The sequence below is a fragment of the Protopterus annectens genome, chromosome 14.part0, assembly GCF_019279795.1.
Source record: "Protopterus annectens isolate FY-2018-M chromosome 14.part0, PAN1.0, whole genome shotgun sequence".
Lineage (NCBI taxonomy): Eukaryota > Metazoa > Chordata > Ceratodontiformes > Protopteridae > Protopterus > Protopterus annectens.
In genome coordinates this window covers 484,034,816-484,178,994 of record NC_056748.1, presented here as the reverse complement: position 1 = coordinate 484,178,994, position 144,179 = coordinate 484,034,816, and the positions used below count along the sequence as shown (strand labels likewise).

General features: G+C 39.5%; 1 protein-coding gene across 2 annotated transcripts; it reads left to right on the top strand.

Annotated features, from left to right (window-relative positions):
• Window positions 1-46,625: 46,625 nt before the first annotated feature.
• ZBTB12 (zinc finger and BTB domain containing 12) lies at window positions 46,626-125,464 on the top strand. 2 transcript variants are annotated; one of them, XM_044056241.1, is made up of 2 exons: window positions 46,626-46,728; window positions 118,019-125,464. In XM_044056241.1, exon 2 carries the CDS (start codon window positions 118,029-118,031, stop codon window positions 119,412-119,414), a length of 1,386 nt encoding a protein of 461 aa, XP_043912176.1. In that variant the 5' UTR covers window positions 46,626-46,728; window positions 118,019-118,028; the 3' UTR covers window positions 119,415-125,464. The 2 variants fall into 2 exon arrangements, with proteins under 2 accessions (XP_043912176.1, XP_043912175.1); XM_044056240.1 differs by lacking the exon at window positions 46,626-46,728 and adding an exon at window positions 79,071-79,170.
• Window positions 125,465-144,179: the final 18,715 nt, after the last annotated feature.

Sequence of the window (144,179 nt, the reverse complement as noted above, 5' to 3'; positions counted from 1 at the left end):
GGTCTTAATTCTTTAATTTTCATGATATATGATGGAATTCTAGTTGAGAGGATTAAAGGTTTAAACTCTATTTGGAGCTTCATTATCAGAGAGTCGTGATCTGAGAAGGGGCATGGAACTATTGAGAAGTTGAGGATTTTTGTTTGTAAATCTTGAACTACGAATAATTTGTCTATTCTGGTTTGTGTTCCAAATCTATGGTCTTTATGGGAAAATAATAAGGATTTATCATCTTTTACTTTAAAAGTGTCAATTAAATGAAATTAATCAATCCATTTTTTTAAGGATTTTGAAACAGTTGCTATGCAAAAAAGACTTCTTGGTGGTTTCAGAAGTGTCTAAGGTACAATTAAAGTCTCCTCACAGTATAAGATTTCCTTTATAATTGTTGGAAATAAAATCTAGGTGTTTTTTAACTGTTCCTGCTCCAATTTCTGGGAACCAATATAGATTAGCTAAGGTCCATATTCTGTTATTAAATTTAATTATAAAAAATGCTAGTAGACCTTCTTTGTCTTCATATTTATAAATAACTTTTGGAGTGATTATGTTTTTCTTCCAGAGAATTGGTACTCCTTTTGTCTTTGTTCTATAGGAGGATTGAGCTAAGACTGTATAGTCCTTAGGGTTCCAAATAAAGCTATCATAGTCTTAAAATGCATTTCCTGGAGGAATACTACTTGTGCCTTATTTAAATTTAAATATTTTAGTACGTTTGATCTTTTATTTGCATTATTTAAGCCATTGGTATTTAATGATAAGAATGTTAAATCCATTTTAAGTTATTGTTGGAAGAAACTTTTCGCTTCTTTTTTTTATTTTGATTATAGTAGTTATACCACATTCTCTGATAACATTGGATGTTATTTTATTTGTGTAAACTTGGGATTGTAATTTAATGTTCTTTCTTCTTTAAATATAAGTAGGGTAAAATTCTGGTCAGGCTTTTAAAAAGTACTTCTATAAAATATTAATTCTAAAGTATCAAATACAATTAAATATGAATTTCCCATTAAACATGGAATGAAAGTCATTCCTAATCCAACAAATCTATTGGATTATCACTCATACCTTTAACCAACAATATCAGCTGAGCTCCATATGTTAAATTATTATGTGGAGAATTTTCTTAAAAGAGATATGAAATTCTATATTATTCTATTATTGTTCTATAGTATTTTATATATCAGGATGGAATGTTAGTAGTGTTAACAATTATTATGTTGACTTAGAAAATATCCAATATTTAGTTATCCTTAAGAGATCCCAAACATGTCAGATATGTCATTTTGGATAAATTAAATGCAACAGAGGAACATACACTAAATAAGCCAACAACAAATAGATTACTAAAATATTTGACTAAAAGGACTCTACAGGAGACAATGAGTGATTTCCAATGAAATATGAATTTACTGTAGGTGTACTGTCTTCCTTTACTTTCCCACTCTTCAGCTCACAAACTTCAGCTTACACTTATGAAAAGACATGGCTTATCAGTGGTATCCTGACTCTGAGTAGAGGCACCCTACATTCTAGTGTGCAGTGCTTTTACATATTTATAGATTTACAAAGCAAAGTCTAAGAATGAACTATGATCACCCTGACAATTCCCATCCTGCATAGGGCACCTCCTGCTTACAGAATGGGTAATCACATCAGGTCTAGAATGAATGTGAAGGTACCTATATGGTAATCAAGACTTACCTTAGGTAAGTATTTAATCAATTAGTATTTAGAGCATCTTAGAGAGTTCTCAGGGCAGTTAGAATACTCTTAAGCCTCTCCTCCCTTGACCAAAAACAGAGATTTCCCTTCCCTTTCTTTGCCTTGTTTTAAATCAATACCAATAAAAGAAATTCAGCAAACATAGGTAAACAAAAATAACATTCAGTAGTCCATCTTGTACATGGCTCACAATCCATTAAACAAGTCAAGTGACTAACATCACTTTAGTAAACATTATAAAGACAAATTAGAAATAATTTCCTAGCTCTTTAAATTTTCTGATAAAGCAAAAAGTTAACAATAAGCTATTTTAACTAAAAGTATAAAGCATTTCAATTTTCCTTGCCTATATACATTTCTTCTTATACTGTAGTGTCAATAGCTGTCTTTGAAATCTGTACAATACTTCACTTCTTCAAATCATTCCTTTTTCAATTCAGGTTTTGTTTTTTAAAAACGGCAACAATATTTCAAGGGCGCAATTAATATTTAGATTGATGTTTCAAATACATAACTTGTCAGTTGCCAATTGAGTTAGTTTAGAATGTATGGTTAGTGCAAATATAGTATGTTGCAAAAATAATATGTATTTTTTCGTGTGCTCTAGAGACTGTCATATGCAAGTGACATATATAATGTAACATATATAGAGCAGATACCTTATGGATTCAGGCTGTTAAAGTAAATTATGCTTATTAATCAGGCAGTTTCATTAAAATTCACAAGTAATTTGGGAACATTTCAGTTGAGTTTCCAGGAATGTGTAGTCCATTGTGAGTAATTGAGTCCACTTTTCCTCATAAACATATGTCAAAATTCATTAAACTAAGCAGAGTATAACATCTGTCTAATAATCATTAAAGACAAAGAATAGTAATTTGCTAGCTCTTCAAACTTTCTGATATCGCAAAATGTTGACAGTAAGTTATTTTAACTAGAAGACTAACACATTTCAATACTTCCTTGTGAATATATATTTTTACTTTTACAGTAGTGTCAAGAACTGTCTTTGAAATCTATGCATTACTTTACTTCTTTCAAGTCAATTCATTTTACAGTTCAGATTATATTTTGTCAAAATGTCAATAGCATTTCAAGGGCACATTTAATATTTAAACTGATATTTTAATGGGTGATATTGTAGTTGAGGGCCTCATCAGTTCGATTCGTGCAGAAGTGGGTGTGTCGCAAACTGAGTGACAAGCCGGTCTGCATATTTAATTTGCTCATGCATACATGAGATAAAAATATTAAATGTACACAAACGCCCATTTCTTCCCTGCCCCTCATAAAAAATATAATGTAAGTTTCATTATTTAATGCAATTCAGAAACTAAATGTTGTTGGAAAACCGGTGATCATACTTTAGGCTTGCCATCTTTTTAGTTGCCCAGACTGGGACATTTTTGTTGTAAAATGAGACTTTACAGGACAAACAGTATATCTATCCCATTTCTTTACTGAGCTGTAGTGCCCCCTCGAGCTAATATTCGGAATACCAGGTGAATATTCATGAAGTCAGTGAAGACATCACTATGAATATTCACTTATTATTCGAACAGGAATAAACAATAGCAGATGCCATTTGAATACAGTTTTTATGTTGGCAAAACAGTAAGTTAGGTTCTTTTCGGTGGTCATGGGTATTGTTTGTCCTGCAAAATCTCATTTCCCATTTTGGAGATGGGAAGTTGAGAGGTACGATTCACTGTAGACCGACAGGTTAAGTAAACAGCCATTGGTATGTGTTTCACATTTTGAGGACTAGTGTTTCCCAATTTGGAGATGGGAGATTGAGAGGGACGATTCACTGTAGACCAACAGGTATTCCAGGCGATATTGTAGTTGAGGGCCTCACCAGTTCAGTGCACTTTTTCTTCGGTTGTACATTCAGAGGGAATGCATATTCATGAATGACATATCAGGGGGGTGGGTTTGGGGTGGGGCTTTCTACTGCGCATCTGGTAAGGCCCTCAACTACAATATCACCTTTAAATGCATAGCTATCAGTTACCAAGTGAGTTTGTAAAGAGTGTGAGGTAACTGCAAAGATAACATGTTGCAAAAAGTAATATGTATCTTTTCATATGCCCTAGAGACTGACAATTTCAAGTAACATATAAAATTTAACTTTTACAGTGCAGACAGCTTGTGAAATCAGCATGTTAAAGTGAGTAATACTATTTAGTCAAGCAGCTACATTTCAGTGCACATGTAGTTTGGGAACATTTCAGTTGTGTTTCCAGGAATATGTAATCCTGTGAGGATAAATCATAAAATATTTACAAATAATCCTATTATGTATTTATTTTACCTTGTTTAGGTTGTTTTTCATTTTAATAACTAAACAACATTACCTTTTCTTATTATTTGTTATCTGTGAGGCTAAATGCACTTCGCAAATTCACAGCATCCTTAGAAACTGCATCAGTTGTTTACCGTTGCTATGGCAACACGAATAGAATGTGAAGAAAGCTTCACTTCTCTTAACCAACAGTACGTTTTTCCCTCTTTTATTTATTTATTTTTTTAATGTATTTGTTAATACTAAAAGGAAATAATTCAAAGGACATATGTACATGAATGGAACATTTCAGAGTTAATCACGAGCATGTCCCCAATCCCAATAAGCATAACAGTGACCATCAATAATCTAATAAATATTGTAATAATTACATTCACTATTCCAATTAGTCTATCTTAAAACTAGATTATTTTAGACTATTATTTATCTATGTATAGATAGTGAGCTATTAAATATATACAGACTATATTAGTATAGTAAACAGGAGAGAATTTAGAAAGGGAGACAAGATGCAGTTAAAATAAATAATGAGAAAAGAGAGAAGAGAGAAAGAAAAGAGAAAATTAAGAGAAACTACACATATAATATGTATGTTGAGTTACAGTATAAATATTTTATGTGCTATATAACCCTCCTTCTGTGAAAGAAAAGTACCCTGTTTTACATACCTGAGGCAATGTGAAAACTTGTGTCTTCTATTTTCAAAAAATATAGATAAAGATTCCAGTAGTTAGTTACCTTTGTTTTAAAATTCCAAGCAGTAAAATTTGGTCCTTTAAAGTAATGTTGAAACAATTCATATCATAGTAGATGCTTTGAGAGATTTGGCTGTAACAGTATCAGTCTTTTGCTGCTTCTTTTTGACACTTGTCCAGACATTTGCTTCTTTTGTTCTTTTGAGAGAAGGTGACATCCAATCCATATCTTCTGGTAAAGTAATCGCATTATTAGTTTTAATAAATGAAGAGGCTTCCTCTAAGTCAATAAAAGTCCTCATCTCATTGGCATATAGTATTCTTATCTTAGCTGGATATGCAAGTTGTACCTTGATGTTATTTTGTTTTAGAAACTTTATCATTGGCCACACTTTTTTCCTTTGTTCCATTATTCTAGATGAATAGTCATTATCAAATCTTATCAGGCTCTGTTTATATTTTAGAGGTGCCTTCCTCCAAGCAGATCTTAAAATAAGTTCCTTGCCCAAGTATGAAAGAAATTTGATAATTATTGACCTAGGAGGAGAGTTTGAGTTAGTGGCAGGTTTCCCAAGAGCTCTGTGTGTCCTTTCAATGCCAAAGGAAAGTCCTTCTTTTAAATTTAAAAAGTCAGGGATCCAGCTTGATAAAAAGGAAATAATATAATCACTTTCTATGTTTTCAGGTAATCCAAAAATCCTGATGTTATTTCTCCACTCCCTATTTTCCAAGTCATCTACTTTATTAACCAAGTGTTTTGTTTAAGAAGCAGTTCGTTCTGTGTTTCCTCTTTCTTAAGTCTGCTTTCTAAGTCATTTAGAGAAACCTCTATTCCTCTTATCCTTGTCTGGTGTTGTTGTAGCACTTCCTTGAGGGTGTCAAAAAGTTTTTGACTGCTTGTTTTAAGATTTTCCAGGTTCTCTTTAAAGACATCCATATTCAAAGATAACTCCTGCAGGGTAAATGCCATCTGTTGTAGTTCCTTCTTTAAGGCAGCATCCTGGTTGGTGATTCTTTGAGTTGCTCATTTTAACAAGTGAATATATTTCCAAGTTTTTTGACAGGAAATTATTTGTAAAACTTCACCAAAGTTTCTAATTATGTAAATTAGTTCTTTATCTATAAGATTTTATACTTTAAAGAAAAAGAAAGAATATTTTTCCTGTCTTATTTAACTAGTTATATGGAGCTCTAAAATACTGCTGTTTTCAGTTAGCCATTCAGGCTCCACCCCCAACAATTTTATTCTAACTCACTCAGGTGGCACCCTAGGAATCACGAATAACTCATTCAACTAACACCCCAAGAACTGTGAGCACTGTGAACTCAAATTAGAAGATTCTTTGGGGAAATAATAAATTGATGAAAAACAGTGGAATAAGTAATAACATTAACAAAGAAAGAGGGATGTAATTTGAAAGATTGTTAAAAAATACTGGAGTTAGTAAAGATAAGAGGTTTCATAAAAAAAGGACATTTCCTTGTTAGAACTGTAAGCAATGTTGGTTTATTGCTGTTTCTCCATTCTTTGGAGTTGCACACATGGACATAAGGCATGTTCCATCATGTGTTGAATTTAAAAAGTTTGAATTTTTGGTTATTGAAAAATTAAGTCCTGACTTTAGAGAAGGTGATTTAATACCAGTTTCAAAACTAGTATTAAATCACCTCCTCTAAAGTGACCATTATACAGCTGTTTGCAATCCCCTTGATCAAATGCCTCTTGATTGCAGTGAACAAAGTTGGTTGGTTGAATGGTGATAAAAACAATGCAGCTGGCAATCCATTTATAAAAATATCTGACTTACATCTTCAAAATCTTTCTTAATTCCTACTCAGAACAAAAGAGGTAAATTGCATGTTTGTCTTAAGGAGTTCATGCATCTACCTAGAGTAAAACAGCAGTAACACCAAGGGTACTGAGATTCATCTCTCCCTTGATTCTGCCTCTGATGCCCCTGAGAAGATAAAGTGGAAGTAAATGAAATGGTTAAGTGGCAGCTGTGAAGCTTCTCTGGGAAAGTAGTTGGTGTTTGCCCTAAGAAAGCACAAGTCCTTGTGGAAAACTAGGTAAGACTCTCAACAAATGAGGGCCTGAAGCCCAAATCTGACAGTCAGTTGTGATGACAACCAAAAACTAGTTCTACTAACAGAAAAAAGTCTTCAAGCCAGCACAGCCAGTCATCTTAGGCTTCAAAGTGAACTTTTCAGAAAGGAAGGTAAGGTTCCAAAGAGGAAAGGGATCTTTTAGGAACTGCTTGATTAACTTGTGGCAAAGTCAGAGCTCTAGCCCCTAAGAAATCCTGAATTCCTGATGCACTGAAATGACAGAAACATGTACTTTGAATATGAAATGACTGACTTTCTTCATCAAACAGATGGCAAAGGGATGTCAAAAATGTCCTCCAAGTTTGTTGGTTATAGAAAGGGGATCCTCCTCAAACCAGATGGACAACTATCTTTCATTATACATTAAACATGTACCTAGTCAATTTGCTTCTTTCCAGTTTTAGCACATTAGCAATGCTTGAGAAAAGGATCAGGGAAAATGGGGGGGGACTACTAGAAAAGCCATGTTCTGAGATCCAGAATGGTGTCTTATCGGCAATACAAAAACTGGAATGGTTTCTGTTTCTGCCAAACTATAAGCAGCTAAAATTATACAATCCAATGACACCAAGGAGTAGCCAGAATAAATACTGATATTTCTTTCAGAGACTTTGTGTGCAGTTTAAAGAGCGTGAGAGATGGCAGAATGGTATATAGGAATACTCTACTCTGCAACGGTCCGAGAATGTTATTAGGCCACACCAGTCCATTCTACTGGAAGGAGGGAAACAAACTATATTCCATGTTGTGGTAAACACATTGATCTCTCTGGGCACTGCAGTCCCAGAAGATCCTTAGTACACATATCTGCCAAAGGTACAACTATAGACAAATGCTATAAATGAGTGTTGGGTATCCACAATGATGCTTGAATCCATTAGAACAACACCCACCGGTAGTATACTGCTCCCTGTTGGAAGCAGGAAACTTGTAATTGTGAGTTTTGCAGAGGTTGCTTATATGAAAAATTGAGTGTAACTAAAATAGTTAATTTCAAAACTTGATTTACATTTATTACATTCTTTTTGCAGGAGGCATTTGCCCCTGTACCCTAAATTAGGAGAACCTGCTATTTATAACTCCGAGGTCACTGTACCGCACAGTGAGAAAAATACTCTCAAGTATCACCAATGTCAGACTTAGCGCGTTTACCTTTACTTGTACTTCCCATCTCACACTTACCTCTTGCTGTCCAGCTCCACCCATCTCAGCATATGAACACTGATTGGTTCTTTCTACCAAGAGAATTGTAACCTGTTTCACTTCCCTCCTGCCCCTAATTTCTCAGCCAACACTCTAATCATCCAGTTGAAACCATCTGTTCTCCACCAACAAGACTATCACATCATTCCAATCTTAAAGCAAAATGCACAGCTCTACAGCTACTACAAACATGTTATTTCATCCACACTATGCATTTCTCATCAGCCTTATCTGACAGCTAAACAATCTAAAGTAAGAAACCCTTCTCTTCCTTCACCCCCCTCACTCTGTCTAAGCTTCATTAAAACTATATGCAGAGAATTTAACCAAATATAAAACCTACAAGTACCACTTTTTTCTCATCACAACCTGTTCTAGTCTTAGCCCATCTGCAAACCCATTTTTCTTTCTTCTGTCCTGTTCACACTCTCTCACATACACTACTGTCAGCTTATACCGGGTTCCTATCAGACAGTCGAACTCCTGCAAGTTTGAACCTCATATGGTCAAGACCATAAGTTTGAATTTGCAGAAGTTCGAGTGCTTCAACAGAAATCTCCATAAGGGGAGGTTTCCATTTTGTTCAATGTGGTGCGATCTCGGAGTTGGTATATTTAAGTAGCAGGGGGTGTGGGGGGTGCAGGGGGGCTTGTCCCACTGCTTACAACAGTTTATTTTGTTTTCTTTTCTTTTTTAATTTTTTATCCATAGTCAAGGTTTTGTGCTATAGACCTGCTTATACCCTAGTGGTTTTACACATACAAACACATTACATCTAAGACAACATCTTATAACATAGGCACGCATGTAAATCAGTCAAAATCTTCTACAACCTCTATCACCACTCATGCTTTTACAAGCAAACAATAGTACCACCCACCCTCCTCTACTAAAACTTGTAACATACTCCTCCCCACTTTATCCTTCTTCCACACATCAATCAGGCCCTCAGTTATTTATACTCAACTCCTGAGAGACTTGCTTGGCTACAACCATCTGCATTAGAAGCTGAAGTTAAGTAAAACTTGCAGCAGTGTATTTAAGTCTTCTGTTAAGTACAACCTTGCAGTTTTAAAAGTACTGTATTTTCATTGTTTCTGTTTCCTAATTGTGTGTTTCTGAACAGTGTGCTGTGTGTCTCTCTGCAGTTAGTTCTCCACCCTCCCTCCCTGTTCCTGTGTTGGTATTAGTGTTGGTGGCTCTGGAATTGCCCGTCCCTCCTGTAAGTCTGTGTTAGAACACTCCTCCTGGGTCCATCTCATTTGCTCACTTAACAGAGTACAGTGAGATCATATTCTGAGCCTAGTGATCACTCTACTTAATACAGAGAGAAGATTTGAGAAGGCCAGCCCACTTAGATTCTTCCTTCCTCTCTCCTTACACTTAAAAAAAATGTGCACATTATTCATCCGCTTTTACTGTATTTGTGTTTCCTCCTACTTATTTTGTTTTTTTAAAAGTACTCAGTTTTATTTATTCTGCTGCATTTATCACTGCTTGGCAGTAGCCTGATTAAATTGTAACTGTTATTCTAAGTCTTTTGGTTTAAGAGCTTGGGCTTCATACAGGCTGTTTTACATTAAGAAGGTTTGTGGTGTGCACTGTTGTGGCAGGACAGGTAGCTTACATCCCTCTAAGCTGGGAGCTGCTGACTGAAGGCCCAGTGTCTGCTATTCTAAAAGTGTATTAGTTCTGGCTTAAGCACTTGGGCTTCAGGCCAGTTATTCTACATTAAGAAGGTTTGTGGTCTGCACTCTTGTGGGCGGAGAGGCTTGATTCTTCCCATCTGAGTTAGGAATTTCTGGTCACAGGCTTATTGTGCCTGCTTATTTGAACTGTTGCTTTCTGAAACTGGTGCGCCTTGTTGCTGTAGCATAGACCAGATTCAGGCCTGCTGAATCTATCTTTGTCTGTATAACTTGAGCACTGATCCAGGCCATCTTTTTTTGGAGAAGGTTCCACTGCACCCTAGTAGCAGGAGTGTGCAGTTAGAACTTGTCTGATTGAAGACTGCTGGAACAGGGCTTATTTTTGAGCTTTTTTTCTGGTTAACTGGGTAACTTGTTTAAATCAATTTGTTCGTTTTCTATTTTATATATATATATATATATATATATATATATATATATATATATATATATATATATATATATACATACATTGCACTTTATTCCTCTGCTTTTACTGTATTTGTGTTTCTTCCTACTTTATTACTAAGGGCATTGACTACAACTCTGATCTGCGATATATAACAATAAGTAGCCTTTTCTGTGAATTTAAAGTGTTTTTTTGAGTGTATCTGCTTTATTTTCTGAAAAAAAAAATAAATATATATATATATATATATATATATATATATATATATAAACTTGTTTCCCACCTTTCTAAGTTAGTATTGTCTAGTTTTCAGGTTAGTGCTGAATTCAGGGCTGTGTTACAAATCTCTGTGTTTGCCCATACCTTACTTGGATAGAAGGAAGTTTCTCTGTTCACCTGTGAGAGAGGGGAGCTTTGATCAGCCTATCTGTCCCTGGAGGAGTGGTTTCAGCCCAGAAATTAGTAGTTTATTGGCCATTTTGGGTGAATTTCTATCTCTTTCATTTCCCTGCTATAAATACCGTATTTGCCCAGTTTTGCGAGCCGGGCAGTGCCGGTTAGCTAGGGTAAAACTATTCCCGGATCCACAAAGTCTCATAGGTTCATAGGTTCATAGGTTCATACTAGGCTATCTGCCCGAGGGCATTTACAAGCCTAGCCCATAGTTTTGTTTTAGTATGGGGAACTATACCCATTATTTTGCTGTGCCTCTGTTGAGCAGTGACACTGAGGTAATCCCTGGGGTATATCTGCGATCTCCCATCCATTGGTCAAGATTTCTCTTGAACAAGGCCAGCGAGGTGCTCTGCCTCACATATACCGGATTTTATTCCACAGCATAGGAGTCTTTGGGTGATGAATCTATCCTCCAGCGTCCTATTAATAGCCGTGTCGAGGTTTAAGTCTCCGCCTTGTGGCTCTGACGGATCTAGATTTTTGAGGTGAAGCATATTCATCAAATCTGGGTTTGACATGGCCTTGTATGTTAGGCAAAGGTCACCTCTGAGCGACTGAATAGAGCTGGAGTTCTTTCAGTCGGGCAGCATAGGACAGATGTTTGAGACCCTTTATCCTTTTGGTGAGGAACTTTGTGGCCTCTCCAGCTGCTGCAAGTGTCGGGTCAGATACATTCCAATGGGGCATTGTACTCAATCATTGGTCTGATGAGTGATGAGTATAGGGAGACTATGACCTCCCTTGATCTAGATGAGAATCCCTTCATGATAAGGTGGGCAATGTAGAAGGTCTTCCTAACTACTTTAGCTACATGGGTGTCGAATGACAGACTACTATCAACCTGGGTCCCCAGGTCCCTGATAACTTCTTCTATGCTCAGTGGATTGCCACCTATTTGGTAGCTAGGGTAACCTTCTTTTTCCCGAAGGGTATGACTATGCATTTTTTGGCATTTAACTTTAGGCCATGGCACTGGCACCAGTTATCCGCTTCTGTGAGACCCTTCTGAAGGATATCTGTGTCAGATGTGTTTTCTACTATGGCGCCAGTTTGCAGTCATCTGCAAACTTTGTGAGCCATAACGCTCCTGTGTTTGCTTGTACAAGTAGATGCCAAACAAGAGTGGGCCCAGGACTGAGCCCTGTGGTACACCACTTGTGACAGGCTTTGAGTCTGACATGGCCAGCAACTCTGACCCTGTGGGTTCTGTCACTCAGCCAGTTTGCAACCCATCTTGTGATGTATGGGTTAACATTTAAGCTGATGAGTTTTTCAATGATACGGTATTGTATCGAAGGCCTTCGCCAGATCGAGGTAGGCTGTATGGACTGCCTTTCCTCATCAATGGCTTTGGTGACTGTTTCAAAAGTCAACCAAGTTTAGAAGGCATGATCTGCCTTTGACAAAGCCAAACTGGGATGGATCCAAAGTCTGCAAATTCCTATGTCTTTATTTATGAGGTCCATTATGATCCTCTCCATGGCTTTGCAGATAAGGCTTGTCAAGCTAATGGGCGGTAATTTCCAGGGTCGGTGGAGGCACCGCCTTTGTGAAGTGGGACCACAGTTGCAGTGCCACCCTCTCCTGGGTCAGAGGTAAGACTATGATTAAACAGCTGTCCTAGCTGTGGGTTTAATTCCTCATTGAGTTCGTGGAGCACACAGCCGGGGACACCATCAGGTCCCATGGATGCTGTGTTTTTGCTTTGGAGAGCAGTTCTCACTTGGGCGTTGGAGATGTTTGGGGGCTGCAATCGCTTGGTATAGATATCTCTCCTTTTGGGGGGGAGAAGTTTGCACTGAACCTGTCAGCCAGTATGTTGGCAATGTCTGTAGGATCAGTAATCTTCACATCATTTTGAACTAGTTCTGAGCATATCTGGGAGGTTCCTCCCAGGTTTCTAACATAGCTAAAGAAGGCCTTATGATTGTCTTTTGAGTCTTTAGCTATTTTCTCTCAAAATTTGCTTTGGATGATTTTATGAGAGCTCTTAGTTTTACTTATAGTGATCAAGGGTGTCTTACCTTTTAAGGATTTTGCTCTATCTTGTAGTAGCTTCCTCCTTTTGTTGTAGAGTTTGTTTATGGCTGGGGTCCACCAGACTTTTGGTACAAAGAGTCTTTGTTTTGCTTGGGATTGCCTTATCCATGCAGTCCTGCAGGTGCTGGTAGAAGGCATTTGTAAGATTCAGCGGCTTGAGTACTGTTTTCACGCCCGGGGCCTTAAAGGAGACCACACTAGTCTTTAGAAGTGTGAAGTCGGCTTTCGAGAAGTTCTTTACTGTGGTCTTTTTTATTTCAGGTGGGGGTGGGATGAGGACCTCCAGCGAGATTAGTTTGTGATCTGATCTCACCAGTGAGGGGTATACTTCCGGTGTTGAACATTGTGCTCCCATGTTCATGATGATGAGATCAAGTATGTTTTCTCCTCTTCAATTTTTCCCTTGGAACTAGACAAACTTTCAACTTAAGCACTCAAGCCATTCATTTCTCAGCCCAGAACTTGCTCAAAATTTATAGCAAGCACTTATAAACCCTAGCACTAGACCCCCCCCTATACTGTCCAGAAGGACAAGGTTCTCTGTTCGTCCCCACCAGCCAATCGGAAAAACAGCTTATTCTACCTATTCAGGCATGTCCAAAGGGCAGTTTCCGGTGTACTCTCCAGTCCAACTGGTGAATCTGGGCATTTTGAGGCAATGTTACAACTGCTTCATGTACACAGACAACCCCCTCCTCCTACCACCAAACATTAATACATGCGAGAGATGCAATTATACAGCCAAACTGGAAGCTGAGCTCTCTCAACCCAAGACTGGATCAGATAGTCAAGAGGAGAAGGGAAATACCTGCATCACACCACCAGTCTCATACAGAGCCATTAAACCAGCACCGGCAAAAAATACACATAAATACAAGAAAACATACTCTGAGGCTCTAAATAAAAATCTTCAATACCAACAGAGACCTCCAAAGCAAACATCCAAGCAACCTCCACCCCCAAACCCAAACCATGAAACACATACTTCACAAAACCAGTGTGCCATGCAATCACAGCCCTTAAGGCAAAATAACATACCCAACATATTAGTAATAGGTGACTCTGTAGTCAGACACACTGACGTCCAACTCACTAGGCTGAATAAGGAGAAAGTTACTGTTAGCTGCCTGTCATGTGCCAGGATCCACCACATAACACAAGCACTCAGGTCACTCCAGAACAAGTACAAATATGACTCTGTCATTGTCCATGTTGGTGTGAATGACCTGAGCCATACCTCCCTGGACTATATGAAAAGAGACATGGAAGAGCTCTCTGATCACGTAGTCCAGGCCAGTATGACCCTGACCCTGAGTAGCATCCTGCCCTCACCAAGAATTATACCACGGTATAAAGAAAAAATTCTCGATTTCAACAATTGGCTAAGTTTCTGGTGTCATTCAAAGGGGATCCAGTGTCTGTCCGCCTGGGACGACATGCTCAACAAGCTATACTGCTTTGCTAGAGACGGCTTGCACCTGTCACCCTTAGGCTTTCGAATACTGGCCATGGCTCTTGCCACCCCCATAGTGCCTTTTTTAGGCAAGGCTCAAAACACAACTCCACTGCCATAAATAGCACAAGTAACAAAAAACTGAGAGTAATGCTACTCAATGCCAGAAGTCTATACCTCAAAATGCATGCACTCAAGGCACTCCTCAGTATGGAGAAAACTTTACATATATGCAGTAACAGAAACCTGGTTTAAGGATCCAGAGAGCACCCCAGCACTACCAGACTATGACTTATACTATACATTTTGGCCACAGAACCCAAACTGATATACAAAAGGCAGGGGCGTATCCATATTCATCAAGGATACCCACACCTCCAGGTTAGTGGCACAGCACGATGCTTCAAAGATCATCCACTTGCAACTAACAATGGGCAAAACTGCAATTCAAATTTTAGCTTGCTACAGATCACCCACCATGTCCCAGGACTCCTATTCCGCATTTCTGGAAACACTGGGAAACATAAAGGTCCTACAAAACACCCTAATATTGGGTGATTTCAATTACCCAAACATTAACTGGGAGAACTACTGAAGTACTAACTCCCTTGCCCACCATTTCCTAGAATTTATAAACTCAAACACCCTGGTTCAACTGGTCAACACTCCCACCAGAAGTGTTAACATATTGGACGTGGTCATCACCAACATGGGCGACTGGTGTTACACACTGGAGGTCAACCCCTCGCTGGTTAGATCTGACCATAGACAAATCACTTTGGATATCCACGTCCTGCCCCCACCCCTGGACAAGAAAACAAGTGTGAAAAACTTTTCAAAAGCAAACTTCATGTTACTTAAGACCGAGGTGGAAATTTTCAAAGCCCCCATGCTGAAGGATAACACTGTCCAAGCTGCAAAATCCTTTACTAATGCATTCTATGGGCACCTACAAGAATGCATGGATCGTGCCATACCAAGCAAAACCAAGACTCACTCCTCCAAGAAAAGGAAACCAGTCTGGTGGACTCCTGCCATAAACAAGCTATACAATAGAAGGAGGAAACTAGTACAGAAAAGAGTAAAATCCCAAGAAGGGAAGACATCCCTGATTAGTATCAGCAAGAAACTATGATCCCTCATAACATCATCCAAGGTGAGCTTTGAAAGAAAAATTGCCAAGGACTCCAAAGATAACCACAAGGCATTCTTTAGCTATGTCTAGAATCTAAGTGGCAATGCTCAGATCTGCTAGGAGTTAGTGCAGAATGGCACAAAATACACTGAACCGACCGTTATCACCAACATCCTGGCAGACAGGTTCAGGACAAACTTCACCCCCCTCTCACCCCCAAAAGGGCCCATAACCATACCAGAAGAATGTAGAGTCCCTGAAATCACAGACACTCAGGTTAAAACTGCCCTCTCCAAAGCCAAAAACACGGCATCAATGGGACCGGACGGTGTCCCAGGCTGCGTCCTACACAAGCTCAAAGACAAACTAACCCCTCACCTAAACACACTGTTCAAACTCAGCCTCTCTACAGGTTAAATACCCATAGAGTGGTGCACAGCAATGGTTATTCCACTCCACAAAGCTGGAGCCACTACAGACCCCGGGAACTATCTCCCTATAACCCTGACTAGCTTGGTCGGCAAGGCTATGGAGTGCATCATCATGGAACTCATTAACAGAGACATTGGGAACCTCCAAACACTGGACCCTACCCAGTTCGGCTTTGTTAAGGGCAGACCATGCCTCCTAACCCTGGTGGACTTCTTTGAGACAGTTACCAAGGCTATAGATGAGGGAAAGGTGGTACACACAGCCTACCTAGACCTCGCTAAGGCCTTCAACACCATTCTCCATTCTGGTATTATAGACAAGCTCACCAACCTGAACATAAACCCCTATGTCACAAGATGGGTTACCAACTGGCTCACGGACAGAACCCACATGGTGAGAGTTGTGGGAGCTAGGTCCGACTCTAAACTGGTTACAAGTTGCATTTCCCAGGGCTCAGTCCTAAGACCCCTCCTGTTCAGCATATACTTCTCAGAGGTACAGGCAAGCACAGGAGGACTATGGCTGACCAAGTTTGCAGATGACTGCAAACTAGGGGCTATAATTGACTCTCTGGCTGACACAGACATCCTCCAAAAGGGTATCACTGAGATGGATGCCTGGTGTCAAAATCATGGCCTCAAGCTAAATACCAAAATGTGCATAGTCATCCCCTTTGGAAAAAACAAAGTACCCACAAACTACCACATAGGTGGTAGTCCCCTAAATATGGAAGACATAATAAGGGATCTGGGGACCCAAGTAGATAATAATCTCATCTTTGATAATCACATTGCCAAAGTGGTTAGAAAATCCTTCTACATGGCCCACCTAATCACAAAAGGGTTCACATCCAGATCAATAGAGGTCATTGTGCCCCTCTACTCATAACTCATCAGACCCATCATAGAGTACAATGCCCCATTTTGGATGTACCTTATAACACACCTGCAACAGCTGGAAAGACTATAAAGCACCTCACCAAGAGGATCACTGGCCTCAAACAGATGCCCTATGCAACTCGACTGAAGAAACTCAAGCTGTACTTAGTTGCAAACCGCCTACTCAGAAGTGATCTCTGCCTGACATACAAGGCCATGTCCATCCCAGAATTGATGGACATGTTCCACCTAAAGAAAACCTTATCTCCTCGAGCTACATGCTCTAGGGATCTAAACCTCACCACAACAATAAATAGGACATGCTGGAGGGATAGATTCCTGTCCCAGAGACTTCCCATGCTTTGGAACAAGATCCCAATCTATATTAGGCAGAGCTCCTCGCTAACACTCTTCAAAAGAAACCTTGACGAGTGGATGGGAAACAGAAAGTTTACCCTGGGGATCACTTTAGTGGCTCTGCTAGACAGAGGCACAGGGAACTAATCTAAGGGGGCAGCAAAAGCTAACACATTCTGGCTAGGCTTATAAATGCCTTCGGGCAGATAGCCTAGTACCTACCTATGAATCTATGAACCTAAAAAACTCACTATCATACAAACAAAACACACATTCGTATGCTTCACCATTTGTCTCACCTCCCTAAGTTACACAGTCCTTATCCAAAGCTACATCAAATACAAATCAAGCCCCATCCATCAGACAGCCAATTCCAACAATTGTGTATTAACCCTCCCCCAAAATAAAAGTAGCCTCCTCAAATGTGAGAAGCTTAAGAATCAAGCTAGAATAAGTTGGTGCACAATCCTCAACTCATGACCTTGACTATGACAGTATTACTGTATCTTGGATTAAAGATAATACACCTAGCCTTAGCTATCACTTCGCTAGCTAGTGCTATATATACCATGCCTGACCAGGGAAAAATGGAGTGAGACTTCACTTTTAGCTAAAGCAAACATACAAACATCCCTTGTATAACAATGTACATTCACCACAGGTATGGAACATGACTGGCTTATTGTTTTGTTAATCCTATCCAAACTGTAATCCTTAGCCTATATCCTCCCTCCCCAGTAATACCAACAAGCTGAAGCTTCTTCTTAATGACCTACTGTGAAATATACACTCTACAGATAATAATAATCTATTGTGACTTTAATGTCCTAGGTCCCATGAGAACATACACAATGGATCTCCTAATCAACATTGCTTTCCCTTGTTTAGCCATTGCCTCAATAAGATCAAACTTTTAATTAGGGAAGCACTCCCTAACTGATCACATAATCATCAGCTCCCCTAACTTCTCCTCAATTTATGCACAACACACCCTCTCTAGTGACCACTGCATCTTAGCTTGTATGTTATATATCCAGAAAAAAAACTCCCCCGCCCATATCTTTCTATCCCAAAAGTCAAAAAAATATTGAGGCACTACACAGAGAATTACTAAACACCAACTGGTCCATTATAACATCCATCTTATACCTCCCTCTCACCATTGCAATACTAACCACATTACTACTACAATACTTGCACAAACACACATAGAATAACAGATCTGCTCTGAGCTACAACAGAATGGCATTAAATATACCAATCCCAAGGATACTGCCAGATCGATTTAGTGCAAACTTCACCCCCCTCTCACCCCCTAAAGGGCCCATCTCAATACCGAAAGACTGCCAAATTCCGGCAATAACGACCACACAGGTACAAACCGCACTCTCCAAAGCTAAGAATACAGCAGCCATGGGACCAGACGGCATCCCAGGCTGTGTACTACAAGAACTACAAAATGAACTGGCACCTTACCTAAGTGTCATGTTAATCATAGCCTCACCTCAGGCTTTGTGCCCCACTGAGTGGTGCACAGCTTCAGTTATCCCACTCCACAAGGGGGGATCCACCTTGGATCCCAGGAATTGCCACACCATCAGTCTGACAAGCCTGATCTGCAAGGCCATGGAACGTATTATCATGGAACTTATAAACAAAGACATTGGCAACCTTCAAACACTGGACCCCACGCAGTTTGGGTTTGTGAAGGGCCGATCTTGTCTCCTGAATCTGACTGACCTCTTTGAATCAGTCTCCAGAGCCATGGACAAGGGTAAGGTGGTCCACACAGCCTATCTGGACCCCACCAAGGCCTTCAACACCATCCCTCACTCTGGAATCATAGATAAACTTACTAAGCTGGGCATTAATCCCTACATCACTCGATGGATTGCCAACTGGCTTACTGACAGAACCCACACTGTAAAAGTAGCCGACTCCAAATCCAGCTCCAGACAAGTGACAAGTGGAGTACCTCAGGGTTCAGTCCTGGGAACGCACTTGCTTGGCATCTACTTCTCTGAAGTACAGGCCATCAAGAAGGGGCTCTGTCTAACTAAAGTTCGCAGATGACTGCCAACTGGGAGCCATTATTGAATCCCCAAATGATGTGGATATTCTACAAAAGGGCCTTACAGAAACAGATGCTTGGTGCCAGAGCCATGGGCTCAATCTCAGTGCCAATAAATGTATAGTTATCCCCTTTGGGAAAAAAACATGCACCCGTGAATTACACATAGGTGGCAGTACACTAAACACTGAAAGTGTGATAAGAAACTTAGGGACACAGGTGGACAATGGTCTTACCTTCGATAACCACATTGCCACAACAGTCAGGAAATCCTTCTATGTGGCATATCTCATCACTAAGGGCTTTTCATCCAGAAAAAAGGAGGTCATTGTCCCAGTGTACTCATCCTTCATTAGACCCATTATAGAATACAATGCCCCATTTGGTATGTACCTCTAAAGACATCTGCAATAACTGGAAAGGCCACAGAAATACCTCACTAAAAGAATCACAGGCCTAAAGCAGATGCCCTATGTTGACCGTCTAAAAACCTCCACCTATACTCTGTTGCATATTGTCTACTCAGAGGCGATCGCTGCTTAACATACAAGGCCATGTCAAACCCAGAGCTGTTGGACATATTACACTTAAAGAAATCCCAATCTCTCAGAGACACACGTACCAGGGATCTAAACCTTGTCATCACAATGAGCAAAACATGCCGGAGGGATAGGTTCCTGACCCAGAGACTCCACAGACTCTGGATTAGACTGCCCATACATGTCAAGCAGAGCACCTCTTTGGCCCTCTTCAAAAGGAACCTTGAGGATTGGATGGGAGATAGGAAATTCACCCCGGGGATCACATCAGTCGCCCTGCTAGACAGGGGTCCAGGGAAGTAAATACTGTGGGAAGAAATAGCCAGGGAATTATTATGGCTAGGCTAGTTGATGGGTGTCTTGTCAGGTCCAAGAACAGAGTGCACTTACCACATCTCTCACTAGTATTCAAAAACAATTTCAGTGCTGGTTACAGAAAGACATCATATCTAGTATCCTGACTCTGTGGTTTCAACACTACCCCCTCACTAGAAAGTGAGACGGGATTAGGCACTGATGTGTCACAATAGACACAGAACTGTAGCTAAGGTTTATTACAGCATCTGGAAACTGTAAAACAATTCCAACACTTACTCCCTTCCTGCAGAGACTAATAAGCCATTCTCTGGCTACATTCAGACCTGGGAGATAAAATCTTTATGGCCTAAACCAAGTCATTTAATTTCAAGCTATTTTCTTAAGGTTAGCTGGGCTGAGCTTAACTCTTTCCCTTCCAGCATCCTCTGTTAAAATATATACAGTTCATCAGTTACAACAATACAGTCTGACATGCATTGTATATTTCTTTTCTGTCCAACAGAACCCACTGTTGATATATTTTAAACACAACTTTACAGATAGATTTTAACACAAGTATTGTACAAATAAGTTTGATATTCAAATGTCATACAATTATTTATAAAACTCCAGCTAGCTATGCTGACATATGTTAAATACACACTGCCCTTCTCTCCCCACATCATCACAGGAGTAATTCTGTTTTGTTCTGGGATGGTATTCCGTGATGGTATTCCAGATAGCTGGAGTTAAGTGTCAAGTAGCACAAATTAAAAGCAAATGCAAGAAATTGTAGAATGACACTATCAGTTTAATGGGTTGAATATATTTAGGCACCTGGAGAACTCCTGTAATGAGTGCCATTTAGTATAGCAGTTGTACCAGCTAAATGGGTTTAGCTAGTTTAGATTGTGTAGGTGTTAGTAAAAAGAAACTAATAAGACTGGGTAGGAATGAAGGTTTACAAGTCTTGACAGGACTGCTATTTAGTAAGCAGAAAACAGTTGAAAGTGTATTGGAGACTAGAGTGTATTTGTGAATGACATTAACAAATGAAACTTGATTCATCCATTAAAGAGAAAAGGAGGAATCTCATCTGCAACTTTTGTGCATACATTTCATAATAAATCTGGACAAAGCCTAAATTAATGGGGACGATAAGAGCCAAAAAATAGGGACAGATTTTAAATATTGCTCTTATAATCTTAGAGAACTGCTAGAACAGAATTTGTGATAGCATGCATTTTCTGAAGGTTGTGAAGTCTCAGGCTAAAATATGTCATTATTTAGTTACTGCAATCCTCAGTGATTTGCCAGAAAACCACAAACGTTATGAGGAATATACCAAGAATATGAGTCAAAAATATGGATGTTCTATGAAAATTTGGACAGTTGAGTGGTATGACTTTTACCTAATGGTTTAATGACTCCCCTAACAGTTAATGATACAACTGCTGCTAGTTTTCTTGACTCTCTCCTCAACCCTATTTAGGTACTGTATCTCACTTTGTTGATCATGTATTAAAAATGTGAATATGAAGTCATGCTTGCCTTATCAGAACAGAATGCTACCAGAATCAGCTGCAGAGTAAAATCATACATTTTTCCAGGTCAAAGCAAAACATTGTTTTCAAAATATATACTAAAAATATATATATATTAAAATACCTGCCAGTTGCCCATTAACTAAATGGTATAAGGAATGCTTAGGTTTCATAACTATTTGGGTATTATCCCTGAGGGAAGAAAAAATGTATAAGCTTGCTGGTAATGGTAATAGTCAATCATGGTCATCTACTCATCCATTCCACTGCCCATTGAATGTTTCTGAGTTCAGAAACTGGCTAAATATACAGAAGAGTTGGTTGTCCAAAATGAAAGAAGATAGTTAAGTTGCTGTGTGTGTGTTACTGCGGTTGTCCACTATTCTAATACAATTTCATCTATTGGTCTATTTTAGATTTGGCATGTCTGTGATTTGGTCTTGGTGATCATACTAGTTATTTTTTTCTGGATTGTGAGGAGTTAGACCCTCTCTACCTTGCTGGAATTACAGAGTGTGTTGTTGGGTGGGATACTGGGCAACACCAGCGCATAAGTGCAAGGTGATCAGCACATACTGGGAGGGGACCTCTCAGCTAGTTGCATCCATGAAGGTGGATGTCTGTAGTAATACCAGACTTCATTTTATACTTCTTATTGTTTTGAAAATGCATGATGCTGCAAAACTTGCTGTTAAAGTCACATTTTAACTTTAAGTGAAACAGAGTAATAGTTAATATCTGTCCACTAATCTCTATGCCGGTGCCGGAATGCCAATCTCATGAACTGTATGAATCATTGCATGTTGTTTCACTGCAGTGGATTACAGTGCATAAAAAATAGCAGCACCCTTGTCCTGTCTTAGGTACTGTAAAATGTTTACTTTGTAATGTGGGTCAAGGTTTGAGTCCATGTCATCGCCTTACCAGTCCCAAGGAGCTAACCCTGGTACAGATCTCATCTGCTCAGAGGCCCAGGATGTAGGCAGATGTTTCTGCAACAAAGTCTGCTATTTAAAAGCCATTTTGGGTCAGGCAGAGTGCTGCCTCAGATATCCAATAAGTAGTGTTGTTGGAAACATTTGCCTAGTATTTGTGGTGGGGGCATAGCATGGTAGAACATTTCTTTTATAAATCAGTGTTTAATGCAACTGCAGACAAAGCATTAATACAAGGATTTTTTTATGCATTTAATGGTCCCTCTATCACCTTGCTTTGTCTCTGTGGAGGTTCAGAAATAAAACAAGTAAGCAGACAGCATCTGCTGCAGTTCTGCAATTACATACACATGGAATGGTGGGTGGGGTGCATGGAAGGGCATATTTGGGGGATGTGTATATTTTTTGTATTGAATTGGTTTTCTACTAGAGTAATAATATCAGACTGTCAGTACTACTTGGGGATCTCTGGTTACCCTAATGATCTGAAGTGTGAATTTACAGACATACTTTTGACTAGGTCAGTTTATGTTGCCTTTTAAATATGTTAAAACATTTTGTAAGTCTGTGCAAGTGTCTATTCTAGAAAGTAACAGAAGAGTATGTATTACACAGCAGAGGTATAGTTATAGGAAATTATCCTGTTACATATCAGCTGTATTTTAATCCTATTAGTTTGAAGTCACTAAATAAAGACAGAAGCCAGACTTTTAGACTCCAAACCCTTCAGAAAATGTATGCTAATGCAACATTTGTTATTCTGTGAGCTTTCTACATTTATAAGAGCAGCATTTAAACATGGTCCCCATTGTTGAGCTGTCCCCTTCCAATATTTTTGGCTTTGTTCAGATGTCTTACACTAAGAAATTGAGATAAATGGCTGGAGACCTTCAGTATGTGGTACTCATCCACTGCTAAAAATTCAGTACTTGCTTTAATTATTGTTTTATTTGATTATTGAATTTCTAACCTTCTATAACTACACCATTTGTAAGACACTTTGTTCTAAAAGTTTTCATATATACATACTCACACACGGTATTTTTGGCATTCTCCTGAATTTTTGTGCAACCTGAGAAGTATCCAGGATAACATTTTAAAGCTAAAACTGATGTGTTCTTGAAACTCAAAAGTCATTTGAGATATACAATGGAATTTACTGCATATTTACATTTGTTTTTATTTGCCAGCTTTGCCAAATAACTGCAGTACAAGCCTAGTGACTAAATTAACTTCTTTTGTATATCTTAAGTTAATGTCACAGTAAATGTCCTCTTGCAATGCTCACAGACCTTAACAGGACAGCAGCTGTTTTTGTACTCTTCTTTGATAGGTTAATAAGGTAGGCAATTTTACAGAAATGTCCCTGTAATTACTTAGTACATTTTTTGTGTTATCTCGATTGTGGCAGTGTAATAAAATATCATCTCATATTTATTATCATGGTGCTATGCCATTGTTTTAGAACATGCGATGTGCATTGACAAGCACTGAGTGCTGAATGTGAATTGTTTGAGTAAATAGACAGCTGGTAACTTTTCATTTACTGTTATGTACACTTAGCAGTACTAGTATTGCAGTTATTGGCAGTAAGGTTAATCAGAAATTCCATTTTTTATCATGGAACCCCGAGGTACCCAGCTGGCGACCTGTCTCTTAGTGGAGGTGGTCTCACCAATCCCGACTTTCTGGGTTCTATCTGTGAGTCAGGTGGCAATCCAATGCATCATGTACGGGGTTTATGCACAGTTTGACGAGTTTGTCAACTATACCAAAGTAGGATATTGTACTGAACACCTTAGCTGGGTCTAGGTAGGCGGTATGTGCTGTTTTCACCTCATCCATTGCCTTGCTGGACTTCTCAAAGAAGAAAATCAGTAGTAAATCTTGGAAAGGCAAGGCAAAATTTGTAGTCATAGCAGTTTAACTGTATGACCAACTGCAAGAATTCAGGCAGTTACATAAAAACTTTACCCCAGGAAGGTATGCGAGATGAGTACAGTATATAGGAAATTTAGTTTCACTAGTTAAGCTGGATGACTAAAAAGCACTCATCCATCTACCTACTTAACTGAACAAGCTATTTGAAACTTCAACAAAGCATCTTTATACCTCTCAGAATCTCCAAAATCTGCTAGCTATAGTGATTTTTACCTGGACTAATCCATTGTACTCTTATTACATAAATGTGCTTCATGAAGTTCAGCTGAAGAACCTTTTATTGTCTCTGTAGGTGACAACATGTTATTGCCACAGGCTGTGTGTGTGCGTCAAACTGTGGTATATTTATTCCTGTACCACTAAGCCAGTGCAGACAACAGTTAGTCATCACTCTTAAGGTGAATTTAAAAATATATTTTATTTTCACAGTTTTACAACACAGCTGCAGTGTCACTATCGAATGTAAATTTTACGTTCCTCATATATTGTGTAAATCACAGTAATCTATGGCTTGAATCCTGTATATAGTGACAGAGGTTTATTTGAAGAGTGCATTCATTATGGGGGGAGGGAGCTGCTATTTCCTACCCCCTCATGAACTTCAAAGACAGGTGTTTAATGGCTATCAGTACCAATGTGCAACACAGACAGACAGATTTTCCCTTGATGTTATGCAGCAGAGACAAAAAGGAAACTCTTCATGAATAATCATCTTTGTTCAGAGAGTTTGGCACAAATGATACCCCACAGGCACTGCTGTAGGTGGGTCACTGAATGGTACTAATATCTCCTTTGGTTTTATTGCAGTTGCACACTGAATGAGGATCCTGCAAGAGCAAAAAGCATGTTTGGGAAAAGACCACTGTATCAACAAGAGGCTGGAAGCAGCACCATGATGTCTTCTAGGAAGTCCAAAACACGGAGTGATGTCTGGTTCCATGTTGGGGTCACTGGTTGCACTCGACTGTCAACACACAGACCTGGGAGGTGTATTGTGAAGTGATTTTTTTTTGAGGCAAACCAGATAATGGCATTAAACCCAGTTGGACTTAAATGGTAAAATGGTGCAGTTTGAAGTGGATATGTAGTGTGTGTGACAGTTCTGTCAAAGGCTGTAGTTATGAAGTTATGGTGGCCTGAAGAAGCTCTGAAGCTGCAGGACTGTTCAGTGACTTTGAGAACCTATACGTGGTGAAGAAGTTCCTGGGGAATGTGATGGTGAAAGGACTGTGATATATAAAGAGTCAAGCAAGCAGTTGGCCAGTCATGGTGTGGTAGCAGGTAAAGACCCAAAATGCTAGGCCGGTGTGGGTTAAAGGAGCTGACATGGGCTGCCTACAGCTCCATAAAGAGCAAACAGTGCTGGCTGACCTGCAAGAGGTGCTGGAGAACAATGAAGTGGAAGAAAGAGGAATCAGACCTGAGGTCCACCAGTAAAATAACACCAAAAAATAACGCAACGCCAAGATAAAATTACACCCGCCTAAAATTACAATGCTACATGAGTTGGAGCTTGGGAGTTTGAGTTTGAGTTTGACCAAGCAAGGTATACTAGTAAAGTAAAGTTTTATGAGCAAATGCACCAAATGTTCAGGCTTAAAAAGCCAGATACTACTGTATGAGTGGTACTGGTGGACAAGCTATTTTGCAATTATAATAAGCAGTGGGAAAAAAGTTATCCATGGGTGTGTTCTGTACCAAATGCAGATGCCATGACTAAGTGCACGTCTTCTGGAACAATGTTCACTATAAAATCAGATGGAGAAAAGGCAATGAAAAGTCACCAGAAGTCAGACAAACATCAGCAAAGTCTTCAGCTCCAAAAGCAGAACTTCTGATGACAAAGCTCATGCAGCCACATCCTGCAATTAGTGAAGCCTTCAAAGTTACAGCAGCTAAGGTGATGGCAGTTTATCATGGTGTAATACACAATCACTCGTATGTTTCCATGGACTGTGGGGGAAGCTGGCACAAACACTTTACCCCGACTGTACTGTGGCTGCAAACTTTAGCTGTGGGAAAACAAAAGTAGAGTACATAGTAATGAATGTACTTGCACCTCATTCAGAGGAGCTCCTTCTACAGAAACGTGGCACTTCCTATTTCTCTCTGGCATCAGATGCATCCAATAAAGGCAACAGGAAAATGTTCCCCTGGTTATACAGTACTTCACTCAAACCCATACAGCAGAAGCTTCTTGATTTTTATGAGGCCATAATTAAAGTGCTGAAGCCATATTTACAAAAATAAAGGATGTCCTTGTGCAGAAAGGGCTGCTACTACAAAACATGTCCAGCTATGCTGCAAACAATACTTCAGTTAATTATGGGAAACATTGATCTGTTTTTCAACATCTGAAATCTGATGTCCATCATATCATTCCAGCAAAATGTTTGTCATGTACTGCATAACTGTGCAAAGCATGCCAGCAAAGCCCTTGCAAGATTTGATGTTGAGATGCTAGTTTTGAAATTCCTCAGTGAATTTTCAGTGTCTGCCAAAAAACTTGTACAGCTGAAGGACTTCTGTGCTTTTCTAGACCAGACATCGAGGAGGTTATGAAGTATGTTGTCACAAGGTGGTTGTCTGTTTTCTGCTGTAGCAAGACTAGTAGAATACTGGCCTACTATTAAAAGTTAGTTCATTAGTCAAGGGCCTGATGGCTGTCATCCTCTCATCTGGAAGTTTGTAGAGGCCAGTGAGGATGGCATCACAGAAGACATCTCAGAGGGAGAGTGTTGCTTACACTTCATGCACTACAAGTTGTAGGTTTTTCCCAAGTCAGTTGCAAAGCTTGAAAGCAATATACTCTTTGCACCGGAGCTGTATACAGTGATAGTAAGTCCCCAAGATGAACTACAGTGAAAGTTGGATGACCAGTTCTTTGGATTTAAAACTTCATCTGCTATTAAGCACTTACCTCCAGTTGTGGGACAGCAGGTCTATAGGAACTTCAGTACCTTTTACACAACAGCTCTTTCCTACCTGCAGAAGTGGTTTGATTTTGATAATAGTGCCTTTAAAGCTATGCAGGTCTTCAGCCTCCAACAGCCTGTAACCTGGTCAGAACTGTGTGCAGCCATGGATGTTTTCAAATAAGATCTGGACATTGATGACTTGTACTCAGACTACTGCCATTTAACATCTGCATTGCCAGGCCTGTTACAGATGACCATGGGTGACCTTCTTTAGATAAGCTCAGTCTGCAAAATGCTTTACAGACTGGTAGAGTTTGTCCTTTCAATTCCCTCCAGCAATAGCTTTGTATAAAGAGTTTTCTCACTTTTGGGGAATGCATGAACTGATAACAGTAGCAGAATGCTTACGTTTCTTGTCAAGGCTGTGCTACAGGTCAAATTAAATTTTAACATGAGTTTTTCACAATTTTATGCATTTGTAAAAGGTAACCACTGATTACTTGAGGCTTCTAGATCAAATGAAAAACATAGCTTCAAACATAAGCAGTTATCATCCTAGGTGTCTCTGAAAATATCATTACTGTATGCAAAGCCATGTCAAAGGACCTTAGTTGTTATTTTCAGTACTCTATAAAATTTGTAACATCATATGTTACTTTGATTTTAAAATACTTGTCCTGCTCACTTAGCTCATAGATTCATAAGTGCATAGATACTCTAACGCCACTTAGTCTAATGACCATTCTCCACTTATAAGTAGCCTCACTAAGGCAACACCAGTCTATACTGGAGTAAGTTTGTAGATATCCAGTCAGTCATACAGTTTATGTTTAAAAGAAGATAGTGAGATGCTCTGCTTAACATGCAGGAGAAGATTTTTCCAGAGATTTGGGAAGCACTGGGTTGCAAACCTGATCATTTATCATGTTCTGTTCATCTGTTGGAGAGGATTTACTTCCCTGGTTCTAGTATTAGTGTACATATTGGAGTTGTGGAGCAAAAGTATGTCTGGGACAACTGGATTTCAATGGATGTATGAGCAACACTGATGCATATAAATACAGCATACCATTCCACTGATGTGATGCGTGCGAGTTTCCTTCATCTGATTGATATGACTCATTTCATAGCTGGAAAGTCATTATCTGCTCATTCTCATCTTAGGTGCTCTGTGTAGGAGAGAGTGTGTGGGTGAAAATGCGATTAAGCTAGCCAAACAGATTTCTGCATTTCCTCAGCTTTACATAGGTTTTGACCAAACCTCAGCCTATCAAAGCACATTGAATTCCTCTTCCGAAGTGCTACATTTGAATTTGATGTAGGACGGTAGGCTTTCCAAGAGGAGCTAGTTAATGTGCTAGAATATGTAGGATCTGGACAAGGAGAAAAGTTGTACACCTAAGACAAAATGTGTTAATATTAAACCATTTCAGTATGTCTCTCTGTACCAGGGCCACTGCATCAGTGTTACTGCATAAGGAAGGACTCGAGGACATGCACCTTTTGTGTTTTTCATTCTAGGACATACTATTTCATTACATATCAGATTTACCTAATAGGTAACTTAATGATTAACTGATCATAATGGTGGAATAATTGTACATATAACTTATAATGAAATGTATGGCTAAATTGACTACTACATTCTGTAGTAGTAGTATAACTGATACAATATCACTAAAGAAAAATCCTTTTCCAAAGAACAAGTGATTTCCATTTAAATTGCTTTTCATCATGCACAAACAGTATGAGTGCTATTTCCTTTTTCTTAAGAATCACAGTAGATTCACTGCATAATTTGTTAAGGTGTTTACAGAAATCAACCCCCCACTTAAAAAAAAAGATATACACTTTTTATGCATTGCTTAGTGGCTGCTGATCTGTAAGATGACAACTAATCTATCTTATTTGTTTCTCTGGAGTCATCTGTGGACAAGTGTAATTCAACCTTCTAAAAATAATTTAAGTAGTTAGCCAACATGGGAATGTAAATAAGATATTTTACCATTATTTAGTTACCATTTATTTACTTAACATTTGTTTACCGGGAAAGTCCAACTAGGACACAGCCTTTTTTCAGCAGAGACCTGGGGAGAAATGCAACAGACGCATGTCTGTAGGAATGACTGCAAGTAGGGGGCACATAAAATATGCAAGAGGGAGCTGTAATTGTAATTCATTGGCAAAAATTAGTAAAGGAACCAAGGTACTCCCACTACAAATAACTTGGAAGGGAAAGTCAGAGTGTGATGAGGCCAAGCAGAAGGTTGGAATGTGGGTTAATACAATCTTCCTTACCAGAGATAGATAACAGAATACAGTCAGAGAGAGAAGTGACAGGAGAGTGTTACATGAAAGACCAGTTATGGTTGAGTTTGTTGAATCTAGAAGAGAAGCTGCAGGGAAAACACAAATTATTCACAAGACAAATAAAATAATGTATGACAACTATAAGGATCAATCAGAACAAGAGGTTAAAAAATACTGAGAAATGAAAATGGAAACCTGATATACAAAGATGCAATGGATGGATAACTGTATAGCTCCCAAATATGTAACAAAATCTAAATGATTTAGGTCTTTCACATGCAAGTGTCTGCAGAGGAATTATGTACCCAAAGTAGTCAACTTTAGTCTGCCTCCAAACTTTTGAAGTCCTCAGAGAATTTTTCCACAACCAGGCAGCATTTGTTGGAGGTGTGATAGGAAAGCGTTGGGGGGGGGGGGTACCAGAGTGTGATGTGAAATGTTTTTAGGGGAATATAACAAGTTAACAGATTTTTGAAATTCCCAACAGAGTACTTTGTCAGAAATGTTGTGATGACTTCTCACTTTGCTACAACCTTCAGTAACTACTACACAGAAGGTCGCTGTACCCACCGCGAGTGTATGGACAAGCTTAAACCATCCCTGCCACTACAAACATTAAAGTCTGCCAAGGTTAATACTTACACACTTTAAAGTAAAATATTTAAAGCAAGTGTACTAGGTTCAAAGCACGGAAGTATACCAAATAATCCTAACTAATTAGAACAACTCCCCTAGATAGCACTAGCGTATATAGCAGATTACCTTAACTGTAAGTAGATGGAATAATTACATGCTTGGTGAACTACAGAGAAGTACAATAATTTCCACTAAACACTTACTTTGTATTCACTGGCCCTTGCAAAATTTGGTGTTGGTTTAGCCCTGCTCGCTCGCCCTCACTGTGCTCAGGCTTGCTCCACGCCCCACCATGCCCCCAAATTCCACCCACCCCCAATACTGCTACATTTATAATAATAAAACCACACACCCTCCATATCCTAGCCATACAAAGACACTGCCTGAATATCAGCCCCCCTGCCCTTCCCACTACTTACCAATTAAACCAGTTGTTGGTTTTTCTTTCGGGTTTTCCTGGTTAGGGGTCGCCACAGTAGAACTCCGGTCCGCTAATGATTGGCAGTCGATTTTTATGGTGCCAAGATGCCAGCACAACACCCAACCTTCAACAAAGGCAGGCCCATTCACGCATGTCTTTCAAATGCCACTCGATCGCGGGGAGGACATGCAGACTCGACACAGGAGGCGCTCCAGCCAAGAATCGAATGGGAGAACCTCTTGCTGTGAGGTGACAATGCTACCACTTCACCACCTAGGCTTACTTACCAATCAAACCAGTAATATCCCTCTATGACAATGACCACCATCTCACCCACTATTTTAAAGGTAAAACTCAAGACCATATCTCTCATCCTATCCCTTATAATTATACTATACTTCCTTACCAAATGTGAAAACCAGCAATGCTCAGGGTTCCACTACCCTAAATACCAAACCAGCACCCCCTTAGCCCCATTCATTTCAGAACACTCTACTTACTATCCAGCCTCTAATACAATAACCCAAGTTAACCCTCAAAACAAGTTCACCCTAAATCCAAATACTACCAAAAGCTGTTATATAAACTTATGAAGTTATTAGCTAACTTACGAAAAAATATAACAAAGGATGGAGACCTCCACCCTAACCCAGGCCCATCCTCTGCCCCTGACTCTACTAGCCCACTATCTATACTCAGGCCTTCTAACTCCCTCCTGACCTGCCATCTAAATATAAGAAGCCTAAACAACAAGGTACATAACCTGCATGCCCTATTAGCAATTTACCTCCCTGATATACTGTGTCTAACAGAAACCTGACTAAAGCCATCTACCAAAAATAATGAGATCTTGCCACCTGGGTATAATATACTCAGGGCTGATCGCACTAATAGAAAGGGAGGTGGGGTAGCAACCACCCCATGTCTCCAATGCTGAAATACTGTTTATCAAACTACAACGTAATATACACAAAAGTCTAAATATAATCGGTATTTACATCCCCCCCCCAGCAACAACTCTGACACCCTGGAGGACATTCTTAATTGGATATCTACCAACTACCCTCAAGAAACTATTGTTCTGGGGGATTTTAATATTGACTGGAACTCATGTTCATCAGACTCATCCTCCCACCCATATTAACCTCCATGGATTTTCACAGACCATATCTTCCTCCACCAGAATAGTTAAACCTAACCAAAAAGAGTATCCTTGACTGGATACTTATCAATAGTCATCCCAATATGTACATGTCAGGGACCCTCCTCAATGACCTCAGTGACCATCTCATCACTTACATAATTAAATACAAGGCAGTCAGCACTCATCTGCCCACCTATAGGTCTGTCAGAGGCAAGAAGAATTTTGAACCCACAAAATTCCAAACCGAACTCAAATCATGTAATTGATCAGATCTAAAACACCTTCCCCTTGATGAGGCAGTAGTATATTTTAATACTAAATTGCTTAACATACTTGATTCTCACGCTCCAAAATGGTCAATCAGAACTAAAACAAAAATCACCCCATGGCTTTCAAAAGACTCCAAATAGAAAATCATACTCAGAAATAAAGCATGGACCAAGTGGCGTACTACTAAAGCCCCCCAAGATCATATCAACTTCCAGCAGCTAAGGAATGTGACTAAAAAAGCCATCATACTTGACAAAAAAACTACTACTGCCATCTACAATAGAAACATCAAAATAACCCTCAAAAGTTTTGGACAGGTATAAATAATCTTTTCCGCTCAGGTCAATCCTCCACACCTACCCCAGCAGCATCCTGTCATAAAAGTTCTGAAGTGGCAAATACCTTTAGTGGTTTCTTTACAGAGACTATCCAGTCATTGGCCAACCAACTAACTTCTAGTGGCTCTACAGTAAATGATCCTATACCCAACTCGCTACTCTCTTTTAACCTCCAACCAGCCTCCACATCCCTCATCCAATCCTTACTGGAAAAAAACTAAAGCCAACTAATCTCTCAGCTGACCTTCTCCCAGCTGAATACCTGCAAAAAGCTGCAGATGCCATAGCATACCCCATCTCTATCTTAATCAATAGAACCATAACAAAAGGTGCCATCCCCTCAATCTGGAAAATATCCTATGTTATACCACTCCATAAAGCACATCAACAGAACTTTCTAACTATAGACCGATAGCCATATTGTCACCACTTGCCAAAATCATGGAGAAGTGTGTGCACAAACAACTTCTACACTATCTCAATAAGAATAAACTCCTGACCAACTCACAACATGGTTTTAGACCCCACCACAGTACATCTACTGCTCTCCTCTCTTTTACCAATGTAATTAACCAAAACCAGAATAACAAAATATCTTCAGCGCTCTTTCTGGACCTGTCCAAAGCCTTCGATATGGTTAAGCATCAGCTACTCATCCACACTCTGAAAACCTTATCCTTAGATAACCAAGCTCTCCAATGGTTCTATGCCTACCTCACTGGTAGACAACAAGCAGTACTATAGAAGAACAAGCTCTCTTGCCTGTTACCTAATACCATAGGAGTTCCTCAAGGCTCCAGATTAGAACCTCTTCTCTTTTCAGTCTTTATTAATGATCTCCATACAGTCATCCCAGATGCCGCCTGCATTCAATATGCAGATGACTCTACACTAGTATGTTCTGACACCTCTCCAATAAACCTACTATCAACAACCCAGCATATATTTACCATAGTTGAAAACTGGCTCTCTAATCGTTGCCTGATCTTAAACCCAAACAAAACCAACTACTACTTTTCTCTCCAACCCAAAAATCCTCTACAACATACTTTACCATAAAATTTAACAACGGCACTATCATCTCCCCAGACCCCTATACGAAACTTTTAGTAGTAACTATTGACAACAGTCTTAGATTTGACTTGCATGTTAACCAAACCACTGAATCCATAAACAAGAAACTTGGGTCACTGTATAGGATACAATCCTTCCTAACACCAATGGCTAGAGCAACCATTGCCCGCTCGCATCTTCTCTCTACCCTTCTTTATGCCTCTCCTGTGTTTACTAACCTTAGCTAATCTGACCTTAACAAACTCTCCAGTTGCTATAATCATATCACCAGATTTGCAACTGGCATGCCCTATAGGACACATCACTGCCTTAACCTAAAAAACCTTGGCTGGATAGAACTGCCAAGCCTTCTCCAGCTAAACCAACTTGTAGAAGCATTTAAAATTCTCAAACAACCAGAAAAACAATCATCCCATACAGCAATTTAGGCTCTCTCCACTCATCAAATAGACTGCTTGTCCAAACAATCAAATCCTATAATTCAGGTGGTGTTCGCTAATGCCATAGGTAAAATATGGAACTCCCTCCCTCCCAACCTTACTCTTACTACCTCTTTAGCCCAATTCAAAAAGTCTAAAACTTAATTTCAAATCACATTGGCATTATCCATGCTCCAGCCCTGATTAGCTTATTCCTTTAAACTAGGATACAAATATCCTCTGGCTCACCCTAGTAGAGAAACTAAACCTTTAAATTATGGAAATGATCTAACTCTATATTTGTTTGACTAAATCTGACTATAAATAGATGCCTTTATATCATTTTGTAAATGTTTACCTGAGGTATGGGGCCTGTAACCCCAATAGGATCTATGGATAAAAACTAAACTCATAATCTGTATTTGTCGTATCTTAAGCTAGCATGTTTGAACAAGTCTGTAATAGAATTTCTGTATTTATTATAGCTACATCTAGGATGTTTGAACAAGTCTGTAAAATGTTTTTCTCACAAATATTTTACTATATGCAAAATTTTTCTAATGTATCTATGTTGAAGCTTTTCTCTCCGGGCCTCCACTGAAAATGGACATGTATCCAGTCAGACTATCCCGGTCAACAAATGTAAAATAAATAATAAATAATAAATAATGCAGTCCTGTTAAGTTTATTGCTATTGGCAGCCAAAATAAGCAATTATTAGGACATGTAAATCACAAGCAAAACCAACTGTAACTGAGTTTTAGCATTGTAAAGGAGATGAAATGCCTGGAAGTGGAATCTTTGGAAAAGGGAAGGAGTAAACTACATAGAAATAAATGGAATATATTGAAACAATACATACAAAATAATGTTCATAATTAAGGATATTTCAGGGAAGGCAAGACTTAAGCAATCTATGTAATGTTAAATTGAATAAATGTTAAGACAAAAATCGCATTTGTATAATGAATGCAAATGAAATTTTGTAATAGTTTATTGTTTTTATACTTGTAGACATACTGATATCACTATGCAATGTGTGATGTTAATAAAATTTTTACGTATAATGCAATCTCTTACTCAGTGTATTCTTTCTGTTCAAAGTGAGATTGCCTTGTTATGCATATGCTCATTTGAAAGATATTAACAGCAAGAGACAATCTAACAGTTAGCCTACTGATCTAACACATGCTGGATCCATGATTTTCTTCCTGACATAATCCCTGCCATCAACAACCCACCACCACTGGCAAATGTTGGTTTAAAATTAGTTGCAGATATCTCCACAAATGTTCATACAGTCCTTCATTCTGCACTATATTTTTTGACTGTTGGTACCTGACAGCATTAAGACAGCAATCCATATTTAGTCTTAATTACAGCAACTTCTTTTTTATGCATTGTGTTACATAACTTACGTATTTAGTTAAGGTGCCAACAAACTTATGGCAGCAGTTGGCAATGAGTGGCAATGATCATCGATGATGTGTGGTAATAATGAGTTAATTGAGAAGCATATGATTTATCAAGTGCTCCTTTTACTGGGATGTCAACACTGAATAATTAAATAGACAAATTGCATTTTCATATATGTCTTTTTATAGTCACTTATGCATCTAAAGTTTACAAAACTAAGTATAAACTTGGAGAGCTAAACATTTCACATAACATACCACACAGCAGACAATGCAATTCTGTGTGCCTCTGTTCTATCCAAACTAAAAAAATGTTGCTGCCTTTAGATAACTTCCCTTGATTAAGTGTGCATTTGTTGCTGTATACAATAACTGCAGGTGGATTGTGGAAGTCAAGATTGTTGATTCTGTGTGTGGTTGGATAAATGGGGTGGGGTTACAGCCAGGAAGAGGCATGGTCAGATCACTCGGGGTGTGGTTTGCTGGTCAGGAAATAGCATGATGGAAAGGTAGAAACCCTAGTGTTTCTGCTTATGTAAATTTGTCAAAAGAGGAGACAACTGCCTTTGAACCATGACTAACCTAATTGATCTGCTTTGCTATGAAAGGCATGGCTACATTGGAAGTAGTTGTTAGTCAGTAAAGCTCTCTTTCTTTCTGCAATAAATAAGCTACAAATTACTGAAGCACTAAACATTTCTCATTTCCTAGTGGTTAACAGTTTTTGTACTTATCTTCCTCACGTTACTTCGAGGAAAACAGCTCTTGTACTTACTTCCCTCATTTGTCTACAGGAAAATAGTGATTACCCAGGCATGTCCTGTCTACCTGGTGAATTTGGGCATCTTGGGGCAATGTAGAAATTGCCTCATGTACACTGACAACCCTCTCCTCCTACCACCCAACACTACAACCTGTAAAAGATGCATTTATCTTGCCAAACTGGAGGCAAAGCTCTTTCAACCCAAGACTGAACTTCTCAGTCAAGAGGAGAAGGTAAATACTTGTACCACACCACACTCATCACATAGTCTCACTATACCTACACCACCAAAACCCACACATAGATGCACAAAAATATTCTCGGAGGCTCTCAATAAGAATCTATCCAAGCAGAAGAGACCTCTAAAGCAGAAACGCAAGCAACCTCCACCCCCCCAACACAACCCAAAAGTCACATAACACACAGACCCAGTGTGCCACTCAACCACAGCCCATAAGGCAAAACAACATGCCTAACACATTAGTCATAAGTGACTCTATAGTCAGGCACACCAATGTTCCACTCACAAGAATAGACAATGGAAAGGTTACTGTTAGCTGCCTGTCGGGTGCCAGGATCCACCACATAATCCATGCACTCAGATCACTCCACAAGTAAAAATATGACTCAGTCATTGTCCATGTTTGTGTGAACGACCTGAGGAAGCTCCCTGGGCTACATGAAAAGATGAAAAGAGACATGGAGGAGCTCTCTGATCTTGTAATCCAGGCAGGTATGACCCTAGACCTGAGTAGCATCCTACCTTCACCCTTGTGCTAGCCTGTGTAACTGATTTATTACTGTTTCCTGCATTTCTGTGTACTTCCTATCTCAAAAACAAAAAAATATCCTTGTTTTCCCACCTCTCCTCGACTAGTTTAGACCAGTATACAGGCTTTGCTGTATTCTTGTCTGTGGTGTAGTTCCTGTGGTGTCCATTGCCTTACTTGGATAGAAGGAAGTTTCTTTGCTCACCAGTGGGAGTGGAGAGCCTTGAGCAGCCTATCTGTCCCTGAAGGAGTGACCTCAGCACAAGAGCTTGTAGTAATTGGTTGTTTTGGACCATTTCTAGCACTTTTGAAGTTCCCTGTTTAAAATCCGTGTTTGCACGGCTTTGCGCGGTTGTGCACATAGCGCAGCACCGGTTAAACTTTTTCTGGCTCCGCCAAGTCTGCTCTTCAAATTTTCCCTTAAGAAAGCTCTACTCTTATAATAACCTAGTCTAATCGCTTTATTATAAGCCTAGCACTTGTTCTCAAAATCTCTCTTCTAAGTAAGCACTTGCTAACTAAAGTAAGCACTACATCCACCTACCTTCCCTGTGAGTACCCACTTCCCTTAAAGGCACAGCACTCCCTTATAATATTCTAGCATGTCGAGTGGTAGATTGCTGGCATCCTCTCCGGTTCAGCTGGTTAATCTGGGAATCTTGAGACAACACTACAATTGTCTCATGTACACAGACAACCCTCTCCTCCTCCCAACAAACACAAATACATGTGAGAGATGCAACTATATAGCCAAACTGGAGGCTGAACTCTCTCAACTCAGGACTGGCAAGACCAGACAGGAGGAGAAGGTAACCACACACACACACCAAACCCAGTCCCACATAGACCTACCACAACTACAAACCAAACACATAAAAACACAAAGACATACTCGGAGGCTCTAACAAACAACTTACCAAAACAACAGAGGCTCCCAAAGCAGACACCCAAAAATCCACCACCTCAAAACATAACACGTGCATCACATACTTCAATAAATCAGTGTGTCAAACAATCACAGCCCTTAAGGCTAAACACCATGCCTGATACACTAGTAATAGGTGACTCTATAGTCAGACACACTGACGTTCCGCTTACCAGGCTGAACAAGGAGAGGGTAACGGTGAGCTGCTTATCGGGAGCTAGGATCCACCACATAACACACGCACTCAGGTCACTTCAAAGCAAGTACAAATATGACTCCGTCATTGTCCATGCCGGCATGAATGACCGGAGACGTACCTCCCTGGACTACATGAAGAGAGACATAGAGGAGCTCTCTGATTATGTAGCCCAGGCTGGTATGACCCTGACCCTGAGCAGCATCTTGCCCTCACCAAGAATGATGCCACAATACAAAGACAAGATGACCAGCTTTAATAATTGGCTCAAATACTGGTGTCATTCTAGGGGGATCCAATGTCTGTCTGCTTGGGATGACATGCTGGACAAGCCATGCTGCTTCGCAAGGGACAGCTTGCATCTGTCACCACTGGGCTTCCGGATATTGGCTAAGGCTCTTGCCTCCCCCATAGTGCCTTTTTTAGGCAAGGCTCAAAAGACAAACCCACCTCCTTAGAAAACAAAAATGGAAAAAAATTAAGGGTGATGCTGCTCAATGCCAGAAGTCTAAATCTCAAGATGCAGGCTCTCGAAGCACTCCTCAGTATGGAGGACATCAATGTCTGTGCAGTAACTGAAACCTGGTTCAAGGCTCCTGAGAGCACCCCAGCTGCCAGGCTATACCTCGTATCATGCTTTTCGCCCCAAAACTCGGCCAAACCAAAAGGGAGGGGAGTGTCCATATTCATCAAGGACACCCACACCTCCAGGTTAGTGGCAATACATGAAGCATCAGAGACCATCCAGGTGCAACTAACCGTAGGCAAAACTGCTATACAACTGGTAGCATGTTACAGACCACCCTCCCAATCTCAGGAACCCCACTCAGCTTTCCTGAAGACATTGGAGGATATGAATGTCTCACCAAACACCATCATATTGGGAGACTTCAACTACCCTAACATAGACTGGGTGCATTATTCTAGCCCAAACACCCTAGCCCAAAGGTTCCTGGAATTCATAAATTCAAACGCAATGGAACAGCTAGTCACCTCTCCCACAAGGGGAGATAATATACTAGACCTGATCATCACAAACATGGGGACAAAGTGCTCCACACCGGATGTATACCCTTCACTAGTGAGGTCTGACCACAAACTAATCACTCTGGATATACATATCCCACCTCCACCCCCAACACAAAAGACTACAGTGAAAAACTTCTCAATAGCCAACTTTACACTTCTTAAAACTGAGATGGTATCCTTTAAGCCAACTGGGACAGTGGAAACCACATCCCACAATGCAGAATCCTTCACAAATGCTTTCTACGGACATCTCCAAGAATGCATGGATCATGCAATCCCAAATAAAACCAAGACCCTCTCCACCAAGGGCAGGCGTCCTGTCTGGTGGACCCCAGCCATAAACAAATTGTATAACAAAAGAAGGAAGCTACTGCACGACAGAGCAAAATCCCATAAAGAGAAGGCATGTCTGATCAGCACTAGTAGAAAGCTACTTTCTCTCATAAAAACATCCAAGGCCAACTTTGAGAGAAAAATCGCTATGGACACTAAAGATAACCACAAGGCCTTCTTCAGCTATGTTAGAAACCTGGGCAGAAACCCTTAGATATGTTCAGAGTTAGTTCACAATGACAGAAAATACACTGAACCCACAGATATTGCCAACATTCTGGCAGACAGGTTCAGTGCAAATTTCTCCCCTCCCTCACCCCCAAAAGAAGAAATACTTATCCCAGCTGACTGTAACCTCCCTGTCATCTCAGATGTCCAGGTGAGAACCGCCCTCAGCAAAGCTAAAAACACAGCATCAATGGGACCCGACGGTATCCCGGGTTGCGTGCTACGTGAACTCCAAGAGGAGCTAAACCCGCACATAAAAATGCTATTTAACCTTAGCCTTACTACAGGATATGTGCCTGAAAACTGGCGTACAGCAACAGTAGTCCCACTCCACAAAGGAGGTACCTCTACTGACCCTGGTAACTACCGCCCCATAAGCTTAACCAGCCTGGTCTGCAAAGCTATGGAAAGAATCATTATGGAACTAATAAACAGAGACATTGGGGACTTACAGACACTTGATCCCACCCAGTTTGGCTTTGTAAAAGGCAGATCCTGCCTTTTAAACCTGGCTGAATTTTTCGAAACAGTCACTAGAGCCATTGATGAGGGCAAAGCAGTCCATACAGCCTACCTGGACTTGGCTAAGGCTTTCGACACAATACCCCACTCTGGCATCATAGACAAGCTCAACAGCTTAAATGTAAATCCATATGTCACAAGATGGGTGGCAAACTGGCTAAAGGATAGAACCCATAAAGTCAAAATCGCTGGAGCCATGTCAGACTCAAAGCCAGTGACAAGTGGTGTCCCACAGGGCTCTGTCCTGGGACCCCTCTTGTTCGGCATTTATTTTTCAGATGTGAAAGCAAACATGAGAGGGTTGTGGCTGACAAAGTTCGCAGATGACTGCAAACTAGGCGCCATAGTCGATACACCAGCTGACACATACATCCTACAGAAAGGCCTCACTGAAACGGACAACTGGTGCTGGAGTCATGGCCTTAAACTAAATGCCAAAAAATGTATAGTCATCCCCTTTGGGAAAAACAAAGTGCCCACAAATTATCACATAGGTGGTAACCCACTGAGTACAGAAAAAGTAATCAGAGACCTGGGGACCCAAGTCGATAGTGACCTCTCATTTGACACCCACGTTGCCAAAGTGGTTAGAAAGACTTTCTACCTTGCCCACCTTATCATGAAGGGATTCACATCCAGATCAATGGAGGTCATTGTGCCCCTGTACTCCTCCCTTATCAGGCCCATGATTGAGTACAATGCCCCATTTGGTATGTACCTCACCCGGCACTTGCAACAGCTGGAGACCCCAAAGGTAACTCACCAAGAGGATCAAGGGTCTCAAACATATGTCATATGCTGCCAGACTAAAGAAACTCCAGCTCTATTCAGTAGCATACCGCCTACTCAGAGGTGATCTGTGCCTGACGTACAAGGCCATGTCCAACCAGGAATTGATGGACATTCTCCACCTCAAAAAATCCAAATCCATCAGAACCACGAGAACTAATGATTTGAACCTCAGCACAAATATGAATAGGACATGCTGGAGGGACAGATTCATAACTCAGAGGCTTCCCATACTCTGGAACAGAATCCCAGTTTATGTTAGGCAGAGCCCCTCACTGACTCTCTTCAAGAGAAATCTTCACGAGTGGATGGGAGATCGTAGGTTTACCCCAGGGGTCATCTCTGTGTCACTACTAGACAGAGGCACAGTAAACTAATTCTATTATGTAAGGGGGTCTTCACTGTGTCACTACTAGACAGAGGCACAGTATTCTAAATCTATTCTGTTCACTTTTGTACCATTACATGGGGTGGCGAAAGCCACATCACTATGGCTAGGCTTATAAATGCCCCAGGGCAGATAGCCTAGTACCAAACTATGAAACTATGTAAGTAAAATGTCCTATGCAGACCACTTCAAGCCACATCTCTGTATTCTGTCTCCTACAGGCTGTTAAGGGGAGATCTATGCCTGGCATACATGGTACTGTCAGACTTCATTCTGATGGACCTCCTGCATATCCACAAAACAAACAGCACCAGCATTACCCATTCTAAAGACTTAAACTTTGCCTGTGATTTAAACAAGACCTGCTGTAGAGACAGGTATGTATCCCAAAGGCTACCCTGTCTCTGGATCAGGCTCCCCATCCATGTGAAGCAGAGTTCCTCCCTAACCCAATTCAAATGTAACTTGGACAATTAGATGGAAAACAGGAAATTCATCCATGGTTTGGCATCTATGTCTTTAATGGACAAAGGCAACCTGTAAACGGTTCATCTCCAAGGCTCCTACTTGTAAATGTTTCATCTCCCAAGCCCATGCTCACACATGTCACGTGTACCAGAACTTGTCAGAGGTTTGGGATGCACAGCTGGGCTTAAAAAGGCCCTTGTAGTCATTAGCCTAGTAAACACATATGAACTTATGACCAAGCAGATAACACATGCACATAAATATATATATTTTTTGGGAAATAAGCATTCCAGTTAAGTGATGCAGTAATGAACTATGCACCTTTAAGAAGTGGAGATTTAAAAACTATGCAAGTTCCCAATATGGACTACTTTTTATTACTAAATAGCTGATTGAATATAACCTTGCATTTTCACCCATTTACTTTCAGGAAGCTGTCTCTTAGCACCTAAAGCAATTGTATGGAAAATAAACTTTTCTAGACATTAATTTAATATTAAAATCAAGAGGCAGGAAATTATGTTTAAGGAGAGTTGTTGCAGCTATCAAATAATGTAGTAATAATATTGTTTGAAAGCATAAACAGACAATGTTTTCTGTGCTGTGCATTATATTTTATAACATTATATTTTTATTAAACACTTTATAGAGCTACTTTGATACTTTTTCTCAACAGTCTATGTTATTATCTAATCTCTTGTTACATTAACAGACTATAAAATACAAAAATAATTATGAAGTGCGTTTCTGATTTATTCATAACTTGCGTGATGCCCTAGCTAGGTTTACCACCTTTTGAAATTTCCAAAGTGGTGTATTTCTTATTCAAATGTGAGATTTTGAAAGACAAAATTTATTACCAAACAAAAACTAATGTCCATAACAGGATTATAGCAGGGTACTAGGCTAATGGTCTTTGGGCCCATACAAGCCTAGACAAGTACAACCCCTATTCCCAAGAATATCAAGGTATTAAGCAGAATTAAATCAACAACTACTGCCCCTGTCCAAGAGGGACACAGGTGAAACTCCTGGGGTGAATTTGCGGTTTCCCATCCACTCATACAAATTATGCTTAAATAGGATCAGAGAGGAGCTCTGCTTCACTTGAATTGGAAGTTTGTTCCATAGGAGAGGTAACCTCTGTGAGGCATATCTGTCTCTCCAGCAAGTCCTGTTGATGTTACATACTAGGTTGAGTTCCCTAAAGCGAGTCCAGCAAGTACCATTTGATTTACAAATGTTCAGCATTACCATTAGAGCAGGATCTGACACAGCTTTATACGCAAGGCAGAGGTCACCTCTGAGTAGTCTGTAAGACACAAAAGTATAGTGACAGTGATTTCAGTCTGTCAGTGTATGACTTACACTGAACACCCTGAATTTTCTTTGTAAGAAACCTTTGAGGTCTTCCCAGTTGCTGCAGGTGCCTGGCACGGCACATACCAAAGGCAGCATTGTACTCTATTACTGGCCTGATGAGTGAGGAGTACAAGGGGGTTATAACCTCTTTTGTTCTGGGTGCAATGCTCTTACTTATGAGGTGGGTGAAGTAGAAAGCCTTTCTTACAACTGTGGAGATATGGTGGTCAAAGGAAAGGTTGGTGTCAGCTGGTATGCTCAAATCTCTCACCACTGATTGTGTGCTTAGTGTGTTATTTATGTGGTAATCTGCAGGGACGTCACCCTTGCTGAAGGTGATGATAATGCATTTTTTTGCATTGAGCTTTAGCCCATTAATTTGGAACCAGTCTTTCATCTGTGCAAGTCTCTCTTATAGGATGTTGACATTGTTTGGGGACTAGATGACTACACCCAGTTTGCAATCAGCAAACTTTGTCAGCCATAAGCCTTGTTTTTGCCTGTACATCTGAGAAGTAGATTCCAAACAGTAGTGGCACCAGCACAAATCCCTGTGGAACACCACAAGTTATGGGTCTGCAGGTGGAGAATAGAGTCACCTATTTTGACTGTGTGCTTTCTATCAGTGAACCAGTTTGCAACCCAATTGAATAATATAAGGGGTGGTCTACAGCTGGGTGAGTTTATCAATGATGCCCAACTGGGGAATAGTGTCAAAGGCCTTGGCCAGGTTCAGGTAGGCCGTACATATGGATTTGGTGACCGTCTCAAAGAAGCCCATTAAGTTCAAGAGGCAGAATCTCCCTTTAATGAAGCCAAACTGGGTCAGGTCGGACATTTGGACGTCTCCTATACCTTTGTTGATATGGTCCATGATTATTCTTTCCATAGCCTTGCAGATTAGGCTGGTCAGGCTTATGGGTCTATAGTTCCCAGGGTCTGTGGAGGTACCTCCTTTATGTAATGGGATGATGGTCGTTATCTTCCATTCAACAGGTACAAAACCAGTGCTTAGACTGTGGTTAAAAAGAGTACCCAGCAGTGCAGCTAGTTCCTGTTTTAACCTATTTAGAATGCAGCCTAGGATATCATCAGGTCCCATAGATGTTTTGGCTTTGGAGACCGCATTTACGCCCTGCTCCTTGGAGATACTAGGTGCAGGGCAGGTGGTAGGGATGCTTTGGGGATATGTGTGGGGGACAGAGGGGAGAAGTTTTCACTGAACCTGACAGGTAGCAGGTTGGCTATTTTTCCAGGTTCAGTATATGTGGTGCCATTAACAACCAGTTCTGCGCATATCTGGGTTTTTCCTTTAAGGTTTCTGACATTGCTAAAGAAGGCCTTATGATTATCCATAGTGAAGGAGGCTAATTTGGATTCATAGTTAGCTTTAAAATGCCTTACATGATATCTTATTTGCTTGTTTAAGCCGAGGAGGTGCTTCCAATTCACAGACTGTTCCTTCCTCCTCTTGGCCAGCAATTTTTTTCTCTTATTGTATAACCTGTTAATGGTGGATGTCCAACAGGCATGCTTGTTCTTTCTTGAGGATCCTGTTTTGATCCTATCAGGTATGGCTAAGTCAATATATTTGTATAGATGCTTATACAAGGCATTGGTGTAAATCCCAGTATAATTGTCTATGTCATCAGTGAGGGCAGGGGCTATGAAACTATTAATGCAGTCACGTAGTAGGTTGTAATTGGCTTTGGAGAAGTTTTTTAGTCTAGTTGCTGCTAATTTGGGGGGGGGGGGGTCAAATATTGTTACTTCTAATGAGACTGATTTATGATCAAAAATCACTAGGGAGAGACGCACACATGGAGTGTCCATCAACTCCAATGCCCTGGCCCAGTTGGTTAAGTCCAAGTACCTTTGACAAGTTAGTACACACAATTTATCCAATCTATGTTTGGGTAGTTCAAGTCATCTAAACCAGGGTGTTTGGTTGTATCTTGAGTGATTCAAGTAGACTGAAGTATGCAGTGTGGGTATCCAGGTTCATACAGGGGATCCTATAACTGACAATAATTTGGAGAGCAGTCTTACTTACAGTCAGTTGGACTTGGATTAGTTCAAGGGAATCATTTTGTTTAACCAATCTAGAGATGTATTTATCTATAATGAATATTGATAGTCCACCTCCTTTAGAGCTTGCACTTTCAGTTTGTGGTTTGAATGTGTGGAAGGCATTATAACTCGGTATAGCCAGGGTGCTTTCCGCGGCCTTAAACCAAGTTTCTGACTGCACAGATGTCAGCATCTTCTAAGGTGAGGCTTGCTTACAGTAAGTGCAGTCTCAGGTTTAGACTCCTAGAGATTAGCAGTATAACCTTGAGGATGGCTTTTTGAAGATATTTTTATGTCAGGAATTTTATTGTTGTGATATTGCTTAAAAAAGGCACTATGGGGAGGCAAGAGCCTTAGCCAGAAATCCAAGAGGTGAGAGACGACGACCATCTCTGGCAAGGCAGTGTGGTCTATCTACCATGTCATCCCAGGCTGACAGGTACTGGATCCCCTTAAAATGATAGCAGAAACTAAGCTAATTGTTGAATTCAGTCCTTTTTGTTTATATTGTGGTATCATCTTAGATGAAAGTAGTATGTCGAGCAAGGCTATGGTCATACCAGCCTGAGACACATATTCAGAAAGCTCAATCATGTCTCTCTCTTATTAAAAAAAAAAAAAATTAACCAGGTCATTTTTCACCGCTTTAGAAGTGCTAGATTCATTTACAGTATAGTAATTAAAATATCGCTCATAGAAACTTAGAATGTTACGAGAATAATCGGTTTTGCATTGCATTTTTTCTGAAGGATATGACGTCTGAAACTCAAATGCCCATCATTATTTGGCGACTTTCTCAATGATTTTATCAGAAAACCATACATTTTATGAGGCACAGACCAAAAATATAAGAAATAAATCTGACCATTCTGTGAAAACTTGACAGCTGAGCTGTACGACTGTATTTACTTGTCTCTGTAATACAAGTTTCAACACTGCAGATGTTACATTTTTGAATCTAATGCTGTCTGTAATTATTCAAGCAGCTTCAGACCGGTCATATTTCTGTTTAAGAGGAGACTACACCATTCTATTTTAACACTAATCCTAACTGTAAGGGTCTGCTACACATTCATTGTTAAGAATTGTTTAGCTTCTGATAAGTATAAATAAACCCATTTAGTTAAGTCGCCAGCCAGCTGCTTAGTTGAAGTAGTAAGTATTCCACGTTTTGTCCATTTGCTCCACATCATGACAGGGAGTGTTATACATTTTGGAGATGTATTCTGGTTTGCGACTTCTGGTTCTCCCTGGGCTCAACCTGAAAAGGTCCATATGAATCTGGATTCTATCTCAATTAACAAAATAATCATCAATTTTCATGATCTTTAACATCCTTACGTGCCATCCTTATTCTTCAAAGAAAAACAAAACAAACAGCTGCTTAATTACTTGAAGGTTGACTTAAAAAAAAAACAGCTTCTTTCTTACTTGCAGGTTAACTTTTTTTTAGAAATGAATTGCAAGTAAACTACTGCGCAACTACAGCGAAGAATCATTTGACTTGCACGCTACAAAACTAGAACCTCCTGGCATTAATCACCCTCAAGTATATCCGGGCTCGTTACTACAAGGGCTGTTGTGTTGACTTACCCTTTAAGGTGTGACGCTATCGCGTTCGCCGACTGCGGTGCGTCGCAACGCCGCCGTGTCTGTTGTGGGACTGCGCGAAGGGGGAAAAAGGGTTAGGGAATTATAATTGCGATGACTTAAGCGGAGGCAAAGGTGAGCAGGGTTCTTTGAATGTGAGAAAAAGAATCACGAAAGGCAAAACATTGGGATGGGTTGCTAGTGGAGCAGAAATTATGCAGGTTGTGCACGCGGAACTGGCGTGGAAATATATGTGAATAAAGAGGTTCTGCATTAAAATCACTTTTTCCCTTTTTTATATACGAGAGTGAACGAAGATGGTTTGTGTGTCTTGTGTTTAAGAACTTAGTTGGAAGGAGGTTCCAGAACGGTTGAGTGTGTTTGCTGCTATGGTTACGCTGTCTTTGTTTAAAGTGTGCGAAGGTAACGAGAATGTGTGGGACACAGTGAGGGAGAACCTCGGGGCAATGAACCGCGGTCTTAACTAATATAAACGGTCTGTCTGCAGCATCTTTTGGGAAATGTTTGTGCAGCAACTGGTTTCAGTGTGCATGGTTTTTCGTAGGTGTTGTTTACTATTGGAACGTTGGAGGGGGACCAGTGCTGCGCTGTCTTCAGAATTCCACGCATTACACATAATAGCGTGTGTTTAATATTGTAAAGGAGTTGTGCAACTCTTATACAAAAGCCTAAAACTGGGGCAGACCATGTATAAGTAGGCATAATTGTAACCTAGTACATGCCATGGTCTGGCTACGCAAAATGTGGGCGTGGTCTGTTTGACATGCCAAAATGGTATTGATGTGAAATGCAAATTACGCATGTTTATTGTTTTCCTGACTTCAGATTTGTCAATGACATCGTGACACTTTCCAATAATGGAATGTCACTTAAAAAAACACAAATTGCATGTGGAGGATTCAGTGAGGCTGATACCCCTCGCAGAAAGTCATTTCCAATACAATGAGCTCTGAGTTCTACTCAAATTTAACGATTTATTCACAATTAGTTTTATTTGCAAAGTGGGTGTGAACAACTTTGTGCTGCAGCAGATAGTCATGACTTTCACAAATAAAATGCTGCTTAAAAATCTAATGGCAGTAAGGAGTCAAACTGATCTGTACTTAAAATTAATACATATACTAATCTACAAACTATATGTGCAGCGCAACAAATTATGCCCAGTCCAAGATAACCTATTAATGGGGCATTTACCCATCAGAAATCTAACTCAAACCTAATAGGTTAAAAGAAAAGATGTTCTTCCCTTTATGTGCCCTCAAAAGGACCATACTTAGTACCTCATTACACCTCTCTCTCTCCAATGTGTCTACTATGCATTTGCACAATTTTATACAAACAAAAAATTTTAATTGTTGACCTATTGAACAATATCAATGTAAAATTGTTACTTAGCTTCTTTTTAATGCAACTTTAACTTTATGCATGTATCCCAACACATGTGAATCGTTTTGCTGTAACTGCTATTATATCAATATTGTTTAAAATGTATTACTGGAGCTTTCCTCCTTGGGTTTCCACTGAAAATGGGCCACAAGCCCAGTTGGACAAACCCGGTTAACAAATGTCAATAAAATAAATACATTTTTTCGACTTTTCCCTGTTAAGGGTCGCCACAGCAGAACTCTGGTCTGCTAATGACTGGCAGTAGATTTTTACGGTGCCGAGGTGCCAGCCCGACACCCAACCTTCAACAAAGGCAAGCCCATTCACGCATGTCTTTCGAACGCCACTTGACCGCGGGGAGGGCATGCAGATTAAACACAGAAGGCGCTCCACCTGAGAATCGAATGGGAGAACCTCTTGCTGCGAGGCGACAATGCTACTGCTGCACCATAGCGGCTTAACTCTGTTTTTCAGTAGAATGGAACAAATTTCCATAAAATAAAAAGCTGTGTTACATTTTGCAGTGCTTAAAATGTTAAGACAAGGAGACAGCTAATTATCTGAAGGACAGGTAGGGTCATACCTCTCAACCTCTTAGTGCAAGAAATCTGGACAAAGCCTGACAAATTTTGGGGACAAGGGCTCAAAAATAGGGACACATTTTAAATACTGCTCTTATAAACTTAGAAAGTTGCTAGAGTGACAAGGGATTGTGGTAACATGCAGTTTCTAAATAATTTGAAGTCAGACTGATATATATGTCATATGGTGACTTTGGTCCTCAAATGGTCCCAGTTATTTGCCAGAAAACCACAGATTTTGTGAAGAACCGACCAAAAATAGGAGGTAAAAATATAGACATTCTGCAAAAGTCTGGACAGTTGCGAGGTATGGATAGGGTCCACCAGGGCCACAATTATAGGATACCCACATCCAATTGTTTACAAGGCATCAGTATTAATTAATAGATAAAAATTATATTCATTCAATGAAACACCACACTGTTTTAACAAGTAGAAACTCACTTAAATGTTATATCACCCAATGTGTGTTTGCGCAGGTAATTCAATAAGTATAAAACCAATCTTCAGATCAAGTTTGCTGCCTTATTGCCCACTGTGTTATAGAGACAAAACAGAAGCAAGAAAAGGTTCAAATCAGGAACATAAAAGTTCCAAAAGCACCCAAAAGATCCTTCTAGGAGGGAAAGGGGCGGGGGACGGTTGGAAGGGAAGGTGAGGAAGAATGAAAAATGGGCAATACAGATGCCAAGTTATGGTAAGTACATAACTTGTAAATCTGATGTTGTCCTTTTCATTCTTCCTTATGAATGGGGCAGAGTCCCCAGCTATGTAACTGTGGGGACGCCCTCAAGGAACGACATGCCGTAGCTATGTCAAACCAAAGGAAGCTCTGCTTCTGGAGACAGTGTCTGATTTGTAATGTGTAGCAAAGGTACGAATCTTTGACCAAGTGGCTGCAATGCAGATGTCATAAGTGGAGGTTCTTAAATAAAAAGCAGATGAAGTAGCCATAGATCTAGCACAAAGAAGGATTAAACATCAGCACCACCTCACTCAAACCTTGGCTTGAGGTAAACCACATTAGCAAAAACCTGCACTGCTGAGGACTGCAGGAACCACAGGGAGATGTCCATATAATTAGAAATTTATTAACACCAGCAACAGAAGTAAAAGTAAAGAGCAGCTAGGTGGTAAATAGAAATAAGACCTAGAACTAACAAATGTGTTTTAAATGAATGTAGAGCTTGAAGGCTTTTGTTTTTGCATTCTGTCTTATGTACTGTTATTTTACTTCTTGAATATGTATGCTGTTAAAATTGAGATTTACTGTTTTTTATTGCAGCGTAGTTATTTGTGTAAATAAGTTTTTAGGTTGTATATATTATGTCACTTTTGTATTTTTTACCTCTTGTTGTGTATATTAATACCTGTCCCCTTAGACTTGGATAAAGTAGAAGGTAGGGTGATATACTGACTTTCTGAAGTAGATGGTAGATGTTTCTCCAATTTCAGCATACTTTCTAAAGTTTTGACTTTTGTTTATAATTGGATGTTTTTTAAATTGGTATCATTACGTTTATTGTTTGAGTTTTGTATTTAAGGGTTGGTTTGAATGGATTTTTCGTCTGATGAAGTCCTTTATTTTGGACAAAAAAATGCAGTGATTTAATTAAAGCATTTATTTACTTCTGTTGTTGGTGTTAAAGTTCTAATTATACAGACATCTCCTTGTGGTTCCTGGAGTCCTCAGCAGTGCCATTTTTTGTTGTTGTGGTCAAGCCAGATCTAGTGGGACGATGAGGCAACTGCATACTTTTTTGCGAATAAGTCAGTAAGATACAATCAGTAATCCATTTGGCCAGAGTAATTTTGGATACTGCCTGACTGAAGTGTTTAGGGGAAAAGGATACAAACAGCTGATCAGACTTCTTGTACTGTTTTGTCCTGTGATGATAAAAATGTAATTGCCTATGGACATCAAGAAGGTGCAGTATACATTCGCCCTTATTAGTAAAGTTTGGAAAGAAAACTGGTAGTTGTATGGACTGGTCACTGTTAGTCACCATGGCTACTTTAGGCAAAAAGGAAGGGTTGGTTCATAGAGACACCCTATCCTTATGGAATATAATGTAAGGAGGCCTAGCTAATAAGGCCTGGACTTTAGAAACTCTTTTTGCTGAAGTGCTAGCAACTAAAAAGATTGTTTTCCAAGAAAAACTTCATGTTGCATTTGTCTGCCAGTTCATAGGATTTTTAAGTTAACCCCTGAAGGACCACCATCAAATCCCTAGGATGAGAGGGATCCTTTATTGGAGATCTAAGGAGGAAAATTTCCTACATGAAAGCTTTACATAATTTGGAAGATGGCAGAGAGATTTATCTTCAGCACAGAAGTTGGACATGGCTGCTAACTGAATTTTAATAGTAGAAAAACTATCAGCTTCCTTAAAAAGACTAGTGCGATAAAGACTAATGTCCAAAGTAAGTGCTGAAAAGGGGTCAATATTCTGCTAGGAAGCCCATATGGAGAATCTTTTCCATTTGTTTCTGTAAACTTTCTTGGTGGAGACCAAGATAATGTCAAGAACTGGGGAAGCAAGCCTGGCCTGTCTTAATGTCACTGGAAGTGGAGAAACCTTGCAGTTAGCTTGACGGTGTGGAGATTGGGATGTTGAATTTCTGATGAACGAGATGAGAGATCCTGAGTGGGCTCCAGTATGCATGCAGGATATTTCATGCGAGACCAGAGGAAGGGGAACAATACCTCTCAATTGTAGAAGGGGGCAATGAGGATTACTGAGCTCTACAGCCTGCTTTCTTTCTGAAGAAGCATCAGGATCAGCGGAAGGGGGGGGTAGGCATAGAGGAGACCGTGGGCCAATCATGAATCAGTGCATCACTCAGTGACTCCCCAGGAGGGGGGATCAGAGCAAAGTACTTGCTGCACTTGTTGAGAGGAGAGGTAGACAGGTCACAGCAAGGCTGGTACCAGCAGCTGAAGATCATATTCACTACTGGTTTACTGAGGGACCACACTGTGAGGAATCAGAATGGACCTGCCGAGTCTGTCTGCCAGTGCGTTGGTTTTCCCCGGTATGTGCTTTGCAGTAAGAAAGCGGTCTGAAGAGATCGCCCATTCTCCAACTCTCATGGCCTCTCTGCACAATGGGTAGGAATGGGTCCCTCCTTGTTTGTTGATGAACCAGATACTGACATGTCCATATGGACTGTAGTACTCCCTAGAGGGAGAACATCCTGAAAGGCTTGCAACATTAGGACTGCTTTCATCTCTGAGACATTGATAAACAGCTTGGTGTCTGAGGGGGACCACGTGCCTTGGACCATCTTTCCCATGAAATGCCCACCCCACCCCAGGTGAGAAGCATCCGTGGTCATTGTGGCTATTGGGAGAGGAAGAGAAAATGGTCTGCCCTGTAAGAGGTCGTCTGACTGGACCCACCACCGAACATGATGTTTGCAAATTGGAGTGAGTTTTATGGGAAATGATAGAGGCTGGTAAAGAATGGACTACTGAAACACCAGTGTCCACTGAAGGATTCTTATAAAGAATCTTGAAGAGGAACTAGAATAGCAGCTGATATTGACCCAAGAGCTCGTAACACTAGTTTTGCTGGAGGGGGCGGATGAGACAGTATGTTCTGCACCTGATTTCTCAATGATGTGTTGCGATGAAGAGGTAATGATGCCACTTGAGTCGTAGTATCCAGTTGAGTTCCTGTAAATTACAAAATCTGTACAGGAGTCCACTTCGATTTGGCAAGGTTTACTGTAATGCCTAGGGAGTTGGACATCTGGCTTGTAGCAGTTCATGTCTGCTTGCGGTGGTGAGCCAATCGTAGAGATAGGAACGCCTGAAACCCTTTGAGTGTCAAGTAAACTGCCACAACTACCATGACTTTGGTGAACACCCTGGGGGTTGTGGTGTGTCTAAAGGGCAATGCTTTGAATTGGTAGTGATTGGCTCCCAGCTGAAAGCGCGGGTGTCTCCTAGAGCCCCTGTCTATTTTGATGTGATGTTATGCATCCTGCAAAACAAAAACAAAATGACCACCAAGGCTAAGGCTTCCAGTTCTAATGGAACAAAGGCAACAATGTAAAAAGCATACAGAAGGATAAGCGCTTTCACGTAGTTGACTATGCTTCATCAGATCCTGATGCATGTTATGCATCCTGGAGGTCTACAGACCACAACCAATCATCCTCGTGCAGAAGAGGCAGGATTAACTGAACCTTAACCATTCGGAAGTTTGACTTCTTTACATACTGATTCAAACGGCTTAGATCCAAAGTTGGTCTCAGGTCCCCTGTTTTCTTTGGCACTAAAAAGCAGCAGGAGTAAGTTCCAAATCCTGTCTGTTGGGGTGGGACCTCCTGGGTGACTTTTTTTGTAGCAGCTTTTGGATATCTTGAGCTGCGAATTCCCTCTGACTGGGTGGAACGTCAGGGAGTCTCTTTCTTTGGACAGGAGATGGAGGGGGAAAAGGATGTTTAGTAACCTCTGGATATGATTCTTAGCACCCATGCATTTTTTGAGATATTTGTTTAAATGCACGCAATGTTTCAGGAGTGATAAGGCCTGTCAGGAGGAGTTTCTGAAGCCCTGGGTTTGCGGACTCTCCTCTGCCTTTGGGGCAATGTCTGCCATTGAAATCATCTCTGTCTGTGGAGGCCATATCGCCGCGCGAGTCCTGAAAGGGTCCCTGAGATGTCTAGAACCGCATTTTCTTACCAGCTTGTTGGTTCCTAGAAAATGACCGTTGAATAGAAAACTTGATTCCAATGGCAGACAGAGTCTTTCCCTGTTGATTGCTGCTGGTGAGCATGTCTTTCACTGACAGCCCAAACAAGGAGGAGTCAAAGGGGGCATCAACAAAAGACACCTTGAATGGTTCCAAAGTCACATAGCCTCATCCAGGCATATCTCCAAACAGCTGTGCTAAACTTGCTCGTGAGGAACCCTCCACTGTATGGGAGATCAGCCTCATTGATGAATTGGCAATACAAGAAAGAGCAGCCAGTTGAGGAGAAACCTTCTTGAGATCCTCTGCAAACAGACTCAGTGACAGAGTTTGAAAGCATCTTTATCAAATCTCTCTACAAGCCAGTAAAATGTCCCAGGTAATTTAATGACCTCAGCTAATGTGGCTAAGGTGTATATGTGCCTTCCAGATCTGATCATCTCTCTGGACTCCCTGTTTGGATGGACAGAGGAGCTTTGCTTGGCTAGCTCCTTCTTAGTGGCTGCCATCACAACTATGGCATCAGTGGGAATTCCCTTGCTCCGGTGGGTGTAAAGGAGGAACTAAGAATTTATTCGAGCACTTGGGGATGGGCTCGACAGTGTCCTGTTCTTTCCAAGTTCAGCAGGAAACAAGATCAATCTGTTCATCTGCCAGGATGGCCACCCAAGACATAGATGGGTCAACCCCGAAAGGCTCCAAGAACACCAGTTCCTCAGGAGGAAGAGCTTGGTCCACCACCAACTACCAGCCACCTTTCTGTTTGTGGATTTCTGTGATGTCCCCAAAGGAGCTATCATCCAGTAGCAATCGGGGGGGCCTCCATCAAAATTGGTTCCTTCTGTGAGAGATACCATGGGGGAGTCTGTGTGCCTCCTCTTACATGTTTTCTTCCGAGGTACCTCTTCCATGGGGTGTTCGGGGAGGTGTGTAATGAAGGAGGGAATCCCTCTGGGGAATGAGTGTGGTGGCTTCCTGGAGTTGGCTGACCTTGAGGAGCAGGAATGATGGGATTAGAGCTTGGACATGATGAGGGACGAGGGGTAGGATCCAGGATATGAGGGGACGGCTCTCTATGGAAAGAAAAGGCCCTTTCTACTACTTGAAAGGCTGATGAACACGGGAACCCCCCCCTCCTCAGAGCAGAGGACTAGAGGCAAGTGCCAACCCCGGATCCAAGCCCTCCAGAGAGAATCGGACCAGAGCTGTCAAGTGCCAAGGATGAAGGATGGATCAAACAGAATAGGAGCCGAACTCCACCCCTCTGACCTGGTGCTGACCTGAATGGCAGCAGGGCCGATCAAGCTCCATCAAGGCCTGGATGCAGGCCTAGATTGTTTCTTTAGAGTTTCAAGTAATTGTGAGGGCAAGGCCGGAGAAACTGGTCTCAATATAAACTCCGATGACCAGATCCTAGCTGTCTGATCTGAAGGTCTGGGATCAGAGTATGATGACGATGGTACAATGAGAGCTGGTGATAGTAATCATGCCTATTGGATCCAAAGTCTTCCTCTATTTTTCAGGAGGCTGTGAGGAGACCCTCAACGGACTTCTGAAGGGCTCTTTTCTTAGATTTGCCAGATCCTTGAAGAGTTTTAGAGGGGGGTTTGAGCACCTGAAGAAGAATCTGGAAGCAAACCTTTTAGTAGAAGTTTGTTGCACCGGTCGGGAAGGGCTTTGTGGTTAAATGAGGTGCATATCTCACAGCTGGAGTTGAGATGCTCATTACCCAGGTAAGACGCACTACTTGTGGGTATCAAAACTGGGGATCTTATGCCCACATGAAGTGCATTTGTTAAAACCAGTGGGATTCTCTCTCTCAGACATTATGCTCACCTCCAATAACAAGAACTCCTAGGGCCATTAGCATAGACCATAACATGGTGTGCCTCGTGTTAGGGTTTTAACAGTCTGTTTTGGGTTTTTTTTTTTTTTAATTTCTTTACTTGTTTTGGAAACTAGTTGCCTATTGTGGAACTCTTATTCTCTTAACTAGAGAAATGTTCTTTATTTATCTGTAAATGCGTATTGATCTGTTAAAAATGGAGGGAATGAGGTATATGTATAGATATCTGTATAGTGTTGCATGATATTGTGGGAATATTACTGTGTGGTCTGATTGTACTTACGGATTATAGAAATTTCAATGTAATTAAGTTTAGAGACCATTGCTAGTACCCACCCTTGTGATATACTTCCTGCTTCCTGAGGAGCAAAACTGATCAGAGCAGGAATGAATTTGTAGATATCAGTTTTGTTGTCAAAGTTTGTCTTGAGAGATTTGAAGGGGTCAATTCTGTTTTACATGTAATAGCAGTAAGCCCAAGAGAGTGTGTTGGGCAATATATTTCTCTTTGTTATGTTGTTTGTAGTTTGGTGGAGATCTAAATCTTTAAAGTGTTTGGAACCATTTGACTTGTAAAGGTTTGAGATCTAGGAGTGTTGGTCCATTAATGGCACATATTGTAATTAAGAGACTGTGTGTAGAGTGAGGGTTTCAAGCATATTTTCATAGCTAAGGGTCTTTAGACAAGTAATCTTGTTAGTTGGGAGCCTCTAGGACCTTTCAAACGACATGCAGTATTTGGATAGGTACATGCAGAATGGGGCATTTTTACTCTGTAATTGGTCAGATTGGATCAGAGTGTAGAGAAATAATGACTTCTTTTGACTTAAACTTTAGACTTAGTCTTCCTCTCTCTCTCTCTGTTATGACTTATGAGTCGTAGCAGAGTCCTGGAGTGACGCTGTGGACAGCTACTGCTGTTTGCAGGGCTTACAAGGCAAAGAGGAGGAATCAGAAATAGTTTGCTATGCATAGATAGGATTCATTCTCTACTGATTCTAGATGGTGGTCAAAAGAGAGGGAGTTGCTGACCAAGGTGCAAAGATTCCTTGACTATCCTGTAAGATTTGAATTTGGTATTAGCTGTACTATAAACTTTAGATGAGTGTTGTGACAGTACTGTTTTTTTTTTTCCTATATGCCTTTGGTTCCTTGGATTAGTTCTTGTTCTAGTGATTTAGTACTGGGGGTGTTAGATCAGTAATACCTAGCTTTCACTTGGGATTGAGTTTACAGTGAGTTAGAGAAGTATGTGCCACAAGGGTGTGGTCCCATTGATGAACTCTGGGGTAGGGAAGATGGTCTTCAAGCGGCAATCCAAACTTTTTCTTGGCCTCATCACAGTCTAGTACCTTTCCTCTTTAGTAATTTGCTCCAAATACCATGGCTCCTTTCCTGTTTTTTTTTTTTTTTTTTTCAGTTTGTCTGTTTTCTGTATTTGTACTTGCAGGCATCCCTATTGGCAAAATCTCCTTTCTCCATTCCTGTGTTGTTTAGTCCTTAGAATACTTTCTGCATTTTTAAGAATGCAGTACTTTGCACGATTGTTATTTTCCTTAAGGATCTGCATCCAAGGTCACACAGGCAAGCCAAACCAATCAGTAAAAACTAAAAGAAAAATCTGGCCAAGCTAGATTTTCCACTGTGGTGATTCCTTACCTCTTGTATTAAAGTTATGTGGGCTATATGCAAATAACCCCTTAAGGACATCAGGTGTTTCATCTATATGGCAGTTCTGAATGCCCATGACATTTTGACCTTGTTGCTCATTGCTTTAGTTTGTTAGTTGAGATATTTTGCAGACACCATAATGGTTATGCTGGGTACGATAACCCTGTGTTTCATAAGGTTTGCCAAACAGTCCACTTATGCTGTACTGATGAGGCCATAAGAAGGCTGAAACATGTATGTCCACAGCTAGTGGCATTTGGCTTTATTGGTATGAGTTTGTCCATAACAGACTTCAAAAAAAAAAAAGCCATGGGTATTCAGAACTGCCATATAGCCGAAACACCGGATGTCCTCAAGGGGTCATTTGCATATATCCCATGTTACCACTGATAAAAGAAGTATTAAGGAATCTCACAGTGGAAAATCTAGCTTGGCTAGATTTTTCTTTTATGTCTTTCAATTCTGGTAAAACCTTTGACATTCTTTTACCTACTATAAACTAACACTTTCATGGCTTAAAACTGAAATGGATCTACATGAAGCTGGGTCTGATGGCTCTTTCCCCTTTTGGGTAATACAGCTGCCACATCTTTCCTTCAAGATGCTTGTGCTTCCTATTGCTTTAATTTACTATTAAACAAAATTTTCAAGATCATTAAGATTCAGAGTGTTCACTGTAATTATCTGGATGTAAAGGCTGGCATTCCTCGGGGATATGTGTTAGGCTCTCTACCTTGTTCAATCTGGTGTATCAACATTTACTAAGAACAAAAAATACTGAGTATCAAAGTACGCTGATGAGCTAAATGAATATATAAACTTAGCTAGCAACTGGGTAAAGACTGTAGTATTATCATTTAGTACAGACAAGTACTAAGTTATGTATTTTTCAAATAAAATTATTTAACAGCTGGCTTACTTAATAGTTTCTCAAGTGGAGGATGTCTAGGAATATAAAGACTTAGGAATGTTGATAATTTCATAATTTTCATTTAAAGCTCATTCTGAGCTCATAGTAGCCAGAGCTACTAACTATATGGGCTATTTAAGAAAACTAACAACAAGGGATGAAAATATATTACTGCTAGTGTTCAAAACACATCAAATTTCTCTTGGAATATAATAATTCCTTCTGTCTCTATACAACAGGACAGCTGAGAAGGCCTGAGGGAGTTCAGAGGAAACTTACAAAAAAAAATTACAAAGGTGAAGAACGTGGGACATGGATCACAATGTAAAACATTAAAATTATTTGGTGTCTTTTATAGGTATATTCAGGCTAAATTAATGCTAGCACACACAATTTTTTTATGATCCAGTTCTGCAGAGATGAATACCTCTATTAAAATGCATAAGCATAACAATATGTAGTTTATAATGAAAGTGGACAATTCTGCAATGAGGTCTTAGTATATTTCTGTTAAAATTACAAAACTATGTTTAACATTAAATAAGATCTCATTCCAGTCTAAGAACTTGGAAACTTTTAAGAAAAATGTAGATACATAGGCTGGTAGAAAGGCCTACATGCCATATCTGGAAGAATCAGAATTTCTTGATGGCTAATCGGCATAAAATGCCATCTTTGAACTTACGAACTTTATTACTTTCTTCCTAACTTTCACAGGAATGTCATCTGTTCCTGGAGATTTCCTTGCAGAGTGATTATACATCACCATTTTTATCTCATCTCCTCATATCTTAACTGTTAGTTGTTGAACCTCATCTTCCTCTAACCTTACCATAACCAAGTCTTCCATAAATATTTCCATTTGTTCTCTTTCTTGGTTTCCACATTTCTCTGCTTTATACAAATTTTAATAGAATTTCTGAAATATCTCTAGGATTTCTGGTTATTTCTGTTGTCATATGCTCTCTAAGTTTAGTAACAACATTTTCTACTTTTGTTACCTAATGTGTTGTGCTAAATATTTGTTCCTGTGCTCTGGAGTTGTTATAAAAAAATAGTAGCTTAACAGCAGTCTTTCTAAACTCATGGATATTATCCAAATACTCCCTTATTTTCTTTTCAGCATTCTGCAGTTGCTTGTCTTCTTGTTCTGGGAGATTCCCCTTATTTTGCATACTTCCACCTTTGTTACGGCTCTAATAAAATAATTCATATTACTTCTCAACCATCTCTCTCTCTCTTATTTCTACTGTATTTTAAACTCCATTTTAGTTTTATCTCACTCACTAGCTAACCTTTCTGAAGAAATTTCTATCTTCCCCAATATCTGTCAAATACTTGTCACTGCCAATTCCCTAAATTCATCTGTTTTAAACAGGTAGGTGAGAAAGGGCCAATGTGTAATTTTTACTTCATTACCCATGATCTGAAATGGTTATTGCATGTGTTTTGAAGCTTTCAATTAAATGCACATGCTCCTGTAAAATATAATTTCAGTCTAGTCTAGTTATTGTACCTTCGGAAGTAATATGTAAATTGAGTTTCTACTACTAAATTTATATCGTCCATAGCAAATATTTTCACAAATCTCTTCAGAAATCTACTGCCTTTTGCTGTATTTTTCCTTAGATATCCCTAATACATCCTCACTATTGCAAATTGATTCCAGTCTCCACCTAGAAGTAATTTTCCCTGCTTAAGGCTGATTTCTACTAAAATTTTCTTAAGCACCATAACAGCAGTTTTGGGAGGAATATAAATAAAAGCCAGCATAATCTTCCTATCTTGACAATAACCCTGTACTATTACAAATCTACCAGTAATGTTTTCCCCACTTCTGTCACGGTTGGAGGCCCTCCAGCAATTAGTGTTTTAACTTCCTTTTTCCTTTGTCCATGATATTCTGTGGAATATCCATCCTGAAATCCTTTGTCAAATTCAGACGCTCATTTCTTTCAAAATGTGTCCCTTGTAGCATTGCTGTTTGCACTTTGCATTTCTTAATACTCTTTTTTTTTCTTTTTGTCTATACCTGTAAGACCATTTATGTTCAAAGAAAATATGAACACAGTAGCCATTATGATAAAAAGCTGTTATTCCCACCTATTATACATGACAGTTTTTTTTTATCTGTATTTCCAACTTTTGTCTTGCAACCACATACTAAAGTTGGTAGGGTGATCTTTTATACAGCTGTTCCTTCTCATATCAGTTTGAGTCTGTCACATTTTGAGACTTTTTGCTTTAGTGAAAGCCAAACAAAACAAAAAAAAATCTAAATACATTTTAAAAACAACTTCATCCCTATTAACTTAGAACAAACATACAAAACTATGTACATTTCCATCAAATGAATTGCAGCCTTCTAGATAGGAACAATTTCCCCAAACTGACAGCTGCATCCACAGGTATTATCTAATCTAAAATTGAGGTTAGCTATGCTAAGGTACATGTTACAGTCTGTGTTCCGACTTACACTGATTGCTGTGTGTTATTTTTATTGTCTCTTTTCCTCTACCAAAAGTGAAAAACAGCTTGTATTATTTCAGAAAGCATCAGGGGAAATTCTTAAAGGTTAAAATGTGTACAGTTCAAGGTAACATTTCTGAATTCAAGAACAGCCCTACCACAGTGCTTTTGCTGTCTGTTCATTCAGAAAAGTGTACACATTCTGGTAACTGTTATGAAGCCCTCTGTTAACCTTTAACCTAAAGAAAAAGTGCACTGGCTGCCTTTAAATAAAACTAGATTGTACACTGTTCTGTTAAATGCATTAAAGTACGGCTTCTGGGGAGGCTACTAACTCTTATTCAGTTCCCACAATTTAAAAGTTTACTTTTCATTGAACTGCTTGGCATTCTAGCTTTAAATTTTGCATTGAACTCAACAAAAAAAGCCAAGAACTCTTAAGATTGTTCACACTTCTGAACAATTTGTCTCCTTGTAAAATTATCAGTGAGAAAAAAGAACAGTGAACAACTTTGCAGATGCATGAAGGAATCTTTGTAAATTTCCCACAGAACACAATGCACAGAATTCCCCAGACCAATGCCTTTAGCTACAGCCTTCTCATCTCCAGTGAGATTATTTGCTAATGGAGAAAACAAGCTAATATCTCTGTAGATGGAAGAAATTCATTATTTTTTCATGCTTTACACCATTTTGTCTTATTCTTCAAAGTTATTGCTCATAAAAAACTTGTTTATAGCTTAAGCATAGGACATTAATCTAGACAGCAATCCTTGTAAAAACAAGAGAAATTATCTTAATTCTACATATAATCAGTACACTTTTAAACCCCATGCCAGCAGCCCAAGATCACAGCATTTTGTCAACTTAAACTTTCCTCTGTGCAGCCTTTCTTGCCTTATTAAAGTGAAAAGTTTATATTTCTTGCAACTAATAAAAAGTACTTACTTAATAACGTTAACATACAAAACAGTAATCAAAAAGACCTCCATTTTAAAATGCCCATGCCTGTACACTATACAAAAATTCTTTACGGGAACAAAACTTGTTCTACTTACAGCTGCTACTTTTTTTTCTTTAATGTCCTTCTAAGCATTAATGACAACAAGTGGGGCATATTGCTTTACAATCCACCCATAAGTTTAAAAAGTCAACATAAATTCAGTCTTTTACAACCATTTTTACTTGCATAGCTGTATTTCATAAACATGGTTGATGTTTTGCAGCGTCTTTTATTCACTAATTTCGGTGAGACTGGTTTCTTTCCTGATCATCTCCATCTCTGAACACCAGATTGTGGTTCATGTCCAGTGTACTCCTGATTGTTCTAGTCACCTCCTTTGCTTTTTTTTCTGTCTGTCCAATGTTTTCCTTTGGCACTTTGGAGAAGGTTTTACTGGTAAAGTTTCTCTACAACTTTTGTCAGGAGAATGGATGTAGAGTCTGCTTTTCTTGGCTAGCTCATTTTTTCTGACTAAACTATTTCCTCCTTAGTCTTTTTTGCATTCAAAAATGCCTTTGGTTATTCAGAAAAAATATTCCGAAGACAGATGGATACAGCAACTACAATCTCACACCTGCATCTTGACCTTTCCTGATTGCTGTGATAAATTTATTTCTGTTTTGCATGGTTTATAGTGAATAGCTATTTTACAGAAATGCTCTGCTATCTCCATTTATTTAATTCTTTGTCTTTCTGCCACAGTTTAATAGGCTCATAGGAAGTTACTAGGCTAATGGCCCGAGGGCCCTTTGTTCCTTTCACTCAGTCTAATTCACTACCTGCAGCCCCTGTCCAAGAGGGGCATGGGTGAAACCCCTGGGGTGAATTTGCAGTTACCCATTCAATCATCCAAATTGCTTTTAAATATGGTCAACAAGGGGCTCTGACTTGAATGGGGAGCTTCTTGTAGAGAAGTGGTAACATCTGTGAGACACACCTGTCTCTCCAGCAAGTCCTGTTGATCTTGTATACTAGGTTTAGGTCCCAAGAGTGAGTGCATCATGTGCCATTTGACTTATGAATGTACAGCATTTTCATTACAGCAAAATCTGAGACTGCCTTATATGGGAGGCACAGGTCGCCTTGGAAAAGTCTATACAACACAGAGTAGAGACAGTGACTTCACTCTATCCACATATGACATGTGCTGATGGCCCTTCATTTTCTTTAAGAAACCTCTGTGGTCTCTCCAATTGCCTGGCGAGGTACATCCCAAAGGGAGCATTGTACTGTATTATTGGCTTGATGAGGGAAGAGAACAGGGGGATAATAACCTCTTGTTCTTGAAGCAGTGCCCTTACTTATGAGTTGTGCAAAGTAGAATGCCCTTCCTACCACTGAGGAGACATGGTAGTCATAGGACAGGTTGCTGCTAACCTGTGTACCCAAATTTGTCACCACTGTTTGAGTGCTTAGGGTGTTGTTGTTAATGTGGTAATCTGCAGGAACATCTCATTTGCTGAAGGGGAGGATAATACATTTTTTAGTGTTAAGTTTTAGCCCATGACTCTGGCACCAGTCATTGGTCTGAGCAAGTCCATCTTGTAGTATGCAGACATCACTTGAGTACTCAATGAGTGCTCCAAGTTTGTAGTCATCAGCAAACTTAGTGAGCCACAAACTTTTTGTTTTAGCATGTATTTTTGAGAAGTAAATTCCAAGCCAAAGGGCTAGCACCGAGCCCTGTGGAACAACACTGGTTACGGGTCTGCTGTTGAGATAGATCACATGCAGTGAAAATAGGTGACTCAATCAGTGAATCAGTTTGCAATCCACCTGACTGTATATGGGTTTATCCCCAGCTGAGTGAGTTTATCAATGATGCCTGAGTGGGGGATAGTGTCAAAGGCCTTCAACCAGGTCCACTGCCTTCGTCCAGGGCTTTGGTGACCATCTTGAAGAAGTCCACCAAGTTTAAGAACAAAGCCAAACTGAGTGAGATCTATCATTTGGAGGTCTCCAATGTCTTTGTTGATAAGGTCCATGATTTTCTCCATGGCCTTACAGATAAGGCTGGTCAGGCTTATATATCTTTAGTTCCCTGGGTCAGTGGATGCGCCCCTTTTGTGCAAAGGAATGATGGTAGCTGTTTTCCATTCAGCAGGGACAAAGGCCTGTGCTTAAGCTGCAGTTAAAAAAAGGGTACTCAGTGGTGCTGCTAATTCCTGTTTTGATCCATTAAGAATGCACCCTGGGATGTTGTCCGGTCCCATACATGCTGTGTTTTGGGCTTTGGAGAGAGCTTCGTCAACATCTTTCCTTTGGTGTGATTGTTATCTTTACGGATATAGATCTTGGCTGCTTTGTCACAGCCAGAAGTGGAACCAGCATGGGATATGCCCTTTCAATTAACAAATCCTGCTGTGGAACACCAGTCCAGTTGCTTACTTGTGCTATCATAAAATTAATGTAGTTTGCTTCTTCCATTTTCTCTGGTACTGCAGAAAATCTTTATCTGCTTGATGTCTTTCCTAACACTGTTTTTTGAAACAGCTGTTCTTGAGAAGCTTCATACTCAGCCAGCTTTTTCTTCATTTTACTTCTGATTTTTGCAGCTTTATCAGTTCATCTGAATAGCTAGTTAAAGCTATTCAGCTTCTTAAAGCTTCTATTTTTTCAGACATTTGTTACCTGAGATGGTATCTCTCTTCAATGTTTCATTTATTTTTATCACCTCAAAGTACATTTGATTTATTTTTCTCCTGTAAATTACTGGCTGAAGCTGAACTACTTTTTTGCTGAACAGCTGTGGGATTCTTCCCAGCTAGTGTTTTCTTTTTACCTTTTCTGGTTGACTTTTTTTATATTTTCCAAATTTCTTATTTGCTGGCATCCAAGTGGTGAACTTACTAGCCAGTAAGTGAATTTTACTCAAAGTGACAATTACAGTGGCCATTTTTTCACAGTTTCTTTTTTCACACTAGGAGAATTGAAATAAGCTGTTGAGCTGTGTGGAGCCATCTTGGAAAGTCCTATGACCAATTGTTTTTGTCAGCAAATTCTTTGAACTACCTCTTACCCTGCACCAAGTAATTACCTTGCCAACAGATTCCTGAGCCACCCCTTTACACCAGCATAAAGTGGCATAATGAGTGGCATAGCTTCTCACAGCAGGAGGTTCCCTGGTTTGATTCTCAGCTGGGGCGCCTTCTCTGTGGAGTCTGCATGTCCATCCTGTGCTTCCCTGGCTTTTCTCCAGATGCTCCGCTTTTGTTTCACATTCCAAAGACATACAGTGGTGGATTGGACACCCTATATTGGCCATAGGTGGGTGGGTGTGTGTGTGGTATGAAAGATCAACTTTGGCAGGGTACACCTGCTAGTGTGAACATTGGCTGTAGATGATGGTCACAGCTGATGTGACACCCTGACTCCATCTCTAATAATAGGAAAAGGGGGTTATGAATGCATGGATTCACTGTCAAAATCAGAAAGAACAAAATGTCTTTAAATGATGCTTTAAAAAGAGCAGATGGACTAAAATCCATAGTTCCTCACATTTATGCAAAAATGAAATTCTCATGCATTTCCACCACCTTTACAGCCTGTGCCTATCCAAAAATGGGTCTATATTATTTCCTCGAAGAGACGTTCCATCGAATCCCTCTTCATAGACTCTTAAACCGCAAACTGTGAAAACAGCGAACGGCCACATTAGCGATTTCTTTCCCTGGGAAAGAAATCACTTGGCCATCCTCATCAGTTTGCCGTTTTCCCCGCTGTAGTGTGATTTCAGAGTTGGTATATTTAGTTGGGGGGAGCACAGACCTCCACTTTGTAATGTTTGTGGTTATGTGCTGGTATTTGTAGGGCAAGCGATTTTTTTCCCAGGGAAAGAAATCATTGATGATGACGTTCGGTGTTTTCAAAGTTCGCAGTTTTAGGGTCGATGAAGAGGCATTCGATGGAATCCCTCTTCCAGGAAATAATATAGACCCCAAAAATTTCATGTCAGTACTGTGGGGGAAAAAGCAAAGTTGTTAAACCAAGCTCAGCAAATAATTTCTGGTCAGTTACCATACTATTACTGTCTAGGCAAAATCTTTGGGGAAAACAGTATACTGTCAGCCAAACGAACAGAGTCAAAAACATCCATTCCGGTTTAAAGAAGCTTCATTTATTTATACCCAACATAACAACATCATAAACAGCACTGATTTTTTTTCAGGGTGAAGTGCAATAACTACCTTATAAACTCTCATTGATGATGACTTCCCTAATATGGGTGTGTGCAATTTAAGACTCTCAGTACACCTAACCCTTACCAAAGCTTTGATATGGATTGTATATTACCCACTGTAACTACTAGATCAGAAATAAGCAACCAAGTCCTTTCCCATTTCAAATATCTTTTAAGTAATACAAGCTTTGCAGCTCATAATGGTTCCACAGCTTCTTGCACATGCCTTCCAACTAAGACATTCTTCAAGAATCTATCTTATCTTTCATACTGTTCTTCATTTTCGTAAATATATTATAAACTGATATTCCCCACATCCCAGTCATCCTATACAGTAAAGACATGGTGACCTGCATACCTGACCAATCACATACCATTGTTAAAAAATATATACCAAGATGTCCAACCACTTTCAAAACTATCTACTGTGTAACAAGTTAATCTTAAACAAGCACAAAAACATGTACTCTCACACACACAGCCATGATTTCTGGATCAAAACCAAAAAACTTCCCCTTGTTCCTCTTGACTAGATAATACTCTGTAATAACTAAAACTAATTGCAGACAAGTTACTTCAGGTTCTTTGGAATTTGGTTACACCAGCAACTAAACTTCCAACATCATGGAGAAGTTACTGAAGCCAAAGCAAGTGAGGTCACTTTTCTGGACAAAAAAGTCTCGCTTTATCTCCAGCACAGAGAATGACAATAAACAAGAGTCCTTCTGAAACAAGTGGAATATGGTGTCTCAATAACCTCATCTGTCTACAAAAATAACTTCTCTTACTTTTAAAGTGCCACTAACCACTTTAGCCAATTCATCGTTCCTCCTTTCTAAGAGAACACCACTGTTCACTTCTTTAAAAGGATAAATGGCGACCTGCCCAGCAGCACAGAACCAAACTTCCACTAGCCTCCTAATTTAAAAAAGTATACAATCTAAACTCCTTCTGAGCCGTAGCCAGCTGGTTTTCTCAGTGTACTTCAGACAACAACCTAAGATCGCTTACCTCCCATATCACCTCCTTTCAAATGCCTAGAGCTAGGTTTCACAGCAGAATTTTTTTTTACCTTGTACCTCAGATATGGGAATCCCACCATTCTAAACTGAAAGAAGTCAACTCATGCACCAAATTCAGATCCCATGTAAAACATATCGGTTTAAAGAAGCTTCATTTATTTATACCCAACATAATGACTTATTTGATGCATTTCCAGTCTTCCCATTTGGCACATCCTACACTAACTGAAACATATTTATTGATACATATAAGGAGTGAAAAGGCTCTTCACACAGTACTGCATGTCATCATCCTGTTATTTCCTGCAACACTTCTCACCAATCCCCCTACGTAATCTTCTGCAATATGCTGTCCTGTAATGTTTTCAACATTCTTATCAAAAATTCTTCTTCGGCTTTTCGATTAGGGGTCACCACAGTAGAACTCCGGGTCTGCTAATGACTTTTCCATACATCCTTTTATGATTATTTTGTTACTGTAATGTTAAATAAAAACAATGATAACAACACAGGAGGCTCAGATGCAAAAGTTTACTAGTGTACACCAGGAGGCAAAAAACCATAGAAGTACAGAGTTTTGTCTGACATGATGCAGGAAATACACAATTTTATATAGGTTTAACACTCAAGCTGTGCCCACCTTACTGATGTGGTTAGTCACAGGGCACCTACATCATTATGGTCTACAATATTCTATTCATAAGAAAAAGCTGATGTTATACATTTTAAAAGTTTTCCCATGGGGATAATACAGCCTTGCAAAGCACCTGGTCAATTATAATGTCTTTCTGTAAATGTTACTCCTTCAAGGTTTCAGGCCTGTTCGAATACAATAGTTAGTTCAATCTTGTAATACACTTCTTTGTTCTTCTTTGCAACATTACTTCAGCAGCTGTGTCTTATCTTGGTAACATTCACAAGGCCAATTATCCCAGAGGAAGGAAGAAGATTTTCAATGCTTTATACATTTAATTTCCTGACCCAGCAGATAATCATTAGTGAAAAACATAAGCTTGCTGAGCTGGCTACTGCCAGGGTCAGAGTTCAAATACACTGCAGCTCCAAAGCTTCAAGCAATTACATGTAAAATCATTCTTATTGCCATATTGTAAATAGAATAAAATGCATTATATACTATTTGCTTTTAAACTAGCACTTTATACATGTTCAAATACATATTTTTCTAACATTTTCCTCCCTTTTAATACTTTTTATTGTATTCAGAAATATAAGCAATGTTTTATCATCCCCTAGCCTTCTCCCTTAAGGACTTTCAACTAGGCAAGTCATTTAGTTTATATTTCTGAAAGAGTTTCGTCTGGAATTAATAGTTCCAATTCAGTGTCTTGGTACAAAGTTTCAGTTACAAAAATATCAACAAAATCTTTGACTAATCTTTTCATGCAGGGGATCCCACAACAGACACATGCTCCCAATAGGAGCAGACCAACACAAATAGCAATCAAAATATTCATTAGGATAGAACCCCACCCACCAAACAGACTCTGGAAAAAGTTCATCAGTGGGTTTGGGCCTGGTTCAGTCATGGCCAATACCTGCTGTATTACCTCTAGGTGGTCATTAATCTCATGTCGATTGTCTGGTATGAACGCACAGCATTCTTCTTTGATAAGCGCGCACGTACCACCTCTCGCCGCTAGGGTGACATCAAGAGCCATTCGATTTCGTAGCACAACAGTTCTCATTGCATTCAGTTCATCAGTCACTAGTTCGAGAGCAGAAAAAGTTGCGTTACTCATTACTTCGAGAAGTTTTGACAGCTTTCTCAACTCCCAGATCGATTTGACTGCTCCATATGCTGGAAGTATTCCAGCCCAGGATATAACACTGTCACTCAAGTCCATATGAGTCAATTTTTCTTTATCTTTTACGGAATGATGGTCCTTCCATCCAGCTTCGATTTTTCCCACTGGATTTACAGGTTTTCCAATTGGATCTTCAGGTTTTCGGGCTACATCTCTTACATTTCGTATCTTACCTAGAGGTAATTCTGCAGTATGTCTTATGGCCGGAACCAGATAACCCAAAAAACAACTGCCGGACCAATTCTCAGGTAGCCATTTGTATGCCTTTTTCCCACAAACAAAATAACAGTTTTCTACTTTAGTACTGATGCGGGTTAATTCTGAATGAAACATTTTCTCATCTATAACAGACAATTGTTTATGTAAAACAGGATTTCTCTGCACATCTTTTAATGTTGTTTTCATTGAGCTCAAATATGAATCATAATTTGTATTACAAACAGTGCCTTTATCTTTAGCTTTAATATAGCATTTATAAGATATAGTTATGTTACAGTTACTCCAACCCACTTGGAGTGTGTCATTCCTGTAGAAACATACAATTCACTTCTGTGTAATCGGCAAATACAGTGCAATTTTGTCCTGTGATCTTACAGAACCTGTATCAAAAAGTAAATTTTCCCAAGTCTCATTTATCCCCAAGGGGACAGCGGACATCAACAGTCCTCCATATGCTGTTGGTATAGCAGTACAAACCCAGCAATTTGAAATGTTCATAGTCTCTACATATACATGCTTCATGGCTAGGTATGTGTTAAAGTTTGGATGCCAGTCTATAGACAGTTCATCATGTCTCTCCACTTTCACTTGTGTGGTTATATGTAGGAAGAACCACAACAAAAGGAAGGTCATCACAATCATAGTCAATAAATGCATAGTCAGCAAGATGATTAAACAACATCTTTGGGGTTGATCTGTGTTTTTGCTCTTGGCCATCCTGACTTTGTTGTGTGTCAGTCACAAAATGTTTATCAAGCTGAAAATTCTTTACCGGTTTACAGTGCGTCAGATGGACCCAGGACGACCTCTCAGCAACTTTGACTGCAGTAGGCGTCGCCAACAGTACCTGGTACGGTCCTTCCCACTTTGGACTCACCCAATTCTTCCTCTTCGTAATCTTCAACCACACCCAGGACCCCGGAGACAGCACTGCTTCCAACGGTCTGCTCTGTCTTTTATCTGAAAAAGAGTTCAACTGCAAAACAGTTTTATTTAACAGTTTCCTCATATAGCTAGCTAATGAGCTGTCAGCCTCTAGTTCTGCAGGCATGAGAGCTTTCCACTGTGGCACATAATATGCCCTTCCAAATATCACTTCAAAGGGGGTCAAACCCTTTACATTTGGAACTGTTCTCATGCTCAGCAGTGCCAAAGGCAAACAGCAAATCCAATTCTTCTGTGTCTCATTTACTAACTTCCTCAACTTGCTTTTTAAAATTCCATTGTACCTTTCCACCAGTCCTGCAGACTGTGGGTGGTAAGCACAATGATTCTTCAAGGAGATCCCGAAGAATCTCCCAAGTTGGTGAATCGTCTGATTAACAAAATGTGTCCCATTGTCACTATAGATTCTCTCCGATATGCCAAATCTAGGAATTATTTATTTTATTAGGGCCTTTGCCACTGTTGCTGCATCCGGATTTTTAGTTGGAAAAGCTTCTACCCATTTGGAAAACATGTCTATAATTACTAAACAGTATTTTTTCCCTTCACATTTGTTCAGTTCTATGAAATCCATACAGATAGTATGGAACAGATATGGTGGTATAGGAAAACTCCCTTGCTTGGGTTTGAATGCCCCTTGTGCATGATGTTTGTTACAGATATGACATGCTGCACAAAATTTTTGTGTAAAGTTTGTGAATCCATATGTTTGGGATATTCGATTTACTAACTGTACCATCCCCCCTGTTGAGACATGGCACTGCCCATGGCTCAACAAAGCTGCATATCTAAATAAATTAGACGGCAATATTGTCTTTTTCTCTTTGGAGATATACAGTCCATTTTCGAGGATTGCACCTCGTTTCTCCCATTTTTGTTTCTCAGCTTTTGTAGTTAATGCCTGCATCGTTTTTAACATTTCTAGATCTAAAATCTCAGAGGGTTGTAATTCCTCGGTTAAAAGTAAAGTTTCTGAGTCTGAGGCTGCTTGCTTCGCAGCTGCATCAGCTTTTGCATTTCCTTTTGAAATTGTATCCTGTTGTTTTGTATGAGCTAAACATTTACAAATAGCTACTTTGGTAGGTAGCTGAATGGAATCTAACAAGTTCAAAATAAGTTGCGCATGATTAATCAGTTTACCATTAGATGTTATCATTCCCCTATTTTTCCATTGTTGTGCAAAAACATGCACTGTAGAGAAAGCATACTGACTGTCAGTATATATGTTCACACATTTATCTTTCGCTAGAGTGCAAGCCCGTGTTAAGGCTATCAGTTCTGTTGCTTGAGCAGACAGGTTATGCTGTAAGGGTTGGGCTTCTAAAATCTCTGTATCTGTGACTACTGCATATCTTACTAGATTTTTCCCTGTAGGACCCTTTCTGCATGAGCCATCCACATAAAATGTCACCTCGGCATCATTCAAGGGTATATCAGTGAGGTCTTGTCTGGGCAAAGTTATTTGCTCAATTTCCTGCAGGCAACTGTGCGGTGTGCCATCCACAGGAGTTGGAAGTAACGTTGATGGATTTAATGTTGTACAACGTTCAATCACCATATGAGATGGGCTCAGCAGTATGGTCATACATGAAAGATGTCTAGCAGGAGATAGATATGCTATTTTTTCTTGCAGTAAAATTATCGCGACTGCATGAGGCACTCTCAATGTGAGAGGGTGGAATAATACCACTGAGGCCGAAGCCTGTACTGCCATTGCAGCTGCGACTACTGCTTGCACACATTGAGGCAACGATCGTGCCACTGGGTCTAACTGTGATGAATAGTAAGCTATGAGGCGTTGCTTATCCCCATGCTGTTGCGTCAAAACTGACGTCATGTATCCCTGTTTACAATCTACGGTCTGAAAAAATCTTTTGTGGTAATTTGGAAGTCCTAAAACTAATGATGAAGCTATCAATTGTTTTAGTCTGCAGAAAGCTGTTTCTGCTTCAGGTGTCCATTGTAATACATCTTGTGCTGCCATTGGTGTTTTATATATTAAATCAGCCAGTGGAGCAGATTCTAAAGCATAGTTTGATATCCAGCTCGACAAAATTAGTCGTTCCCAAGAAGGACATCATTTCCTTCTTGGTTGCTGGTTTAGGTGCCTGTAAAATCGCTGTTTTTCTGTCTTTGTCTAATATTCTACCTTCATTGGATATTACATATCCCAGGTATCTAACCTGTTTTCTCCAAAGTTGTAACTTACTTTTGTTTACTTTGTGTCCTTGTGCTGCTAAAAATTTTAATAATGCTATCGTATCCTCCCTGCATTGATGCTGGGTAGGGGCTGCTAGCAAGATGTCATCTACATAAAGTAGAATCTGACTACCACCTGGTGGGATAAACCCTGCCAGGTTGCTTGCCATTTCTTGTGCAAATATCATTGGACTTTCACAATATCCCTGTGGTAGCCGAGTATAGGTATATCTTTTACCCTGAAATGTAAATGCAAACCAATACTGGCTATCAGGATGTATAGGTATTGAAAAGAAAGCATTGCTTATATCTACCACAGTAAAATATTTTTGTTGTGGTTTCAAATCATTCAACAAGGTGTGTGGGTCTGGCACCGTAGGTGCTCTGGGTATTATTGCATTGTTTACAGCTTGTAAATCCTGTACCATCCGCCATTCCCTGTTTGCTTTTTAACAGGAAATAGAGGGTGTTACATGGTGAATCAAGAGATTCTACCAGTACTCCTTCCTTGAGTAATGCTGCTATTATAGGCTTGATTCCTTGCTCTGCATCTTTCCTCAAGGGGTATTGTCTTTTCTGTGGTCTAAATGCTGATTTTGGTGTAATAGTTATTGGTCCTGCTGTTTGAATAAGTCCTACATCTGATTTACCTGTTGACCAAAGAATGTTTGGTATGTCACACAAGGCTTTTTCTTCTTCTTCTAATAAGAATGCTAATCAGCTGTCTTCACTAGTTTGTAAGTGTACAGCTGGATGTGTCAGTGTTAGCCAATTCAATTTCTGTTTTTGTATTCCCTGCTCTGATAATTCTAACTCAGTTTGTTTTTCCCATCTTGTTACTTTTTCTCCTAAGTCCACCCATTTCACATCCTTATTCTTTGTCAAGCTGACATGTGGTAGTCGATTAGATTTGTACAGTGTCATAAATTCCTGAGGTAATGAACAGCTTACCACACTGTTTCCCTCAGTATCCCAATACAAGGTTCGTAATACTAATCTGTTAGCAGGATTTTTAAATAACTCTTGCTCATATTCTTTATCAGGTCCTGGCATGCTACAGTAGTATAGAGTACAATGTAACAAATGCTGTTGGTCAGTGTCAAGGGAGGGGGCCTTACTGATGGCTACATTCATCAGTTCCTCAGTTACTGCCCCTGGACCAGTCGTAACTAGGTCCTGGCTGTACCAGTAAAAAGTTTCACCCTCCGGTCGCACCACAAAAGTATCCATTTGTCTTTGTGCCTCCATACCCTGCATAGTGGGAACCACTGCTATGCCAAATATCTGCATAAGATCTCTTCCCAGTAAGTTTACTGGACATTTTGCAGAAACTACAATTTTACTTTTCTGAGTCATACCTGAAACAGGGTCAGTTATTGCTATATCATGGGAGAGTGGCTCCCTATATAGCTGTCCATTTGCTGCTTTCACTAATATATAATCAGGTGATTCGGAATATTCTGGTAACTTTGAGGGGTGTATCAAAGTTCGTGATGCTCCTGAGTCACACAAGAATTTTACTTCCCTTCCTTCCACCAGAAGTGTAACTTCCGGTTTTGTGTCTGCCAGATAGAGCTCCAAGCTCAGTAATGCCAAATCTAAAATTTCACTTTCTTCATCTTCTACATCTGCTTGCATTTCCTCTGTTCCTGCCACTACATTTACATTTGCCCTTTGTTTGTTTGCCTTTCCTGATGATTTCTGACTTTCATCACTATCATATAGTCAGTCCTCATCACCTTTATTTTCTGTAGTCACCTTTTTATTTAGCCTGCAATCCCTTGCTATTTCCGCACTTAAAGCACTCACCTTTCTTTTTTCTCTCTTCAAAATCTTCTGACCTTTTCTCAGATTGTCTATTTCCCTGGGTATTTTTCTTACCCTTTTTACCTGACTGTACTACAAAGACCTCAGCTCCGTCTTCAGCTGTGAAGACTTGTGTCTTCTTTTTCTTTTTACTATTAAAGTGTCTTTCAGCATGTCTAGCATATTCAAGTAAGGCTTGTAGCCTACTTGTTCGATGATCTATCATATGCTTTGTAATAAAGCTACTGATAGGTGCAATGCAACCTTTCAAAATGCATTTTTCAGTTGCTGTTCATACAAGGTATCATGTGTCTGATTTTCAGGAATAGCCATACCACTATGGTTATTGAAACATTCCAATAATCTACCATAGTACCCATCTACAGTTTCATTCTCCTGTTGTATGCATTGATTAATGCAAGTCCAATCTGCTCTAGGTTTCCATTTTTCAGAAATTCGGTCTGTAAGACCTTTCACTCTGTTGTCTAGTTCTGCGTCACTATGTGGGAGTGGTTTAAGCTCTGCATTACGAGGATTCCAGGTGCCACAAATCATGTGCCAGTCTGGACCCACAATCTGTCTAACTACCTTTTCTACTTCTTCCCCATTCAAGTGGTAACTTAGTCTCATACCTTGCAAATCTTGTAAAAACTTTGTGTAATTAACTTTTGGATGAGGGATTCCCTCTGTAGCTTTCCGAATATCTTCCGGTGTCCATGATTTATATACTAGAAGAGTTGGGTCCTGCCCTTCCTGAGGATTTGGTACCTCGATTAGTGGACAGATTTCTTCCTCACTCTCGTCTGTTTCTCCCTACTTGATATAAGTCTGTGTCCCCAAGTGTTTTACGTGTCCGGGACCTAGTTTCAGTAGGCTCTCTAACAAATGGTTTTAGTGCTCTTGTGACTTCAGGATAACGTGGAGGTGGACCAGCTTGTCCTCCTGCTTCATATCCTGAAAAAGGCATTGGAGGGGGTGGAGGAGGAGGGGCCGTCGCTATTACTGTATTATTATCCTCTTTATCTAAAAATAACGTCTTAGCATTTTTAGTTTTTTGTTCCCTTCGGTTTACTTCCTTAATCCACCTGTGTGCCTGAGGAATGCCTAATCGCTGTTGTTTTTTTGCCTGACCTTCTGCGTCAGATTTAAGCTGTTTTAAAAGTTTAACTAATAATCTTATTTAATTTACCGTCAAATCCGTATTTATTAACCCATTTTGTATAATACCTTACATTATCAGCCTGTTGTAATTGCATATATTTTGCGTCATCAGTTAGGGGCGGATCTCATGAAGTTTTAGTGCACTGATTTCCCATTCTAAAAGAAAATGTTACGTAACCCTTTTCACCACGTGGTATTTCAGTTCCTTACACAGTTTATCTAGAATAACTGCCTACCTTATTCTGTTTTCCTGATCTCTGACAAAATATACAGTAATTTCCTTTTGTCCCTGATCTGTATAACAAATCTCTGACAATGACATTTACTGTAACCTAGTCCCTGATCTAAAACAGAAAAAAGGCAAATATCTTCCTACCTGAGCCTCCTGGGTCGACCAGTTCGAGACCGCTCTTCGGCCGCAGATCAGAAAGTGGCCAGCCTCTCAAAATGACAATTCAGTCAGAGGTCTTTGTGTTTCAAGAAGAACCGTTTCGGTAGCTTCTCCTGCGCAGTATTCGACCACCGGTACACTCTGATCTGTAGCTGTCTGAGGGCTTCCGTTTACCGAAGGACCAAACTGTTAAATAAAAACAATGATAACAACACAGGAGGCTCAGATGCAAAAGTTTACTAGTGTACACCAGGAGGCAAAAAAACATACAAGTACAGAGTTTTGTCTGATATGATGCAGGAAATACACAATTTTATATAGGTTTAACACTCAAGCTGTGCCCACCTTACTGACGTGGTTAGTCACAGGGCACCTACATCATTATGGTCTACAATATTCTATTCATAAGAAAAAGCTGATGTTATACATTTTAAAAGTTTTCCCATGGGAATAATACAGCCTTGCAAAGCACCTGGTCAGTTATAATGTCTTTCTGTAAATGTTACTCCTTCAAGGTTTCAGGCCTGTTCGAATACAATAGTTAGTTCAATCTTGTAATACACTTCTTTGTTCTTCTTTGCAACATTACTTCAGCAGCTGTGTCTTATCTTGGTAACATTCACAAGGCCAATTATCCCAGAGGAAGGAAGAAGATTTTCAATGCTTTATACATTTAATTTCCTGACCCAGCAGATAATCATTAGTGAAAAACATAAGCTTGCTGAGCTGGCTACTGCCAGGGTCAGAGTTCAAATACACTGCAGCTCCAAAGCTTCAAGCAATTACATGTAAAATCATTCTTATTGCCATATTGTAAATAGAATAAAATGCATTATATACTATTTGCTTTTAAACTAGCACTTTATACATGTTCAAATACATATTTTTCTAACACATAACAACCCACACCAGGACAAGGAGTTTAGAAAATAAATGTGTTGTATTTTCTATGTGGCAGCTTTAATCCTCAGAGCTACAATAAAAACTGGTTAAGGACCATTTGATGATAACCTGGTTAAGAAATTTTTAAAGGATAGTGAAATAAACAGAGGCCACCTTACATACATTTCTAAATTCTCTAAATACCTTTGTTGTAGACATCCCTCCCCAACTCACTCATTCACTGTTTCAGAAGCTGTTTCTGTGAATAAGTAGCAGTGACAAAATTACTCCCATGTAGTTTGACTGGTTTATTTTTTCTAGTTCAGTTTCTTAGTGTCGTAACTTGAGTGGACCACACATATCCGAGTCAGGGCATACGTAAATTACATTATAGGTTCATAGGTTGGTACTAGGCTATCGGCCCTAGGGCCTATACAAGCCTAGCCATAACAATTCCATGGCTATTTTTCCCCACAGTATTTACTTCCCTGGACTCCTGTCTAGCAGGGCGACTGATGTGATCCAGGGGTAAATTTCCTTTCTCCTATCCAGTCGTCAAGGTTTCTTTTGAAGAGGGCCAAGGAGGCACTCTGCTTGACATGTATGGGCAGTCTATTCCAGAGTATGGGGAGTCTCTGGGCCAAGAACCTTCCCTCCAGCATGTTTTGTTCATTGTGATGACAAGGTTTAGGTCCGTGGAGCGTGTGGCTCTGATAGATTGGGATTTCTTTAAGTGTAGCATGTCCAACAGCTTTGGGTTTGACATGGCCTTGTATGTTAAGCAGAGATCGCCTCTGAGTAGATGATATGCGACAAGAGTATAGGTGGAGTTTTTTTAGACGGTCAGCATAGGGCATCTGCTTTAGGCCTGTGATTCTTTTAGTGAGATGTTTCTGCGGCCTTTCCAGTTGTTGCAGATGTCTTGTGAGGTACATACCAAACGGGGCATTGTACTCTGTGATGGGTCTAATGAGGGATGAGTACAGTGGGACAATGACCTCCTTTTTTCCGGATGAAAAGCCCTTAGTGATGAGGTGTGCCACATAGAAGGATTTCCTGACTGTTATGGTGATGCGGTTATTGAAGGTGAGACCACTGTCCACCTGTGTTCCTAAGTCTCTTATCACACTTTTGGTGTTTAGTGTACTGCCACCTATGTGGTAATTCATGGGTACATGGTTTTTCCTAAAGGGGATAACTATACACTTCTTGGCATTGAGCTTGAGCACATGGCTCTGGCACCAAGCATCTGTTTCTGTAAGGCCCTTTTGTAGAATATCCACATCATTTGGGGATTCAGTAATGGCTCCCAGTTTGCAGTCATCTGCGAACTTTGTTAGCCAGAGTCCCTTAGTGTTGGCCTGTACTTCAGAGAAGTAGATGCCAAATAAGAGCCATCCCAGGACTGAACCCTGAGATACTCCACTTGTCTGGAGCTGGATTTGGAGTCGGCTACTTTTACAGTGTGGGTTCTGTCAGTAAGCTAGTTGGCAACCCATTGAGTGACGTAGGGATTTATGCCCAGCTTAGTAAGTTGATCTATGATTCCAGAGTGGGGAATGGTGTCAAAGGCCTTGGCGAGGTCCATATAGGCTGTGTGGACCGCCTTACCCTTGTCCACGGCTCTGGAGACTGATTCGAAGAAGTCAGTCAGGTTCAGGAGACACGATCAGCCCTTCACGAACCCAAACTGGGTGGGGTCCAGTGTTTGAAGGCTGCCAATGTTTTTGTTTATAAGTTCCATGACCTTGCAGATCAGGCTCGTCAGACTGATGGGACGGTAGTTCCCGTTCCATGATAATATGTTCCATGGCCTTGCAGATCAGGCTCATCAGACTGATGGGACGGTAGTTCCCAGGATCCAAGGTGAATCCCTCCCTTGTGGAGTGGGATAACTGTAGCTGTGCACAACTCAGTGGGCATGAAGCCTGAGATGAGGCTATGATTAAACATGACACTTAGGTGAGGTGCCACTTCATTTTGTAGTTCATGTAGTACACAGCCTGGGATGTCGTCTGGTCCCATGGATGCTGTATTCTTAGCTTTGGAGAGTGCGGTTTTTACCTGTGTGGCCATGATTACCGGAATTTGGCAATCTTTCAGTATTGAGATGGGCCCTTTAGGGGGTGAGAGGGGGGTGAAGTTGGTACTGATTCGATCTGCTAGGATATTAGCAATGTCCTTGGGATCAGTATATTTAATGCCATTCTGTTATTTTAAATGCATACTTTTTCCATATTTGATGTATCCAAGTGCCCTTACTTCATATGGATCTAATTTCATGCACGTTCTGGTGTTTCATAATTTTACTCATTTTTGTTGTGGACCATTTGATACATCAGTCACTGTAACGAATTCTCTTAATAAGATAATAGCAGAGTTCATTGTTTGTGTCTTTCGGCTTTTCCCGGTTAGGGGTCGCCACAGCGGAACTCCGGTCCGCTAATGATTGGTAGTGGATTTTTACGTACCGGGTTACCAGCCCTGACGCACAACCTTCAATGAAGGCATGCCCCATTCACGTATGCCTCAACACAGAAGACGCTCTAGCTGAGAATCGAACAGGATAACGTCTTGCTATGAGGCAACAACGCTACCGCAGCACCTTCACCGCAGTAGCAGAGTTCATTGAAATCTAAAAAGTGGTGTTCAGAAACGGACCTCTGAGTCAGGCACACAGGAATTGTTTCACTAAGATGTACTTTTGTCTTCTTTTAATACGGTTGTCTTTCTTTCACCATACTTGCCTACATACTGTATCATTCTAATGTATTAGGGAGGAATTCTTCTGTACTTGCCATATGATAAGAATGAAAAGCATAGACTATCACAGGATACAACGGCTGTTTCATTTTTAACTCTGTCTGTTTTATATTAGACAGTATAGGTTAGGTGGAACTACACTATCGGGGAAAGGAAAAATGTATGGCATAGTCTGTGGTTATATCTTAAAAATGCAATTTATATTTTTTAAATGTGTTTAATCAGTGAGACATAGTTATATTTTCTTTCAGTGCTAGTCTACGAATAACCACGTTTAAATCAAATAAATAATGTTGCATAACATAAATATTCGTGTTTTTTAATACCTATAAATCCATAACATAAAAAATAATTACAATGACAAACCCAGCTTCCTGAAAAATACTGTTTTCCTGCTGATTGTAGTATTTCAGCAGACAGCACTATGACCTGCATTTAAGCTGTTTAGGTTAACAACCCCCGCCTGCGACAGAATGAGTGACAGACAGCGTTCCACCTCCTCTTCCGATCTGCGCTAATCTGGAACCAAACAAGAGCCCTGGACTGTACCAGCAGATACTTGTTAACAAGGGAAGCAACGCGGAAGGAAAAAGGTGGGTTCAGTGTGTTTGCAGTTTGTTCCGGAATTCTCATCTTGTCCCGTTTTAATAATATTGGTTTATCCGGACTGGTGGAACATTCTACACTCAGATCTAGCATTTGCTGTGTGCGTTCTGTTTGTGTTCCTTCTGCGCTTCTAGACGCAATGTCCCCTGGGTGGGATTTGAGCGCTCATGGTGTAGGTTTGCAACTGTGTTATCATTCATTTCACTTATTTCGCATATATTAAGTAAATTTTACGTTTCGTAATTTGCTCGACCCTTTACACATTAAATTAGGAACCTAGCTAAGGAAAGTTAGAGAACAGAGAACCAGTGCATTCGTCACGTTACGTCGTTAGCCGACTGAAAAAGCTGCTGCCTGCGCCTTTAACGGAGTCGCTTTTTAAATGAATGGGTGGGGAAGGGTATGGTTACTATAACAAGAAGCTGTCTCGTAAGTGGTTGGAGATGGTAGTATTTGGATATTTATCGTTGGTGTGCTGAAACGTTGGGGGGAATCTCTAAAAGATAGCAACAATTAGGTTATTTATTTATTTTTTTAGTGAGAATAGTTGTGGTCGTACAACCCTTGGTTTCAAACCGTTCAGCTGTGTGTTCCGGGTTTATTTATATTGAAAACAGCAAAGAATAGTGCAAAACTACTAGTGAGCTGTGTGCCCAAGCACACGCAGCAGCTACAAAAAACGGGCGCTGTGCTTGACTCTCTAATGGTTTTGAGACTGTCCAGTCTGCCAGTGTCAAGTAGGGTAACATCAACATGTTGTCTGATGACGACAAACTAATGTGTGTAGTACCCCTGTTTTTCATTGAAAAGTAGGAGACGTTCATAACAAAATTGTTATCTTACTACTCGGACATTACGAAACTGCAGACAAAAATTAAGTTTAAGCAACACTGCTCCTGTCCACAACTACTAAGATTCTCGATTAATATTTCTACAGCAAAAACAAAAGGACATATTGCTTTGGCATTCGTATTACAGAAAAGTAGTACTTCACACAATGGTAGAATACAACAAAACAATTTCTTTGGCGCCTATTCATATGCAACTATAAAAACGTGCAACAGACTATTTAACTTCAAAGCAAAACTATATTTCAGTAGGTGAAATTTACAAAACGACCTTATGGGTGCAAGCTTATTTGCTAACCACTACATATTTTTGAGACACACACACACTATTGGGCAATGCTGGGCCATGCAACAGTCTGATGTTAACCAGTTTCTTTCACCCAGCCTCTCAAGTATTTAAGCAATAACCGAAGCCTGAGTGATTAAACAAAGGCAACCGTGGGGAAATCTTCAGTATACCACAACCACAGAGTTGATAATTGCTATTCCACAATGACATTATTTAAGGAAAACATACTTATTTTTCTTAAGTAATGTCTTTGTATAACAGCCAGGAGCGGCCTTAGGTCAACTGGTGCCCTAGGCAAAAGGGCTCCACAGCGCCCCCCCACCACCTGGTGCTCCCATCCTGGTCTACCTACACCAAATAAATACTGGAAAAGCGCCCCTACTAGAGCGGCAGCCGCCTAGTTGGCCTATGCCTAAGGCCGGCTATGATAATGGTCGATACTGTTCTTCCGCCAGTTGTGGTATACTGCTTCTTCATTTTGATGTACTGCGCAGGCATATGGGACTTGCGTTCCCACGCATACCCAGTACATCAATGCTTTGAAACAGACGCAACAGAGAAAAGAAAGTCTCTGTTTTTTTGCAATTGTAAAAAAAAAGGTTTGGGGGCACTTTATACCGACGAAAAAAGTCCGGGCGACCAGACCTTTTTCCGTTGGTACATTATGGGATTTACAATGGGCACGCTGGTCAGCATGCACGTTTTCGAATAGTAATAGGGAGTCATTGTATAATAGTACTTTTAGAAGCTTCTAACGTGAGTAATTCGTTCCTAAGGTAAGAAAGGGGCACAGCAACAGGTGTTACAGAGAAAGCCCCCCCCCCCCCATGAAGAAGGCATATGCAACTCATGCTCTCCTAAGTCCATGGTCATAAACCCTCGGAACACATTTTTGTTATCTTCTGTTTGCACCATACCGCTGAACCCGTTACCACAGGAAATCTGTACAATGTTAGAAACAATGGGGGGGGGGGGCAAAAATCTGCGACATTTTAATTATTGATTTTTAGAAAGTTGCTAGAATAACAGGTTTTGCGTTCATATGCATTTTCTGAAGGATTTGAAGTCTGAAACTCAAATGTCTGTCATTATTTAGGGACTTCAAATTTTGAATCATTTGTCAGAAAACAAATTTTAGGAAGAACAGATCAAAAATATGAGGCAAAAATCTGTACAGTTGGAGAGTTTGGAGAGGTAAGGAAAGTCACACAGTATAGTTTAAACTAAAATATAGTATGTTAACTGTCCCTGATTTCTGCCTTGTACAGTTTTTGATTTTAGGTTAAATTACTAAGGATTATAGTTAGTGAATGACAGATATTCTAGTTTCATATGTATTGTTGTTCATAGACTTCCAAGATGGCTGCACATTGATCAGCAACTTTTTTAGTTCTTGTAGTGTGAAAACAAACTGAGAAAAAGGAGTCGGTGACATTTTTGGGGGTAAAATTCACTCGCTGGCTAGGAAGTACTCTGGTTGGATGCCAGTAAATTAGAAATTTAGAGAACCAGAAAAAGGGAAAACACTGGCTGGGAAGAATTCCTGTAGCGGTTCAGCATGCTTCAGCTTCAGCACAAGAGATGGCTTCCAGTGAATTAAAGGGGGGAAAAAAACAAACACACTCATGATTAAACTGAAAGAATATATCAACTCGAACAACAAAAGGCTGGATAAATTGAAGCTTTTAAGTAGCTATTCAGATACTCTATGTTTAGAAAATGCATGTTGATATAAAACCTGTCCTCTCTTGGTTATGTTTAGTTTTGTCCTGTGTTCTTCAGAAGATATGTGAGAGCTATGACAGTACACAATATGGAATGTGGAATAGGCAAATACACAGATCTGAACCTATCAATAAGTCAAACTTGGACATGCTATCATTTCAAATAATCAAAGTTAGACTCTTTCTTTAATGGAATATAAAAGGTTGCAGGACAGACCATGCCTACAGCCGGTGCAAAGGATCAGATTTAAGTTTTCTGTCGAAGTAAAAGTTCACAATTGCAGAATTTGGGGCGATTCAGTTTTTCCATACAGTAAGGTGTTTCATATATAAAATAATTGCTTAATGAAACTATTAGGAGTATAGTTAGAAATCATTTTTGTCCTAAAATCTCAGGGCTTTTTTTTTTGCTGGATGCAACTGCTCAAATAGGGACAGTTCTGTGTAGAGAGAGACCAGTGGTTCATAGGTGTGTACTAGGCTAATGGCCCTGGAGCCTTTACAAGCCTAGCCCATAGGATTACCCTGGCATCATGCCACCCGACTTTAGTTCCCAGTGCCTCTGTCGAGTAGAGCCACTGGAGTGATCCCTGGGGTGAATTTTCTGTTTCCCATCCACTCATCAAGATTTGTGTTGAAGAGGGCGAGTGAGGTGCTCTGTTTGATATGTATGGGAAGTCTGTTCCATAGCATGGGCAGTCTCTCTTTTATGAACCTGTCCCTCCAACACGTTCTGTTGATTGTGGTAATGAGGTTTAGGTCTCTGGAGCATGTGGTGCAGAGGAATTGCGATTTCTTTAGATGTAGCATTTCTAACAGAGCTGGGTCAGGCATGGCTTTGTAAGCCAAGCAGAGATCATCTCTAGGTAGGCAATATGAGACAGAGATTATTTGGTGTTTTTTGAGTCTGTCCATATAGGACAAGTATTTAAGGCCTAGGATCCTGTTTTTGTAAGCTACTTTTGCGGCCTCTCCAGTTGTTGCAGGTATTTAGTGAGGTACATGCCAAATGGGGCATTGTACTCCATGATTGGCCTAATGAGGGAAGAGTAGCGGGAGACAATGACCTCTTGCTTCCTGGATGCAAAATCCTTAGTAATGAGATGTGTCACACAGGACTTTCTAACCACAGTGGCAATGTGGTGGTCAAAAAGAGAGGTTGCTGTCAACCTGTGTTCCCAGAGCTCTTATAACACCTTCTGTGTTCAGTGAACTACCATCGATGTGATAATTCTTGGGAACCGGGTTTTTCCCAGTGGGGATGACAACACATTTTTTTGGCATTGAGCTTAAGGCCATGGTTCTGACACCAGTCTTTGGTCTCAGTGAGGCCCTTCTGTAGGATGTCATCATCACTTGGGAAGTTAATAATGGCTTCCAACTTGCAGTCATCTGCGAACTTTGTCAGCCAGAGTCCCCTCGTGTTGGCCTGGACTTCTAAGAAGTAGATACCAAACAGGAGGGGATCCAGGACTGATCCCTGCAGGTCTCCACTTGTGACTGGTCGGCAATCTGACTTGGAGTCAGCTACTTTCACACTGTGGGTTCTGTCTGTGAGCCAGTTTGCAACCCACCTAGTGATATAGGGGTTGATGCATAGCTTAGTGAGTTTTTCTGTGATCCCTGAGTGGGGAATGGTATCAAAGGCCTTGGCCAGATCAAGGTAGGCTGTATGAACCACCTTGCCTTCATCCATATACCTGGTGATTGACTCAAAGAAGTCGACCAAGTTGGGCAGGCATGATCTACCCTTCACAAAACCAAACTGTGTGGGATCCAGAGTTTGGAGATTCCCTATATTCTTGTTTATTGGGGCCAAGATGATGCGTTCCATAGCTTTGCATATCAGACATGTCAGGCTAATGGGGTGATAGTTCCCTCCTTTGTGGACAGGGATGACTATAGCAGTGCACCATTCGGGAGGGACAAAGCCTGAGGTGAGGCTGTGATTGAACAGGGCATGCAGGTGAGGTGCCAGTTCACTCTGTAGTTCATGTAGAGCACAGCCAGGGATATTGTCAGGTCCCGTAGAAGCTGTATTCTTGGCCTTGGACAGTACTGTTTTAACCTGTGCAGCAATAATACTTGGTGCCTGGCAATCTACTGGTATTGTGATTGGTCCTTTCAGGGGGTAGTAAAGTTGGCACTGGATCTGTCAGCCAGTATATTGGCAATATCTGTTGGCTTGGTATAGGAGGTACCATTGTGCAGTTGCTCAGAGCAAATCTGGGTATTGCCGTGGAAATTCTTTACATAACTATAGAAGGCTTTGTGGTTGTCTTTCTATATGCTGCAATTCTGTTCTCATAGCTAGCTTTAGAGGATTTGATGAGGGATCTCAACTTTTTGTTGAGGCTGATAAGGGAGTTCTTCCAGTCTTGGGACTTCACCTTATTCCGTATCAGTTTCCTCCTCCTGTTGTAGAGTTTGTTTATGGCAGGTGACCACCAGATTGGCTTCCTTTTTTTGGAGGAGAGCGTCTTGGTTCTATTGGGTATGGTGAGAGCCATACATTTGTGTACGTGTTCGTACAGTGCATTGGTGTATGATTCGGCGGTCATGCAACTATTCTGCATTTGCATGGGTGCTGTGAAGTTAGCCACCTCTGTTTTTAGGAGCCCAAAGTTAGCTTTGGAGAAGTTTTTCATGGTGGTTACCTTTGCGGGGGGGGGGGGGGGTGGATTTCCAAGGTGATTTGTTTGTGATCAGATCTAACCATGGAGGAGTTGACCGTTGGTGTAGAGCAACAGTTGTCCATGTTAGTAATGACCATATCAAGGATGTTGCTACCTCTAGTGGGGGTATGAACAAGCTGGTCCAGGGCATTGGAATTAATGAATTCCAGAAAACGTTGGGCAAGTGTGTTGGTACACTAGTAGTTTTCCCAGTTAATGGAGGAGTAGTTGAAGTTGCCCAGTATGAGAGTGTTAGTTTGGACCCTAATATTCTCCAGGGTGCTTAGGAACGTGAAGTAGTGAGTTTTGGGACATGGTTGGAGACCTATAACAGGCTAAGACCTGAACTGGTGTCTTACCCAATGTTAGCTGCACCTGAAGTATCTCATGTGTTATGCTGGGCTACCAGTCTGGAGGTGTGTGCATCCTTTATGAATATGGAAACACCACCGCCTTTGGAGCTTTGGTCGAAGTTCTGGAGCCAAAAGGTGTGGAATGAGTTATAGCCTGGTAGTGCATGGGTGCTTTCTGCTGCCTTGAACCAGGTCTCTGTTGCAGCACAAATGTCTATGTTCTTCATTTTAAGGAGTGCTTCGAGCGAGTCCATTTTGAGATTTAGGCTTCTATTGTTGAGCAGCATGACCCTCAGATTGCATTTATTTGTAGCTGTTACATCGGTAATTTTGGTCTTTGGAGCACCGCCCAAAGAAGGCACTGTAGGGGTGGCAAAAGCCTTGGCCAGTATCCAGAAGCCCAGGGGTGACAGATGTAGGCCATCTCTGGCAAAGCATTGAGGTGTGTCAGTCATGTCATCCCAAGCAGACAGATACTGAATCCCCTTAGAATGACACCAGGAACTTAGCCAGTTGTTGAAATCAGTCATTTTCTGCTTGTACTGTGGTGTCATTCTGGGTGATGGTAGAATGCTGCTCAGGGCTAGGGCCATACCTGCCTGGGCTACGTAATCCGAGAGCTCCTCCATGTCTCTTTTCATGTAGTCCAGGGAGGTATGTCTCAGGTCATTCACACCCACATGTACAATGACAGAGTCATATTTGTACCTGTTGTTGAGGGACTTGAGTGAATGCCTTATGTGGTGGATCCTGGCACCTGACAGGCAGCTGACTGTTACTTTGTCCTTATTCAGCCTAGTGAGTGGGACATTGGTGTGCCTCACTATTGAGTCACCTATGACTAGTGTGCTGGGCATGCTGTTTTGCCTTAGGGGCTTTGGTTGAGTGGCACACTTGAAGAGTTATGTGTCTCATGATTAGTGTTGTGTTGTAGTGGTTGAGTGTGTTTGTGCCTTGGAGGTCTCTGCTGTTTGGGTAGACTTTTATTGAGAGCCTGCACAAAGGTGGTTGTGTGGTTTGTGTTTTTATGTGAAGGCAGTGCTGGTGTGTGTTCTGGAGGGCTGTGTGTTCCCTGTGGTGTGGTGCAAGTGTTGACCCTTCTCCTCTTGACCAGCTATTCTGGTCTTGGCTAGAGAGTGCGTGACTTCCAGTTTGGATACTTGGTGCATCTCTCGCAAGTCTGAGTGTTTGGAAGTAAGAGGAGAGGGTTGTCCGTGTACATGAGGCAGTTGCTATATCGCCTCAGGATGTTCAAGTTTACCAGGTTAATAGGAGAAAGCACAGGGAACTGACCTTTGGACATGCCTGGAGGGGTGGGCATTAATAATAAGTACTGGAGCCGTTTCCTTGTAGAACGTTTAGTGCTGGTAGCACTTTTGTGTGCTACAGTAATTGCTACAAGAAGTCTGTATGGTAAAGTGCTAGAATAATAAGTTGGTAAAAGTGCATGAGAGGAGAGAACTATCAGATCTAAGGGAAAAAAATGAAGAGCAGACTTTGGCACCTGTCAGAAACTTACAAACAGTCCTGGATACAGCAATCTGTATCTGGACTAGACTAGTTACAGGTAAGGTGGGAAACAAGCGCAAACACGGGCTTTTAAATCAGAAAGTTGAAAGGGATGGAAAAACTGCCCAAACGGCCAATAAACTACAAATTCTGGGCCAGAAACCACTCCTCTTGTGGTAGATGTGCTCCTCTTCTTCATACTGGCAGTGAATAAAAACAGATTTGTTGTTGAGGGGTATGCTTTCCCATGTCTGTAGTACAACATCCCCAGGCTTAAAAATTTTCTTCCAGAGATTGTACCATCTCAGATGGAACAGCAATATTTTAATTCTGAATAGTGATATTTTGCCGACTTAACATTTTACTGTCCCTCCTGTAAGTAATTTTTTTTTTTTTTTAACATTGATAAATTACAGTCAACAGATATTGATAATTATTAAAGTTACTGATTTCTTTTTCAAAAAATGTGTGTCATTTCATGCCTTCTTTATTAATTTTCTGTGTTAGTGTTGCCAAAGAAAGTGCCTTATGATTTGGGACCTTTGATCCTGATTATTTTTGTTTTGTCCCGTATTCTGGAAGTAAGAGAGGCTGAGACTTATGCTCACATTGTTGATGTAAAAAGGGTATTAAAGAACTCAAGTTTTCACCCCCTCAAACAATGTGTAGGCAAAACAGTGTCTTAAAATCGTTAGTAAATTCTTACATGCAAAATGGTACGTTCATCGATCAGTGACAGTAGCAAAGGATGCAGGCTTTCAGTGTAACAAAATATTGCACAACTGATGGGAAGCAGATATTATAGAACTGTTGATTTAATTAAAAGCATGCTACTAACAAAGAAAAGTTTACATCTAAAAGTCACATACACAAAAAAGTACATTATTGCTCTTACTACTTTCAAATAGAGAACATTTATTAAAAAAGTATGGTTATGTAAGTAAACTAGTTCGAATGATTGCTGCTATAGCAGCCTGTACAGGTTATATCCTGCCGAGGATGTAACAGCAGGCCAAGCTTCCAAAGCTTCAGGGCACCTACTACTCACTCATACCATTAGTTAGCTCAAGCTCAGCCTACTGAAAAGGCAAGTTTGGGAACCAAGCAGCGGTTTCTGGGCTCAGCCTCCCTCTCTCCTTTGGCATGAAAGGATAGTGCTAGGTCCAAAAAAAAAAGTGTCCACAACCTGGCATAAACACACCAAAACAGAAGGAGATGGGTGGAGGGAGTGGCTACTGCAGCAGTGATCATTCAAACATTTACTATTGTGGTAAGTTTAGTTAGAATGTCCGTTCATTGTATTGATCACTGCTGGTAGTAGCCTTAGCTATGTGGGTGGATTGCCCTAGCTTACTACTTTTGGGAGGGGGAAGGAGAAGTGTCCAGGAGCCCCTGGAAAGTGGTCCTAGCAAAGCCCAGTCCAAACCTAGAGAAGCAATCAAGCTTGTAATGCCTAAAAAAATATATAGATGACCAAGTTGCTGCTTCTAGAATCCGGTCCTTTCCAAAAAACATAGAAGCCAAGAAGATCGTAGAGTAGGCCTTGACCCTGTCTGGAATAGTTTTGTTGTGGTGAGTATAACAAACGGTACTACCGGAGACAGACATTTGGAAATAGTCAGTTTTGACACAGGTTGTCCCTTATGTCCACAAGAAATGAACTGATCTGAAGACCTGAAAGATTTAGTTCTGATGCGATAGCACCGGAGTTGTCTCTTGACATCCAAGGTACAGAGTATCCTCTCTCCTCGTTTTCTTTCCTGGACCTAAAAATGAAGGAGATTGATAGTTTGGCTTAAAGTGAACTGGGTTACCACTTTAAAGATTAGTTTTCAAAGCGACAGTCTCTGTGGAAAATTAGATGGGACTGACTCACCATAAGAGCTTGCAACTCAGACACTCTTCTTCCAGAGATCAGTAAAATATTTTCCATCTTAAGAACATCAAGTCAGCCAGATTAGCTGGTTCAAATGAAGCGTTAGCTTCTCTCACAAAGTGATTAAGATCCCAAGGAGGGTCCACCAGTTTTCTTGGAGGCCTGTTGTGCAAAACCCTTTTCAAAAACATTTTGACATGAGAATGCATTGAAAGAGGAGGATATGTGGGCAGACATGCTGAAATGGCTGATTAATGAACCTTGATGGAGGAGTAAGAAGAGCCATAGGACAACATCTCGCACAAATATTGTAAAACTGGAGAAGCCCTAGCCCTTAAACAGTGCTGGTTATGTTGTTGGCATCAATGAGTAAACCTTTTCCATTTGTTAACATGATTTTCTAGTAGCAGGCTTTCCTGCCTCCATTAGTACCTGCTGCAAGTTCTCGGTAAACAGATGCATAAAAGGAATAAAGACCCTATCATCCAGGCTGTCAGTTGAAGTTGATTGGGGTTGGGGCTATCCGACACCCTTGATCTTGTGTGAGTAGATCCTCTGTGAGGAAGTTTGTGGTAATTGCCCCCGGCCATTTCCAAATGAAGGGAGAACCATTGTTGCCTGGACCAGAAGGGAGTCACCACAATGAAATAGACATAAAAAGGCACCAAAGTTACACACTGGGAACTATATTCAATGACTGTATTGCAAAAATAAGAACAAAGAGGTGAGCGCTTTCACAACTTAGCGTTGCTTCATCAGACAATGTTAATGCAAATAATACCTGTTTAAATACTTAAGCAATTAGCATAACATCAAAGCCTTAAAGCAATATCATCAAATAAAAGACAATACCTCAACTAAATACATAACTAAAGCAGTCTTTAAAACCACTTTCCAGTTCTTTTCTAGAGGATATTTGAACTTTAAAAAATCCTTTAAATTAATATAAAAATTAAAAGTTTTTAAAAAAATTAATCTGCGTAGATGTATACGTCTTCAACAAATACACGTGGACCATAGTAAGATATTAGAACCATGCACACTATTAATGCTTCAAATGTCTTGCCTTAAGGCAGGGAACCAATGAGGTACAAACATTTAAACCAGGGTATCTGTCTGCATTCAACCTAATAATCCATTTTTGTTCTAATTCTTCGGTGTAATTTTCTATATCTCCTCCCCTATTTGTCCTTTGTATTTGTTGTAAAACAAAAAATTAAAAAATGTGAGTACAATCTGTATTTAAAACATGATTAGCTAAGGCATTTGACTGCTTCTGGTTCCGTATATCCCTTATGTGCTCCAATATCCTATCTTTAAAGATCCTGTTCGTCTTACCTATATAACAGGCATGACATGTTTGGCAAAAGCAGAAATAAATGACATCAGCACTCTTACAGTCATAACAGTTATTTGTGTACAGTCTGAACTGTCTGGTAGGATGAATATATTTATTCTTAGTATAAATATATTGGCAAGCTGTACAATTCCTACAAGGAAAGGTACCGTGTCTACTAGAGAAATTATTCCTCAGAGACTTGTTCTTTATTACAAAGATGTTGCTTCAGTGATGCATTATTCTTAAAGCTAAAATTTGGAGTAACACCAATGGTGGAGACAAGGCCTGGTATTTCCTGTGGTAGGTGCCAATTTTTCTGTATGATATCTGTATACTTGTTTATGTCGCTTGCAAATCGAAAAACTACTCTAAACTTGTTCCTATCAATGTCTATTTCTTCAGATGTTCTTAAATCAGTATCATCAGGACTCATATAGGGTTTGCATCTCGTTGACCTAAGTTTCCATGCATCTGCTATCACATTTGTGATTTCCAAGCTGGAATAACCTCTTGTTAAAAATTCTGTTTGTAATTTATCTAAAGTAATTGCAGCATCTTCATCACTATTATGTAAACGTAAGGTTCTATATACTTGTCCTTTGAGGACATTTCTGGGTATGTGTCTCGGATGCATGCTTGATTTGTGTAGGCAAGCATTAGTTCTTGTGGGCTTAAGGTAAATATTCGTTTTTATCTGCTTTAAGTCAGTTTTCGGGACACTAACATCAAAAAAATCAATACATGTATCAGTAAAAGTAAATCTCAAAAAATCTGTAGTACTGTGCAAATAGTCAATAAAACTACTAATGTTTAAACCTTGCCCTTTCCACAAGACAAAAACATCATCTACAAATCTTACATATCAAAGAATATAATCATAAAAGGGATTCAACGCAGACAAAACATATTGTTCTTCCCAACGTACCAGTGATAGATTGGCATAGCTATTTGCACACAAAGTGCCCATAGCCACGCCATCTTGTTGGAGAAAGCCCACAAGAACTAATGCTTGCCTACACAAATCAAGCATGCATCCGAGACACATACCCACAAATGTGATAGCAGATGCATGGAAACTTAGGTCAACGAGATGCAAACCCTATATGAGTCCTGATGATACTGATTTAAGAACATCTGAAGAAATAGACATTGATAGGAACAAGTTTAGAGTAGTTTTTCGATTTGCAAGCGACATAAACAAGTATACAGATATCATACAGAAAAACTGGCACCTACTACAGGAAATACCAGGCCTTGTCTCCACCATTGGTGTTACTCCAAATTTTAGCTTTAAGAATAATGTATCACTGAAGCAACATCTTTGTAATAAAGAACACAAGTCTCTGAAGAATAATTTCTCTAGTAGACAAGGTACCTTTCCTTGTAGGAATTGTACAGCTTGCCAATATATTTATACTAAGAATAAATATATTCATCCTATCAGACAGTTCAGACTGTACACAAATAACTATTATGACTGTAAGAGTGCTGATGTCATTTATTTCTGCTTTTGCCAAACATGTCATGCCTATTATATAGGTAAGACGAACAGGATCTTTAAAGATAGGATATTAGAGCACATAAGGGATATACGGAACCAGAAGCAGTCGAATGCCTTAGCTAATCATGTTTTAAATACAGATTGTACTCACACTTTTAAATTTTTAGTTTTACAACAAATACAAAGGACAAATAGGGGAGGAGATATAGAAGATTACAGAATTATTAGGTTGAATGCAGACAGATACCCTGGTTTAAATGGTTGTACCTCATTGGTTCCCTGCCTTAAGGCAAGACGTTTGAAGCATTAATAGTGTGCATGGTTCTAATATCTTACTATGGTCCACATGTATTTGTTGAAGACATATACATCTACGCAGATGAATTTTTTTAAAAACTTTTAATTTTTATACTAATTTAAAGGATTTTTTAAAGTTCAAATATCCTCTAGAAAAGAACTGGAAAGTGGTTTTAAAGACTGCTTTAGTTATGTATTTAGTTGAGGTATTGTCTTTTATATGATGATATTGCTTTAAGGCTTTGATGTTATGCTAATTGCTTAAGTATTTAAACAGGTATTATTTGCATTAACATTGTCTGATGAAGCAACGCTAAGTTGTGAAAGCGCTCACCTCTTTGTTCTTATTTTTGCAATAAAGTCATTGAATATAGTTCCCAATGTGTAACTTTGGTGCCTTTTTATTTCTATTTGATTACTATTTATTTGGGCACCTCTGTATACCTGAAGCCGTTTTTGGACTTTTAGTCGCCACAATGATCTTGGGGAATACCCTAGATATCAGTGGAAAGGGTAGAAAAAAAACATACAGGAACATTCATGTCTAAGGAAAGGAAAAGACATCTGTCTTCCAGGCCTTCTTGCAGTGAGTCCTGGAGCAGAATCTTACCAGCGGATTGTTTAGAGGCGTTATATAGGTGCAATTGATGGAAGTTCCCTTAGATGGATCAAATCTTCAAAGATCCCTGATCTAGTTTCCATTTATAACTGTCTGCCATTGTCCTGCTCAGCCTGTCTGCTACACAGTTTTGTTCTGACAGAATATAGGATGCCTGTAGACTGAGTGTGTGCTGTGAAGCTTTATTTTATTTATTTAACATTTGTTTACCGGGAAAATCCAACTGCGACAGAGCCCATTTTCAGCAGAGTTTCAGGGAGAAATGCTCCAGATGCATGTCTTTGGAATGTGGGAGGAAACTGGAGCACCCAGTGGAAAACCCATGTGAATGCAGGGGAGACATGCAGACTCCACACAGAAGGCACCCCTCCCAAGAATCGAACCAGAGAGCCTCTTGTTGTAAGGCAACAATGCTAACCACTGCACCACTAACATGGCTAATCTGCAAAGTGGGTACGACCTGGTTCCCCCCTTTGCTTTTTGATGTACAGTGTGAACATGGTGTTTGAAACAACTTGAAGAGGACGAGGAAACCAGAGATGATTCAGAGATTTGTGTGCCTTGATCAGGGCAAGCATTTCTTTTATATTTACATGCTTGGGTCTGTCTTTAGTGACTAACAAAGCTTGTTGTGCTTCTATTGCTCCCCAAGCAATGTTCAAGGCATCTTGATGACTACTTTGGAGCAGGGAGACAGAAGGGGAGAACTGGATTTAAGGAAATTTGCTGTTTCAGACCAGCGATTTTTCTTCTGACAAGCACCAGCACTGGGATTTTAAAATACGAAGGATGTTGGTGCTGGGAACAAAGAGACTTCAGATGCATACCTCTCAACTGTCCATATTTTTGCATATTGTCTAGATTTTTGCCTCACGTTTTTGTTCTCTTCCTCATAAAATTTGGGATTTTCTGGCAAGTCATTGAGAATTTAAGTCACTAAATAATGAGACATTTGAGTTTGACATTATACTCCAGATAATTAGTGCATGCCAATACAAACCCTGTTATTCTGTAAACTTTCCAAGTTTGAAAGAGCAGTGTTTAAAAATTGTCCCTATTTTTTGTGCCTTTGTCCCCTATTATTTTTGGCTTTGTCCAGAATTCTTGCACTAAGAAGTTGAGGGGTATGTTTAGATGCCATGAGACCCAAAATCTTTAGGTATTCCCTCACAGAGACCAAAGTCTGAATGAAAAACCTTAGAAATTGATCTAGATATAGATCTAAGTTTTTCTGTAGAAAAAAAAAATCTGTGAACTGAGGCGTCTAGTTGACACCCCAGGAACACAGGCCTGTGTAAAGGAGTCAAAACAACTCGTATGCTCTCTTGGAATCACAATTTGTGTAAGAGATCTCTGACCCTTTGGAAAAAACCCTATGCAAAGGTAAGCAAGTTTTCTAAATATGAAATGATACCCCGTAGCCTGCAGTGAGCTATAACTAGAGATAGACATTTTGTGAACACTCTTGGTGAAGTGGATATATTACTGATAATGTAATCCAGACACACACAACCTTATGTCTGTATGAATAAGGGTGTGATGGTTGCCAACCATATTTTAAATAAAGTGTTACCAGGAAACTTAATTGAGAAAGAAAAGGTAAGGGTTTGTGAAGTGACAATTTTGAATTTGAACACTGTTACAAACAGGTTTAGGAAAGAAAGAAGGATCTAGAACTGGTCTCAAAAGTATTTTCTTTGGCACAAAAAACATCCTTGAGTAAAAACTTTCCCAATCTGGGGATGTGGAAATGGTTCTGTCACTCCCTTGGACAGCTTGTGATGAAGGATGGGAGAGAGGTAAAGGAGTCTGATCTGGTGGGAGAATTACCCCCGGTCAAGGAGGGATTTCCTCCCACTGCCATCTGTAACCTTGATGAATGATGTTTAGAACTCGTTTGCCTGAAACTATCTGTTGCCAAAGATAAATGTGGAGATTCAGATTTTCTGGAAGGGAAAGGGATTGTGGGAGGGACAAGGCCCCTTAAATAGTCATTCTAACTTGTTAGACTGTTATTTGTTTGGGGTGGTTCCTGAATTCTTTTTGAACTCCCCTCCTGCCATTTCTTCTTAATGTCAACCGCATTTTGTTGAGACAGTTTATTTTGCTTTTTTTCCAAAATTGGATTGGGGTTAGAGAATTTCTTAGACATTTTGGAAAAGAGGGCTGAAAAAATCTTGGAGATTCCCTGCATCAATTTACCCCTTTCATCACAGGTTCTGATAACCCCTGCAGCAGAGGAACCAAAAACTCAATATCTCTCCAAAGGGGAATATAAAATATCATTTTTCAATCTGAGAGGTTCTGAGAATCCAGCCAGACAAACATCCTCAAAGCAGTACCTGTGTTCATAGCTCTGCAGGTATCAGTGGAGTCATATACACACTGTAAACAATGAGTTGTGACTTGTAAAATAGAAGAAACTAAATTATTTAAAGCAGATTTTTCTTTACAGAATATGCAAACAAAACATTCCTCATACTTTAACAATGAGTAACTTTAATGTACGAACCTGACAATTCAAAATTCTGAAAATCAAAGTTGCAGAAGTGTACACTTGTTCCCATATTTATCAATAATCCTCCCATTATTGTCAGAAAGAGTAGGTTTGGAATTAAATAAATGTTTAGCAGCAATATAATTAACTAAAGCTATAGCTATTAGGTCAGGTTTGGGAAGAGTATATAAAAACTTAAGATTGAACAACTTTATACATTTCATCTTCCATTTTTATGGCAGCAGGCTTACTTTCAGGAAGACTGCGGGTAGTGACACCACCCCCCTCACATTCTGGAAATAGTCTCAGAAAGAGAGAAACTCCCACACGGAGAAGCAGAAACTGAGCTCTCCTTTGAGTCTGTCAGAAAACTGAGGAGAAAAACCTGTATTTGTCCCTACATTTTCCTGTCTAGATTCAGAATCTTGAATCTGTTCAAAAAATAAATATCCCTGTTTCTTTTACCAAAGGCTGCCATATAAGAAGGATCAGTGGCCTGAATTAAACCTTGAGCTGGACCCAGTAAACTAGTCCTGTCTGTAGAAATCTGAGGAGGGGTAGATACATGTTTACTTTTCTGTTTCTTGTTGATAAAAATGAAAACTCCAGCTAAAGCTAGAACTTCCACTGAGTGACCTCCCAAACCTCTTGCATCAGAGGCACATGGGATATATGCAAATGAACCTTATGAACATCAGGTGTTTCAGCTCATTGTTTTAGTTTGTTTATTGTTGCTGCAAAAATATCCCAATGATAATGGACATCAACTGGTTATAACAGCCCTGTGTTTCTAATGCTTAGTCAAGCACTCTGCCTGTGCTGTGCTGATAAGGTCATAACAAGGCCGAAATTTGCATATCCACAGCTAGTGGGGTTTGGCTTTATTTTCCTGAAATTGTCCATTAAAACGACAAAAAAGTCATGGACATTCAGAATTGCCAATGAGCTGAAATACCTAATGTTATATATCCCATGTGCCTCTGATACAAGAGGTTTGAGAGGTCACTCAGTGGAAGTTCTAGCTTTAGCTGGAGTTTTCATTTTTGTTTTTACTGGTTGGTTTTTCAGTGACCTTCTCACTCATTGTTTTAATTTTTTGTTGATAGGAAAAATGGGGACAGAAGGGGTTATTAATGGCAGCAGCAGCTTCCCAAGAGATGGACACAGGATTCTAACCAAACAGGAATGTATTCCCTCTTCCCTGTCCCAGGACTGATGAGAGTAGCTTCCGATGCCAATAGCTGCAGAGGACACAGCTAAACCCCAGTCTGTAGGTGGTACACCAGAGGGACCCAGGATAAAAGATGTCATCTGAGGAACCAGTTTTGACCACAGCAAAGTCCCCCACCTGCTGCTGAGGCAAATTGCTAGCCTGCTGTGGTGGCAAAGGCTGTTTGATTAACTTTTTCATTTTGTGACTGGAAGAGGAACAAACTATGGAACAAATAGTTTGTTCCATCGTCAAGCCAAATAATGTTGCCTCTTTCTCAAGTAAAATAAGCAAGCAAAAGCTGGTAAAAATTTGAAGTCTTTAAAATGTCATGTTTTCACACAAAAACTCGGTAAAAAGCATTTTAAAATACATTGCCAGCCCCCAAAAGTAAAATAAACAATTTCACTACAGAAAAATGATTTTTCAGTTACTTTAAACAAGTTTTAAACTGACAGGAAAATGTGTGCTCCTATTTAAAAGTGCAGTTAAGTCTTATGGCAGTCCTTTAAAACACAAACTCCTAGCTTAAGAATAACTTTCCTAAATGGGATAGTATAGTAAAACAAACAGTTTTGTAATTTGGAAGGCTTTTCCCTCCAAAGAGGACTTCTCTGCCAAGCAAAGGAAGAAAACAAGCCGACTGTCGATCCTCAACAGTCTGCAGAGGAGCACTGTCTTCAAAGGCAGGAAAGCTCGGAAGGGCTTGGCGCCCCTCCTGTCTTTTCAGTCAGCTTACCTCAAACTGATTGATGGTTTGGAGATGTGGAAGGTGCCCTGAAGCTTTGGAAGCTGGCTGGCTATTTAGCTAAGGGTACTGCAGCAGTGATCAATATGACAAACATCTGTTGTATATCTAGCACTACAGCTTTAGTGGATTGCCCTCTTGTAGTCACTACTGTAAATATGACTGACAGAAAAGGCAGCATCAGGCAGGATAAAAAATACATCAGGTAATGCAGAATAGCAAAGTGACTGATAGTGTACCATCTTTGGAAATGACCTGTTTGGTGCTGATGTGTGCTGTAGCCTGGGATTGATGTATGATCTGGGACTCCAAATACTGTGTACACTGATTCCTGTGCATTCATACCACCTGTTTCCAAAGTATCTATCTTAAAATATAGGAAGAACTTTTAGGGGGTTATGAAAACCTGGATAACAGACTAGAGGGCAGTACTGCAACAACTTCTCCACTTCTTTCTAAGGAGCAGATAAATCTAGAGTAGAGCCTGTACAGACTTGTTCAGTGGATTGATTGGTATTTTTGTGGTGAGTAAATAAAATTGATGTTATTTGGAAACGTTTTTTCATTTGTTCCTTAATTTTTGGCAGAAGTAGGTACTGTTGTTTTTTCTTTAATTTCTTGCTATGCATTATTGTACCCCAGTCAAATTTGTTTTATTTATTCATTTTCTGAAAACATCTGCATGTGGAAAGTAGGTTTGTCATTTTGAGTTATTGACTTTGATGGTGACTCCTGTTTTTGCTTTTGAACTGGTACTGGAAATTGCATTTGTTTAACATACGAATAATAAACACAAATTGTTGGAGAGAGGTTTAATTGCTGTTTGATCATACAGACTAGCACATCATATTGGGTGTGCACACCGCAGTTACAGATTTGAAACATGTAAGTTTAGAACTGCAGCATGCATTACTGCTTAAGGTGCTGTCTATGAAAGAAATGCACATGCATAATGTTTTCTTAAAAATCCTATATAATACAATGTAAAGTATTTTTATATGATGCGTACAAGTAATTTTTACTGCTGAACTGAAAATTAGTATTTCATATCTTCACATTACTGTCATTCTCTTCATATCATCAAACTGCTTCGTCTTTCTTCACAGTTTAATGGTGAAGACCACCTCCATGACACAGAAGGACGAGTCCTGACTGTGACTTGGGTATGATTATAGAATCCAATCTGTCAGGAGTCAGCTGCTGAATAAAGACTAAATGGCATTTTTGCCACCTTACCTGTCCTAAAAGGGTAGAGTGCGATATCTAGCCAAAGACAAAAAATTCTTAGTGGGCATTTGAGGTCAGTAGTCCTGTATGTACATTTACTATTTAGTGAAACAGTAGTTGTCAAGATGATGCCATACTGGGTTATTATGTACAGTTTGCTCTCCGGTTGCTTACACAGTATATTCCGTATTTGCAGGGTCTCTCTCCATGAGGGGCAACCCAAAGATGTTGAAGCAGTTGGAGGAGGGGCTCGCTGACATAGCTAATGGCAAACAGTCGTGTTGGAAACAAGAGAAATTAAAAAAAAAAAAAGTTCAGCATGGTGAGGGTTTCCTCAGGTGCTCAGAACGGCAGCTTTAGGTCCCAGCTAGGCTTTTCTGATAGACTTGGATGGAACCATTAAGTGAATTTCTCGAGTAGACCTCTTCAAGCTCAGAAATCTGTGCAATAGAATAGTAACACTTTAAGTTTAATGGGAATTAAATTAGCATGTGAAAGCAGTGATGATTATGCAGCCTTTTTACCTGTCATATAATTGAAAATAATACAAAGCAGTGCTTTGAATTAATTCATAGTGGTGCTTGCCACTCTGTCCCTAAGTACAGTGCTGATATACTTGCAAACATAGTACAGACTTCAAACTAGAAATAGTATCTAAAGTTCCAGAAATTCCTCTGAGTCCCTTCCCTGCTAAGATAATTATGGAACGTATTTTAACCACAGTGTATAAATGTAAAAATACCACCTCTTTGGGCCCTGACCTTATATTTTGTTGCTTAATTAACAGTGACAAACACACCCTGTCTGAATTTATCCTAAAAAAAAATGTTCAGCTTAGGCATGGCCATTAGGTATGTTCCTGATGCCTCTCCCATGAAAAGGGCACTGGCTCTCATTTCTTAACCTGTAGAGCCATCTGCCTATTACTCTTAATTTGTAGAGCCATGGAACATGTTATCTCTGACTTCATATGCAACACTGCTGGATGGACAGAGGCAGTCAGCAAATCAGCACTTATAAGTCATATTTGGGTCGCACAGCTAGGCTTATAAAGGCCCAAGTGGTCATTAGCCTAGTACAACATCAGTGAACTTATACAAGCTTTAACTGTGTGGCTCTGAAGTAGCCCTTCAAATCTGGTAATCCTAAACCCACCTAACTCGTTCCTCCCAAATTAATTTGCCAATTCTTTATTAATTATGGGCCACAGTTTATCGGCCTGATAAAAATATCCCAGACCCATGTATAATATTAAAGGCACTAGAAACATTTTCACTGCTTGCATCTCACTGTCCATAAAAAGTCAAGAGCTTCCATATTCTCAGTTTTTATATTATCTTTTGTTTATTCTCTTCCAACATATCAAAAACCATAGAATGAGGCAGAAAGCACAGCAACACATTTAACAACAACAACAAAAAAAAAAGCTATGCAGTAAGGAAATCCAGCCTTTTGGTCAGTTAAAAGGAGAAAGGTTAATCCAAAACAGTGCAGCCCTTTCATTAGACAAAAGGCAGGGCTTCGGAACTGTTGGTGCATTAATCATCCTCTGCATACTTTGTCAAACTACTTTTACAGTGCAACATGCACTTGACTTCAAGAAATTATACATATATTACTAAAACAAAAAGAACATTTTTACTTAAAGTTACATCTTCAGTTCCTTCGTTATCTCTCTTCTTTCCCCACTTCTTGCAGAAACAGTGTTCATGTCCATACTGCATCTTATGGAAGTGACACTTTACAGAGCATCCATTTATTTTCTACTTTCACATTTTTGCTGGCCTTCTTCATAATGTTTGTCCATGTAACACTTCTCTCAGGTTCAGGTCCAAGGTAGTCCTGTTTTTTTTCTTGTCGGCTGGTGAGATTTATTTTCCTGTTATTCATTCATTTTACTTTGGAACACTGGAAAAGGTTTTACTGGCAAATTCTGTCTATGGGTTGTGCCCCTGTCTTAGGAGGAGAAGCAAAATCTCCAACTTTTGTTCACTTTTTGCTGGGCAAACATTTTTATTTCATCCTTTGTTTTGCATCCAAAATACTCTCTTTCTGAAAACGATACTGTGAAGACTGCTAGATTTAGCAGCTTGAATCTCACTCCTGCTTCTCGACGTTTTGATTGCAGGGATAGACTTTCTTCTCTTTTCTTTGGTATACATTTAATAGTCATTTTCCATGAATACTCTGGTGACCCCCAGTGGATAACACTTTGTCCTTTTGCCACAGGTTTTTGAGGAGCAGCCCCTTTTGTTTTTTTGCTGATATGATTCCATGTGCACTACTATAGGTCTTGGCTTATTTCTCATGGCCAAATTTAGAGCATATACAAAGGGTGCATTTTCATCTAAGACATGCTGCTGTCGAATACCAGTCCAGTTTATCTTCATGTTCACAAAATCCCCCTTTAGCTAAATTCCTCATACTTTCTCCATATTTTATTTTTGCTGACATCCAAGCAGTGTAGTGACTATCCAGCAACTTAATTTTACCCAAATAAATGACTTTTGCTGGCTATTTTCAAAGGTTTTAATTTTCACACTGGGAAAGCTATAATCAACCAGCTGACCAATGTGCAGCCATCTTGAAAGTCCACCAACTACTGAAACTTTGAGGTCTCAAGGTTGTACTATTTGCTCTGTAAGGAGACTCCATTTGAAAAATTTAACATATTTTTAGTCCATAATTCAGTATATTTTTAAATATTGTGAATTAGGGTAATGAGAATGTGTAGTCTTAAAGTCTTGATGAAAACAGAAGTCTCCATTTAAGATTTATAATGTCCTGTACCTGAATAAGACACAGTAAGAAATGACTACTGTGGGTGAAAACTGAATGCAATTCTGGAAATGATAGTGCTTTAGTCTGAAATTAAATTAGAGACTTAAGATATGGTCTGTTATATGCTGAGCTCTTTCCAATACATATATCTTACAACATCATAAACTAAAGTATGCACTATTTTAACTGCAAAACAGAAGATGGTTTTACTTGAGAGCAATGGAATAGTTTGTGGGATAGCATGGTATACTGACTAGAAGCCACTACCTTCAATCGTTAATGATGCATCAAAAGCTTAGGTATAGAAAATATGAAGCAAAATGAGGTTACAGTATCAGTACTATAATCCTGAATAGAATTCCCCCCCAAAAATCAAAACGAAAAGATATTTACAGTGGAATGTAGTAGTTGCATCACTCTCTAGTCAGGTAGCCGGAGAAAGAATATATGATTGTGCTTCTTAACGTAGTTGTAGGAATCTAAATTGTAGGTTCAAAAGATATGCTAAACGCACAGCTTTACTGATGTATCAGAGAGCCTGTACTCTAGCATTGCTGAAATAAACAACCATTTATTTACGAAAGGTATGGTCAAGCTATGTTCTACAGCATACTATGCTGCTGTATGGAAAATATTCTTTATTCCACAGCTTTGCCACTTTAGTCAAAAAGCAGTGCCCCTTGTATTGTTTTATATAACTTTTCATGAGATTAAGATACTTAATTATGGTCACTTACACATAGCCATAGTGTGTCCATACTTTTACTTTAAAAATCAAATACCTGTAGCCTGATCGATTGAGTGTGCAGTCAACTCAACTAAGTTACTTAGTGCTGATGTTTGTATCTTATCTATACTTTTATATTTTCTAGAAATTCTATTTTTTGAAATCTCTTAATGTCTAACATTACAGTGTAACAAAGTCAATCATATGCTCCTATAGCCAAGTTGCACATGTGACTAAAACAATGGTAAAATAAATTTTTTAATAAGTATCCCAAAAGTGACAGTCTTTTTTCATTACAGGGATTTTCCAGATGACTAATAATCCTGTTAAATTAAGCAAGATAGTAAATTGATTATTTTATCAGTCAGCCAGTAATTAATTATGCAGCTGTACGACTGCACAGTTATCCAGTTAACCTGTTACAAAATTGATTACTTAACTGAATTTAATCATTTAATCAACTGTTCAGTTTTATATAATTGAGGTAATCAGCTGGGAAGCTAAACTGATTACCCATTTAACCATTTCTCCAGTTAATCAAGTGAATTAATTGTTCAGTTAATTTACCTTGGTAATAAACATTTGATCAGCAGGCCTTACTGATCAGTGAAACAGGTATAAACACATTTAATCTTCATAAGTATCTTATCAGTGCAAAGATAATTATTTTTATACATAGCTATCTTAATAGTGATGCAACTTTTGTAGAAAGATATGGACTATTCAGTTGTCCAATTATGTAATTATTTAAGTTAAGAAATTATTTGGTTATCCTTAGACCAGTTACCCAGTTGAGCAGATCTAGCCTAATGCCTTGTGTGTCACATCAATCCAGACTATTTCCTGTTTGAACCCCTTCCTCAGTCCCCAAAGACTTAACAATTAACTTATTCCACCCTTTATAATTATTCCTGTCCTCCTGTTTGTACTCTCTGTGGCCAGATCTCACTTCATAACTCCTTACACATTTATGTCACACTTGTCCATAGCATTTTTCTTTTAGTCAACTATTCTGCATCTTTTCTTTCTTTGGACTTTTTACCCCATTCCTGCCTTAGGCTTCTGTCCTTAGTTCCCCTTTCACAGTGTAGCAAGTGATGTTCTTCGTGTTTCACTGTTGCAGTCATCACATTTGGGTTATCTGTCTTCAGGTAGTCCTCAGCCGCCCTGAATACCAGAGTCTTCGGATTTCTGCATTGGATGCTGTCGCTTCTTCCATGATGTCAGGTCGTCAGGGGTATAAAACATGCAGCCAATGCCATTACATCAGCCTTTCTTGCCGTGCGGTGCCTGAAACAGAAGCAGTTCACAAGTGTCAGTCAGCCGACTCCTGAAATTTTCGTTTTCGAGTTTCAGACCCGAAGTCTTCAAAAAAGATACGTACCCCATTGGGGATCCTTTTTCTTGCTCTAACCGATGTTAGTAAAAGTTAACAATTGTCTTACCTGTGGAAAGCAAACATCTCCTAGAGATTTTCATTGTTATTGCATCCCTTGTTTAGGCCCAGACCACGACGTTCCTCGCTGTCGGTTTTGTGCCTTGTTCAACGCCCGAACTATTCGTCATAGGGCTATTTTTTCAGCCATTTACTTTCATACTTGATCTGTGTACTCCGAAATGGTTTTGTTAAGCCATCCGACTACAGATCTTCCGAAAAAAAGAAAGGATAAAGACAGAGATGGACCGCATAGGTCCAGAACTGCCGACGACGCTTCCGTTAAGCTAGTCGCCATTCCGCCGGTACTCAGTGGGGTGCTTTCACAGCCCCTGATGTCCGCTACTTCAGATTCGCAGGCCTCTACTGAGACCCATTCAGAGTCCGGTATGCTGCGAGATGCTTCTTCGACTATCGAACCTGCAGATGTCTCTACCTTGGATGGGTCCGGAGCCGCTGTGCAGGCACTGGTTCTGAGGGTGTATTCAGGCCTACAGACATTCATATTAAACCAGTGCCATCATTTCCATCCAGGCCAAAAACTCACACTACCCCTAGAAAACCGACGACCAAACTACAGGCTCAGGCCCATATGCCTCAAAAACAAATGCTTAGAATGGCTGAAGACCTTATTACCTTAATTAGGGGAAGCCAGCCTTCCCCCCTCTAAGAGACCTAGAACTGATTTTCTTTCTGATTCTTCTGATCAGGAGTCTGATATTTCTGTTCCTACTGACTACCAGTATTTGCCCTTATCTACTTATGAAGATTCTGATGCAGAGGATTCCATTCCCTCTGCTTCCCCTTCAGAAGATTTTTTTTCGGTGAAACCTTGCATACCCTTAGGGAGCATTTCCGCTGGGAAAAGCAGGATTACTCTGAGTCCAAAAAGAGACTTAGGGAATTCTTACTCCTGCCTCAACACAGGCCTTTAGCTATCCCTCCTGTTCTGAACATTGTAGGTGATGCTTTCTTGGAATCTAGTCTTACTCCAGACACTACCTCCAGCTCCCAGAAAACCTGACAGGTACTTCAGTGTAAACCTGACAGGTACTTCAGTGTACCTGACTCTCACATGTTCCTCTTCAAGAATCCTTCTGCAGATCCAGAGACCATTTCGCAAGGACCTAAAGGCATTAAGGCTACTGCTGCCAAAAATCCTACCCCTTCTGATAGAGATTCTAGAGCCTTAGACAGATGGGGAAAGAAGGTATAAATTTCTGCTACTTTGGCCATTAGGGCTTTAAATTGCCAGTTTCATATGTTAAAGTATCAGCTGCATATTATGGGACTACTTAAACAGAAAATGATGTTGATTCCCGACTGTGCTGAACACAAAGAATTGCAAGATTTAGTGCATTCTGCAGAACAAGTTGGTAAACAAACTTTGCAGTGTGGTTTTGACGCTTTAGAAGCATTTTGCAGGGCTGTTGTCACTGGGTCTGTACTTAGAAGGCATGCTTGGCTTAAGGAACAAAACTTGCCAGATCATGTTAAAGCTAAATTACTGGATGCTCCCTTAAATCAAGGCCACCTTTTTGGCAACAAAGCAGAAGTTGTCCTCAAAAGGATGGAGGAAAAAGCTAAATCTATGCAAACTGTTAAAGATTTCCTACAAGTACAGCCTCCCAGATTTGGTAGGCATTGGCCTTCAAAGAACTGGTCCTTTCCAGTCCCTTTCAGGCCTTCTGTCCAAACCCAGGAACAGCAGACCACCTAGGCTACAGTCTCAGGCTACGTACAGATCTAAGCAGTGGGGGGGGGGCTCCCGCTTCCAAAGCAGGGAGTAGTAAGCCACCCCTTACGGAAAAATGGCACAATGACTTAACCTTAACCCTTCCAAGCCCTGCTCAACTACCTGCTCCCTTAGGAGGAAAGCTCGTCCTGCATGCAAAAAACTGGGAACTCATTACCCAGGACAAATGGATTTTGAACATAGTTTCCCAAGGATACAGATTCCACTTCCACACGCTATTAACCCCAAATGGCTGGCCATACCTACCCCCAAATCAATGGGCGGAGGCCCAACAACAGGTTCTCTCTCTTCTCAGTATCAGGGCTATTCAACCTGTTCCAGCAGAACAAAGGGGACAAGGTTTTTATCCAAGACTTTTTCTGGTACCCAGAAAAGACAACTCCTGGCGTCCTATCCTGGACCTCTCTATTCTCAACACCTTTCTGGTGGTTCCAAAATTCAAAATGCTAACTCTTCAACAGCTTCTTCCTATGCTAGCCAAGGATACCTGGCTGGCAACCCTAGACTTAAAGGAAGCTTACCTGCACATCCCAATAAGAGGATCCTGCAGACAATACCTACGTTTCAGGGCGGGCTCCATGTACTTTCAGTTCTCTGCACTTCCCTTTGGCTTATCTACTGCGCCCAGGGTGTTCCACAAAGTGTCTAGCTCCAGCCATTGTGTATTGCAGGCAGAGAAATATTCAAATTTACCCATACTTGGACGATTGTCTGATTCAGGCAGAAAGCCAGGACTTGCTGTTACAACAGCTGGCATTCGTAAAGAAACTTCTAACCTTACTGGGGTACACCATCAACGAAAAGAAATCTCACCTAGTATCCTGCCAACAGATTGTATTCCTGAGAGCAAGCTTGAACGCAACTTCCCAGATTGCATTCCTCACTCCGGAGAAACAAGTTTGACAACCTACTTCAAACTATTGGCCACAAAACCCCAGCTATCTGCAAAAAATACTGTAAGCTCTGGGGTTCATGGCCTCTTGCATTCTACTAATTCCATATGCAAGACTGCATATGAGGAAACTACAATGGTATCTAAAAAGCCTATGGTGTCAACATTTTCAGGACGTGGAAACAATGATTTCTGTCATTCCTTGTATGAAGACAGAGTTCCTTTGGTGGGCAGAGGCCTGCTACCACAACAAGGGACTCCTTTTCACTCTACTCCCTGCCGTCCAAACCCAAACAGCAGACGCATCAGACTATGCATGGGGGGCTCACATGGCAGGGATGTGCATTCAGGGCAAATGGAACCCTAGACAGATGCACCTGCATATCGATCAAAAAGAAATGTTAGCTGTACAGAATGCTCTGACAGCCTTCAAAGACCATATTCTTCCAGGACAACTATTGGTAAAGACAGATGACACCACAGTTATGTGGTATATAAACAAGCAGGTGGGAACCCACTCATACCCACTCTGCAGACTAGCCATGGCTCTGTGTAACACAGCCTTGAGCTACCAAATACACCTACAAGCACAATTCCTGCCAGGCAAGCTAAATTCACTGGCAGACGGCTTAAGCAGAAATCTCATGGACCCACATGAATGGAAACTAGAACCCAAAATATTCAACCTCTTGAGGAACAAATGGGGGACTCCAGAGGTAGACCTGTTGGCCTCCCCTCAGAACTACCAATTGAACAAATTCTGCACAAGAACTCCCCACAGTCAAGCTTGGAAAGTGGATGCCCTGTCCTTTACCTGGGAAAGCCTCTCGGTTTATGCCTTTCCCCCTCTGCTTCTCCTCTCGAAGGTTCTACTAAAGATCAAACAGGACAAGCCAAGGACAATACTGATTGCACCAGACTGGCCATGCCAGCACTGGTACCTCTTCTTGCGCAGTATGACACTGCTACAACCATGGCACCTGCCTCAGACCCCTTTCCTGCTGTCCCAGCAGACGGGACAGATTCTGCACATTCAGCTTCAAACCCTGAACCTTGCAGCCTGGCTAATTCCTTGAGCTCTCCTCTAGCATCCCTCAGTAAGCAGGTACTGGATGTCATTCTGGAGGCAAGGAGCCCTAGTACTAGAAAATCCTATGCTGAAAAGTGGAAAATAAAGTGTTCCTGGAGCCAGGCTCAGGGGATGGGCACAACGGTGCCCAGCTTACCTCATATTCTACAGTACATAACAGAAATGCTCCACAAGGGCCTATCCTTCTCTTCAATTAAAATTCATGCCTCTGCCATTTCAGCACATTATAATACTGAGCCACCGCTCTTCTCCCACCCCTTGCTAAAGCAATTTCTTAGAGGGGCCAAAAATGTAAGACCCCCAGGAGTGCTCCCATTCCAGCCTGGGACCTTAACTTTGTATTGGAAAAGCTCACTCTTCCCCCCTTTGAGCCAGCTGCTACAGCAAAGTTGAAATTCCTTTCTTGGAAAACAGCCTTCCTTCTAGCCATCACTTCAGCAAGAAGAGTGTCTGAATTACAGGCCCTCATGGCAATGGAACCCTTCATTATCTTCCATGCGGACAGGGTTTCCCTCAGGACTAATCCTTCCTTTATGCCCAAGGTGGTGTCTACTGTGGCCCTAAAACAGTCCATTCATTTGCCTACTTTTTTCTGTAATCCACAAAATAAAGGGGAACGAATACTGCACTCCCTGGATGTGCACAGGCAACTTAGATTCTATTTGGACAGGACTAAGCCTATCAGAAAATCTGAACAGCTGCTAGTTAGCTTTGCTGCAGGGGCAGAGAGGAAGGCCATTTCAAAGCAAACCATTTCCAAATGGATAGTCCATTGCATTCATTTCTGCTACAGGCACCATGGAAAAACTTACCCCACGGGGGATAAGATCACATTCCACCAGAGCTACATCTACCTCTACGGCATTTCTAAGAGGAGTCCCTACCAGGGACATCCTAGAAGGTGCTACCTGGAGCTCTGTACATACCTTCACCAAGCATTACCACATGCCTGTCTTTTCTAAATCCAGAGCTGGATTTGCCACTGCTGTCTTGCAAGGCTTAATAGCTGGTCCTGATGCTCTTTAGCTTCCTCCTCCCTTCCTTAGCTTTGGGAATCAACCCAAATGTGATGACTGCAACAGTGAAACACGAAGAACATAGTGCAGTTGTGTACACTTACCATAAATGTAGATGTTCGAGTGTATTCACTGTTGCAGTCCTGTTACCCTCCCTCCCAGCCCCCTGACTTCTCTTGGCTCTACCTTTCCTTCTTGTTTGGCATACATATTATATCTTGTGTATTTGCTTTTTGCTGGGGGTGCTCCATACCATATATTTGCTTATTATTGTGGGGGCACCTGACATCTGGGGCAAGAAAAACTGACGTCATAGATGAAGCGGCAGCATCCGACGCAGAAATCCGAAGACACTGGTATTCAGGCCGGCTGAGGGCTACCTGCAGTCGGATAACCCAAATGTGATGACTGCAACAGTGAATACACCTGAACGTCTACATTTATGGTAAGTGTACACAACTGTACTTTCTCCATTCATCCTTCTGTACTTCCCTTATTGCTTTCCTACTCCCCACCGGAGTTTTCCCTTCTTAGTCTTTCTTGCCCATGTAATACTCCTTCTTTACTAACACTTGTAAATTGTCTTTGCTGTTTGAGTGTCTGTCTTATTTACCAAAAAGATCCACCATGCCTCCAAGCCTGATCTCTTTATTACATTATCACACTCCTTATTCCCCCTTCTCTCTACTTACCAAAGTACCTTCTCTTTTTAACCCACAGATTATCTTAGGTCAGTAAGTTCATAAGTGTTTACTAGGCTAATGACAGCAATGGTCATTTTAAGCCTAGAATGCATTCCAAATCTCTGAGAAGTTCTGGTACCCTTGATAAGTGTAAGCAGGGCTTAGGAGGTGAAACATTTACAAGCAGAGGCCTGAGAGATGAACCATTTACAGGCTACGTGCATCTATTAGAGACATAGGTGCCAAACCAGGGATGAATTTCCTGTTCCCCCATCTAATTGTCCAAGTTGCACTTGAATTAGGTTAGGGTGGAACTCTTTCACCTGGCTGGGGAGCCTGTTCCAGACGAGGGGTAGTCTCTGGGATACATCCTTATCACAGACTAGGTTCAAGTCTTCAGAATGGATAATTCTGGTCCTGTTTGTTTCGCAGGTATACATGAGGTCCGTCTGAGTGGGGCCTGACAATACCGTGTATGCTAAGCATAGATCTCCCCTCAACAGTCTGTATGAGATAGAATACAGGGTTAGGGCTTTGAGATGGTCTGCATAGGACACGTTACTTATGCCCTGTATTATTTTAGTGAGGAACCGCTGTAGATGTTCCAAATGTTAGATATGCCTGGTTAGGTGCATACCAAAGGGCTCATTGTACTCAATGGTAGGTCTGCTGAATGACTAATACAGTGGAACAGTGACTTCCTTGGACCTAGATGCCGTACCTTTGTTTGTAAGTTACACATCATAGAATGCTTTCCTCACTTCTGTAGACACGTGATGGTGAAAGGCTAAATTACTGTCTGTGTGTCCCCAGTCCCTGACTGCTGGGTCAACTCTTAGGGGTGTGTTGTCAGTATGATAGTTACCAGAGATTGATGACTTCCCAAATGATACTATTCTGCACTTGACACTTGATACTACTTGGCACATTTAGTCCATGGCTCTGACATCAGTTGTTTGTGTCAGCCCTTCCTGGAGAACATTTGTGTGAGTGGGTAATTCAGTGGCAGAACCTAATTTGCAGTCATCTGCAAATGAAGTCAGCCAGAGGTCATTGACATTGCCCTTTACTTCAGAGAAGTAAATGCCAAAAAGGAGCGGTCTCAGGACCGATCCCTGAGGGACTCCATTTGTGACTGGCCTCTCTGTAGAGGTGGACTCCCCAATTCTAACTTCCTGGGTCCTGTGAACCAGCTGGCTATCCACTGGGTAAAATAAGGGTTTGTACCTAACCTCTAAAGTTTGTCACCAATGTACGAGTAGGGCATTGTCAGATGCCTTGGCCAGGTCAAGGTAGGCAGTGTGAACCATTTAGCCCCTCATCCATTTCTTTGGTGATCTTCTTGAAGTCCACCAGGTTGAGTAGGCATGATCTGTCCTTGATGAAACCAAATTGGGTTGGGTTCAGTATGTGAAGGGTTCCTATGTCATTATTGGTCATTTCCATGGCATTGCATATGAGACTAGGGAGCCTTCAGGATCTGTAGTTTTCAGGGTCTGTAGTTTCTCCACCTTTGTGCAGAGGGGTGTCTGTGCTATTCTCTGTAGTCTGTTTTGAGGCTGCAGTTAAGTAGCAATTCCAGAAGGCTTAACGGGTCATGTTTCATGCTATTTAGAAGACCTTCTGAGATGCTGTCTGGGCCCACTGATTCAGTGTTCTTGGCCTTAGAGAGAGCATTAAGGACCTGTTCCCTACTGATAGTTGGGGGAGGGGTTATATTTGATGGTATTTCCTGAGGCAAGGTTGACGAGGAGACAGGGGTAAAGTTGGAGCTGCTTTTATCAGCCAGTAGGTTTGCTATATCTTCTGGCAGAGTATAGGTGCCTCCATTTACAGTGAGCACTATACAATTATGTATTGTCTTTGAGGTTGTGGACATAGGTAAAGAATGCCTTGTGGTTGTCCTTAGCTTGGGAGGCCAAATTTACCTGAAATTTGGCTTTGGTAAACAGTTTGTCACAGAGTTGTTTGCTTAGTGTGAAGAGAGTGCTTTTATCCTGTTGGGTGCTACACTTCTAATTTTGCCCTGATTTTCTTCCTTCTGTAAACGTCTGTTGATGTACCAATTCCACCAGAGTGGCTTGACTTTTGAGTTAGTTCTGTATGTCTTCCAGCCTTTATGCAGCTGTTAACATGCTTATATAGGGTTTCAATGAACAGTTCTGCATAGGCAGCAGTGTTCCCGGGGCTTATAGGGGCTTGAAAGTTTGCCAGGTTATCACTTAATAGTAGGAAGTTAGCCTTAGAGTAATTTCTGAATATTCCAGCATTAGCTGGGGTTCCTGGTTTTATTTTTACTTCACAGGAGACCATTTTGTGGTCTGACCTTACCAGGGAAGACATTATACTAGGGGTGTGCAGTAAGTACTCTTCCATATTAGTGAGGACCAGATCCAGTATGGTTGCACCCCTGGTTGTCGTATTGACAATCTGATCTAGGGAGTTTGTGTTACAAATCTAGCAATCTCTCTGCCTGTGTTTGGTGTCATGTGATTGTCAGTTAATAGTCTGGTAGTTAAAGTTACCCATGAGTATGGCATTGGTCTGGATGGTGAGTGTTTCTAGTAAGTTTAACTACATTGTATGGGTTTCTGGATCAAAGAGGGGGACCTGTAGCTTACAAGGAAGTGATATTGGATTTTGCCTATTGTGATTTGAATGTGGAGAAGCTAAAGTGTATTGCCTTGTTTGACCAACCTTGAGGTATAGTTATTTTTGATCTTCATTCTCTTTCCTCCCAGTTCCTACTCAAAAGTCCCAACTTTTCTCATCTTGCTGCCCCTAATGTTCTTGTACCGTACCAATATACTGCTGCCCCTACATTTAGCTTTGTAGTATTGTACCCTTCATCCCACCGAGTGGTGCTTTCCTGTGGTTCAAGGACACATTAATCCATCCTAATTATGCTGTTCTCTGCCATTCACTTCTTCCCTTGCTAATAATTTGACCCTTTCCTCCTGGAATTCACCAAGACCATACTCATTAAGGTGGGACTTTGCACTCTTCATTTCCAAGATAAATAACCTAATCCTCTCTCTCTTTTAGGTCTGTCGTATACTTTCTTCTCCTGTCTTGCATAACCACTGCTATCAACTGTTCACAACTGAAAGACCCTTGAAGCACCAACATGAAACTCCACAGCAGGCCAATATACTCCAAAATTTTATTATAAAATCCACCAGGCAGGAAGCGCTTTCATCTCTTAATACAGACTTCTTCAGACCAAATGAATTCAATGCACCATCAAGTATTTATGCCCCTGCTAATCACATAATTAATCAACAATTTTTAAATAATTTTTAAAGAATATCCTTCACCATATAAAACATTCTAAAATATAAAAATGTAACTCGATACACCATGCACGTGCCCAGGTATTATCTCTCATATGCTCTCATTTTTAATACTACTTTTATACTAATAACATCATTTAACCCAGGCCAGGACGAAGTATTCAAAACTAATTGCCACCACAATTTCCTCTGTTCTAAAATAACTGACCAGGGTCCACCCCTAGGATGTTTTTCAACCTGCTCCAAGACAAAGAACAAAAAAAATGGTTCCCATGTATATCTAAATGTTTGTAAAGGCCATTGGTGAGTTTGTTTACCTTTATCATAACAGTACAAACATTCACTTGAAGCAGGACAGCAAGGGAAGGAACAGGAAACTGTGGCAACTCTTGACGCAGTCAATGTTGAGGAGTGATAGGCCAGTGAGTTCCCATATGACAGAGCAACGGATGGCACAGAATGAAAGAATATGCCACAGGAAGATGCTGTAGAACTTTCTGTAGAATGCCCACAGGAAATGAAAAATGTGCCGTCAGTTGAGCAGAAAATGAGCTAAGAGAAGAGTTGTTTGATTTAATAGAGAGAGACTGCAGAAGGTCAGTAAAAACCCAAAAAGTCAGAAGTTTGATAAAACAAATCAACATAGTAATTAGGACTGTCCATAGAGATCCATGCAATATAACAGAAGTAAACGGGATATATTACTGTGCAGCTAAATTAGTAACGGATAAAGTTCTACCACAAGAACACAGGGTAGTAAGGGAAAGGAAGGGGAGAAATCGAATACCATCATGGAAGTATTGAACAGAGAAAACTATAAAGCAATTAAGACAGGAAGTGTCATTGTTAGAGTATAGAAGAGGGAACAGATCAACAAAATTACTTAAAAAGATAGATATGATAAAAGCAATGCGCACTATTAAAAGGAACAGATCAACAAAACTACTTAAAAAGATAGATAGATATGATAAAAGCAATGCGCACTATTAAAACAGATCAGGGTCTGTCATGCACTATTGCAAATAAACTAAAAATCTCAGCAGAGGCTGAAAAACTTAGAAGGTATGCAGACAAATGTAAAGGAAAAGTACAAAATAAGCAATTTATTGGTGACCCAAAAAAGTTTTATAGGGAAACAAGGTAAAAAGAATTGAAAGACAACCAAAAAAGAAGAAATAGATATATTTTGGAGATTTATGAAGATCCTGTGGAACATAAAAATGCTAAATGGATAGTAGTAGTAAAAGAAAGAATAAGAAGTTTAAAGGTACAGGATATGAAATGGGATGATGTTAGAGCCAGAGAGACTGAAACAAAGGTAAGAAAAGCCTCTAATTTGAAAACCCCAGGCCCAGATGCAGTACCTAACTTTTGGTTAAAAGTATTAACATCTTTGCATGAGAATTTAACCATATGTAAGAACTATTTATACGTGCACCCAAACAGACACCATCCTGGCTAACAGGAAAAACAATATTCCTGCTTGAGTGAACCTGCGAGCTACCCTAAAAATTATAGACCAATGACTTGCCTTCTGACATGTATAAACTGTACACTGGAATTGATCCCTACAAAGTTTATAGTCATTTAGAAGGAAACTCAATTATTGCAATAAAAGAAAATCATATGGAACAAAGGATTATTTGTTCTTAAGTCATTGTGGAGAACTGTAAAAAGGGGAAGAATGTAAGTATGGCATGGATTGACTACAAAAAAAGTATTTGATAGTATCCCACATTCATGGATAAAAGAGTGCTTAAAAATGTATAAGATACACCCTACACTGATTGGCTGCATTACAGTGACCATGAAACAGTGGCAGATCACTTTGCAATTAAGCCATGATAAAGGACAAATTATCCCAGGGATAAAAATTCAAAGGGGGATATTCCAGGGTGACACTGTCACCGCTGCTATTCTGTCTTGCCCTTAACCCATTAAGCTATCTGCTTAACAGCTTAGGCCATGGCTGTAATTTGGCTCCTCGAAAACAGTGTAAAGACTTCTCATCTTCTCTTTCTCGATGATTTAAAACAGTGTAGCTCATCAGATGAGGAACTGAAAGCACAATTAAAAGTTGTCAAAACTTTTTCAGGTGATATAAGAAAGTCATTTGGTCTTGATAAATGTACAAAAGCAACCTTTAAAGCAGGTAACTGCAGCACCAAGAAAACATTAGTTTGGGACAAGAACGTGATATAAAAAGAACTTGAGCAAGTGGTAGTGTGTATGTAAATTTGGGAACTGATGAAGGATCAACAATAAAATATGAACAAATGTGAATAAAACTTAGTAAGGAATACTTTAGAAGACTTAAATTAATCCTGAAAACAGTGTTGACATCTAGGAACAAAATTCAAGCTGTAAACTAATTTGCTTTTCCTGTACTGTCTTACTGTTTGGAGTGATTTGACTGGCCACAAAATGTGTTGGACAGGAAAACAAGAAGGATGCTTAATGCTCACCAGATGATTTATAGAAATCAGTGCATACCAAGATTATATATTCCCCATTCCAAAGGAGGGATGGGCCTCCTTGAAATTGATTACATGTTAGATCTGGAATCATGGGGCTGCACACATATCTGTTTACCTCACAAGACCCAAGCATAGTGAAAGTTTTGAAACTTGAGGAAAATAAATCTATGACTTCTCTGCTTAGTCTAGCAGAAGCATTTCGTAGCAGAGCAGGAATGGAAATCAAACCAGAAGTAGATAAAAATCAGGCAGCAACTGTTGAAGGACCAGATGAGAAGGCAAGAAATGTGTAAAATGCATTAGTATAGTTCCAAGTATAGAAAACGTCTGAAAGAACCTCATGTAGATCAGAATCAAATCCAGGAACGGTTAAGGGGAGGCAAATTCAAACCAAGAGAAGAAAGGTTAATATTGGCAGCCCAAGACATGGGCTACGTACACGTTGGTTTACAAAGTCCATTGAACATGTGGGAGAAACAGACAAATGTAGGGTTTGTAAAACAGAATTGAAAACAGCTGCTGGTTGTGACATACTAATGGCAGAAGGACTGTATACTGAAAGGTATAATAATGTGGCAAGACTGTTGCACTGGAGATTGTGCAAACATTATGGTACTGAATTGGCTGAAAAACACTGGAAACGTGAGCCACAAACTATTATAGAAAATGGTGAAGTCTACATCACATGGTATCACCCATTACCAACAGTTCATAAGATAGATGCTAGAAAACCAGATATAGTGATCCATGCAAAGAAGTCAGACGTAGCACTGATCATTGAAATCGCCACATCCAGTGACTACAATGTCTTGCATACAGAGACAAAAGTCATACAATATCAGGATTTCAAGGCAGAAATGACAGCAATGTGGATGAAAGATACCCAGACAGTCAACAGTAGTAGGAGCAACGGGTCTATTAAAAAAAAAAAAAAATCTACAGTCATATTTAGATACGTTACCAATACATGTAGGGGAAAAAAAAAATTTTATTATAATTTTTATTATAATTGGCTTTTGTAATACTTGCTGCTTTATAATATCTGTAATAACTTCTGTTTTAACTATGTATGATTTCTTGGAGCTTTTCTCCCCGGGCCTCTACTGAAAATGGACATGTATCCAGCTAGACTAGCCCGGTCAACAAATGTAAAATAAAAATAAATAAATGTAACCCCATATGAATTGCAGGAGTCATCACTACTGGGCACATTGTGGGTGTTGTGAAGAGCACTTTTTGCTGACAAAAACTGAAACAGCATTAATTTCATGAACTTTAATCGTACTTTGACTTAGGAATGGGGTCCATTCCCATCATAGTATTAGAAACACAAAAGACTTGGAGAAATTAAAAGACAGAATATTTTTAAAATGTGTTTTGTTGTCTCTTTATTTGCAGCTTTCTTTCAGCAATCAGAAAGGTATAACGGATCTAATTAAATGAAGGCAAACGTTGTACCAAAATAATGTAGGCAGTTTCATTTTTCATTTCATCCTGAGCTACCAAACATTTTTGTTTTGTGACCTCAATAATTCATGGAAAAATTAACTCTTGTGTAGAGCAGTGTAGTATACTATGAAGGTCTGGCCCTCCTATTATCCCTTTCAAATCTCATCAAATCTAGACGGGCAGGGTAAAGGGGGAAAGCTGCTGAAACATTTATTAACAGAATAAAAGAGAGGGAATAAAAACATATTGGCAGTGTTTTATGATAGCAAGCTTGCTGACCGTTCTACACAGACTGTGATTTTACAGAACAAAATTAAGGGGTTAGTTATAGTAAACCATTTCCAGCAATTGCTTATTCTGACATTCACTTTTAGACCTTCAGAAATATTTCTGTATCTTAAATCAGTCTAAAGACATAGAGGCTGGATGTCCATCTCTGCTGCAGTTGACCCAACTTTGGGATTGAGCCTTGGTTGCTTGTCATCTGAGGTGGATAGGATAAAGATTTCAGTGGCTCACTCTCCTTTCCTGGTGAAGGGCTTGAAACTGTTCTGTTTTCACAACTGGCAAAGACCAGGACCCTTGCAGTGATACTAAAGAAAGTGAAGTCACTTGTGGAAGCATATGTGATGCTCATATTCATCATTTTGCATTATTTAGCATGATATAGGGAGCACAGGTACTCACTTTCAGAGATAACAGCTTGTAGCTCTTTCACTCCACTATTTAGAGAAACCTTGCTCTTAGCTCTATGAATGTGATAACAATGGGCCTGCAGAGCTTGCTTCCCATAAATCTGGTGTGCCTGCTAGGATATATTTGAAAGTGGTTGGAAAGTAGTAGTTTGGGTGACCTTAGGGCTGAGGACCCTGAAGATTCGGGGGGGGGGGGGATTTAAAAAAAGTGTTCCTAACTGTATACATTAGGTTTGAAAGAGCCTCTAGAGTATTTGAATGTCTACACCTAGGTGCTTTTGTGGTTATGTAGAATGCATTTATGGAACTGGTTTTCCCCCAATATTTGCATGACTTTTGTTAACGTCTGGCATCGTCATACTACAATGTCATAAATAGCAAAGTGTTTGAAAAACTTTGACTTGTGTGTATCAATCTATGTAAACTACAGATTTACAAGTAACATCTGCAAGAAACTAAGAAAATCTTTTTAACAAAAAAGTAGAAACTCATGCCTGTAAATGATCATTAGGCTTATAAAGTCTACTCAATTTCTCAGTGTCTTCCCATGCAGGACAATCCCTAAAGAATATGTTTGGTTTCTGACTTCATTTTCCTTTTATGTTTTTTTCGTCGAGTTCCTTGCATGCTTGTATTTCAGTCTGGTTTCTTGTACCGTGTCCTCAGGGAGTCTTTCTGTGCACCTGTCACCTATTCTGTGAAAACAGTGCCTATTTGTGCTGATCCTTCTTACTCCAGTCTCAACTAATTACCTCAAATTTCTAAATTCAAACTGTTCAGAAAGTTAGTACTCTTCTATACCCTACTTTCATGCCTTTCCTTTCAGTGATTAAGACTTAAATATTAATAAGGTAGTATTTTTCCAAAAAGAAGGCTTTTAGGATTGCAGAAATATAAACATTTATTCAGTAAATGTGCAGAAGCTGAATGAAAGCTCCAGCACAAATGCTGCAGTAGAAGTTGTAAAGAGTAAAGGTGTGGCACATAGCTGGCTTGGCAGTCGCACAGAGAAGAACAGACAGCAAGATGATGATAACCATCTGTGACAAGGAAATCAGCAAGTTGCCTGGATACAGTTGTGCTTATCTTTGTCACCGACTCTGCTTATGTATATATATATATTTTTAACTCTGTTTCATTGCTCCCAGAGGTGTAGTATGGACAAATGTATTTTACTTATCTGTGAGTAAAGCAACTGTTTATTATTGTATTAAATAATATTGCAGCAAATTACCCTGAAACAGGGTCTTCAGTTTGGAATATTTTCTGGTTCTAAAGTGTTATGTTTCACAATATTCTTTTCACACTTAAAGCCTAATTAAAATATTGCATTTTATAGTGCACATAAATCTTAACACTAGGCAGATTAATTTCATTTTTTGGGATTATTTAAAGAATTAAAATAAATGGTGTTAAGATTTAACACTGATGGCATCCATTTATTTTTCAAGAAATAGATTGGGGTTTGCAAAATAAACTGTCTTTTTATAAGCCTTCATTATCCATACGTTGGAAGTGACTGTATCAAAGGTTTATTTCATGTTTTGGGCAAGAATTTATATTTTTAGCGAAAAAGTATTTCTTCATTTTTTTTCTTGTCTCATAAATGTGTAATAGTGGCATTTTCATGTAAATGTGGAGAACAGACTAATGACAGCATTATCATACTATCAAATGAAGCTAATTTAACTTGTTTCTAATTAGTATCAGACTATTGGGTATATGATGGAGTGTGGAGGGACAGGGGTGTATTATTTTGTGTATTCGCTTCTAACTGTAAGTTTTCATAATATTAAATTTCCAGTAATACATTTTCTGTTTTACTGCAGAATTTGATACATGATGGCATGTGAAGTTGACATGCTTCGCTTTCAACTACCAGGACATGAAGCAGCAACGCTGAAAAATATGAACCAGTTGAGATCAGAGGAACGGTTCTGTGATATTACCATTGTGATGGATAATCTGAAGTTCCGAGGTCATAAGGTCATATTTGCTGCTTGTTCACCATTCCTACGGGATCAGTTCTTATTGAACCCCAATTCAGAGCTCCAGGTCTCCCTTATGCACAATCCAAAGATAGTGACAGACTTGCTTCTTTCCTGCTACACAGGAGTCCTTGAGTTTGCTATTCGGGATATTGTCAATTATCTAACAGCAGCAAGTTATCTCCAGATGGAGCATGTTGTAGAGAAATGCAGGAATGCCTTGTTCCAGTTCATTGAGCCTAAAATAACATTAAAAGATGAAGTTCGGGGGAAGGGAAATTTTTTTAGTAAACGACAAAAGTCGTATAGTTCAAAGCCAACTTGTAGCAAGTCAGTGCAAGTCAGCACAAATTCTGAAGGTCTGCAACCACAATGTGAAATGCAACAAGACTCTGAGATAAAGGCTGAAGCTCCTGAAGAAGAAGAGTATGAGGATGTTGACGATGATGATGACAGCTATGATGAGGAAGAGGATGCCATGTCTGATGTTTGTGTGATCAAAGTGGAAGAAAGCACAGAGAACAGGAGTCCAAAGCCCCCTCTAATATGTAATAATAAGCCAGTTGTAGCTGAACCAGATGAATCTGGTGTCAATTCTACAATGGAAGGAGGTGGCTTTGAGGACGAGCGCCAAAAGGAGAACCAAGCAGGGGTGGTGAAAGCCTTTTACAGTCTCTGTGAAGATGGCGAAGGTGATGGTCTTGTAGTCATCCCAGCTCAGGATGAAAATGAAGAGGCTGTGGGGATTGAGGAATGTCAGAGTAGTAGTATGGTTAACACCAGTGACATCTGTAGTGGAATTCCTATTCAGACTCCGAATGAAGCAGGTGTAGCAAACTATAATGTGAAAAACATCAAGTGTACTAAATGTGATGAGTTCTTTCAGGGTATCGAGAAGCTGGTATTCCACATGCGGGCCCAGCACTTCATCTGCATGTGCCCTCGTTGTGGCAAACAGTTCAACAACAGCAGCAATCTTAATAGGCACATGAATGTTCACAGAGGCATTAAGTCACATTCCTGCACCATCTGTGGCAAAAGCTTCACCCAGAAGTCTACACTCCATGACCACATGAATCTCCACAGTGGTGAGCGCCCTTACCGCTGCTCTTATTGCAATGTTAGATTTGCACACAAGCCTGCCATTCGTCGACACTTGAAGGAGCAACATGGCAAAACAACTGCTGAGAACTTTATGGATGCAAATGTTGCAGAAATCAGTGTGGTTGTCCGTTAAGAAAAACTTTATTTATTTCTACAGAACTAAAAAAATTTTTTTTTTCTCTTACAAGAAATATTTTAAAGATTTTTCTAGTTTTACATCTTTTTTAGTGTTTTCTTTTAAGATGGGATTGAACTGATCAGATCAGTAGAACTAGATGTACAGATGAAACAATTAAAATTGTTCAAATGTATTTGCACCAGCTTTACTAACATGACTATGTGTAACGTTACTATTTTTTAAAATAATTTTATATATGTGGTGATAATTAAGTGACTGGGTGAATTAAGATTTAAGGAAATCAGGACATTATGAAAGTAGGATTTATGGTTCCTTTATGTAGTTATCTGATCATAAACATATGAATAAAATGTTAAAATAGTAAGTAGATTGGGAATAGTGTGGGCAGGTAAATGGTATGAGGCCAAGACAGGGAGGTACTGAAGATTAGAATGGAAATCTTTTAAAAGAAAAGAGTCGGCAGATGGAAGTAAATAAAATAAGAATGATAAATGGGATGTAGGTAGGCAGTAGAAGGGCTTGAACAAGAAACAAAATGGTAAATATGTGCTCTGCAAGGAACCCACGTGTAAAAAACATAGTTGACTAAATGTCTTGCTTGAAGAGGGTCCTCGTGATAAAGTATCTATAACAGAAACATGCTTTTTATGAAAGGAGGATAGGTTATAAAAAGACTAGGTTTTTAGGACTTTTAGAAAGGACAACAGCTGCAAAAAGGTGAGGAAGGAGTGGCATTGTCTGTGAATGATGGGATTAATTGTACTGTATGTTCAGAGGTGGACTGAGCAAAGACTGAAATTTTAGTGTTAGGATTTGACACAGGATCAGGGGATTCATCATGGACAATTGTATGCAGTCCATGAGATATAGGAATGAATTAGAATAGTAAAAAAGATAGTAAAACATAATACAAGTTGTAATGGCGGGCATTATTGTTCCTACTGTATTGAGAGGAATGGGTATCGGCAGTATATAAAAGTATAAAGAGAAACAAAGATAATTTAAAGATTATTTTTTTAGCTACTGTTACCCCAACAGTATAGTCCTCCTGGCTGACATTTGTCACATTCATTTCCTCTGTCCTACCTGGTTTGACACAACAGTACTTCTGGGGAATACCTTATAGGTAAATGCATCTTATTGTCAAGGTATTAGAAGGAGAAAGTCTATTCACCAGTTGTCATACACAACTGCTGAAATTTTTTATATATATATATATATATATATATATATATATATATATAGTGTCCCCACTCTGCAAATTTGAGCGACAGTAGTTGTTCCTTTATGCACAATTCACACTTGTGCTTCTTGGTGAACTTTGTGCATACCATGTGTTCATGCTTCCACATACTGTTCCTTGCTACTTATTGCTCTATTGAGTTGTCTTGAAGTCCCTTAATTCTAGAAACATTTTTCTTGGTTTCTGCCAGTAGTAACTTCTTGTGAAGGAGTCTCTTTGCAACATCCATTCGTAGGTGGATAAACCTGTATCCGCAACACAATTCCATTTTCCCAGCCAGTTCTTACCAGTTCTGACCTTCATCATTGATGTGATAGAGTTCCATTCCTGTGTGTTGTAGAGATGGTTTTAAAAGAAAAAGACGCATTAAGAGGTTGAGGCCTTAATTTTAATTATGATCTTTCATTCCTTAAGACTTACTCATGTAAAGAAAATAAGATACTGGAATGAGCCGTGACATATCCTGAAGAATTTATAACATGAGAGACTGGGAAATGCTGGTGATGAAATGTTGTAGCTCAACTTAAAATTGGAGTCACTGGGATTAACTGAAATTAGGCTATAAACCTCTGACACCATGACTTACAGTATTTTAAGAATTCAGATTAAAGGTGCTATAGAAAAGTCAAAGTTGATGAGCTCTGGAATGTAAAATGAATTATGAAGTGAATGAGAAACTGTTTAGAGAAAAAAAATAATGAAAGGAAAGAAAGCTAATATGGCTATGTAAGATGAAAATAAAAACATGAGGCATAAAAAAGATTACAAATATTTGTAATGGAGGCATATAATAAATCAAGGAGTATATTTAAGCTTGAATACAGGTTAAGTAAGAGAGAAGAGGGTAAGGTGGTCTGTGGAATGAAATGGTGTAAGAAGTAGAGAGGAGAATAGAAGGATCTAAGGCTAGTGAGTCTTGGTAATGAAGGCAGATTAAAAAGGGTATAACAGTCCACAGCACACAGGATCCGAGGCCAAATAATCCAACAGCAGGCAATAAAATCAAATTTCTTTTAATTCCAAAAACAGCACACGTAGTCGGTTCTAAATAGAACAGCAACACAGATAAGCCAAGCGCTTTCACCCAGTATATTACTAGGCTTTCTCAAGGCAACAAACAGAGCTATCCATTACACATCAGTTTTAAATAACTAGTACAATTAAATGGTAACTCCACCCATCAATTAGAAGTTAATACCTTTGATAGTGTTGTGTTAAAAACATAGTACAAAGAGAAACAGTTTCTCAAGTTGAATATATATGTTTGTGTAAGAAATACTTCTTAATATAGTCAATAATGGTAATAATACCCTGCAAAGTGCCTTGTCAGTGCAAAATTCATAAAAGTACATCATAAATTAAAAAAAAATGTTAAAATTTGAAATGATTAATTATTGTTACAAGTTGGAATTAAAATTAAATCACATTTCTTATTCCAAAAACTAAAATAGATAGATAAATGATAAATAAATCAAACTTTTTACAGTGACATTGTAAAAAATAGGGAGTTTTCTGACTAATGTCACAACACTACCTAATAACAACAACAAGAAGAACAACAAGAAGGTGAAAGAAGAACAAGTGAACCTATACAAAATTAAACTAAATAGTCACATATTATAACCGTGCTCTTCTCATTTTTAGAATGCTGTTAATATTTAAGCCCTCATTCATTCCAGGAGGGGTGCAGGCATCCAATTTCAACTGCCAGAACAGTTCTCGAGTTTCCAGATTAAAAGGGTACCACAGTCCAGGAAGAACTATGAAACACATTTTCTTCATCCACAGAGATAGAATGCCAGCATGGTAATGCAGAGTATGATTATAAAAGTGAAAATGATGTACAGGGAACTAAAAATAAACTTGAGGAACTGGAAGTTTTGAAAGTAGATAAAGTACAGAGGTCATATGGCTAAAGCTTCAGAACTATTTATAAAAATCAAGAAATGAGAGAGTGTACAACTGACTGCCATACACTTTGTCTGTGACTATTTATGTGATAGTTGGAAATGGGAGAGCGGCAACAGTGATGCCCTTTAATGGGGATCAATAAATGAAGCAGGGGACTCTAGGCCTTGATAGTCCACCAGTCTAATTTCTGTGTCGGGTAAGTTCAGGGAGAAAATAAGAGGTTGGAGAGTTTTCTAAATGTAACTGTCCAGCATACATAAAAAAAAAAAAAAAATGGTATGAAGAACAGAAGTTATACATGCCCACAGTGCAGATCTAGGATTGGGTCACAGACTAGGCTTAGAAAAGGTAGTCCTATAAGTGTGGAATTCTTAGATTCCAATAAGACCTTTCCAATAGTTATTTATTGGAGGTTGATGAACTTAAAGGTTTCTAATGAACTAGATGCGTATTAACTGTTTAGTGCTGAGGAGGTACAGGTCATGGTATTTGATGGGGGGTACAGTTCATGGTATTTGAGGGTGGGAGGGTACTTCTAGGAAAAGAAAGATTATAGTTGGACTAAAGATTGTGCACAGTTTAACAATACTGCCTTGACTAGGTCTTAAAGCAGGAGAAAATGGTGAATCTATTTGCTGAAGATGGCTGGATTAATCAGTGGCTATTTGAAAAGCAGCATCTATTAAAATACAAAGCAAAAAAGAATCCATGTACTCCCCATAAAGTTCCATCTGTGTTGTCCATTTTCATTCTTCAACTGTTGAGTTCAGATCCGATCTCCGGATCTGACAAGGCTGCTTCCTCCAAATCGTAGAGCACAAACACTCAAGCTCCTCCCTTTACCCATAATGCACTAGTCACCCTACATATTTCATGTAATTTGCTGCCCATAAACAAAACAGAGTAGTGGAAATTAAGGAAAGAACAGAATCTGGGGCTCATGCAAAGAACAGCATTTCCTCCAGTATCTTTTGATCTTTCTAGGAGTAAAGCAAAGGAGGGGGTTGGTGGGAACTTGAGGAAGAAAGACAATGGGCAACTCAGAATGCAACGCTATGTTAAGTACATAACTTTAGCTGATGTCATTTTCATTTATTCCTCAGGTGTCGGGACACAGTTCCCAGCTACCTAAATCCTGGTAGGACTCTTAAGGAAGGATTTTCCTGAGTACAGCTGAGCCAAAGACAAGACTGCTTTTCCCCTAGAGACCGGATCTAATTTGTAATGAACAATAAAGGTACAAAGATTAGCCCAGGCTGCAGCTGCACAAATTTCATCCGGGGAAGTTCTAGACAAGAAAGCTGAAAAATATTCCATTGACGTGGTAGAATGGGCTTTTGGTGGTTTTGGTAAAGGCAGACCTACTTTTTCATAAACAGAGGTAATACAGTCAACCATTTAGATAGTCACTTTAGAAACTGTTTTGCCTAATTTTTTTTTGGAAAATGAACAAATAATTGTTCAGATTTCCTCATGTCTTTGGTTCTGTGAGGGTAGAAATGCAACCAGATGTGAACATCCCATAGGTGCAACATATATTCTCTTTTGTTTGAGAAATTTGGAAATAAAACTGGAAGGTTGCTAACCTGATTAATATTGGATTCTGACACCACCTATAAGAAAGTTTATTTAATCTAATTTTAAACATTTTAGAGGAATGAAACTTTCATGAAACAAATCAGTACCTTTTTCTCTCAATATAGAGGTAAATAAGTTCATTACATCAGTAGTTAAACTAATGTTACTATCCCATAGGTCATCCTTAATTCTATCCAAGAAATCCAAAAATCCCAGCAATCCTTTAACAAATGGGTTTCATTTAAATAAACTGATTTAAGCTTATGATCTACATATGCTGCCAGTGGATATGTTTTGTATCCATGGGCAGCTACTCTTGGTCTAAAAGGTGGCTTTGCTATATACTTGTGGACTTTGGGAACACCAAAGATACTTATAGTTTCAGAATCTATGATAAGAGGAATTTAGCAGATTGACCCCAGCTTTGTATTAAGAGAGTTGATGGAATGTGTGTAATGTTTTGGCTAGTATATTGAGAATGATTTTGTACTTAAACTTACTGGGTTCAGTGGAAGAGATCTTTTATGTAATGGAATGTTATATGCCTCTTTCCAGGTTTTTGGGGATTTTACCTTTTCTAGTACTTCTGTGTATAGTACTGCTAACAGGAAACTAACTGCAAGTGCCTTTGCAGCCATCCTGATGAATTAAAAGGGTGTGATACTAAATCTAGGTGAACCAAAATTTTTGGTTTTCTTTAGGATTTCTCTTACTCTGTTGATGCTGACCTCAACAAGCTGGAGCTATTTAAAAGAACTCAGGTGTATGCAGTGGGAAGTTTCAGGTACTGAATATTCAGAATTTGGGGTGATGGTTTCAAAATAATTTCCCAGTACTTTTTCAGTCTTTTTTGTCATTTTTCTTGTGGTGGAAGGTGATGAGAGCAGGTATTTGGTTGAATTGTAAGATGATCACAGTTGAAGAAGCATGTTATTTGATAGATGTTTTACAAATGCTTAAAGTATCCTGTACTGCCTGGAATTAGTTTGCTTGATTTCACTGTATTTGTACAGTGTATTGTGTTTGTAGCTCATCCAGGGTTGTGATTTGTTCCTATCTCTGAAAGATTTGAATGGTACTATGCTGTCGAGAAATGCTTTTTTGTTGAGTTTTTAAACTAATTTAGGGTTTCACACATGCTTGATATTTGTTGCAGGATCTCTTCATTTCTTGAATCATAGTCTTGAAACTGTGTACTTTTACGTGCATTCGCTTATTAGGGTATTTATCTTCATTGCTGATGATATATGTGAAGTAGTGGCTGGTGAAGGAGCCTAATAAAATTCCGAATTAAGTAATGTTTTTCATTTGACACTAGAATCCAGTCTACTTGTATTTACTTTATTTGAGGTCATACATGCCGTAGCTGGTTATGCTGTGTAGCATAGGAAGTTCACTAAATAGTATGGGCCTGGATGAGTCCAAGTTTATGTCAGCATAACATGATGTCTCCAGTTTTATGGAGTTTAATAAAAATATTAAATCAGAACAATTTCCAGTACATTAATAGGGCTCTTTGGGCTGTCTTATGTTTCCTGAGTTTGTGGTTGCCCAGAAATCAATTGCTTACTGTTGCTTGGAGTAAAAGCAGTGGCTGCACAAAACCACTGTGCACTCTCTTGGTAAAATTTTTCCTTTCCCCAATGTTGTGCAACTGTGGAATTAGTATATATAGGTATGGAAGTGCATGGGGCTTGCACCAATGCAAAAAGTTACAATGCTTTTGTTGGTGCTATTGCAATAATGGCACATATCTAATTCAGCTAGTTGTGTTTACAGGAGTGATTTCTGAGTGAGCACAATCTGATATTGCACAGTGCAACATTTGTTTTTTTTGGAGGGTGGGGGGGTATATATGCCAAGTAATTTGAAAGCTCCATGATCGGAAATCTATCATTACTGTCTATCTCATCTTTAGTAAATGTTGCATCTCATTTATATGATCTGTCATTACAAAATACATTATAATGTATAGTGCTGAAATAATGGATTTTAAATGTTCTTTGAATTTTGGTAACAAGATATGTGTGGAACTGTTCATCTTGGTTGCAAATCCTTGCTATGTTGACATTTATTATTTTTAAACCAAATTGGATAGTTCATGAGTGCTTGTGGGATGAATGTAAGCTGGTATTGAACAATGAAGTAGGAATCATGCCACCAAAGTTTAGTAAGCCAAGTTGAAAGATATCATGATTATGAAAGTATAGGTGGTGGTGCTTCGGTAGCATTGTCGCCCACAGTAAGATGCTGTCTGGTTCGATTCTCAGCTAGAGCGTCTTCTGCTTGGAGACATGCGTGAATGGGCGTACCTTCGTTGAAGGTTGTGCGTCAGGGCTGGTAACTCAGCACGTAAAAATCAACTACCAATCATTAGCGGACCGGAGTTCCACTGTGGCGATCCCTAACCGGGAAAAGCTGAAAGACACCACAACAACAACTAGAGTGACTTTAGTTGCTAACAGAGAGGACAATGTCTGGTTTCAGTACTGCCTGTTAGTAGAGGAGGATCCAAGGCATATAAAATTGAAATTTGAGGTGACCTTCCTAAAATGGTTTAAGACCCACCACATCCTCATTAATTGAGCTTATTGTAAGGGGAAAAAATTATTTCAGGAAGATTCAATATGCTTGTTGCACACATGGGCATAAGTCTTATGTCAAGGCTCAAAAGAGATGCAAGTTGTAGTTATCTGTTCAGTGTGTTTTCCCAGTTTTAGGAATGAGTAAAATTGTTTCATTTAGCATTTTGGATATGAAATTCCTAACTGCTGCATCTGTTTATGTAACATTCCCAAAATAAGGATAAAGCACTCTTTAGTGCTTTGAACAAGCCCATTATAGTCTTTTTTAATCAAGAAACATCTTTATTAAACCATCACTTATGACACAGGCAATCATATATTCATATAAATGTAAAACCACACAGACAATCCTAGTTGCAAGCATTTTACATCACAAACCATACTGACACTCCCAGTTGCAAACGCTATGCATCACTTATAATATACCCAATCATTTTCAGTCCAGCATTGCATAGCTGATTTAAGTCCTGCCTTCTTTTAAGCTTCATTCCTCTCCTGTATGTATTGTTCCCACAATTCCCAATTTTTCCTATGTAGTTTGCTCCTACCCTTTTCTAAAGATCTCTGTTCTGGTTTTATCTCAATTACTATATTCACTACTTCTAGTATAGTTGGTTTAGATTTTGATTTCCATTTTCTATTAACTGCTTTTTTGGCAGCCACCATAATTAGACACAGCAAGGCCTTACCATGTTTAGGCAATTCCGATTCTGTCATAGCTCAGAAAAATCACCTCCCTCCTCGCACACTGAAAGTGCATTTCGCAGGGAATCAAAGTTTGCCAGCTCACCTCACTCCATAGAAAATATGCTCCCAATTACCTGTTTCTTCCCCGTCACACCTCCAACATTTGCTGTCTATCTGAGAAAAAAAAATCTGGCATCTACTTGAGGTATAAAAATAGCTTTGTAAACATTTCCAAGCAAAAATCCAAAATCTTCTAGATTTTGTTGCATATTTGGGAGACCTGCATATATCATGTTATTGTTTCTTTGTGAATTGCTTATCCAGTCTCTCTTCCCAATACTTTTTGATCTCCTCTGTATGATTCTTATAATCATGCAGTATTTTGTATGCTGTGCTAATTGTTCCTTTTTTATTGGCAGTTTCTGTTCTTGATTCTGCTAAAAACTCTATCAGTGCTGTTCTTTCGTTTAGCCCCCCTCCCCCCATTTCTTTCTCTTTGCCAGTACTTTGCACTCCCTATCAAGGATTAATATCGATCTCGAACCTGCAGTCCAAATAAATTCTTGCCATCTTCCTATTCTGTCACTTTTCCCTCTCCAATTATTTGTTCCCAGTACCTTGGTTCTTAACAGGTTTCTCCAATGAATTCCAGCCTCCTCTACTCTATTGTCTGTATTCCTAATTGCAGTCATCCCTGTTGGCAGAATCTCCTTTCTCTATTCTCATGTTGGCTTAGTTCTTCAGATACTTTCTGCTACTGTATAAATATAGTATTCTGTACGACTGTTATTCTCCTTAAAAGCCTGCATCCAAAACCCAGTCTCTCCTTGTTTCTTGAGCTTCCCCGTTTTCAATGGATGGGAGATCGCAGATATACCCCAGGGATTACCTCAGTGTCACTGCTCAACAGAGGCACAGCAAAATAATGGGTATAGTTCCCCATACTAAAGGGGTGGCGTAAGCCACAAAACTATGGGCTAGGCTTGTAAATGCCCTCGGGCAGATAGCCTAGTATGAACCTATGAACCTATGAACATCCCTTTCCACTTTGAATTATACTTATCTGCTTGTGCTAACTGTGCAGCTCCGAAATATCTCTTCGAATTGGCTAATCCTAGTCTGTAATCTGGAAGAAATCAATTTATTCCACTTGACTCTTGCTGTATTCCCCTCCCAGATAAAGTCCTTAAGGTCTTTATTAATTGCCATCCAAAGCTTCTCCTCTGGTTGATAAAAATATGCCTGACCTGTGTATAAGACTAGTGGGACTAAAAATATTTTAACTGCTTGTATGCTTGTATCCTACTATCCATATCACAAAGCTTCCATTTTCTCAGCTTTTGTATTACCTTTTTAGTCTCTTCCCACATGTCCTTAACTACCACACTAGAATAATTTTTAATCCATACTCCTGAATACTTCATTTTATTGTGTCTCCATAAATATGGATATTGCTGAACCAATTCAAGTGTGGGTACATAATTTATCACTATTGCCTTTGTTTTAGCTTAATTTAATTGTGTATCCCAAAAAGATATGAAACTGTCTTAAAAATGTTCCACAGCACCATAATGTCTCTTTCTGGTTTTGTCAGGTATAAAATAATATCTGCAAATGAAGCCAGCTTTTCTTGACTACCATGCCAGTTATATCCTTGAATATGTGAGTCCCTTATTTTCTTTACCAGTGGTTCTAAATATAATGAAAATAACAAAGGGTAAAGAGGACACCCCTGCCTGGTTCCCCTGCTCAAGCAGGAATTATCAGAGAGGACCCCACTCACTTTAATTTTCACCTCCTGTCCCTCATAATATCCTCCTAATCAGCCTTGTATTTTTTTTTTCAGGAAATACAAATGCTTCCATTGTCCTGCTCAGAATCGCAGCTTACTCTGTCAAATGCTTTATCTGCATCAAGACCCACCAATAACAATGGTATTTTCTTACATTCTGATTCCCTCTGGATCATTGATGTTCTGTTAATGTTGTCAAATGTTTGCCTCCCCTCCACAAAACCACACTGATTCATATCTATCAATTTTGACATTACGTTTGCCATTCTTTTAACTGTTATAGACCATAACACTTTATAATCATGGTTTATTATTGAAATTAACCTGTATGAAGCTAGATCTGATGGATCTTTACCCTTTTTAAGTATTACAGCAACCACCACTTTCTTCCAAGATGTTTGTATTTCTCCTCTTAAAATACTGTTAAAACCTTCCAGATATTTATCATTTTTTCCCCTCCTAGCTTCCAAACTTCCACATGAATACCATCTGTTCCTGGAGACTTTCCTGTACATTGGTTATACATCACAATTTTTGTCTCCTCTCCTCCTGACCTAACAGTTAGATGTAGATGAGGCTGAATTACCAACCTTGGCACATTTAATTCTTCCATAGACATTTCCATTTGTATTGTTTCTTGACTTCCATATTCCTCTGCTTTATACAGACTTTCACAGAATTTCCAAAATATTTCTAATACCTCTATAGGATCTCGTGTTACCTTCCTTGTTATAGGCTCCCTAAGTTTGGCAACAGCTAAGCCCATTATAGCCTTATCAGGTTCAGCAGACAAGCAGCTTTCTTCCAAAAGGGTTATTGTCAGTCTCCTCCACATTGATGCATCTTTTCACATAAGTTGGGGAGTGTATACAGAGCTCTTCTGTCCCCTCAGATGTCTTTCCTTAATGTTCTGCCGTGGAAATGACAGTTGGCTGGTTATTTTCAGTCACTTTACTAAACAATTCCATGCATCTTCTCCTAGTAACTCCAGATTGGTTTTAGCATGGACCATCATTTCTCTGAGCTCATATTCAAATGAATTCTTAATTTTTTCCTAAGCTTTTCTACCTGTTCCTGCTCCTCCATTCTTCCATTTCTAGTCATAACTGTACCATTTGCTGTACCTTCCCTCTTAGTATCCTGCTCTTTTGCACTCTTTTCTCATTGCTGGATCTTTATTTTAATCTTGAACAAGACCATCCTATGAAGAGCCCTCACCTTTGTTGATATATATATTTTTTCCCCAAATCAAATCTTGCAAGTCTTCATCTTTCTGTGTTTTGACGGATTCCACAAGTCTTTACTTTCTATCCTGTTAAGAAGAGGTCTGATCTTATAAAGACAAATAAACTGGACTAAGATCAAACAAAAGGTAGTGGTCCAGTAGTAATTAAAACTCTCCGATACTCACTGCTCCCCAACAGTTCTAGTTACCCATTTACAATAGAAAATAGATAAAGGTTATTTTGCTCAGTCCTAATAAATCAGTTACAGCTGGCTCAGGAACAACAAGAAGGGTCGCTTCACTTTAAAAAAATAAAATAAAAGAATACAAATGGTACAGTCTTTCACACAGTGCTTCCTCAGGTTTTGTTGGTTCTGTCGAGTGTTCTGGCATGGAATTAATCTTGTGGAGCTACCTAGAGTCTGAAAATTGCCTATCTTAATAAAATTTTCACTTTGCCCCCCCCCCCAAAATTACCCACTGATTCTAGTTGGCTCCTATATAAGCCAGTATCATGTTCCCATTCTTCATGCTTGACATAAGCAAAAATGTACCTACCTTCCAGATTTGAGAGACCTTTTTGAAGATTTAGCCATATCCTAAACAGTAGCACTATCCGATTCTCTTTTTGGAACACCCCATAGCCACTACCCTTAGTCACTTGAAGAATTTTTCTTTTCCCTTCAAAAAATGGTTTTGTGTAAATGCAAACAAAAAAACAAGCAAAATATTAAGTGAACTAAGCTGTCTCGTGTATACATATATCCAAAGTAGAGAACAGTAAAATAGAGAGACACCAAGCACGGCAAAATGAAACACAATCTGTTTTAGTAAAATGGTGTGTGTTTTCACATCAGACTGATGCTTCAGACATGAATATCAGACATTTTAACAAGCATTTTAAAATCATAAATTATCCAATATTAAAATTTCAATTAAAATGTCCCCTCCTGATTTAATTAACAGCTTTAGATTCCTGTTACTATGGATACTCCAACGCTGTTGCAATCTAACTATGGTAACTCAATCTAAAACCTGTTTAGGGTGTATTAAACCTCTCCGTCATCTACCAAATGACAGTTCTAGAAGCATATCCTATAAAATTCATTGAATTAGATGTATACCCATACAATTTATCAAGCAATTATGATGAAAAAATAAGTAAATAAAAAACTCATCATTTAGCATACATCTTACCCGTTGAGCATAGGTAACAAATACTCAAGGAATCACCAATACATTTTTAGTTTAAAATGCATAACATCATATTACAAGCATCAACATCTAAATATTGATTTCAAACTTCATAGTTAGTTCGACCAGTAAAATCATAGTATAAAAATCACATGGTTCAAGATACAGGAAGCCTTCTAGCCAAGTAGTAGTAGTAGTAGATTGCAAAAATTGTAAAAACTCATTTATCATGTCTTTTGACCCTTTCCATTTTATATAAATATTGTCACAAATCATTTGTAATAAAGAACAGGCCTACTAAATCTGTTATTAATCAAGACCATACTGGTTTTATTTATTACTTTCTGTAACATTTTTAAGTAAATGAAAACTGCTAGTAGATGTGCTAGATTTTATGTAGATATGTTTAAGTGAAATAAACGCCATCTGATTAAAAGTTTTCTGAATCACATTGATTTTTATGCTGACTTTACTGGTTGAAATAACTAGGAACCTTAAATATCAACATTTCAGATGATACTCTTGATATGCGGTCATGCATTTTGAATAAAACAAAGTGCCTGAATGGTGATTTTTTTTTTTTTTTTTTTTTTTTTTTTTTTAAGGTATTTGATACGCATGTTAGAAAGATAAGATATATGCCAGCTAAAAAATAAGTTGTATTTATTTATTGATCATAATAAATGCCTGTTCACTTAATTGAATGGACAGACATCTTATTTAAGTTTAGATTTAAATAAACATATAAAATGACCAGCTCTATGAATGTTTTAAACATCATTCTGTTTAGTGATGATTTGTAGGCCAACCTAAATAAACTAGCAACTTGTTACAATAGCATTGCCCGATTTGCCACCAGCAACCCTTTCAAAACACACCACTGTCACAACCTAAAACTCCTAGGCTGGCTTGAGCTACAAAACTGTCTTTTGATCTCACAACTTACCATTGCTCACAAGATACTCTACCAACCTTATAATACCCCTATACTTTCTCAACTTTTAATCCCTTACAATAATCTTACCTCCCTTCGATCTTCCTCCAAACTCATGACCAAATCTGTAAAGTCCCATAACCTAGCTGGTGACTCTCTGTTCACTAATACTATAGGAAGGATATGGAATCAGCTACCCACTGATATCACTCTAACCTCCTCCTTACCTCTGTTCAAACAAAAAATCAAACTGTATTTCCAAAATCACTGGCTCTGTTCCTGTAGGACTCCTGACTAATTTCCTCTTTCCCTCATCCACTAGAACTTTACACTTTACTTAGTAAATATACTTTTTCCTTCTTCTTATTGCCCTGTTGCTCTCCTCTAATGCTCTAACCTACTCCTCCTTTTTCTCTCCCCTGTCCTCTCGTACACATTCTTACCCTTCTCCTTTCCAGACTATTGCTTCTTTCCCTCTTCCTCCTTTGTATTCCCTTTTTATCTCCTGTTCTATTCTCTTCATCATTTTTTTTTGAAACCATGTTGCTAATCCTGACTTTGTGTAATGCTTTTTACTAAACAACTATTTTATAGTATGTTCCTCAGGTATTTGATGTATATTTTTTTTGTTTGTTTCATGTTACTAAATGTATATTCATTTTGTACTGAATTATTTATTCTGTAAATTGTCCCGTTGAAATTTAGTATGTGTGGAGCTTTTCTCCTCGGGCCTCTACTGAAAATGGACATATATCCAGCTAGACTAGCCCGGTTAACAAATGTAAAATAAAATAAATAAATAAATAATGTAAGCTGGATGTAGCCAGTTGTGAATATTTTTATCGAATACATCTCTTAGCATTTTTTCTAGTAACTGGTAATGTCTAACTAAACGGGAACTGCTAGTAGTTATATTTCAAGTAGATGGTGTTCACATAAACAATTTGAAACACCACTTTTATAGTGAAATAAGCTCTAATGCCAAGAATTAAAGAATAGCTCCACCCAAATTTCAAGTTTTTTCTCTTCATAAAATGTCTTTCCTTCCTTTGATCCAGCTCCAAGAATGCCACATAAAAAATTTAAAAATACTTTAAGAATTTTTGCATCAGTATGTTTTTTGAAATCTCATTTCCTTTAGGTACTTGTTGCACAATATGTGATGTTGTATAGGCTAGGATTGATTAGACAAGTCAGTTGTTATAGCTCTAGGATCAGTAAAATGTGTACTGAATGCAGTCAGTCTTTTCATGCATGTATCATCAGTCACAAATGACCAACTACACACAGGTAGAAAATGTGATTTTGTCTGGCACTCCCGAGTCTGACAGAAAGTATTGCGTAAATTAATTGGTTCAAGCCTAACATTCAGATACAGCTTAAAAGGCTTAATGACAGACTGAAAAAAAAATAATAAAAGGATTATCATTACAAAAGACGATGCCATTGCTAGGGGCAGTCAGAAAGATACAAATTCAGCCTTCCACATTGCGGATAGATAAAGTAAATGTTCTCACCATAATGCATATCTTTAAAAAATTACACCAGGAAAGCAAAAGCCTTCACTGTAAAATGAAATTGCAAGCAAGGGAGTCTACCATCAGGCCATTTTGACATGTTAAAAAAAAAAAAAAAAAAAAAAAACAGCAATCACTTAGAGGGAGACAAGAGACAAATGCTGTAGGAAAGATCAAAATATTATGGGAAAGGTATGACATGAACAGCAAAAAATATATACCTTCAGTAAATAGCAGGCTTTGTACTGCAGGCACTGCTATTACGTGGTTGTCAACATTTTCCCAGGCTGCAACTCACCTTCCCGTCATGTCAGACATTCCTCTCTTTTCAGTTCCATCTTGCTCCAGGAAGGCACTAAACATGTCTAAGTTGTGTTTTAAATAGGTTAGGGAGCTAATTTGTTTATTATGAAGGGGAAAGCTGCTCCAGTGGAAAGGAAGGAAATTCTTAGGGAGAGGTAGCTATCCTAACAGCAGGTTTGTGTTGGTGGAGGTCTGTGTTGCTTATCCTGGTGTTTTGTGGACATATAGGTCACACAGCACATGATCATTTTGAGGCCTTGTAGACTAGGCAGAGGTCACCCTTCTTTAGTAGTTTGTGTGAGACAGAAAAGAGAAAATTATAGCTCTGTGTAGCTTGTGGAACACATGCATTTGATTTTCTTAGTGTGGAAACATACCAAAGAGAGTATTGTCTAATAAGCAGGGTCATTGGAAAATTGCACTCACATTTTTTCTGCAGTTTCCATAATTTTCCTTTTGTCCTTTGCACAGTATCTGTAGTTTTTAAAATAAATTATTACATTATACTTTTTAAACATTTTTATTAAATCAATTTAAGTAGTGGCATAGGTGTACATTAACAGAACACAAAACAAACCATGGTGACTTTTTTCATTACTTTTATGATGTGTACATATATTTTTTCGTAATTGTCATTCACTCCACTATTACATAAATTGCTCAATTCCTGCCTTCCGTTTAACCTCATTCATCCTCTTGAACATTATTCTGCATATACTGTTCCCACAAATTCCTTTTATTTGTATGCAACTTGCTTCTTTCCTTTTCTAACGATTCCACCCTCCATTTTTTTTATCTCTGTCCTTCAAATTCATTCAGTTGGTTTAGATTTTGATTACCATTTTCAACTGAATGCTTTTTTTCCAGCCAGTAACATTAAGCTTAGGCATTGGTATGTCTAGGCAATTCAGTTCGTATGCCCTAGCTCAAAAGAATCCTTTTCTTAGTTGCAACCATTTTCTCTCCCATAATTTCTGACAAAGTAGCCTGTAAGGAATTTTTTAAATCTGCCAGTTTGTTGCACTCCCAGAAACATGTTCCTAATTACCTCTCTCTTTTCCATCATACACCAGTATTTCATATCTTTTTGAGAAAAAAATGGCTGAAGTTTGTTTGGGATATAAAATACCTATGCAGACTCTTCCAAGCAAACATCATAAGCCTTCTGGACTTTGTTGCACACTTGGGAGTCATACAGATGTGCTCCATTACTTCTTTTTAAATTGCCTTTCCAGTCTCTCTCTTCCCAGTGTGTTCTAATCTCCTCTGATTGATTCTTATGGTTATATTTTATATGCTCTGCTAATTATCCATTTTTTTGCCAAAGATATGTGGGAAAAGATTTAATAAAAAACATGCAAAAATTTGAGAAATTGAAAGTTATGTATAGTTAAGATGCATGCAGTGAAAATGTTTTTAGTCTCCTGTCATTCTCAACTAGAGGAAAAGTTTTGGGTAATACTTAGTGTAAATAATGTGTTTGGGAATGAAGAAGGCAAGAGGTGAGAAGTTGATTCTCCTTATAGAACAAGGGGGTTTAAAGTATCCCTTCAAAAAGGTAAATCCTAAAGCTATGCAGTTAAGGCTTATATATGTGACACAAGCAGAAGATTATAAATCAAATTGGAAAGGGATGATGTTAAAATGGGAGGGGGTCGAGAAAAGGAACAAGAGTAGGATTTTTGATGCAGGTCCTTAAGGACCATACTTTCTGCTACTTTTTGATATTCTATATTCCAAGGACTAAGCCACTGTAGGAATGGAGAAAGGAGATTTGGCCAATAAGGATGACTGCAAGTAGAGGTATAGAAAATAAGGTAAGAGGGGGATGTAATTTACTGAAGAAAACTAGCAAAAAAAATAAACGGTGTATGAGGAGCAAATAATTGGACAGAGAAATGTAAAATAAAGTGGACTGAGGCCAAGCACAAGTTTGGAATCCAGGTTAGTTACAAATGTGCTTTCCTACCGGGGATTGATATCACAGTATAGGCAAAGAGTATGTGATAGGGGAGTGCTAAATGAAAGACCAGCTCTGGTAGGGTTTTACATCTGAGTAAAATGCTGAAACTATTTACTTAACTCAAATACAATGTTGCATGTATATGGTAAGGAAGGCCATGGTATGTCATTTGTCAAGAGATTTGTTCTGTACATGATTTCAAAATTCAGGCTGTGTGTTAGAGCCTGATCATATGATTCCTGAGTTGAAACAGACAGCTGGAGAACTTTTCAGTGACAATAAGTCTGAAAATATCCCCACTGGACATGGGCAAGGCAGTGAATATGAAGTTTTGCTCTGTATGGCTGAGATTCCCATGTATTAATGGTTTATCCCTAATCTAAAATGATTTTTTTTGTTTGTTTTTTTCAAATGTTGAACAAATTCAAGGAGTGGAACTATGTGATTTCTGTGCAAGTTTAAGTTCCCCAACTACATTTATAAAATGTAAAGAAGCAAAAATTAACACATTTACTAGTGACCATTTCAGTGAAGTTTATATCCTCATCACAGTTTATCATTTTATGTTCTTTGCATTTAAGGGAGTTTAGAAATAAATTGTATTGTTAAGTGTACTATGAGAGATGACACAGAAGTTCATAGACTGATTTATAAATTAATGTTCCAGCAAAACAGGCACATATAATTAGGTTTTCAGTGTTGAAGACCGAGTGGGCAAATGAATACAAAATATGTGTGTGTTGCTCTGCTTGTCATATTTAGTGACCTTGAAACAGGTATTATGTAAAGTTTAGTGTACAATGCATTTAAGAAAAAAGTCAGAATGAAAGTACCTGTAGAAGGCACCAGATGTCTAGTAATCTATGTGGTTAGTGCAAGCTAGTAAGAATAAAAACTCCACATTGACCCGAGCACAAAATGATAAGTAGCACAAGTGAATTTATTCCCAAATCACAAAGTAGTTGAGTGCTTTTTCTTCATGCTCAGCACACCTGTTTTTGGGTGGTTAGTACAAGCTGCAGGATACACTATATATAAAAGCATATAAAAACTGTTAGGGGTTGGGGGCAGATACCAAAGATCACAGTTTCTTGCAACTTTTGCATGTTTCTGTACTTCTCAATAAATGTCTCCACAATTTTCTGGTGGTTCATAATACGAGAGGATTAGAGAGGGATGATAACATCTTTGAACCTAGAGGATGTGCATATGGTATTCAGCTGGGCTAGGTAAGACTTTCTTTCCACCACCATGTGTTATGATTGTTAAAGAGTTTGTTGTCTATAAAAATGCTTAGGTCAATGATAACTATCAGTTCAGTCTATTAATATGGTTGGTGTATGATTTGTCATGTTTACTAAAAGACAGTAGTACAGTTTTTAGTATTTAGCTTTGGACCACGGCTCTGGCACCATTTGTTTAGTGCCTTTTGAAGGATTTTGATAGCCTCTGGAGGACTGATGATGGCCTCAGGTTTGCAATCCTCTGCCAACTTGGTTAGCTAAAACCCCTTGACCTAAGGGAAGTAAATGCCAAATAAAAGCAGTTCCAGTACTGAGCCCTTGAGGGACCCACTAATAACAGGCTTTTCACAGGACAACAAGGAAACATATCCAATTCTGATTTACTGTTATTTCTTTGTAATACAGTCTATTACACAGCAGGTTGCTTACAGGTTTACAGTTAGATTTAGTTTGTCAAAATTGCCTGAATGTGGAATGGTATCAACGGCCTTGACCAAGACAAGGATAGCAGTGTACTGAGTTGCCCTCATCTTGTGTCTTAGTAACTTTTTCAAACCAGTCTGCTTAGTCTAGCAGGCTGGATCCTGACCTCACAAACCCAAATTGGTTTGGGATGAGTGATTGCAAGCTGCCAGTATAATTTTTTATGAGTTGTATAATGATGTGTTCCTGTGCCTTACAGATTAGGCTGGCATTATCAGAGTACAGTTGCCAAGATCTGTGGTAGAGCCTTCAGTGAGAAGGGGGCAGTCACAGCTGTACTTCATGCCTATGACATGAAAGCAGTTTACAGACCAAGGCTGAACAGATTTTTGGAGTTTTTGTTAGTGAGGCATTGCTTCATACTGGCAAGAAAACATCCTGGTACACTGCCATTGCCCATAGAGCATAGAGTTCTGGCCACAGAGTACTTTTATGACTCGCTCAGAGGTAATCTTTGGGGTGTTGACATAATGCCATGCAGCAAGAAGCTGGTGTGTGGGGGAGTAGAGGGAAACATTTGATCTAAATGATTGAGTGGGTGTTAGTTTTATCTACCAACTTAATGCATTACTGGGCATTGTTTCTAAGGTTCCTGACATGGCTAAAGATTGACTTATGATTGTCCCTGACAAAGATGAAAATTTTCATTTCATGCTTTACCTTGGTAGATTTGATTTTCTTTCCATGTCCCTTCTTTAATTTCATAAATTCAGGATTGGAGCTTGAGATTTTCAGTTTGTGTCTGTGAACGAGAATTTATTTATTGACATTTGTTTACAGAGAAAATCCGACTGGGTAGAATGCCCATTTTCAATGGAGGTCTGGAAATGTAGGTGGGTGAATTATTTTGAATGCTGTCAGTAGCTGTGGGTGTGTTTAGGTATGGAAGTTCTGTCCATTTTAAGGATTTGAGCACCAGGCAGTAGTAGGATCTAAATGGGACATTTGCTGCAAATTTTGCAACTTTATTGCAACATTGTGCAAGTTTAATCTTTAGTGTTACTTAGAGATTTGGGAGGATGTCAGTGTCAGAAAACTGTAGGAAGGAGGTAGCTAGTTGGTAAGGCATTTTTTTGCTCCGTATAGCGCACCTAGTTTTTGGCGTGTTTTCTGCATAGTGTTTTGTATCTGCAGAACAAATTTAAAGGCATCATGATTTTGCATAGATGTAACTTCTGTGGTGGTGGTAAGGGAAACATTTAGAAATTAGATTTTTCATGAGACAGTGATTTAGGGAAGGAAATAAGTAATTTGGAATTAACATTAGTTGGTAATTGCAGAACGATTTTTTTTTGGTGGCAGTAAAGATTTCTAGTATTTGTTCAGTATGAGTGAAATTGCCAGAGGAGAACGAGAGTTTGGAGTCTTAAGGTGGCTAGTTGGATGGAATTTGTAAGGAGTGTTAGTGAGAATATTAAAGTGGATGGAGCCTTGTAGTACACCTGTGATTGGGGGGGGGGGGAAGTATGGTGAGAAGGTGGATTGCCATTTGACTGATTAGTCTTTTATCAGAGAAGTAACTTTTGAACTTTTGGATGGCGGTTTGTGATAGACCAAGAGAAGATATTTAAATAAGTTTGCTGTGGCAGACTATATATCAAAGGCTTTTGTTAGGTCCAGGAATAGGGAGGAGACCCGTTTACCACTCTCCCTGACTTTGTTGATGGCTTCAGTGAAAGTTAGATGTGCTGTATTAGTACTGTGTATGGGGTGCAAGCCATGTTGAGTGGGGATTAGATCATCTTCCTGGATGAGGTATATTAGTATTTGTTCCTGGAAACATTTTTATAGTGTTTGGAAGCGGGGATAGGATATCTTTGGATCTGGAGTTTGTGATTTCTGTTGGGGTGCTGCATTTATGCCGTGAGTAATGTGTGATTTTTTTTTTCCCCAGAGGGAGGGAAGTGGGATTCTTGGATTGACCTATTTGAGGATTGAGAGTGAGTAGACGGTGCTGTTAGCTGCTCTTAAGATATTTGCTAGGGGGGTTATAAATAGAGGTAGAGCAGGGTTATAACCTGTTGAGGAGTTGATTTTATCTGGGATGGTGTGACAGGCTTTGGAGTAAAAGTGGTGGTTAGTTTGCTGAGTTTGTGTAGGGCTAGGAGTTGTGTTGGGGGGCTAGTTTGATTGTATAAATGGCTAGGGATAGAGTTGTGGGAATTTTTTTGAGAGTAAGGTTATGAAATGGCTGTTGAACTGTGTAGGCGTTTCTAGCCGTGTCTTGTTGGGTAAGGGATTGGGGTTGAGTTTTTGTCCTGGATGTAATATTTAATGCATAACCAGAATTTTTTGGATTTAGTGTATTACTGTTTTGGATATTGATATGATGTAGTTTATCATTTTTTCCCCCTCAGTTGCAGAACTCTTTGAATTGCTGGTAATTGTGGTATTTTATGTTTTTGCAGTAGTTTCCAGGTTTGTCTCCAATTTGCATAAGAGTTCTGCCGGTTTTGGAGAGCCAGACCGTTTTTTTTACTGTTTTTTTTTTTTTTTTCCTGGGTGGAGATATTTTCTTTTGTTTTATAGTTTGTGTATACAAGGGTTCCACAACAGAGATTTATTCCTGAACTTGGCATTGTATTTGTGTCAGATTGCAGCTGACACATCCTTGTAAGGCAGTGAGATGAGAATAGAAACTGTCTGGAAATGTAGTGGTATTGGATGCTGGATTATGAGGGAGGGGACTCTTACACCACTTTGTCATCAGCTAGCTGCAGTAGGTTTGGCTTAAAGAAATCTCTGAAGATAGTAGGGTATGTGGGCATGTTGGGTTGGAGCCTAATGATGAAAATGATCAAAAGTTAGTCAGATTTTACAGGGCAGCTGTAGCAGCAGAGTATAATTCTGTTGTTATTTGTGAAGATCAGGCCCTGTAAACTTGAACCCCTGGTAGTGCAGTCTACTGCCTGATCTAGAGAATTTGCATTGATAAAATCTAAAATATGTGCTTATTTACTTGTAGTATTGTAGGTCTTCCAGTTTATGCAGAGCTAGTTGAAGTTTCCAAGAATAATATTGCTTGATTCAATAGTGTGGACTCCAGCTTGTTTAGGTATGCCTCATGGATTGTTGTCATAGATGGTGCTTAGTTGTTGGCTAGAATGTTGTAAGGGATGTAATTGATAATTGTAATGTATGGGATGTTAATGATAATTATAATGTACAAGTCTGAGGTTGTCTTCTTACTGTATGAATAAAGCTGTGATGGAAATGAGGACTGTATGAACACGCCATTACGAAAAGCAGAGATATTCTGAATGAGTGGTAGGCAGTGAAACCTGGTAGGGAGAAGGTGTTTTCTCTACAGTAAAGCCAAGTTTCAGTGATAATGCATTTGTCTTTATTTTCCATGGTCAGAAGGGGTTTGAGGTAGAGTAGTTTCTTATTGAAGTTTTTAGCATTGAACAGCACTACTTTGATACTATCCTGATTTGGTTTGGATAGGTTGGTAGATTCAGTAGACTGACACTGCCTTAAAAAGGCACAGAGAAAGTTTTGGACAATAAACAAAAGCCTTGTGGTGAGGGGGCAGGACATCCCTGGAAAACCAGGTAAGACTATCCAGCATCTGCTTCCAGCCTCTTACATATTGGACCTTGTTGGAATGATTCCAATAACTAGGCCAGTTCTCTCAATTATACTGTCACGTCATGATGTGTGCTTTCTTCTTGAAAGTCTGAATGCCTTCAGTGTGAGCTGCAGAATGAAAAGTGCTGTTTTGGGGACTGTATGCACGGTTTCTGAAATTACAATATCACAGAGCATTCCCTCTTCTCTGAGGTGCAGTGATCTTAGTATATACAACTAGTGTACTTGTGGGAGAGCAAAGGACCTTTTTGCCTGTGTAATAATTGGTTTTGGATGTCAATTTTTAGATGTAGTTTAAGTTTTGAAGTGTTGGAACTCATGGTATTAGATCTTGTATTGCCAGTAGGGAGCTACTAGACCTTTACTCTGCCATTGTTGACAGCTTTGGTGTTGGTGACCTAGCAGTCACTCACTGGTACTTTATTCAGCTCTGCTCTTTCAGGCATCAGCTTCCTCAGTGCCTCTCTCTGGTCCCTCTAATATTGACCTTTTAGATGATATTTGCTCTGATGCCAGAATTGCTTGGGTCAGCCCTTCAGACTTTTAGACCTCTATCTCAGATGCCAGTGTTGCCTTTACATAGTAGTGCTTTTAGGCCCATTTTGCAGGCTTTACATAGTTCCAGTTATCATCTTACACAGTTGGAGTAACTACCCTTATTTATGGCTCCCCCCTCCCTGATATGATTTTCATTGGTGGCCCCATTCCTAGAAAGCCAGCAGAATCTTCTTGATACCAAACTCCCTCCCAAATGCTTCGTAACTTACTTGGGGAAATCCAAGTACATGGAATTAGAGATAGGTCCTTCCACAAAGAGAGTTATGACCGTAAATAAAGAGGGGACAAATTCTCTCTTATCCCCTCCTGATGACCCCATTTGAAGCAGCAGCTGTGGTAACTGGCCAAATGAACCCATTTCTTTGCCACACAAGAGGTTACATAAAACAGATTTCCCTTTTGAGTGATCCCTGCTTTGATAGACATCCTGCAAAATGTGCCAAAATCAGTTGGCATGATTCTTCTACTGTGGCACCTGTCAGTAAGAAAGAAAACATTCCATAAGATCCATGTGCCCTAAAACAACTTCTGTCTCTTGCGGAGAGAGATAAGTTCATTACACAGTGCCCTCCCACCTCTGAAATAATCTCCCAACTTTAAAGAGCATTGCATCATCTTCCTTCATATGGTTGCTGGCTGGTTGGATGGATGTTCACAAGTTCACCCCTGGTTTGACTAGGTTAACCCTCCTTAAAAAGGCTGTGCAGTGTAAGGGTGCACACTGTCAAGGCATAATGGCTAAAAGACTTGGTTACCTTGTGTTTCCTATGATTTTATATTCTGGCCTCCAGAGTTCAGTTTGGACAGGAACTGCCTGCTCTTTTGGCAAGAGCCACTTGAAGTGGCTTTCATTGTGCAAAGCCATGCTGTCTGCACCCACAGTAAAGAATCTCAGCCTGTGGAAACATTTGGAAAGCATGGTTTCATGTCTGTCATATTATTAAATAAGCACTTTATTTTAACACTTTCATTGAGACGTGAGTAATAAGCTGTAGAAGAGATGCTAAATGACCCACTGAAGTAGATTCGTGCTATTTTTTTTTCTTCAGATAACTCAACTTTATGATCCATGTGGCCTATAATGCCATGGAAGGAGCTAGCACAGCAGCAGGATTTGACATTAATGTTAGTCGGCACTTCTTCCTGATTGACATAGTTCACAGAGGATCTTAAGGTGGCCATTTTGATTCTCTATTTTTAAGGGTCTCTTCCTTTTTGCCTCAGAGGTTAAACAGCACCCTCAAAATAAGAAAAAGCAAGGGTAAGCACTTAAGGCTGTGCAAGTTGAATTTCATTCCCCAAACTATACCTTTGCAGGGGCAGAGACCTAGATTCCATCACAGACCTAGAGATCAAGCCCCTTGGTGTTCACCAGGAGGCATCAACGGTCATAACTCCTTACCCAAGTGTCTCTTACAGGAAGTAGGCTGGGGGGTTCCTTCCTTGTCCCCCAGCATAACAAATGATTTCTAGGGACATCTAGGCAAGAAAATTGTAACCTTGGGCCTTCAGTCCTTGTCACACCATCTCTCAAATTCTACCCTTACCATACAGCCCACTATGTTAGAAACTGGTGGCATGAGAGAAGGCACAGACACATCTTAAAAAGAGGGTCATCTTAAGAGAACCCACCATATCCGAAAAGCTTATAATATTTCCTGAACTATTTTAGTGTCCAGGAAAATCAAGAACCTCAAACACATACTAGAACACAGCAGCTTACTTTAATTCCCAAAGGAACAGATTGTACTATACTGCCTATTAGCATGAAACTGAATTTGCTATTTAACCGTTTAAGATGCTTGTCTACATATCAAAATTTGCAAGTAATCTAGATGACTTCTATACTTTAACTTGTACCCAGTAACTGCCAGTTCAACACTGTTAAATGTAGTTTTATCTCTGCCTATAGCTCTCAACCTTCCAATAGAGTATGACAGACCCTTTCAAT

What these genes read in the sequence shown, in the direction of transcription:
- ZBTB12 (XM_044056241.1), top strand. Translation starts at nt 118,029, where the DNA reads ATGATGGCATGTGAAGTTGACATGCTTCGCTTTCAACTACCAGGACAT.